Source organism: Lissotriton helveticus, chromosome 8, assembly GCF_964261635.1.
Source record: "Lissotriton helveticus chromosome 8, aLisHel1.1, whole genome shotgun sequence".
NCBI lineage: Eukaryota > Metazoa > Chordata > Amphibia > Caudata > Salamandridae > Lissotriton > Lissotriton helveticus.
The window spans coordinates 1,663,742,585-1,663,886,763 of NC_136069.1; the positions used below are offsets into that span (position 1 = coordinate 1,663,742,585).

The 144,179-nt window shown below is 47.8% G+C and overlaps 1 pseudogene; it reads left to right on the forward strand.

Annotated features, from left to right (window-relative positions):
- The first annotated feature begins 59,665 nt into the window (after window positions 1-59,665).
- Window positions 59,666-60,003, forward strand: LOC144774662 (small Cajal body-specific RNA 2; annotated as a pseudogene).
- The last annotated feature ends 84,176 nt before the right edge of the window (window positions 60,004-144,179 follow it).

Consider the following 144,179-nt stretch of genomic DNA (forward strand, 5'->3'; position numbering starts at 1 on the left):
CCGCCATCTTGTCTCTCGGTAGGATCGAGAGACAAGCGGAGGCCAAACCGAAGGGGCAAATGACCATAAGGGGGCATAGTAGATCCTCCCTGACCGTTTAGGTTTGATGTGGAGGTTTTAAAAGGGCCCCGCGGGGCAAAAAAAAAAAATAATAATAATAATCGAATAGCTGAATGGATTTGCAAGAAACTGGGCAAAATCGTAGGGACTGGTAGCCCGATGGGCCTTTGCTAGATCTCAATATATGTGCTCCAGTGGATTTTGAGAAATTAACGTTCAAAAAAAGATATATATCTGTAACAGCGCACCGCTTCGCGTACTTTTCGCGTTACGGAGCTTTGCGAAGCGAAGCTGATTGGCTCTCCGGTGTCTGTAAACATTCCAAACAGTCCGTAGCGGCCGCCATCTTGTCTCTCGGTAGGATCGAACAGCTGAATGGATTTGCACGAAACTTGGCAAAATTGTAGGGACTGGTAGCCCGATGTGCCTTTGCTAGGTCTCAATATATGTGCTTCAGTGCATTTTGAGAAATTAACGTTCAAAAACAAGATATATATCTGTAACAGCGCTCCGCTTCGCGGAGATAAAATTATATGTGTATTACCTAGCTGTTGCTAACACCAGTTAGCGACGGCTAGTAGAAGATAGCGACCATCTTGGGCCCCACTTTGCATGTGAGTGATATTTATCACTAATGACATGCAAAGTGGGCATGCCAAGATGTTAGCGACTGGAAACAGTCGCTAACATCGCTATCTCCTATTATCAACTTTTGGAAATATTCGAGATAAGCGCGAATATCTCCAAAAGCTACCACCTGCCCTGAGCAGTTCTTAGCCATGTTATCCAATGGGAGGTGGATAACATGGCTAAGAGCATTAGCTCGGTAATGCATGAATATCGCTGAGTTTTCAGCGATATTAATGCATTGCGGTCGTTTTTTATCGTATTTTCGATAAACCTTGATAATAGCAAGGTTTATCTGCGATAATTTCTGACGGTAAAAAAATCGTTGCTAAGCATCGTTAGGGATAAATATCGCTTAACTTTGGTAATATGCCCCAACGTCTGTTAACGTTCAATTCGAAGGAAATCAGGAAGTGTTGAAAAACATTGTCTGCGCCATCTTGTCTTTTTTCAAATGCCACACTTTTGTCGTGCGCGGCAGCCATTTTAGATGCCTTGACCAGACCCACTCTGTGCACGCTGTCGATCCTTAGCATGGCTCCCCACCCTCGCAAGCATCTCCCCCAGGCAGTGGTCACCCCCGCTCTCTGTCTTATGCATGGGTAATAAACCTCCCCCCATCTGCGCTGCTCTTCCCTGAGAATCACACCCTGTGCCCGCCGGACACCTCCCTTTCGCCCTATTCACTACCGCACCCTCTGACACTCCTTTTCCTCTGTGTCCGATTGTCCAGGCTGGTCCTAGGGTATCAGCTAGCCCTGCAGATGTAGTTTATGGCCACAGCTGTAAAGAATCACCCCTCTTCAAAGGAGTTATAGTAGATCAAGGCCCACACTCGATGAGATCCGTCACAGCAGAAGCGTTGCTATTATCTGAAAACCATCCTGTATTGTGATTGGGGAGGGGACCGAGCCTGAAGCGGAAGATTCCAGGGATGACTCTTTGTACATCAAAGTTTTTACAATTATGTGTCACATTAAAAATATATAGCACGCCGACAAAGTAGTAAGATTATAAAACTTTAATAATTTATAAATATATACAAGAAAACAAAAATAGTAATAACATATAAACATTTTTAGGGAAAAACAACGAAGTAGCGGTCGGCTGTGTGAATAGTCCCAACGCAGCACAACGTCCAGATTTCCGGCGTGGGGCGTCGCGGGGGGTGGGTCATCAGTAGCAAACTGTTGTGCGAATAGTTCCAAGGCAGCAGAACGCGCTGAAATCTAGATGACACAAAAGTGATGTCTAGTAAGTTGCCACCCAGCAAATAACGGCGTGGGGCGTCGCGGGGGGTGGGTCATCAGTAGCAAACTGTTGTGCGAATAGTTCCAAGGCAGCAGAACGATGGCACCAAGGTGATGTCCAGTAAGTTGCCGCACTGGTTTTGGTATCCTACAATGCTGCTCCGAATAACGGCGTGGGGCGCCCCGGGGGAGGCGGTGTGAACGGGCCTCTCCAGGTGGAGTGTCATCTGTTGTAGTGGGGCGCCCCTTTACCGTTTCAGTTGCCATTCCGTCCGTTTTTGGTCCACTGTGTCAAAAGCCGCAATTCAGCTGAGTTGCGCCCACTCTTGCGGTGCAGCGATAGGCGGCTGTCACAGGACTCTCAAAATGGTGGCAGGCTGTTTCCTTTTTGGGCCTGGTCCACTGAAATGGCCCTGGGACACCTTGGAAATCGGACGCTTGTCTGCTAGGTCTTGGACCCCATTCTCGAAAGCGTCCCCTCCGCCTTGAGAATTCATCAAAAGTTTTGGGGGCCCCGACTCCTGCCGGCTTCTGGTGGGGAGCGGCTGTCATGATTGCTCGCGGAATGACCACGACTGAGCTACGAGATGGTGGTGCTCTCATGCTGACGCCAGCTTCAGTCTGAAACATCCAGAAACAAGGTGGGGCTTTCATCGTTTGGGAAAAAAAAAAGTTTTCATCCAATGAAAAGTGTTGTTTTTAGGTCATATGATCAAGCCTTCCATCATTAGGAAACCAAAAGTAAAATGAACCAATGAAAAGTTTTATAAACAAGTCACATGACCTGTTATGCGGCATAGGGTATAAAATGCGGAGAAAATACGTTGGCACGTGAGGCGGCGTCAGTAGCGGACCGATGTGCGAATAGGCCGAAGGCAATACAACGCGCCAAGATCCGGATGGCACCGAGGTGGTGTCATAGTTGAGAGTTCTGAGCAGCGGTTGTAACACTGTCTGAAGCTTATTTGCAGCTGCTGCAGCTTCACAACGCGCCAAGATCCGGATGGCACTGAGGTGGTGTCTAGTAAGTTGCCGCACTGGTGTGGCCATCCAACAATGCTGAAAGTCGGCGTGGGGCGCCCCGTTGGCCTGTGAGTTTGCGTCAGTAGCGGACCGATGTGCGAATAGGCCGAAGGCAGCACAACGCGCCAAGATCCGGATGGCACCGAGGTGGTGTCTAGTAAGTTGCCGCACTGGTGTGGCCATCCTACAATGCTGAAAGTCGGCGTGGGGCGCCCCGTTGGCCTGTGAGATGGCGTCAGTAGCGGACCGATGTGTGAATGGGGCCGAAGGCAGCGCAACAATATTTTCGGAATAGAAGACACCACTAGGCGCTGAGATGCCAAGATCCGGATGGCACCGAGGTGGTGTGTAGCAAGTTGCCGCACTGGTGTGGCCATCCTACAATGCTGAAAGTCGGCGTGGGGCGCCCCGTTGGCCTGTGAGTTTGCGTCAGTAGCGGACCGATGTGCGAATAGGCCGAAGGCAGCACAACGCGCCAAGATCCGGATGGCACCGAGGTGATGTCTAGTAAGTTGTCGCACTTCTGTGGCCATCCTACAATGTTGAAAGTCGGCGTGGGGCGCCCCGTTGGCCTGTGAGATGGCGTCAGTAGCGGACCGATGTGCGAATGGGGCCAAAGGCAGCGCAACAATATTTTCTGATTTGAAGACACCACAAGGCTCTGAGATGCCAAGATCCGGATGGCACCGAGGTGGTGTCTAGCAAGTTGTGGCACTGGTGTGGCCATCCTACAATGGTAAAAGTCGGCGTGCGGCGCCCTGTTGGCCTGTGAGATGGTGTCAGTAGCGGACTGATGTGCGAATGGGGCCAAAGGCAGCGCAACAATATTTTCTACAATATTTTCGGAGTAGAAGACACCACAAGGCGCTGAGATGCCAAGATCCGGATGGCACCGAGGTGATGTCTAAGTTGCGGACCGATGTGCGAATGGGGCCAAAGGCAGCGCAACAATATTTTCTGAAGAGAATACACCACAAGGCGCTGAGATGCCAAGATCCGGATGGCACCGAGGTGATGTCTAAGTTGCGGACCGATGTGCGAATGGGGCCAAAGGCAGCGTAACAATATTTTCTGTATGGAAGATACCAGTAGGCGTTGAGATGCCAAGATTCGGATGGCACCGAGGTGATGTCTAGCAAGTTGCTGTACTGGTGTGGTCATCCTACAATGCTGAAACTCGGCGTGGGTCGCCCCATTAGCCTGTGAGATGGCGTCAGTAGCGGACCGATGTGCGAATAGGCCGAAGGCAGCACAACGCGCCAAGATCCGGATGTCACCGTGGTGGTTTCATAGTTGAGAGGCACTTCATCTGCAGTGGGGCGCCGAGATCCGGATGGCACCGAGGTGATGTCTAGCAAGTTGCTGTACTGGTGTGGCTATCCTACAATGCTGATAGTCGGCGTGGGGCGCCCCGTTGGCCTGTGAGATGGCGTCAGTAGCGGACCGATGTGCGAATGGGGCCAAAGGCAGCGCAACAATATATTCTGAATTGAAGACACCACAAGGCGCTGAGATGCCAAGTTCCACATGGCACCGAGGTGGTGTCTAGCAAGTTGTGGCACTGGTGTGGCCATCCTACAATGGTAAAAGTCGGCGTGGGGCGCCCTGTTGGCCTGTGAGATGGTGTCAGTAGCGGACTGATGTGCGAATGGGGCCAAAGGCAGCGCAACAATATTTTCTGACTGACACCACAAGGCGCTGAGATGCCAAGATCCGGATGGCACCGAGGTGATGTCTAAGTTGCGGACCGATGTGCGAATGGGGCCAAAGGCAGCGCAACAATATTTTCTGAAGAGAAGACACCAAAAGGCGCTGACATTCCAAGATCCGGATGGCACCGAGGTGGTGTCTAGCAAGCTATGCAGTTGAGTTGTGTGCGCACTTGCGGCGAATAGGTCGAAGGCAGCATAACAATGTTTTCTGAATAGAAGACACCACAAGGCGTTGAGATTCGGTTACCACCGGGGTGATGTCTAGCAAGTTGCCGCACTGGTGTGGCCATCCTACAATACTGCTCCGAATAACGGCGTGGGGTGCCCGAAGGGGGGGGGGGGGAGCCGGCGTGAATGGGCCTTCCTAGGTGGAGGCTCGTCTGCTGTAGTGGGGCGCCCCTTTACCGTTTCAGTTGCCATTCGGCTGAGTTTCGGCTGCTGTTGATGCTACAGCGACAGGCGGCTGCAAGAGGACTCTCAAAATGGCGGCCTGTTCTTTGGATTTGGGCCTGGTCCACTAAAATGGCCCTGGGACACCTTAGAACTCGGACGCTCGATTTTTTTTTCCTTTCCTGTATATGCAAAAAAAGGTAAATGCCCGGTACGTTACACGCTTCATCTGCCACGATGAACTCTCCAGAGGAACCGAAAAAAAATATAGTTGTGGTAACTATACCATGCATCGTCATATGGAGAGGTGGCACCAATTAATTATAGTGCTGCATAAAAGAGAGATTTGGAGGAGAACCCCTGACCTGCTAGTACATTCATCAAAGAAGTGGCACTGAGAGCTTCAGAGGCAAGGGAAACGGTCCCAAATATTTAGAAGAACTTTGGAAAGATTAAAATGACATGTTTAGATTGTGGTAAATTAATTTCATGTGGACAGATGAGTGTTACTCTAATAAATATAGCATATGAACATCATCATAGTCGATGGTTGGTAGAGACATTTTGACTATATCCTGGACCTGCCCGTCCTCGCCCAAAATGGCGCCGGAATAAATGGGACTCGTAACTCCTTGTTGTGTACTGGTTGCAGAACCTTGAAATCACGAGATACGTATGCAGTTTTGAAGCACATGGCGGGCGGGGACGAGAATTGATTGAATATTTCGACATCCCTATTGATATTAAGTTCTGATGTGTTATTGATTACTGTACTGTTGAAAGTTCGAATTAACGTCACCCATGGTACTTGCCCGCAAATGTATATCTAGATAATTTTATTGTAACTGGCCCTGTCGTATTTTAATTATAAAATGTACGTCCACCGATTTCGTAACTGTTAGACACCTTAGTTCTTGCAACCTAATGGCCCGCCCGTTACGTTCCTCTACAGTGTAAATGTCTATTCATCATATACGATTACAGTTTGCTCCGTGGCAGGCCCACGTGGTTATAGGCTCGTATTTGTATAATGAAATTTTCACAATAAAGGTTTTTAAAAGAAAACATGGTAGTAGTATATACATTGGTAAAGTTTTTAATAATAGTCACTGTTTTAGAATCATTAAAAGGCAAGTGAAATAAAGCAGACCAATTACATGAAGGGTAAAAGGTATAATACGAAGGAACGCAGTAAAGATAAATGGTCAAGGGCTGTTGTGTTTTCTATTCCTGCAACATAAAGTGATCGATAAGAATCTCATATTCAGGCGTATCGGCGACTAAGACAGCAGGTCGACCCTCTTTTGCTCAACGGCTCCGTCATGGGACGAAGAAACGCTCTTTTTCTCGAAAAAAGAATATATTTTACTTGCAGGACAGTTGTAAAATTTCCGGGAAAGTACATTAGCCTGGAACATTATAACATATATTTAAGAAAAAATAATGTTCGGAAGTAATGAAAAGCGTAATTTTTAGGTGATATGACCAAGCCTTTCATCATTACAATAAGAAAAGTAAAATGAACCAATGAAAAGTTTTATTAACAAGTCACATGACTTGTTATGCTTACGTTACGCGCTGCGCGCCCCGGATGACTTCCGGATGCGCTAACGCGGCGCGTCATATGACGCATTACGCGACAACGCAGGTCCAGAATATAGTCAAAATGTCTCCACCAACCAGCGGTCGGAACACAACCCCTTTCAGCAGGCTAAATAGTTCTGTTAAATGACAACAGAAGGGACAGGCAACAAGAACCATCAGTCAAAGAGGGGAGGGCTAGTTCTTCTCTACCGGGTTACATTGGGGCGCTACCGGAACTGATCGAATTGGTAGTCTACAGTGTTTCTGGATGTTTCAGACTGAAGCTGGGGTTAGCATGAGAGCAGCACCATTTCGTAGCTCCGTTGTGGCCATTCCGCAACCAATCATGGCAGCCGCTCTTTATCGTTATTTTGGGCGGGGTGGGTGGCGGAGCCGAGCTGTTTTGCAGCCATCATTGTGTGGAGTTCAGTTCATCTCACTAGTTTTGTATTTGTCATGAGGGGTTGTTCCTAATGTTTCTATTTTAGCGAGGTCAAAAAGAGATCCCATTAGTGGCCTACTGATTTTACTCGATTCCTTTTCTTTTTTTTTACACGATTTTTCGTTATCTGCAAAGACTAAACAGAGTATTGCGACTCTGTGTTTGTTTGTAAATAGAGAATGAACCAAAGAGAACTAATTCTAAAACAGTAAATACTTGGATAACAATCAATCAAATGGAGAGAGAAGCAGGCACGACGGATTACAACGGGGGCAAAGGCCTGCGTTAACTACCTTTCACTATCTGCAAAGAGAGAGTACTCCTAATAGAAATGAGGGGGGGGGGGCACCATTCAAAGCAGATCAGTGTGCATAAACACGAAAATGTTTTCACTTACCACGTACTTGACATTCGACAGCTTATGATATTTGCTATTAAAAAATCATTGAAATTCACTGAAAAAACCATAGGTTATAGACCATATATAGTTAGGAATTAGCATTTACAAAACCTTGAAAATTCACTGAAAAAACCATAGGTTATAGACCATATATAGTTAGGAATTAGCATTTAAAAAACCTTATTTTACTCACACAAAACCATTGAAATTCCATATATAGTTAGTTGCACTAACTATATATCGCGCACCCGCAATCCACTGCTGATCATGTCACATATTACATCATTCATGACATGGTCAGTGACATCACTGATGACATCACTGATGACATCTCAAATGACATCACTGATGACATCACTGATGACATCTCAAATGACATCACTGATGACATCACTGATGACATCTTAAATGACATCACTGATGACATCTCATTTGACATTACTGATCACATCACTGATGACATCATTCATGTGATAATACGATGAACCTCTTCAGACTCTAATATAACCTTAGATACACTCAGTGTAAACAGACACTCACAGACTGTCACTCATCCATGAAGTTACACACACACCTAGTCAGTCATGCTAAGAATCAATCACACCTCCATTTTCTCAACTATACAGTTATACACACCTTACTTATTCAAACACATACTAACACATATTTACTCTCTTATACAATCCCGGATACAAGTTCACAATGATCCATACAGCCACTCACACATTCACTGGCTCTTATGCACAGTTATTTATATATGTCAACTCTCACATGTACTGTGTTTTACATATGTACTTACTTTGACATGTAGCACTGAGATATCCATTCACTCACCAATACACTCATGCACACAGTCAACTGCCCATGTAGCTGTTTCCACATGCACTCTTGAACTCATACACCTAGTGAATCAACTGCTCACACATCTATGCACAGAGTCACACACCTCCCAGCCACCCCTACACAAACTCAATCTCCCATACAAATACTTGGGCAACCAATCAATAACACATATAGCCTCTCGTATAGCTAATGATCAACACATGCAGCAGTTTATATCACAACAGACATAATAATGCACAAATTAAGACAGTTTAGTCACTAACCCATGCATTCAGTGAGACACATTTAATCACTCACTCATACAGTCAGTCACGCACCTACTAAATCCTTCATCCAGACACTTATACATCCACTCATTCTTCAATATGTAAGACATATTTTAACTTTACAGAAACATACAGTCACTGGATGTTGTCATCAGTGATGTCATCAGTGATGTCATTTGAGATGTCATCAGTGATGTCATCAGTGATGTCACTGACCATGTCATGAATGATGTAATATGTGACATGATCAGCAGTGGATTGCGGGTGCGCGATATATAGTTAGTGCAACTAACTATATATGGAATTTCAATGGTTTTGTGTGAGTAAAATAAGGTTTTTTAAATTTTAATTCCTAACTATATATGGTCTATAACCTATGTTTTTTTCAGTGAATTTTCAAGGTTTTGTAAATGCTAATTCCTAACTATATATGGTCTATAACCTATGGTTTTTTCAGTGAATTTCAATGGTTTTTTAATAGCAAATATCAAAAGCTGTAAAATGTATTCTTCTTTTAAAGGAAAAATATATTTTATATCTATTTAATATAATTTTTTTATGTATATAAATTTTTTAGGGAACAAATTTATCAACATCACTGATGACATCTCAAATGACATCACTGATGACATCACTGATGACAACATCCAGTGACTGTATGTTTCTGTAAAGTTAAAATATGTCTTACATATTGAAGAATGAGTGGATGTATAAGTGTCTGGATGAAGGATTTAGTAGGTGCATGACTGACTGTATGAGTGAGTGATTAAATGTGTCTCACTGAGTGCATGGGTTAGTGACTAAACTGTTTTAATTTGTGCATCATTATGTCTGTTGTTCTGTAAACTGCTGCATGTGTTGATCAGTAGCTATATGAGTAACTATATGGGTTATTGATTGGTTGCCCAAGTATTTGTATGGGAGACTGAGTGTGTGTGTGGGTGGCTGGGAGGTGTATGACTCCGTGTATAGATGTGTGAGCAGTTGATTCACTAGATGTATGGGTTCAAAAGTGCATGTGGAAACAGCTGTATGGGCGGTTGACTGTGTGCATGAGTGTATTGGTGAGTGAATGGATATCTCAGTGCTACATGTCAAAGTAAGTACATATGTAAAACACAGTACATGTGAGAGTTGACATATATAAACAACTGTGCATAAGAGCCAGTGAATGTGTGAGTGGCTGTATGGATCATTGTGAACTTGTATCAGGGATTGTATAAGAGAGTAAATATGTGTTAGTATATGTTTGAATAAGTAAGGTGTGTATAACTGTATAGTTGAGGAAATGGAGGTGTGATTGATTCTTTGCATGACTGACTAGGTGTGTGAGTAACTCCATGGATGAGTGACAGTCTGTGAGTGTCTGTTTACACTGAGTGTATCTAAGGTTATATTAGAGTCTGAAGAGGTTCATCGTATTATCACATGAATGATGTCATCAGTGATGTGATCAGTAATGTCAAATGAGATGTCATCAGTGATGTCACCAGTGATGTCATTTGAGATGTCATCAGTGATGTCTCAGTGATGTCATTTGAGATGTCATCAGTGATGTCATCAGTGATGTCATTTGAGATGTCATCAGTGATGTCATCAGTGATGTCACTGACCATGTCATGAATGATGTAATATGTGACATGATCAGCAGTGGATTGCGGGTGCGCGATATATAGTTAGTGCAACTAACTATATATGCGAATTTCAATGGTTTTGTGTGAGTAAAATAAGGTTTTGTAAATGCTAATTCCTAACTATATATGGTCTATAACCTATGGTTTTTTCAGTGAATATATATATATATATATATATATATATATATATATATACACATATATATATATATAAACTTACACAGGAATAAATGCACTCTCAGTACACAGAAATGTTTCAAGCACTCAAGTTTTACTGAGTTTCACATAACGCGTTTCGGTTGTCCCGCAGCCGTCTTCACACGTAAAGTCACCACAGTGAAAGTGCTCTAAAGAAGAGTTTAAACATAAACATAGGACTGCATTCCAGTGCTCAATATTGTACATGTCGGCCATGTTGCACAATGCAAACCGATGCCTAGGGTAAATAGACATATCGTGTTTTGAGTCCTCAAATCCTCAAGTCCAATGAATAATAATATCTCAATTGAATACATGAAAGAAAAAAAGGTACCTTCTACATATTGTTCTGACTGAGAACATTTTTGAATTCGGTGACACCCTTTATCGTCAGATAAAGGGGGTTAGCATGGGGGCTTCTGTGGCGCCCTCGATTGCCAATATCTATATGGCAGCATTTGAAACAAAGTTCATTTACAATAAAGTGGCTCCGTTTTATGAGTCAGTTTCCCATTGGTCCAGATACATTGATGACATCTTTTTTATCTGGACCAATGGGAAAGACACCCTAGTTGAGTTTCTCCAATGGATCAACCTTACCGATGTCAACTCAAAATTTACAGCTCACTATGATGAACAACAAGTAGAATTTCTTGATTTAACCATTAAGCATCAGAACAATAAATTGATTGTTGACCTCTTTGTGAAGCCTACTGCTAGGAACACCCTACTTCATTTTAATAGTCTCCATCCCCGTTGTCAACGCGAAAGCATTCCTTTTTCCCAATTCCTCCATATTAGGAGGAACTGTACCAACCTAGCTGATTACGATGCACAAGCTAGCATTATGCGCCAAAAATTTCTGAACAGAGGATATCCCCATAGGCTAGTGAGGGACTCGTTCAAGCGAGCAAGATTTTATGATCGAGACTCACTCCTTAGGAAAAAAGTTGCAAAAGAAAACACCCAACTTGTTTGTGTTACCAAGCACTCCACCTTAGATAACACAGTGAAACATATTATGAATACTAACTGGCATATTCTCAATTCTAACCCCACATCACAGATCAAGCTGGACAAACCTTTGTTTGCACATCAACGGAATAAAAATTTAAAGGATCTAATTGTGCATTCGCGATTTACTGTTAATCATCCTAGATCTGAATTTGTTCAAAGGACCATCGTTAACAACTTCCCTGTCAAAGGTACTGTGAAATGCTCATCCTGTAAATCATGTCAGAACATCATGGGAGGTGAGTCATTTGAACACAATGGTTGTCGTGTTGATGCAAAGGACATGTGGAATTGCAAGACCTCGAATTGCATTTATTTCATCTTATGCCCTTGTCATCTAGGGTATGTGGGTGAAACATCCAGATCCGTACAAGTGAGGCTCACTGAGCATCGCTCAGCCATCCGAACCAACAAAATCGCGGCTCCGTTGGTGAAACATTTTCTCAAAAAACAACACGCGCCAGATGAATTTAAATGGCGAATCATTGTAAAGATCAGACTCCCAGAAAGTAAAGGCGGAGGAAAAGCCAGAAAAAAATGAGAAGTTTTCTGGATTTTTTCGCTTGGTACTTTTAAGAAAGGACTTAACTCAGAAATCCCATGGGAAAACGCTATTAACTAAGATCCCAGTCCTATCGGCTTTTGTATTTGTTTTCATCAGCCCTTGTCTCTGTTACTGCTATTTTCCCATGGTCTTACTGCATCTATTGCCCTTACTGGAATTGTTAGGTTTTTTGTTCATCTCACTACATTTTTAAGTAGCATTAACAAGCTGATTCTTAACAAGAAGCTCGTTTTTTGGGTTGAACCTTCTGTACCCGATAACTAATAATATCTCTATCATTAATCTCATTTACCTTCGCATTTATATTTTATAAATAGCAAGTTCGTTAATTGCAACTTATCACCCGGCACGTTTTGGGCACTCGCATGGCGATTTTCCATCCAATGGCCACGTTTATTTTTGATTCCATCTCGGTAATTATATTTTCTTTCAATTTATCCTCAAGTTATTCTTAGCAATCCGATTGTTCTCATAGAATAAGTCACTGTCCTAAGAGGTTTATTTGGACCACCGTAGCTCATCATATGCCTATAACATGGCATCGTCTCCACCTTTGTATGGGGCAGCCTCGCAGTTTTCTGCTTAACTGACGCTGGTGAAGCCCTTCAATGATACATTGTTTCATTTTCTGCTGTTTTGAACTCTTTGTGTCGTTTTTGACACCAGGGCTTTACATCCCTTCTGATACCACCTATCCGTTTTTTATGTCTCTTTGTAGTCCCTTGTTTACCTTTACAATCTTTTTTGTTATCACCTATCCGTTTTGTATGTCTCTTTGTAGTCCCCTGTTTACCTTCATGATCATTTCCCATATCTCCTGCACGCTCCGCCTACCGAGCAGTACATTTAAACAGATTGGCTAGCACCGTCCCATTGATTACATATTCGACTGACGGCACGCCACATCCCGGTACCGCCGCAAGTTCTATCCAGATTTCACTGTGTTTTTCCTATCAGGTATGACTTTAAATTTTGGATACATGGGCTAGTGATAACGAACGGGCAGTCTCTCTATTTATTTTCTACTCAAATTGCTTTCTGGACTATCAGCCTGATTCATGTACGGGCCGTTTTGCGTGGCCCTAATAGCGAATCATAGCGACTCGCTATTGAGGACACGCAAAACGGCATTCATGTAGGAATTGCTAAATTAATAGCGATTCCTACATGTTCTCTATGTAGTGAGTAGAGTAGTGAGTAGTGAGCAGAGTAGTGAGTAGTGAGTGCAGAGTAGTGAGAAGTGAGTAGAGTAGTGAGTAGTGAGTAGAGTAGTCAGTAGAGTAGTGAGTAGTGAGTAGAGTAGTAAGTAGTGAGTAGAGTAGTGAGTAGAGTAGTGAGTAGAGTAGTGAGTAGAGTAGTGAGTAGTGAGTGCAGAGTAGTGAGTAGAGTAGTGAGTAGAGTAGTGAGTAGTGAGTGCAGAGTAGTGAGTAGAGTAGTGATTAGAGTAGTGAGTAGAGTAGTGAGTAGAGTAGTGAGTAGAGTAGTGAGTAGAGTAGAGTAGTGAGTAGGACATCACAGGCAGCAGCTGTGCAAGCTTCTTACACTCACAAGGAGACCACAGGCAGCTGAGGTGCAAGCTTCTCCCACTCACAAGAAGGACATCACAAGCAGCAGCGGTGCAAGCTTCTCACACTCACAAGAACGACATCACAGGCAGCAGCAGTGCAAGCTTCTTACACTCACAAGGAGACCACAGGCAGCAGAGGTGCAAGCTTCTCACACTAGCAAGAAGGACATCACAAGCAGCAGTGGTGCAAGCTTCCCTTACACACTCACAGCAGGTACTGTGCCAAGGCAGCAGCAGCAACAGAGCAAGAGTCCCTTACAAAGAACAGGAACAGCACAGAGATGCACAATGCAATCTTCTCATACTCACAGGCAGCAGCGGTGCAAGCTTCTCACACTCACAAGAAGGACATCACAGGCAGCAGCTGTGCAAGCTTCTTACACTCACAAGGAGACCACAGGCAGCTGAGGTGCAAGCTTCTCCCACTCACAAGAAGGACATCACAAGCAGCAGCGGTGCAAGCTTTTCACACTCACAAGAACGACATCACAGGCAGCAGCAGTGCAAGCTTCTTACACTCACAAGGAGACCACAGGCAGCAGAGGTGCAAGCTTCTCACACTCGCAAGAACGACATCACAAGCAGCAGTGGTGCAAGCTTCCCTTACACACTCACAGCAGGTACTGTGCCAAGGCAGCAGCAGCAACAGAGCAAGAGTCCCTTACAAAGAACAGGCACAGCACAGAGATGCACAATGCAATCTTCTCATACTCACAGGCAGCAGCGGTGCAAGCTTCTCACACTCACATGAAGGACATCACAGGCAGCAGCTGTGCAAGCTTCTTACACTCAAAAGGAGACCACAGGCAGCTGAGGTGCAAGCTTCTCCCACTCACAAGAAGGACATCACAAGCAGCAGCGGTGCAAGCTTCTCACACTCACAAGAACGACATCACAGGCAGCAGCAGTGCAAGCTTCTTACACTCACAAGGAGACCACAGGCAGCAGAGGTGCAAGCTTCTCACACTCGCAAGAACGACATCACAAGCAGCAGTGGTGCAAGCTTCCCTTACACACTCACAGCAGGTACTGTGCCAAGGCAGCAGCAGCAACAGAGCAAGAGTCCCTTACAAAGAACAGGCACAGCACAGAGATGCACAATGCAATCTTCTCATACTCACAGGCAGCAGCGGTGCAAGCTTCTCACACTCACACGAAGGACATCACAGGCAGCAGCTGTGCAAGCTTCTTACACTCAAAAGGAGACCACAGGCAGCTGAGGTGCAAGCTTCTCACACTCGCAAGAACGACATCACAAGCAGCAGTGGTGCAAGCTTCCCTTACACACTCACAGCAGGTACTGTGCCAAGGCAGCAGCAGCAACAGAGCAAGAGTCCCTTACAAAGAACAGGCACAGCACAGAGATGCACAATGCAATCTTCTCATACTCACAGGCAGCAGCGGTGCAAGCTTCTCACACTCACACGAAGGACATCACAGGCAGCAGCTGTGCAAGCTTCTTACACTCAAAAGGAGACCACAGGCAGCTGAGGTGCAAGCTTCTCCCACTCACAAGAAGGACATCACAAGCAGCAGCGGTGCAAGCTTCTCACACTCACAAGAACGACATCACAGGCAGCAGCAGTGCAAGCTTCTTACACTCACAAGGAGACCACAGGCAGCAGAGGTGCAAGCTTCTCACACACAGCTCCGAGCTCCTATTGTTAAAGAAAAAAAAAAGTTTCTTTAGGGCTCGGGAAAGAAACATTCCTTAGTGCGCAAGTTTTTTTTTCTTATCTGAATGGTGATTGGCCGTCGCGGTGCTGTTTTTGTAGTAGTCTTGATGCCATAGGGCATATGTAATGTTAGGCGGCCATGTTGGCATATTGTGTGCAGTTACGCGCACGGCAGACTATTAATCTTAATTAGGAGCTGTCAGAGTGCCCTTGTAATGCAATCCAGATGGTGGGAGCGCGTTCACCATTCTGCATTGCATGTATAGGGCGCGCGTTCGTCTGCAGCATTTTTGGGCTGAGAAATGTGGACGTCTATTGTATTGAACTTTTATGTGATTTATTATTGCTCTGAAAAATGTGTGTTTGCAAGGAAGTGTTCCCGATTACAAGGACATGGTGTTCGCTTATTTCCTTTGAAGCGCTGTCTGATATGTATTTCTCTTGAATAGCAACATGTACTTTGGATACCACCACCAGTACTACCACTACCAGTACTACCACCTAGTGTAGTAAGTGCAGAGTAGTGTGTGCAGAGTGCAGAGTAGTGAGTGCAGAGTAGTGACTGCAGAGTAGTGAGTGCAGAGTAGTGAGTGCAGAGTAGTGAGTGCAGAGTGCAGAGTGTAGAGTAGTGAGTAGTGAGTGCAGAGTGCAGAGTGTAGAGTAGTGAGTGCAGAGTGTAGAGTGTAGAGTAGTGAGTGCAGAGTGTAGAGTAGTGAGTGTAGAGTAGTGAGTGTAGAGTAGTGAGTGCAGAGTAGTGAGTGCAGAGTAGTGAGTGCAGAGTAGTGAGTGCAGAGTAGTGAGTGCAGAGTGCAGAGTAGTGAGTGCAGAGTGCAGAGTGTAGAGTAGTGAGTGCAGAGTGTAGAGTAGTGAGTGCAGAGTGCAGAGTAGTGAATGCAGAGTGCAGAGTAGTGAGTGCAGAGTAGTGAGTGCAGAGTAGTGAGTGCAGAGTAGTGAGTGCAGAGTGCAGAGTGTAGAGTAGTGAGTGCAGAGTGTAGAGTAGTGAGTGCAGAGTGTAGAGTGTAGAGTAGTGAGTGCAGAGTGTAGAGTAGTGAGTGCAGAGTAGTGAGTGCAGAGTAGTGAGTGCAGAGTAGTGAGTGCAGAGTGCAGAGTAGTGAGTAGTGAGTAGTGAGTGCAGAGTAGTGAGTAGTGTAGTGAGTAGTGAGTAGAGTAGTGAGTAGTGAGTAGAGTAGTGAGTAGAGTAGTGAGTAGTGAGTGCAGAGTAGTGAGAAGAGAGTGCAGAGTAGTGAGTAGTGATTAGAGTAGTGAGTAGAGAGTAGAGTAGTGAGTAGTGAGTAGAGTAGTGAGTAGAGTAGTGAGTAGTGAGTAGAGTAGTGAGTAGAGTAGTGAGTGCAGAGTAGTGAGTAGTGAGTAGAGTAGTGAGCGCAGAGTAGTGAGTAGAGTAGTGAGTAGTGAGTAGAGTAGTGAGTAGAGTAGTGAGTAGTGAGTAGAGTAGTGAGTAGAGTAGTGAGTAGAGTAGTGAGTAGAGTAGTGAGTGGTGAGTGCAGAGTAGTGAGTAGTGAGTTGAGTAGTGAGTGCAGAGTAGTGAGTAGTGAGTAGAGTAGTGAGTGCAGAGTAGTGAGTAGTGAGTAGTGAGTGCAGAGTAGTGAGTAGTGTAGTGAGTAGTGAGTAGAGTAGTGAGTAGTGAGTAGAGTAGTGAGTAGAGAGTAGAGTAGTGAGTAGAGAGTAGAGTAGTGAGTAGTGAGTAGAGTAGTGAGTAGAGAGTAGAGTAGTGAGTAGTGAGTAGAGTAGTGAGTAGAGAGTAGAGTAGTGAGTAGTGAGAAGAGTAGTGAGTAGAGTAGTGAGTAGTGAGTAGAGTAGTGAGTGCAGAGTAGTGAGTAGTGAGTAGAGTAGTGAGTAGAGTAGTGAGTAGTGAGTGCAGAGTAGTGAGTAGTGAGTAGAGTAGTGAGTAGAGAGTAGAGTAGTGAGTAGTGAGTAGATTAGTGAGTAGAGTAGTGAGTAGAGTAGTGAGTGCAGAGTAGTGAGTAGTGAGTAGAGTATTGAGTAGAGTAGTGAGTAGTGAGTGTAGAGTAGTGAGTAGTGAGTGTAGAGTAGTGAGTAGAGTAGTGAGTAGTGAGTAGAGTAGTGAGTAGTGAGTAGAGTAGTGAGTAGAGTAGTGAGTGCAGAGTAGTGAGTAGTGAGTAGAGTAGTGAGTGCAGAGTAGTGAGTAGAGTAGTGAGTAGTGAGTAGAGTAGTGAGTAGAGTAGTGAGTAGAGTAGTGAGTAGTGAGTAGAGTAGTGAGTAGTGAGTGCAGAGTAGTGAGTAGTGAGTTGAGTAGTGAGTGCAGAGTAGTGAGTAGTGAGTAGAGTAGTGAGTAGAGTAGTGAGCGCAGAGTAGTGAGTAGTGAGTAGAGTAGTGAATAGAGTAGTGAGTAGAGTAGTGAGTAGTGAGTAGAGTAGTGAGTAGAGTAGTGAGTAGAGTAGTGAGTAGTGAGTGCAGAGTAGTGGGTAGTGAGTTGAGTAGTGAGTGCAGAGTAGTGAGTAGTGAGTAGAGTAGTGAGTAGAGTAGTGAGTGCGGAGTAGTGAGTAGTGAGTAGAGTAGTGAGTAGAGTAGTGAGTAGAGTAGTGAGTAGTGAGTTGAGTAGTGAGTTGAGTAGTGAGTGCAGAGTAGTGAGTAGTGAGTGCAGAGTAGTGAGTAGTGAGTAGTGAGTGCAGAGTAGTGAGTAGTGTAGTGAGTAGTGAGTAGAGTAGTGAGAAGTGAGTAGAGTAGTGAGTAGTGAGTGCAGAGTAGTGAGTAGAGTAGTGAGTAGAGTAGTGAGTGCAGAGATGTGAGTGCAGAGTAGTGAGTAGGGAGTAGAGTAGTGAGTAGTGAGTAGAGTAGTGAGTGGTGAGTAGAGTAGTGAGTAGAGAGTAGAGTAGTGAGTAGAGAGTAGAGTAGTCAGTAGTGAGTAGAGTAGTGAGTAGAGTAGTGAGTAGTGAGTAGAGTAGTGAGTAGTGAGTAGATTAGTGAGTAGTGAGTAGAGTAGTGAGTAGAGAGTAGAGTAGTGAGTAGTGAGTAGAGTAGTGAGTAGTGAGTAGAGTAGTGAGTAGTGAGTAGAGTAGTGAGTAGTGAGTAGAGTAGTGAGTAGAGTAGTGAGTAGTGAGCAGAGTAGTGAGTGCAGAGTAGTGAGTAGTGAGTAGAGTAGTGAGTAGAGTAGTGAGTAGTGAGTAGAGTAGTGAGTAGTGAGTAGATTAGTGAGTAGTGAGTAGAGTAGTGAGTAGAGAGTAGAGTAGTGAGTAGTGAGTAGAGTAGTGAGTAGTGAGTAGTGAGTAGAGTAGTGAGTAGTGAGTAGAGTAGTGAGTAGTGAGTAGAGTAGTGAGTAGAGTAGTGAGTAGTGAGTGCAGAGTAGTGAGTAGTGAGTAGTGAGTGCAGAGTAGTGAGTAGTGAGTGCAGAGTAGTGAGTGCAGAGTAGTGAGTAGTGAGTGCAGAGTAGTGAGTAGTGAGTGCAGAGTAGTGAGTGCAGAGTAGTGAGTGCAGAGTAGTGAGTGCAAATTAGTGAGTGCAGAGATGTGAGTGCAGAGTAGTGAGTAGTGAGTAGTGAGTAGAGTAGTGAGTAGTGAGTAGTGAGTAGAGTAGTGTAGTGAGTAGAGTAGTGAGTAGTGAGTACAGAGTAGTAAGTAGAGTAGTGAGTGAGTGCAGAGTAGTGAGTGCAGAGTAGTGAGTGCAGAGTAGTGAGTGCAGAGTAGTGAGTGCAGAGTAGTGAGTGAAGAGTGCAGAGTGCAGAGTAGTGAGTGCAGAGTGCAGAGTGTAGAGTAGTGAGTGCAGAGTGTAGAGTAGTGATTGCAGAGTGTAGAGTAGTGAGTGCAGAGTAGTGAGTGCAGAGTAGTGAGTGCAGAGTAGTGAGTGCAGAGTAGTGAGTGCAGAGTAGTGAGTGCAGAGTGCAGAGTGCAGAGTAGTGAGTGCAGAGTGCAGAGTGTAGAGTAGTGAGTGCAGAGTGTAGAGTAGTGAGTGCAGAGTGTAGAGTAGTGAGTGCAGAGTAGTGAGTGCAGAGTAGTGAGTGCAGAGTAGTGAGTGCAGAGTAGTTAGTGCAGAGTAGTGAGTGCAGAGTAGTGAGTGCAGAGTGCAGAGTAGTGAGTGCAGAGTGCAGAGTGTAGAGTAGTGAGTGCAGAGTGTAGAGTAGTGAGTGCAGAGTGTAGAGTAGTGAGTGTAGAGTAGTGAGTGTAGAGTAGTGAGTGCAGAGTAGTGAGTGCAGAGTAGTGAGTGCAGAATAGTGAGTGCAGAGTAGTGAGTGCAGAGTAGTGAGTGCAGAGTGCAGAGTGCAGAGTAGTGAGTGCAGAGTGCAGAGTGCAGAGTAGTGAGTGCAGAGTGTAGAGTAGTGAGTGCAGAGTAGTGAGTGCAGAGTAGTGAGTGCAGAGTAGTGAGTGCAGAGTAGTGAGTGCAGAGTGTAGAGTAGTGAGTGCAGAGTGTAGAGTAGTGAGTGCAGAGTGTAGAGTGTAGAGTAGTGAGTGCAGAGTGTAGAGTAGTGAGTGCAGAGTAGTGAGTGCAGAGTAGTGAGTGCAGAGTAGTGAGTGCAGAGTAGTGAGTGCAGAGTACAGAGTAGTGAGTAGTGAGTGCAGAGTAGTGAGTAGTGTAGTGAGTAGTGAGTATAGTAGTGAGTAGTGAGTAGAGTAGTGAGTAGAGTAGTGAGTGGTGAGTGCAGAGTAGTGAGTAGTGATTAGAGTAGTGAGTAGAGAGTAGAGTAGTGAGTAGTGAGTAGAGTAGTGAGTAGAGTAGTGAGTAGTGAGTAGAGTAGTGAGTAGAGTAGTGAGTAGTGTAGTGAGTAGTGAGTAGAGTAGTGAGTAGTGAGTAGAGTAGTGAGTAGAGTAGTGAGTAGTGTAGTGAGTAGTGAGTAGAGTAGTGAGTAGTGATTAGAGTAGTGAGTAGAGAGTAGAGTAGTGAGTAGAGAGTAGAGTAGTGAGTAGTGAGTAGAGTAGTGAGTAGAGAGTAGAGTAGTGAGTAGTGAGTAGAGTAGTGAGCGCAGAGTAGTGAGTAGAGTAGTGAGTAGTGAGTAGTAGTGAGTAGAGTAGTGAGTAGAGTAGTGAGTAGAGTAGTGAGTAGTGAGTAGAGTAGTGAGTAGAGTAGTGAGTAGAGTAGTGAGTAGAGTAGTGAGTGGTGAGTGCAGAGTAGTGAGTAGTGAGTTGAGTAGTGAGTGCAGAGTAGTGAGTAGTGAGTAGAGTAGTGAGTAGTGAGTGCAGAGTAGTGAGTAGTGAGTGCAGAGTAGTGAGTAGTGTAGTGAGTAGTGAGTAGAGTAGTGAGTAGTGAGTAGAGTAGTGAGTAGAGAGTAGAGTAGTGAGTAGAGAGTAGAGTAGTGAGTAGTGAGTAGAGTAGTGAGTAGAGAGTAGAGTAGTGAGTAGTGAGTAGAGTAGTGAGTAGAGAGTAGAGTAGTGAGTAGTGAGAAGAGTAGTGAGTAGAGTAGTGAGTAGTGAGTAGAGTAGTGAGTGCAGAGTAGTGAGTAGTGAGTAGAGTAGTGAGTAGAGTAGTGAGTAGTGAGTGCAGAGTAGTGAGTAGTGAGTAGAGTAGTGAGTAGAGAGTAGAGTAGTGAGTAGTGAGTAGATTAGTGAGTAGAGTAGTGAGTAGAGTAGTGAGTGCAGAGTAGTGAGTAGTGAGTAGAGTATTGAGTAGAGTAGTGAGTAGTGAGTGTAGAGTAGTGAGTAGTGAGTGTAGAGTAGTGAGTAGAGTAGTGAGTAGTGAGTAGAGTAGTGAGTAGTGAGTAGAGTAGTGTAGTGAGTGCAGAGTAGTGAGTAGTGAGTAGAGTAGTGAGTGCAGAGTAGTGAGTAGAGTATTGAGTAGTGAGTAGAGTAGTGAGTAGAGTAGTGAGTAGAGTAGTGAGTAGTGAGTAGAGTAGTGAGTAGTGAGTGCAGAGTAGTGAGTAGTGAGTTGAGTAGTGAGTGCAGAGTAGTGAGTAGTGAGTAGAGTAGTGAGTAGAGTAGTGAGTGCAGAGTAGTGAGTAGTGAGTAGAGTAGTGAATAGAGTAGTGAGTAGAGTAGTGAGTAGTGAGTAGAGTAGTGAGTAGAGTAGTGAGTAGTGAGTGCAGAGTAGTGAGTAGTGAGTTGAGTAGTGAGTGCAGAGTAGTGAGTAGTGAGTAGAGTAGTGAGTAGAGTAGTGAGTGCAGAGTAGTGAGTAGTGAGTAGAGTAGTGAGTAGAGTAGTGAGTAGAGTAGTGAGTAGTGAGTTGAGTAGTGAGTTGAGTAGTGAGTGCAGAGTAGTGAGTAGTGAGTGCAGAGTAGTGAGTAGTGAGTAGTGAGTGCAGAGTAGTGAGTAGTGTAGTGAGTAGTGAGTAGAGTAGTGAGAAGTGAGTAGAGTAGTGAGTAGTGAGTGCAGAGTAGTGAGTAGAGTAGTGAGTAGAGTAGTGAGTGCAGAGATGTGAGTGCAGAGTAGTGAGTAGGGAGTAGAGTAGTGAGTAGTGAGTAGAGTAGTGAGTGGTGAGTAGAGTAGTGAGTAGAGAGTAGAGTAGTGAGTAGAGAGTAGAGTAGTGAGTAGTGAGTAGAGTAGTGAGTAGAGTAGTGAGTAGTGAGTAGAGTAGTGAGTAGTGAGTAGATTAGTGAGTAGTGAGTAGAGTAGTGAGTAGAGTAGTGAGTGCAGAGTAGTGAGTAGTGAGTAGAGTAGTGAGTAGTGAGTAGAGTAGTGAGTAGTGAGTAGAGTAATGAGTAGAGTAGTGAGTAGTGAGGTGAGTAGTGAGTAGTGAGTGCAGAGTAGTGAGTAGTGAGTAGAGTAGTGAGTAGAGTAGTTATTAGTGAGTAGAGTAGTGAGTAGAGTAGTGAGTAGTGAGTGCAGAGTAGTGAGTAGAGTAGTGAGTAGAGTAGTGAGTAGTGAGTGCAGAGTAGTGAGTAGTGAGTAGAGTTTTTAGTAGAGTAGTGAGTAGAGTAGTGAGTGGAGAGTAGTGAGTAGTGAGTAGTGAGTGCAGAGTAGTGAGTGCAGAGTAGTGAGTAGTGAGTGCAGAGTAGTGAGTAGTGAGTGCAGAGTAGTGAGTAGTGAGTGCAGAGTAGTGAGTGCAGAGTAGTGAGTGCAAATTAGTGAGTGCAGAGATGTGAGTGCAGAGTAGTGAGTAGTGAGTAGTGAGTTGTGAGTAGTGAGTAGAGAGTAGAGTAGTGAGTAGAGAGTAGAGTAGTGAGTAGTGAGTAGAGTAGAGTAGTGAGTAGTGAGTAGAGTAGTGAGTAGTGAGTAGATTAGTGAGTAGTGAGTAGAGTAGTGAGTAGAGAGTAGAGTAGTGAGTAGTGAGTAGAGTAGTGAGTAGTGAGTAGAGTAGTGAGTAGTGAGTAGAGTAGTGAGTAGTGAGTAGAGTAGTGAGTAGAGTAGTGAGTAGTGAGCAGAGTAGTGAGTGCAGAGTAGTGAGTAGTGAGTAGAGTAGTGAGTAGAGTAGTGAGTAGTGAGTAGAGTAGTGAGTAGTGAGTAGAGTAGTGAGTAGAGTAGTGAGTAGATTAGTGAGTATTGAGTAGAGTAGTGAGTAGAGAGTAGAGTAGTGAGTAGTGAGTAGAGTAGTGAGTAGTGAGTAGTGAGTAGAGTAGTGAGTAGTGAGTAGAGTAGTGAGTAGTGAGTAGAGTAGTGAGTAGAGTAGTGAGTAGTGAGTGCAGAGTAGTGAGTAGTGAGTAGTGAGTGCAGAGTAGTGAGTAGTGAGTGCAGAGTAGTGAGTGCAGAGTAGTGAGTAGTGAGTGCAGAGTAGTGAGTAGTGAGTGCAGAGTAGTGAGTGCAGAGTAGTGAGTGCAGAGTAGTGAGTGCAAATTAGTGAGTGCAGAGATGTGAGTGCAGAGTAGTGAGTAGTGAGTAGAGTAGTGAGTAGTGAGTAGTGAGTAATCAATCAATCAATCAATCAGGTCATTTGTAGAGCGCACTACTCACCCGTAGGGTCTCAAGGCGCTGGGAGGGGGGGGGTGCCGCTACTGCTCGAACAGCCAGGTCTTGAGCTTCTTCCTGAAGGAGAGGTGGTCTTGGGTCAGGCGCAGCTCGGTCGGAAGTGAGTTCCAGGTCTTGGCGGCCAGGTAGGAGAAGGATCTTCCTCCTGTTGTCGCTCTTCGGATGCGGGGGACGGCGGCGAGGGCGTGGTTGGTTGATCTGAGGAGGCGCTTGGGAGTGTAGAAGTTGATCCGGTTGTTGAGGTAGCTCGGGCCTTGGTCGTGTAGGGCTTTGTGCGCGTGGGTGAGGAGCCGGAAGGTGATTCTCTTGTTGACCGGGAGCCAGTGCAGATCTCTCAGGTGTCCGGAGATGTGGCTGCGTCGGGGGATGTCGAGGATGAGTCTCGCCGAGGCGTTCTGGATCCGCTGGAGTCTCTTCTGGAGTTTGGCGGTGGTTCCGGCGTAGAGGGCGTTGCCGTAGTCCAGTCGGCTGGTGACGAGGGCTTGGGTGACCGTCTTCCTCGTCTCGGTGGGGATCCACCGGAAGATCTTACGTAGCATGCGCAGGATGTTGAAGCATGACGAGGAGACGGCGTTGACTTGTCTGGTCATGGCGAGGGAGGAGTCCAGGATGAAGCCCAGGTTGCGTGCGTGGTCCGTCGGTTTGGGTGCGGTGCCCAGGGCGGGGGGCCACCAGGAGTCATCCCAGGCGGAGGGCGTGGAGCCCAGGATGAGGACCTCCGTCTTGTCTGAGTTCAGTTTCAGGCGGCTGGTCGTCATCCATTCGGCTACGTCTCTCATCCCTTCGTGCAGGTTGGCTCTGGCGGTGGCGGGGTCGTTGGTCAGGGAGAGGATCAGCTGGGTGTCGTCGGCGTAGGAGATGATGTTCAGGTTGTGTTGGCGTGCGATGGCCGCGAGGGGGCTCATGTAGACGTTGAAGAGGGTTGGGCTCAGCGAGGATCCTTGGGGTACGCCGCAGATGACTTTGGTGGCCTCTGACTTGTACGGTGGTAGGCGGACTCTTTGTGTTCTTCCGTCGAGGAAGGAGGTGATCCATTCCAGTGCCTTCTCCTGGATTCCGATGTTGCTGAGGCGCTGTACTAGGGTGCGGTGGCAGACAGTGTCGAAAGCCGCGGAGAGGTCCAGGAGGATGAGGGCCGCTGTTTCTCCGTTGTCCATCAGAGTTCGAAGGTCGTCGGTGGCGGCGATGAGGGCGGTCTCGGTGCTGTGGTTTGCTCGGAAGCCGGACTGTGAGGGGTCGAGGGATCCATTCATCTCGAGGAAGGCGGCCAGCTGTTTGTTGACGGTCTTCTCGATGACTTTGGCCGGGAACGGGAGGAGCGAGATGGGACGGTAGTTCTTGAGGTCGGTGGGGTCTGCTGTGGGTTTCTTGAGGAGAGCGCTGAGTTCGGCGTGCTTCCAGCTCTCAGGGAAGGTGGCGGAGTCGAAGGAGGTGTTGATGATGTCCCGCAGGTGGGGTGCGAGGACAGCGTCGGCCTTGTTGAAGACGTGGTGAGGGCAGGGGTCAGTCGGAGATCCGGAATGGATGGAGTTCATGGTGCGGATGGTGTCTTCGGTGCTGATCGGGGTCCAGGTGCGGAGGGTGGTGGATGGTGGCGTCGTTGCGGTTGTGGCTTGCGTTGGTTGGTTGTTGAAGCTGTTGTGTATGTCCGTGATCTTGTTGTGGAAGTAGGACGCGAGGGAGTTGCAGAGGTCTTGCGACGGTGTGATGTCGTTGTTTCCGGCGTTGGGGTTGGAGAGCTCTTTCACGATGTTGAAGAGTTCCTTGCAGTTGTGTGCGTTGTTGTCCAGCCGGTCCTTGTATGCATTTTTCTTGGTGGCGCGGATCAGTTGGTGGTGTTTCCGGGTGGCGAGCTTGAGGGTGGTCATGTTGTCCGTCGTTGGTTCCCTTCTCCAGGCTTTCTCGAGGGCTCGACAGTTCTTCTTGGAGCACTTGAGTTCGTCGGTGAACCATGGTGTTTTTCTGCTGCAGGATCTGCTGGGCGGGGTCCTTAGAGGGGCGAGTTCGTCCGCGCAGTTGCTGATCCACTTCGTGAGGTTGTCGGCGGCCTGGCTGGGGTTCGCTGAGTTGGCGGGAGGGTGCTGGCTCAGGGAGGCGGTGAGCTGGTCGGCTGTGATCTTGTTCCAGCTTCTTCGAGCAACCTGTTGCTGGAGGTGGTGGATCGTCGTTCTTCTGAAGGTGAAGTGGACGCAGCTGTGGTCCGTCCAGTGGAGTCCTGTTGCGTGGCTGAAGGTGACGTCTTTGCTGGATGAGAAGACGGCGTCGAGTGTGTGTCCGGCGAGGTGGGTGGGGGTGGTCACCAGTTGCTTGAGTCCGAGGTTGTCGAGGTTGTCGAGCAGGGTGATGGTGTTGCGGTCGTTGTTGTTCTCCAGGTGGAAGTTGAGGTCCCCCAGGAGGATGTAGTCGGCGGAGGGGAGAGCGTGCGGGCTGACGAAGTCGGCGATGTCCTCGCTGAATCGTGTGCGCGGTCCCGGGGGTCGGTAGATCAGGGTGCCTCTGAGGGTGGTCTTCGGGTTGGTGTGGATCTGGAAGTGCAGGTGTTCAGCGGTGGTGAGGGTGTCGTCGGTGTTGGTCGTGATGCGGATGGTGTCTCTGTGGATGATGGCGATTCCTCCTCCGGTCTGGTTGTCGCGGTCCCTCCGGGTGATCTTGTAGCCCTCTGGGATGGCGATGGCGATGTCTGGGGCTGAGGAGGCGTTCATCCAGGTCTCGGTGATGAAGGCAACGTCGGGGGCGGTTGTGTCGAGCAGGTTCCAGAGTTCTACGGCGTGTCTGTGGATGGAGCGGGTGTTGAGCAGGATGCACTTGAGGTGGGTGCTGCTGGAGTTCGGCTTGTCGGGTGCAGGGAAGGTCCGGATGCAGGTGAACTTGCAGGCGAGGCAGCTGAAGGGTCCGTGGGTGTGCTTCGGGGCGGCTCGGTGACATCCTGGGATGTGGCCGGTGTTGAGTGCGGTGAGGTCGGCGGCGCTGTAGGTTCGTCGGGTCGGCTTCCGTCGGTGGGGGCCAGGGGTCCTGGCGCTGGTCGCGATCCGGTCGCGGACGGGCGCAGACGGGCTTACCTTTGGCGCGCCTTCGGCGCACAATCGGCGCGCCCGCTGCGCGTCAACGCTGCGCGTTCGCACGGTCGCCATATAAGGCGAAGTGCGCGGGTGGGCGGGGCAGCTGGGAGGCGGGAGCGGGGAGGGAACAAAAGAGAAAGGGGCGGGGCAACTGGCGGTGGCGGGAAGCGGGGAGGGAGAGCGGCGAGGGCGGCGGGAAAAAGGGAACACAAACAAGCAAAATACGACTACTGGCACAGATGGGGGGGGGACAGAACGAAGACAGGGGGAGAGGGGACGTTAGGACAGAAAAGAGAAAGTCACGAAATAAAACAAGCACAAATTGCGGGAACAAAAAGAACAGGCTCAGAGTACGGCAAAAACAAGTATAAACTAATGGTACAACAAGCACAAATTATGGCAAAAACAAGCACAGGCTTCTGGAAAAACAAACAAGCACAAATTCCGGCAAGGCAGCAGAACCAGCGCGCAAGGGAGGAGCAAGGCGGCCGCTAGACCGGCGGCGAGGCAGACAGGCACAGAGGGGCACACGCAGCAGCTGGTGGCCGTGCGGCGCGGGGGTGTCCCACAAGTGGGTCACACTCACCTGCGTCGAGTAGAGTAGTGTAGTGAGTAGAGTAGTGAGTAGTGAGTACAGAGTAGTAAGTAGAGTAGTGAGTGAGTGCAGAGTAGTGAGTGCAGAGTAGTGAGTGCAGAGTAGTGAGTGCAGAGTAGTGAGTGCAGAGTAGTGAGTGCAGAGTGCAGAGTGCAGAGTAGTGAGTGCAGAGTGTAGAGTAGTGAGTGCAGAGTGTAGAGTAGTGAGTGCAGAGTGTAGAGTAGTGAGTGCAGAGTAGTGAGTGCAGAGTAGTGAGTGCAGAGTAGTGAGTGCAGAGTAGTGAGTGCAGAGTGCAGAGTGCAGAGTAGTGAGTGCAGAGTGCAGAGTGTAGAGTAGTGAGTGCAGAGTGTAGAGTAGTGAGTGCAGAGTGTAGAGTAGTGAGTGCAGAGTAGTGAGTGCAGAGTAGTGAGTGCAGAGTAGTGAGTGCAGAGTAGTTAGTGCAGAGTAGTGAGTGCAGAGTAGTGAGTGCAGAGTGCAGAGTAGTGAGTGCAGAGTGCAGAGTGTAGAGTAGTGAGTGCAGAGTGTAGAGTAGTGAGTGCAGAGTGTAGAGTAGTGAGTGTAGAGTAGTGAGTGTAGAGTAGTGAGTGCAGAGTAGTGAGTGCAGAGTAGTGAGTGCAGAGTAGTGAGTGCAGAGTAGTGAGTGCAGAGTAGTGAGTGCAGAGTGCAGAGTGCAGAGTAGTGAGTGCAGAGTGCAGAGTGCAGAGTAGTGAGTGCAGAGTGTAGAGTAGTGAGTGCAGAGTAGTGAGTGCAGAGTAGTGAGTGCAGAGTAGTGAGTGCAGAGTGCAGAGTGTAGAGTAGTGAGTGCAGAGTGTAGAGTAGTGAGTGCAGAGTGTAGAGTGTAGAGTAGTGAGTGCAGAGTGTAGAGTAGTGAGTGCAGAGTAGTGAGTGCAGAGTAGTGAGTGCAGAGTAGTGAGTGCAGAGTAGTGAGTGCAGAGTACAGAGTAGTGAGTAGTGAGTAGTGAGTGCAGAGTAGTGAGTAGTGTAGTGAGTAGTGAGTAGAGTAGTGAGTAGTGAGTAGAGTAGTGAGTAGAGTAGTGAGTGGTGAGTGCAGAGTAGTGAGTAGTGATTAGAGTAGTGAGTAGAGAGTAGAGTAGTGAGTAGTGAGTAGAGTAGTGAGTAGAGTAGTGAGTAGTGTAGTGAGTAGTGAGTAGAGTAGTGAGTAGTGAGTAGAGTAGTGAGTAGAGTAGTGAGTAGTGTAGTGAGTAGTGAGTAGAGTAGTGAGTAGTGATTAGAGTAGTGAGTAGAGAGTAGAGTAGTGAGTAGAGAGTAGAGTAGTGAGTAGTGAGTAGAGTAGTGAGTAGAGAGTAGAGTAGTGAGTAGTGAGTAGAGTAGTGAGCGCAGAGTAGTGAGTAGAGTAGTGAGTAGTGAGTAGTAGTGAGTAGAGTAGTGAGTAGAGTAGTGAGTAGTGAGTAGAGTAGTGAGTAGAGTAGTGAGTAGAGTAGTGAGTGGTGAGTGCAGAGTAGTGAGTAGTGAGTTGAGTAGTGAGTGCAGAGTAGTGAGTAGTGAGTAGAGTAGTGAGTAGTGAGTGCAGAGTAGTGAGTAGTGAGTAGTGAGTGCAGAGTAGTGAGTAGTGTAGTGAGTAGTGAGTAGAGTAGTGAGTAGTGAGTAGAGTAGTGAGTAGAGAGTAGAGTAGTGAGTAGAGAGTAGAGTAGTGAGTAGTGAGTAGAGTAGTGAGTAGAGAGTAGAGTAGTGAGTAGTGAGTAGAGTAGTGAGTAGTGAGTAGAGTAGTGAGTAGTGAGTAGAGTAGTGAGTAGAGAGTAGAGTAGTGTCAGTCAGAATATCTTTATTCGACTTTTTTTACAAGTCATACAAAGAAACGAACACAAAAAAACATCACATAAAATCCATGTTCCATAGTGATCTTAAAAGCAGCAGGCATACTGTACAATTAGAAAAACTATGTGCATAATAAAAATATAAATACATTTCATGTCAAAAAGGAACATTATAGAACCATTACTTTTAAGGCGAAATATGGCCAGCAGCTTTCGCCCTTGAGTAGAGTAGTGAGTAGTGAGTAGAGTAGTGAGTAGTGAGTAGTGAGTAGAGTAGTGAGTAGAGTAGTGAGTAGTGAGTGCAGAGTAGTGAGTAGTGAGTAGTGAGTGCAGAGTAGTGAGTGCAGAGTAGTGAGTAGTGAATGCAGAGTAGTGAGTGCAGAGTAGTGAGTAGTGAGTGCAGAGTAGTGAGTAGTGAGTGCAGAGTAGTGAGTGCAGAGTAGTGAGTGCAGAGTAGTGAGTAGGGAGTAGAGTAGTGAGTAGTGAGTAGAGTAGTGAGTAGTGAGTAGAGTAGTGAGTAGAGAGTAGAGTAGTGAGTAGAGAGTAGAGTAGTGAGTAGTGAGTAGAGTAGTGAGTAGAGTAGGATGTAGTGAGTAGAGTAGTGAGTAGTGAGTAGAGTAGTGAGTAGTGAGTAGATTAGTGAGTGCAGAGATGTGAGTGCAGAGTAGTAAGTAGGGAGTAGAGTAGTAAGTAGTGAGTAGAGTAGTGAGTAGTGAGTAGAGTAGTGAGTAGAGAGTAGAGTAGTGAGTAGAGAGTAGAGTAGTGAGTAGTGAGTAGAGTAGTGAGTAGAGTAGTGAGTAGTGAGTAGAGTAGTGAGTAGTGAGTAGATTAGTGAGTAGTGAGTAGAGTAGTGAGTAGTGAGTAGAGTAGTGAGTAGTGAGTAGAGTAGTGAGTAGAGTAGTGAGTAGTGAGTAGAGTAGTGAGTAGTGAGTAGAGTAGTGAGTAGAGTAGTGAGTAGAGTAGTGAGTAGTGAGTAGATTAGTGAGTAGTGAGTAGAGTAGTGAGTAGAGAGTAGAGTAGTGAGTAGAGTAGTGAGTAGTGAGTAGTGAGTAGAGTAGTGAGTAGTGAGTGCAGAGTAGTGAGTAGTGAGTAGTGAGTGCAGAGTTGTGAGTGCAGAGTAGTGAGTAGTGAGTGCAGAGTAGTGAGTGCAGAGTAGTGAGTAGTGAGTGCAGAGTAGTGAGTAGTGAGTGCAGAGTAGTGAGTGCAGAGTAGTGAGTGCAGAGTAGTGAGTGCAAATTAGTGAGTGCAGAGATGTGAGTGCAGAGTAGTGAGTAGTGAGTAGTGAGTAGAGTAGTGAGTAGTGAGTAGTGAGTAGAGTAGTGTAGTGAGTAGAGTAGTGAGTAGTGAGTACAGAGTAGTGAGTAGAGTAGTGAGTGAGTGCAGAGTAGTGAGTGCAGAGTAGTGAGTGCAGAGTAGTGAGTGCAGAGTAGTGAGTGCAGAGTGCAGAGTGTAGAGAGTAGTGAGTGCAGAGTGCAGAGTGTAGAGTAGTGAGTGCAGAGTGTAGAGTAGTGAGTGCAGAGTGTAGAGTAGTGAGTGCAGAGTAGTGAGTGCAGAGTAGTGAGTGCAGAGTAGTGAGTGCAGAGTAGTTAGTGCAGAGTAGTGAGTGCAGAGTGCAGAGTGTAGAGTAGTGAGTGCAGAGTGCAGAGTGTAGAGTAGTGAGTGCAGAGTGTAGAGTAGTGAGTGCAGAGTGCAGAGTAGTGAGTGCAGAGTAGTGAGTGCAGAGTAGTGAGTGCAGAGTAGTGAGTGCAGAGAAATGGGTAGAGTAGTGAGTAGAGTAGTGAGTAGAGTAGTGAGTAGAGTAGTGAGTAGTGAGTAGTGAGTGCATAGTAGTGAGTAGTGAGTTGAGTAGTGAGTGCAGAGTAGTGAGTAGTGAGTAGAGTAGTGAGTAGAGTAGTGAGTGCAGAGTAGTGAGTAGTGAGTAGAGTAGTGAGTAGAGTAGTGAGTCGAGTAGTGAGTAGTGAGTGCAGAGTAGTGAGTAGTGAGTAGAGTAGTGAGTGCAGAGTAGTGAGTAGTTACTAGAGTAGTGAGTAGAGTAGTGAGTGCAGAGTAGTGAGTAGTGAGTAGAGTAGTGAGTAGTGAGTAGTGAGTAGTGAGTAGAGTAGTGTAGTGAGTAAAGTAGTGAGTAGTGAGTACAGAGTAGTGAGTAGAGTAGTGAGAGTAGTGAGTGCAGAGTAGTGAGTGCAGAGTAGTGAGTGCAGAGTAGTGAGTGCAGAGTGCAGAGTGTAGAGAGTAGTGAGTGCAGAGTGCAGAGTGTAGAGTAGTGAGTGCAGAGTGTAGAGTAGTGAGTGCAGAGTGTAGAGTAGTGAGTGCAGAGTAGTGAGTAGTGAGTGCAGAGTAGTGAGTGCAGAGTAGTGAGTAGTGAGTGCAGAGTAGTGAGTAGTGAGTGCAGAGTAGTGAGTGCAGAGTAGTGGGTAGTGAGTGCAGAGTAGTGAGTAGTGAGTGCAGAGTAGTGAGTGCAGAGTAGTGAGTACAAATTAGTGAGTGCAGAGATGTGAGTGCAGAGTAGTGAGTAGTGAGTAGTGAGTAGAGTAGTGAGTAGAGTAGTGAGTAGTGAGTAGTGAGTGCATAGTAGTGAGTAGTGAGTTGAGTAGTGAGTGCAGAGTAGTGAGTAGTGAGTAGAGTAGTGAGTAGAGTAGTGAGTGCAGAGTAGTGAGTAGTGAGTAGAGTAGTGAGTAGAGTAGTGAGTAGAGTAGTGAGTAGTGAGTGCAGAGTAGTGAGTAGTGAGGAGAGTAGTGAGTAGAGTAGTGAGTGCAGAGTAGTGAGTAGTTACTAGAGTAGTGAGTAGAGTAGTGAGTGCAGAGTAGTGAGTAGTGAGTAGAGTAGTGAGTAGAGTAGTGAGTACAGTAGTGAGTAGAGTAGTGAGTAGAGTAGTGAGTAGTGAGTGCAGAGTAGTGAGTAGTGAGTAGAGTAGTGAGTAGAGTAGTGAGTGCAGAGTAGTGAGTAGAGTAGTGAGTAGAGTAGTGAGTGCAGAGTAGTGAGTAGAGTAGTGAGTAGAGTAGTGAGTAGAGTAGTGAGTAGAGTAGTGAGTAGTGAGTGCAGAGTAGAGTAGTGAGTAGTGAGTAGAGTAGTGAGTAGTGAGTAGTGAGTAGTGAGTAGAGTAGTGAGTGCAGAGTAGTGAGTAGAGTAGTGAGTAGAGTAGTGAGTACAGAGTAGAGAGCAGAGTAGTGAGTGCAGAGTAGTGAGTAGAGTAGTGAGTAGTGAGTAGAGTAGTGAGTAGAGTAGTGAGTAGTGAGTAGAGTAGTGAGTAGAGTAGTGAGTAGAGTAGTGAGTAGAGTAGTGAGTAGAGTGTAGTGAGTGCAGAGTAGTGAGTAGTGAGTTGAGTAGTGAGTGCAGAGTAGTGAGTAGTGAGTTGAGTAGTGAGTGCAGAGTAGTGAGTAGTGAGTAGAGTAGTGAGTAGTGAGTGCAGAGTAGTGAGTAGTGAGTGCAGAGTAGTGAGTAGTGTAGTGAGTAGTGAGTAGAGTAGTGAGTAGTGAGTAGAGTAGTGAGTAGAGTAGTGAGTAGTGAGTGCAGAGTAGTGAGTAGAGTAGTGAGTAGAGTAGTGAGTAGTGAATGCAGAGTAATGAGTAGTGATTAGTGAGTAGAGTAGTGAGTAGTGAGTGCAGAGTAGTGAGTAGTGAGTGCAGAGTAGTGAGTAGTGTAGTGAGTAGAGAGTAGAGTAGTGAATAGAGTAGTGAGTAGAGTAGTGAGTAGTGAGTACAGTAGTGAGTAGAGTAGTGAGTGCAGAGTAGTGAGTAGTGAGTAGAGTAGTGAGTGCAGAGTAGTGAGTAGAGTAGTGAGTAGTGAGTAGAGCAGTGAGTAGAGTAGTGAGTAGAGTAGTGAGTAGTGAGTAGAGTAGTGAGTAGAGTAGTGAGTAGAGTAGTGAGTAGAGTAGTGAGTAGTGAGTGCAAAGTAGTGAGTAGTGAGTTGAGTAGTGAGTAGTGAGTAGAGTAGTGAGTAGAGTAGTGAGTAGAGTAGTGAGTAGTGAGTGCAGAGTAGTGAGTAGAGTAGTGAGTAGAGTAGTGAGTAGTGAGTGCAGAGTAGTGAGTAGAGTAGTGAGTAGAGTAGTGAGTAGAGTAGTGAGTAGAGTAGAGTAGTGAGTAGGACATCACAGGCAGCAGTGGTGCAAGCTTCCCTCACACACTCACAGCAGGTACTGTGCCAAGGCAGCAGCAGCAACAGAGCAAGAGTCCCTTACAAAGAACAGGCACAGCACAGAGATACTCACAGGCAGCAGCTGTGCAAGCTTCTTACACTCACAAGGAGACCACAGGCAGCTGAGGTGCAAGCTTCTCCCACTCACAAGAAGGACATCACAAGCAGCAGCGGTGCAAGCTTCTCACACTCACAAGAACGACATCACAGGCAGCAGCAGTGCAAGCTTCTTACACTCACAAGGAGACCACAGGCAGCAGAGGTGCAAGCTTCTCACACTCGCAAGAACGACATCACAAGCAGCAGTGGTGCAAGCTTCCCTTGCACACTCACAGCAGGTACTGTGCCAAGGCAGCAGCAGCAACACAGCAAGAGTCCCTTACAAAGAACAGGCACAGCACAGAGATGCACAATGCAATCTTCTCATACTCACAGGCAGCAGCGGTGCAAGCTTCTCACACTCACACGAAGGACATCACAGGCAGCAGCTATGCAAGCTTCCTACACTCACAAGGAGACCACAGGCAGCTGAGGTGCAAGCTTCTCCTACTCACAAGAAGGACATCACAAGCAGCAGCGGTGCAAGCTTTTCACACTCACAAGAACGACATCACAGGCAGCAGCAGTGCAAGCTTCTTACACTCACAAGGAGACCACAGGCAGCAGAGGTGCAAGCTTCTCACACTCACAAGAAGGACATCACAGGCAGTAACGGTGCAAGCTTCTTACACTCACAAGGAGACCACAGGCAGCTGAGGTGCAATCTTCTCCCACTCACAAGAACGACATCACAGGCAGCAGCAGTGCAAGCTTCTTACACTCACAAGGAGACCACAGGCAGCAGAGGTGCAAGCTTCTCACACTCACAAGAAGGACATCACAGGCAGTAACGGTGCAATATTCTCACACTCACAAGGAGATCACTGGCAGTACACACCACATGAACACACTCCATAACACATAGCAACAATACATTGGCATTTACAATGCCATTAGCTCAAACTCAAATAAATCCGAGCCCGATTGCATTTCTAATGCTTGTGTAATGTGGCATCTCCCTCTCCCCACCATTGGCAAACATACCCAAATCGGTCCTGTTCTTCTACAGGCCCATGAATGAGATGAGCCAGCTGTCTGGGACGAGGCCACTTATAACGGCTGTTCTCCACTAGATATTTGCTTTTGCAGAACTTTGAGTGGCAATTTCATGTCCGCTTTTTTTCCTCCTCTTCCTTCACATTCCTACGGGAAGTGTAGGTGGATATTTCTGTAATCAACATACCTCTGACTTACTCTTAGGAATCCTTCAGCGAGCATCGCCCAGCACCGCCGCTCCCACAACCCCAAGAGTCCTTTGGTTACTGACGAAGGCTGTGATGTTGACTATTGTGCTCCTAATTCAGGCCAGTTCTTGCCTGGTGAAAGTTTAACAGCTGTCACTGCATGAGTCATTGCGTAAAGGGGAAGCCTGATAGGCCTCGTTTTCGACCTACTACGAGTCGGGCAGAAATGGGCAATTTGTAGAAACCTCCCTCTACTTCGAATTAATTAACTTTATTTTAATTCTGAAGAAACGGCTCACTAACATTGGGTATTTTACACTCCAAACAGGCCTTTGCAGATGGCAAGGCTGGATAGTTGCTTGTGTGGTGAGTAGCATTTTAGAATTATGTAATTGCAGAGACATAATAAGATATCGCCTGAGCATGTATCACTTAAGTAAATATTCACCTAGCTCTTTTGGCCTCCAATGCACATTTCACATGCAGCTAAAATAATGTCTAAAATAGACATTTAAAAGAGTTAAAAAAATTATTCGGACACAGAGCTGCTGCAATTTGGTTTCACAGCAGTTTAGGGCTACAGTGGCAGGCGTGATGCCACAGTTTTAAAATTGCTCCTCTGGTTGTGCAATTCTACATTGCAGTCCAACTGTGATATCTGGCTTTTTTTTTAGCACTTGTTCAGTTGCTGTGCAATGTTTCCATGACATTATTTAAAGGTCATGTATGTCAGTTGGAGATTCTCAATATTTCTTATTCTTGTAGATATTAAAGCACATGCCTTAGGATGTGTTTATCAGACCACGTCGCCAAGAGACAGAACATTATGACCAATCTAGTAAAATATAACATTTTAAATACACACACAAAAGTGCAGTTGATACGCACTCATTTTCTTTACCTGTAAATCCTATTACCTTACCTTATTATTGTTATTATTATTATTATTATTATTATTATTATTATTATTATTATTATTATTATTACCTATTACCTTATTATTATTATTACCTGCAAGTCCTATTCTTATTTGAAGCAGTGGCATATTCTTTTTATAGACCTGTGCATTTACAACTTTCTGTAGCAAGCCTCGACGTCCCAAAATCTGAAGGGCCACTTGCCTAAGACAGCGACTTTGTTATCCAGTTATAGTGCACCAGCACTGGTTACAATAGAATACTAGTTGTGAGCAGTAGTCTCCACACTGTCACCCACTGATTGCCTCAGGTCCTTGTGGACAGGCTTTTGACTTTCCCCAGAAGATTAATAACCCCCCCCCCCTTAATTACCGCCTCTGGCAGGCTCCTTTGTCTTCCAGCCTTGCCTGATTAGGTTTGATAAAAGGTATCTGTACCTGACATTTCCAACACGTAACAGGGCCTCTGATTTTATTGACTTCCAAGTAGTGTTCACACTGATTTTTAGTGTTCAGTTCCCTCAGGAGATTTAATGAAATGACTTTTCCTGCATGAAAATCGGCAGCATGGCTGGCGCTGGCCGCGTATTTGGTGCAGATGGGCTTGCCTTTGGCGCAGCTTTCGCGCGTCTGCTGCGCTTCGGCGCCATCACCTCCATTTATAGAGTGGTGCGGGCGATCCTGAGAGGAGACTAGACCGTCTCCTTCGCAAGATGGTGCCCGTCAGAGGCGCAACTAGAGCCAAATTTCGGGGGGGGCTAAGAGAAAATTTCGGGGAGGGCTGAACCTTAAATGAGTAGGCAGAGTGAAACAACTGCAAGGCCTAATTAACATTCAAATGGTCTTTTAAAGACCTGTGAAACGTTCGGGTGCGGCTCTGTGTGTGCCCGGGATCTGTCTCATCCCGGGCTACCACACGAGGGGGGGGGGGGGGGGGGGGCTGAAGCCCAGTGAGTTCAATGGGTGTTGCGCGCCTGGTGCCCGTTACTGTCCAAACGGAAGTAAGGGGGAAATGTAGTGTCAGGGCTTCCTCCACTCAATCAGCCAAAGCTGTGGTGGACCAGGGAGCAGATGCAGAGAACACAAAGTTTGCACAAAGGTAAGAACTCAAATTACCCCCTATGTCTCCCTTCCCTCAATGTGACCAAATTCGAATGCAGGCAGGCTTTACAGAGCGCAGAGCTATAAATAATTAAAAACACACGGCGCAGTGCACTGAACAAACTGATGTGGTACATTTTAAAACAAATAATAAGAGCAGCAAGACTGGCTTCTAAAAGCAGCCATCAACGTTACTTTTGCTGTGGCCTCTCCGTAGAAGACACACAAATTGAACATCTGCTCTAAGACAGTGGCATCACTTGAGGAAATGTTTTTGAATGGTCTACATGTGATCTCCTCATTGTGTGCTCCTTCAACTTCTCATTACATTTTTGAACTGTAAAACTATACATGGCAGATTCTGAATACATGTTTTTCCTTTCATTCCCTTAATTTGAAGCCTCCACCTGGCACCATTCCAACCTCTGAGCAGCAACAGATGCTTAATGAACAGCTGGAAAGAATTCATGCACTATTTCGTCGACAGCTGAGCATTCCACTTCTAGGTAGGGGCTAATTTGTGCTCACCATGCTAGATAATTTTTTATTTCAATTATATTTTGACTTCATGTCTTATGTTACAGGTTTATATTTGTGGCATGAAAGCCTCAAAATGTGAATAAAGCCTGCTAGTTTGAAACCTACATTTCCATATAATTAGTGTGATGGGCCTTGTCCTGCCACGAAGTAAAATCAAGGACTGTTATTACTTAGTTCTGCAGAATATGTATGAGATGAATTGCAACCCTAAATATTTGCATGTTTGTTATTCTAAAACGGGATCCTCTGATTCAGTTGGATCAACTAACTCAGCCCTTGGAACAAGTCAATAATGTATATGAGAAATAGTGGTGTGCTGTGAAAATGTAAATGTAAATGTAGTTGAGCTTATATAGCGCACCCACAGTGGGTTTCCCGGCGCTTGCTTAGGGAACCCTTCCTGGTATTCCCCTGTGAGATAGCAGGGTATCCACAAGAAAGTCAGGCATCCCGCCGCAAGGGGCCGTTGTGGAGATTAAGCAAGCTATTGCCCAGAGTCCCAGAGTGTGAACCCCATGAGTTGAGGAGGCACCGGGGCGAGAATTATCGAGTCCATGGAATTTTTAGCCCAAGTCCCGCCGAGGTGGGGAATTGAACCCTGGTCCAGGACCGATCTCAGCTTCCGGGTCTGCTGCCTCTAACCCCTGAGCCACACTTCTCCACTAAAGTATGCTCAAACAGACCGTACTTATGAAGAATAGCTACACTATTACTGCTACAACTGTAAATTAAAGCCTTTGTAACTAATTAGTAATAAGGGCAGTATAACTGTATCAAAAGTACACACTTGTAATAATAATAATGTACTCCCCAAAATGAGTTCCCAGAGCCAGGTTGGATGTCATGTCCTTTTCTCGCTTGGGTTCTGCAGTTGATTATTATACAGTTTTATACATACAGAAAGAAAGTTTTCTAAAACATGGTGGATGGCGGAACCTTGATACAAATGCACCTGATAAACAAATTGCCAATATTGTAGAAAATTCCCCTTGTCTAAACCCTTAGGTGGGGATCATGTGCACACCGATATGACACCCGCCAACACAATGCCAGTTCTATACAGAACTAAAACATGAGTTAAATGAAAGCACAGGTGCACCATCAAATGAACAAATTTTCAAATCCAATTATAACAACTTCACAAATATGAATGTCCAAAAAGTCCGTTTTGTTTGGATGATTTATTTTTCAACAGAGAGAAAATAGGACAGCCGACGCGTTTCGTCCCAGCCGGGACTTCTTCAGGGCAAGAGTTAAATAAATGTCCAGGGTAAGGTGTAAAAAACCAGTTGGGTTGCAGTCCGCTCTGTCAGTCTCTACTCCAATATAAATAGTAAGTATCCACGTTGATGTTCATGAAACAATTCAATCATCCGGTATCATATATATACGAGGTCTTGGCAAACGTACTAAAATAAGCTTAATAAAGCTTAATAGGGAAAATATTTTGAAATCCAAGTAATGAAAGAATTGATATATGGTGCACCATCAATTCGATGTGCACTACAATCTAAGGATAACCAAGTGCCCCTTGTAGCGGAGATCCTGACATCAAAAGTAGTTACTCATAATTCCTCCTCCTTAGTTCTAGGAGAAGCTGAAAAAAGCGGGAAATAACCGCACAGACGTGGAGTCCCCTCAGTCTGAATAACGAAAGAAAGTTTATCGAAATGTTACTTTTACGAAACATTAAAGCATGCATTGTTTGTCTTAAATTTCTACTAAAAATATGCATGAATTATTTGTTGAACATAACTAATGAATTATAAGACATCCTATATTTCTGTTCTATAAACATATTGGTGGTTGCAAATATTGATTTATTTTGTTGTTCTAGACATGGAAACCACATACGCCGAGTATGAAGAATGGTCTGATAAGCCCCTACCAGATTCTGTAATCCAGCAATACAAGCAAGCAGTTAAGCAGATGGAGAATTGCAAAGCTCATGAAGAGGCACTGGTAAGGTTCAGTAGGATTTTTCAGTAAACCATTCGTTATAGAAAATACTTAGTAGCGACATTTTACCAAATATAATCTGCATCTTCTAGGTTTTGAGAGTTAGAACCAAGAAAATGAGCTAGCTACTTTTGTTGTTCAGTGCTCCTGCGCTCTGTAGCTAGGTTTGTGCTAGAGGAATAGTCTTACTTGCATAGAATATAGAGAATTATACATGCATAGAAAACCTCATTTGCACAGCAATGTATTGTGAGGCAGGAATTTTAGGTCTTTAGAAGTCAGATACATTAAGGTGAACCCAACGAATGCCTTTGGCTCAGAAAGGTTGATGCTTATTGTATTATTGCTAGAGCCATCCATCTTTCCAAAGATAGCAGCATGATACCACCTCCAAATGCCATTTTCACAACGAAAAGTACTGTCCTTCAAAGCGGCAACAGGCTGCAGTATAAGCAGGTAATTGCTATGTATGCTAACTACTTGAGTCATTTTCAACCACACTTATTGGCCTTAATATCATTGTAGTTCAAGACACATCAAAGCAACATCATACTGTTAAGTGTATTTGACTCATCTTTATTCATCCATTATCCCATCTTCAAACCCGTGAACTGTTGCCTTTGTATATTCTGTTTAATCAGACAGTTTGTGATTGGGCGGAGGTGGGGTTAGTCTTCACAGAAGCATCATTATTGTTGTTGGAAAATGTACCATTTATTGCCTGAGAAATCCACAAGTTCATGGCCACATTCAGTTTAGCTTAACCCTTTCTTGCCTCTGGCACATCTAAGTATGTGTCATGGACCTAATGCATAATGTGGGAGCCTATTAGACGTCCAGTTCACGACAATCATTTTTTTTATATAACCTCTTTTTATTGATGAACAAAAACAGTTGGAACATTGCATTACTCTACTTTTTTTGTTTCATACAGTTATTTACCAAATCAGCACCACTGCAAATTATAATCCCTCTCCTCCTTTCCCAGTTCATTGAAGATTTACCGCCACCCCTCCAGGATCCCCATTTGTCCATAGTCTTCATCAGTCTCAGAATGCAGCATTTTGGCCCCAAGGGCGGTACATGGGAAGCCTGTGTTCATTCCATCTATTCCATACCCTTCCCCATATTAGGGGACAACCTTTGTTTTCGTAGACTGTTTTTTCAGCTACCACACACCAATTCATGTCCCTCTCACAGTCATTTAGGGATGCTACCGCTTCTGCCCCCCGTAAACACGCTATGTTACGTTTTGCAATCATCAGGCCTAGGGTTATCCCAATCTGATCTCCTCCCCTCAAATCCTTTGCGTCTCAAACATTAGTAGACACCGCCCCATATAACCTGCTCAAGCATTGTATTATCGAGTCCCAGTAGGATTGAATTTTGGGGCATGACTATATTATATGGTAGAATATTCCCCCTTGTCCACATCCTCGACAATCCTCTTTTATTTTTGTTAACAAATCTTTTTTTATTGAATGAATAAACCAAAAAAAAAGGGAAGATCAAAGCAAAAGAGAACAAAGTGCGGTACATTACCAAGTGTCCAGCGGTTTCCGTGCATTGATAATATATACGACATGAGGTTGCAGTTGTTCAATATTACCTTTAACATGTTAAGCTAAAGCGCGGTCCTGCAATTGCTGCAAAAGTAAAGAAATTGGAAAGTTATTTTCTATTTCTTTACTTTTGAAGCAATCGCTGCACTTGGCGTTTTAGCTTCACATGTTTAAAGGTGAAGCGCAGGTGCCGCAATTTTTTTTTTCTTTTTAATTGTTTTTAAAAAAAAACATTTTTATTATTTTCAGCACCTGGAAACAAGTACAGAACAAGCACGTCACTGTCGAGCAAAAGGCCCCACACCCCCACCAACCCCCCCCCACATATTCCAGCAAAAGTTAGGTTCTCCCCACCAATCATCAAATACATATGCAGTAATTGTCGCTCATCACTTTCGTAATGCATAGTCTCTCGAGCTCAGACGGCTCTTTCTTGTGTACGCATCCCAGTTACACAGAAGCGGCAAATCTCATAGTCCACCATCCAAACCATGGTATCGCCTCCACTTGCCCCATACTCTGCGAAATTTCTTCGGGCACCCTCTCGCCCTATACATGACCCTTTCGGCCGCCATGTACAGGTCCATTCCCCTCCTCCATTCTCCTAATTGGGGTGTATCTGGCACCCCCCATTTCCTGGCTATGTCCCTCTTGGCTACTACCAGCGCTAAGGCCAAGAAGATCAGCAGTGGGCGGGCCAGGTCCACATCATTCGTCATCCCCAGGAGAATGAGCTTCGGGTCCAATGGGATATCCATCTCTAATACCTCACCCAGTTCAGCGGTGACCTCCCCCCCAATAGGTTTGTATATGTGAGCACGACCACACTATATGTAAGAAATCTCCATTCAACATCTCAAACAGCTAGGGTCAGACACTCTCCCCATCCTAAAGAGCCGCTGCCTGTCGAAGTATACCATGTGTAGGATCTTAAATTGCATTAAGCGAAGTCGCGATTTAATCGCTACCTCCCTAGGGTGCATCAATACTACCCTCCAGTCTACATCATCCATCTCTCCCACTTCTCTCTCCCAAACGGCTCGAAGTCCAGTCAGCCTATCTGGTTTATTATTCATGATTGACTTATATATCAGGGATACAACCTTCTCGGGGATCATTTCCTGCAGCAGGCGGCCTTCCAGAGGGGCATATTCAGGGAGTGCCTTCTGCAATGTCCCTTCCGCCTGCCAAGCATGCCTGAATTGTATATATTTGAAAAACTGGGAGCGGTGCAGCCCAAATTCCGCCTGTAGGGACTGAAATGACTTCAGAGTCCCGCTCTTTACCACGTCCCCCAAGGAGGAAATGCCTATATCATCCCATCCTCGGAAGCCTTTTAACTTACTGAGTTCTTCCAGCCATGAGCAGTCCCAAATCGGGGTCTGCCTCGAGGGTCTATGTGTCCATCCCGTAGCTTTCGTGGCCTTCTGCCACGCTCCTAATGTGAGTCTAGTGGCCAGGAGCAGCCTGGCTCGTCCTTTCCCCTCATATATGTAGTGTAAGCAAGTGTGCGTGCCCATAGGGTGTCTTTCTAGTGCGTAAGTAGGATGTGTGGCCCGTGCATGGATCCATTCATTAATGGGCGCCAGGTGTGCTGCCCAGTAGTAAGCCTCCAGGTCGGGAAGTGAAATTCCCCCATCATACTGGTTTCTCTGTAGGGTCGCCAACGCAACCCTGGGGTGCTTTCCTAACCACAAGTAGGACCTCAGTTCTGCATGCACTTCTGAGAAAATCTTGGGCTGTAATAGAAAATACTCATTTTGAAATGCATAAAGGAATCTCGGTAATGAGACCATTTTGAACATGGCTGCCCGCCCAAGAAGTGTCAGGGGGAGCAATTGCCATCTACTCGCATCTAGTTTTTTCTTTTTAATTGTTGATCCGAGTTGTAACTAAAATGAAACCATAGTGCAAAAAAAGTTTTTTAATGTAAACTGGTGTGTAAATCACTTGTGCTTTAGATTAACATGTTTAAAGGTAAAGCATGGGTGCCGCAAATGTACAAAATTTATAAATAAATTAAAAAATTGGAAAAAAGAGCATGTGATCGCATTCGGCGATCACAAGTAAAAGAAAAGCACGCCTGCACTGGTAAAATTTCTTTTAAGCTGGCAGGAGAAAGCCCTTTAAGAAAGTAGTGCTCTGAGGCTGTAATTAAAGGCTACTGAGTAACAACACATGTAACAGGGGATGTCCGCATGGGAGGTTACAAGATAAGACAAGGCTGTGTTAAGGAGGGTCCACTAAGCCTATTGACCACTGAAAAGCCACAGTTTAAAAAGGACAGTGACGGGAGCCAATTAAAATGATGGGCCAACCTTCAAGTCCAAACCATGAATACAGCATGTCTCAAAGAGACAGTGCAAGTGCTACCTAGGCGAGACCTAACAAATTAAAAAAAGAGGAGAGGCTTTACGCCACAACATACATTACAACATGCCTCGCAGAGCAGCGCACGCGCTGGCAAGGCTCGACCTAATAAACTTCAAGTCTCAGAATACAGCTATGTGATGCCTGAAAATCAGGACTGTATTAGGGTGTCACAGAAAACAATGGGCCTATGTGGCAATGAAAGAATTGAAGCTTTCAGATTGTTGTTATTCCATGCTTAGCTATATATTGGTAGTGTTTAGCATGTTCTGAGAGATTGCTTGGAGGACGATTGAAGATGAGGCATATCTGATGTATTGCGGGGGTTGTTATTCAATAAAAGTACATGGATGTTACCAAAAGAGGTATTGAGTGATTGCTACACCCCTACAGCCCTCCTGTAATCACGCAGTGTAGCAGCGTGAACTGAACGCAAAAGAAGTTAGAAGTTGAAGGCCTCCCTTCTGGCACTTGTGTCCAGGTGCGGAGACGAGCTTTGGGCGCTCTGACGAGCCCTCAGCTGAAATACTGCTAACCCAGTAACCCACAGAAATTGACTTGCGTGTCTATCGTCACAGTGTAGTGTGTGGCGCTCTTGCACTTCGTCGTGCCCTGCCTCGAGGCTACATTAAGTGCTGGTCTTAAGTATGTGCTAGCTAGACCCAGGGCACCAATTTTCTGAGGGGTGAATGGAGCTGTAAGAATTAAGGTTATGCCAACAGCAGCACTCTTCTCATCTTGCTCCAGCCACGTCTTTGCTGGTTTGTTTTTGTCCAATGAGCCATTTTAAAGTTGTTTTATTCCTTCATATGGCGGGTGATGTTTCATTACCTCCTCGTTAGTCTTCCTCGCCACATGACTTACATAGTGAGCTTCAGCTCCACACCAGAACCCTCCAAAGCAAAAGTTAGCCTCCCATGCCTCCCATCCCTTCCCAAGATGGCCGACCCTTTACCACCTGACCTCTATAAAAGGCGGGCCGGCCCAACCAACAGCCTGTTTTTTTTGTTCTGCGCGTCATTACTCTCCAGATGCGTCTTCAGGTAAGTGGTTCCTCCTGTTGCAGGTACATGGGTCCTTGGTTGGTGGTCCTGCGCTAGCGGACTCTGGGGCTTTTTGGACCTCTCCCCTTCCTTCCCTGGTCTCTTTTGGGGCTGGTTAGGCTCTGCCTTAGCGAGCCAAGGGTCAATAGGGGGGGCGGGCGGTGTGGTCTGGGACTCTGTTGTTCTGCTCCCATTTGCCCCGCGCCTCGCACTGTCTCTGTTGTGGTTTTGTCTTCAACTCAGCGGTATGTGGCTCATGTGCCTGGTTTGCTCTGTTGAGCATCAGGTTTTTGTACCGGGGGCCCAGGGGTTCTTGTCCCTGTTCGGGTGGCTTGGTTTGGGTTGGGGTATGTCTGTTACATGCTCTTTGTTTTTCCGAGCGCTGTCTGCCCCTCTGCTTGCCCCCCCCGGTACTGCTTCATGTATACATGACATGTGTGCTGTGATGCTTCTCTTGGCCTCGCCACGGGTGGACGCATATGGGCTTACTGACTGTCTGTACCCTGTGCGCGTGGCCTGCCGCGCTCTGGCTTCTTGATTGTGGGGCATTGTGTTTTCGAGTCCTCATTGCTACGGGCTCCCCACAAGTCTGTTGTAAGGGTGGGTTCCCGCTCTCGGATGCTTATGGCTTCGGATCCATGCGAACCGTCGTACGTGGTTTTAAGAGGGTCGGTGGCTTTGATGGAAAGCCCGGCGGTTTGCCCTGCGTGCCGCGGCTGCGCCCCCATTCCATTTGCGGGCCCCTGGTGCACTCACCGTTTCTGTGTGCGCTTCCTTCAGTGCTCCCTGCGCTCTCGGTCCGTTGGGGCTAGCGGGCGGCTGCGGGGCTGGTCCCTGTACTTGCCGTTTGCTTTTCCGGTGCGGCTCTTCTTCCTGTCAGTTTCCCGCGCTGGGCGGTCCGGGCTTCTAGGGGGCGGGGTGCCGCTTGTCCTCGCCTTTTCTTGCTCTGCCTCCGAGGGGGCGTGGCCACCTCCGTGGCTGTGTGTTCTCCCTCTCGCTTTGTTGAGCGTGGTCTCTGCTGTATGCCTCGGGGATCGGTGTGGGCTGTGTCTTCCCTCTTTATTGGCCTTCACTGTTCAATGGCTGTCCTTGCAGTCTGGGGTGTTTTGGGCTCGCCACTTCGTTCTCTGGGCCCTGCTGGGCCTCCTACGGGTTTGCGCTCTGCTGTCGCTTTTTATGGGCTACGTTGGCTGCTTGTGGCACTGCTCCTGGGGTCCTTGTTGGGTGGCCGCCTCGCTTCCTCCTGTGGCCTGCTTCGTGTCCCGTTGTGTTTGGCCTTGTGTGTTTTTTTACTCTGGTATCAAGTGTGCTGGGTATTCGCCTCCTGCTTGTGCTCCGCTTTATGGGTGCTCTGTCTTGGAGGGTCCTCTGCTTCCTCCTTTGGTTGCTTGGTTTCCTGGTTTGGCGCTGTGTCCTGGCGGTTGTGGTGGCTACTCTTCCTCATGTTGGTTGTTTGCCGCTCCTGCTGTCTCGCTGTTCGTGGCGCAGCAGTGGGCTTTTCCGGTATTTGTTCTCTCTTCTTTTTCTGCCTGCTTGGGCTCCTTTGGGGGGTGCTTCTCGCATTCCGTTGGGGCTGTGTGCTGGTGGCTCAGTGGTTTACTGCTTCCTCTGTGGGGGCCTGTGTTTCGGCCTCGTGGTCTCGGGCTCTGCTCCTGGCGAGTTCTCTCTGCCTTTCTTCCTTCTGGGGTCGCTGTTGTGTGTCCCTTTGGGTTGGTTGCACTGTTCATCTATTTTTTTTTTCCAGCACTTTGCTGGTGCTCTGGCCTGGGTTCGGGTCCCGCTTTTGCTGTGCCCATGTCCCCCGGCGTTTGGTTTTCGGACGGTGTTTTCATCAGCTGCCCCCTGGGCGCTCTGGGGTTGCCGGTTTGCCAGTGGATGACACGCGTGTTCATTGTGCGTTCCATGTTTCCTCTGTGCTCGCTTCAGCGGCACGTTTCCTGGTATTGGATATTTACAGTGTGGATTTGCATGGTCCCTGCACTGGGTTGTCGCGCTATTTTCGTGTGGCGTTCCAAGTTTGGAGTCTCCCGTTGGGTTGCTCTCTCTGCCTTTTTTCACAGGGTTCCTTGGTTTGGCTTGGGTCCATGGTGCTTTGGCTCGGTGGTGTGTCTTGTACCTTGAGTGGTGCCCGCCATTCTCAGGCCGGGGTTCGGTCCCTGCCGTTGTTCTAGTTGTGTCCTTGTGTGGTGCATTTATGGATTGCTTGTTTTTTCGGCGCCTGTGGCGTTGGGTTGTGGGGCCTTTTGCTTCATGCTGGCGGTGTTGCCTTCCGGGCTTTGGGCCTGTGGAATGGTCCTTTTGTCCTGTGGACTCCTGTCCCCGCTGTTTTTGTGTGGGGTCGGTCCCGGTTGGTTCCTTGTTGTCCGTCCTCCGGGTTTTTCCGGGGGCTGTGGGCTACGGCTTGTCTGTTATGGGCTTCCTGCTGTTGGGGTCTGTCCGTCCGTCTCTGGGCTGCGCCAGTGTTTTCTTGCTGACTGTTTCTGCTCCTGGAGGGCTCTCCTTGTCTTGTCGGGGTCCGCTGCTTTGCCGCTCCCCCCTGTCTCGGCGGGCGTCTCTTGCGTCCTTTTCCTGTCGGCTTCCTGCTGTCTCCTTGCTTCTCCTTGCCCCCTGGGGGTCGGGTGTTTGTTGCGATCCTTCTCTTCCGGGATTTCAGTGCCCTTGGTGCTTTGGCCCTTTGGTGTCTCTGCTTCCTTTGAGTGGTGCCTGCCTGGTCGGTCCGGGGTTTTGGCGCCTGCCTCTTTGTTGCGGGGTCGCTTTGGCGGTTTCGCTGCTGCTTTCTCTCCGGGTCCTATTCGTGGGTTTTCCGGTTGGCGTTGTCTGCCTTGGTGGAACCTTCCTCTGGTCGTGGTTTGGGTCTTGTGGTCTGGCGGTGTTTTCTTGCCCCTGTCTGTCCTTGCGTTGATCCTCCCCTTCCTGTTGGTCTCGGGGCCTCTGGCTTTTTCCTTGTTTTTTTTCCCCCCAACTCTTCCTGCTCTGTCTCCTGGGTGTGCTGGGTTCCTCCTGCCCGTATGTTGGTGGTGCCTTCTTCTGGCCGTGCTTGGGTTCCCGGTCTGTGCTGGGTCGGTGGTTTCCCTGTGGTCGTTTTTTCCCATCTGGCTTCTATTTGGCCGTTCCTTGGCTTCTCTGGGGTTTTCCCCTGCCTTGCTGGGGCTTGTTGGTCCCTGTGGTAAGTTTGTCCCCTGCCTCGTGCTCCGGGGTGTGTGCGGGGTTCGCCCCTTTTGTTTCTTTGGCGCATTGGTGCTGTCCTTGCCTGGGTCATTTTTGGCTGCGGCTTTTCTGGCCCTGGGTGTTCATGTTCTCATCGCCTCTCCTCCGGTGGTTTGTGGGTCGGGCCTCTCTTTGTGCCTGGTTCGGGAGTCTCCTGGGTCCGTCTGGCCCTGTCTGCTTCCTTTGGATCTCCGGTTTTTTGGCTTCGGCCTTCTCGTTTGGGCTCCCGGCTTTGCGCTTCCTGGGGTCCCTTCTCCTGCTGGCTGTTTTTGTTTCCGGCGGTGCTATGGGGTTCCCTGGCGGGGTCCTGCGCTTCCGGTGTGGGTGTGTCCTCGTTTCTTTGCCCTGGTTTTGGGGTCCCGGGTCCTGTTGGCTCTGGTGGCTCCCTGGGTATTTTTTTCATGGCTTGGGCTTGTCTTCGCCCTGCCCTTCGGTCCTTCACGCCTTTGGTGTGTTGCTGCCGCGCTCCTGTGCCTGTCGGTTCTTCTTTTTCTCGCTGGGCTGGGCCTGGTTGTGGGCTGGCTGTCTGTTTGCCCGCCTGGGTGCTCTCTTCGGCGGCCTGCTCCCTTCTTGTGTTTCCTACTGGGCCGGTTGCTTGGTCCCTGTGCGGGGTGTTCCCGTGCCTGGCCGGTTGGCTTCTTTCTGCCTCTTCTTCTCCTTTCCCTGGTTGGTTCTCCTCCGGGTCCCCTCGGTGTCGTTTCCGGCTCCTTTCCTGGGTGCCTGCCTGGGTTCTCTCCTTGGAGTCGCGGTCCTTTCCGGGGGTCCTTTGTTTGACGGGGGTTTTTTCCCCCTTCTGTCTCTTTTCGGCTCCCTTTTCCATTCTTCCGGCTCTTGCCTGTCTGTTGGATGGCTCTGGTGCCGCTTCCCAGTTTTTCTGGTCGCCCTTGCGGTGTTGCTGTATTGGGCGGCCTGGTTGTCTCTTTCCACTGGTGATTTTTTGTTGTTAGGTCGCTGTGGTGGGGATGTCCTCTGTTCATTCGATCCTCTCTTTGGCCTTTTGCTCCCCTCTCGCTTTGTGCTGCCTATTGGGCTGCCCTGGTGTGTTGGTCGGGCCTGCTTGTTTCTGTTCTGGCCCTGGTTGCTGTTGCCTTTTTGGTTCCGTGCGGTCCAGTCCCGTGCCTTTCTCTGCCTTCCTTCGGTTGGGGCGGTTTTCCTGGCGACTCTTGGTGTCTCTGGGGTCCGGTTTGTTTTTCGGCCTTCCAGGTGTCTTCGGTCCAGGGTTGGTTCTCCTACTCATGGTTGCCTCTCTCCTGGGTGGTCCTTCCACTCGTACTGGTCTGTTGGGTTTGCCCTCTTTCGTGGTCATCCCCTTCTGGTCTGTTGATTCTTGTGTGTTCCATGAAGCCGCTTGGCTTTGGTATGTGCTCACTATGTAAGTCATGTGGCGAGGAAGACTAACGAGGAGGTAATGCCCCGGTTATCTTCATTACTCCGAGTATAGTCTTCCTCGCCACATGAGTTCCCATCCCTCCCTCCCTGTCTGGCTATCGGCTTCATGTTTGTGCTTGGTGGTTTCAGGCTGTTGGTTGGGCCGGCCCGCCTCTTATAGAGGTCAGGTGGTAAAGGGTCGGCCATCTTGGGAAGGGATGGGAGGCATGGGAGGCTAACTTTTGCTTTGGAGGGTTCTGGTGTGGAGCTGAAGCTCACTATGTAAGTCATGTGGCGAGGAAGACTATACTCGGAGTAATGAAGATTACCGGTAAGTAACCGGGGCAACACTCCTTTAGGTGCCAAATTTCTCTCTGCCCAGGGCGCTATCTTAGTCGAGGCCGGTTCTGACTGCAACCCATTCATTTTGAGTTGAGCAAAGCAGACGAAAAAACAACAGCAGCCCCCACGTCCTTTGGAAAAGCAACAAGTAGAACAGCAGAAGCAAGCATCACATGGAGACCGATTTTTAAAACATTTGGAATATCTCTGTAAAAATGCCAAACTGTCAGCTGAAACTCTAATATTGGGGCGCATTAAAATAGTGTGAAATATTAAGGGGGAGAAAATCAAAGAAACGATAAAAGAAGAAACAATGGAATAGATCATAATGCTAAGTTCGGAATTACACCCTAGCTTCAAAAGGTTACTTTCCAAGAACAGCATCAGTTGTTTAACGGAGGCTAGTAATACCGAGATTCTCTAGCCTGGAAAGAAAGTGGGCAAATACTTGAACCCCCCTCTCCCACCGGATGCTGCTAGTCGCCTGAAGCTTCCTGTTTGACTCTAGCGTTTCTTGGAAGACCACTGCATCTACTTTTGCTTTATTGTGTACTTGTGCCCCCCCATCTCTGCTGGATCGGATTTCCAGCCTCCCCCCCCCAAGTCCTTTGAGAGGACATTAGTGGGGTTGAAAACGCTGTACAGGTAACCAAAATAATTTAGAGGGTAAGCAAGGCATACCGAGAAGCTGAGAACAGAAGTTCTTCCGTGCCCTATCCAGTCTGCACTTATTTTTCCCTTAAGCAAGTTGTTGTAATGACTTGCGTTGTAATGGAACTCATAGTAATGACACAGTCATGGTATTGACTGCGTTGTCAAGCCACGTGTGGTTTTCCATGCGTGGTAACAGATGCTATTCACAAAACTTCTATCGTCATTACTTGACCTCATGTTAGCCTTGTAGAAGTCACCTTGTGACGAAACATGTGTCTACTGTCGTCTGCTGTTTTTCAATACGCATGTATAGATGATCAAGATACCCAATTACTTTCTGAAAAAAACTACAGGTTTGTAACAACTACAAGGATTCCTACTGTATAGAATTACTTTTTGGGACTTCCACCGAGTGCTCTGATATCTTTGTTTATATTGTTTACATGGTGGTTTCTGTTTAGATGAAAATCAAAATCAAACATAGCATTTTATCAGATGCATAGTCAGAAATAAACAAATAAGCGAAACAGTGATGGGCGTCGACGTTTCGGTCCCCTGTTGGTCTACAAGATCCAAAGGACCATCATCAGGACGATGTAGTTGCACATATATACATGATATACATGAAGAAGTGTGAGAGTAACAGGAATCGTCTACTTGATATCTGGAAGCACCACTCCAAAGCAATTATTTGTCTTCACCAATGATCACCTATTACAGTATATTTATAAAGAGCTTCTCATCACTTTAGTAAACTTGAAAAACAGGATCCGTAATATTGAGTCCGTTTCCTCGACTTCCAAAGACTGAGTGTCTCGGTCTTTGGAAGTCGAGGAAACGGACTCTGTAGTATTCTGTGGGTGTCTTTGTAGAAATGTGTATATTCATGAGAGGTGGGTAATTTTTGTGTGTGCAGCACAAGAGGTGGGCTTATGTAATAGCTGGGTGATGGTGAATAGTTTGAGTGAATGTGGCGTGAGTGTAGGGTGAAAGGTGTGCCGATCTGAGTGCAGGGCAAGCAGAATCAGTGCAAGGTGAGATAAGGGCAATTGGAATCTTGGGTGAAAGTAGTGAGTGGTGTGAGATGTGTACCGGGCCTGGTGGCTTAGTGGACCAATTCTTCCACTGTAGGGGCCTGTGTTCGACCTCATGGTCACAGGTTCAAATTCCGGCATTCCATTCTGCCTTGCATTCTTTGGAGGTCGATAAAATGAGTACCATTGAGTTGGGTAACAATAAACATCTGTTATTCAGTGCCAAGATACTCTTTGGTGAACGTGCGCTTTACAAATACACGTTATGTTAAATACAGGGTGAGGGCTGGGTGACTAGTGTGCCAGTGAGAGTGCAGGGTGAGAGTGGAGGGTGACCAGTTATAGTGGAGGGCGACCATCAAGACTAACTGGTGATGGAAGGGTGAGAGATTAGTTAATGCAGGGTGATTGATGTGGTGTCCCTGCGAGTTCTAGCAGACCATTGTGCCTGTGTGTAGACATGGTGAGCTGCGTGAGTGATGGGTAAAAGGAGTGCCTGTGTGAGTGCAGGCTGAGCTCTGCCTATGTGAGTGCAGGGTGAGAGGTGTGAGTGCAAGGTGAGTGGTGGGCTCATTTGAGTGACAAGAATGCCTTTGTGAGCGAAGGGTGAGCGATGTGCCTGTGTGAGAGTAGAGTGAGAGGAGTGAGTACAGGGTAAGTGATGTGAGTGTAGGATGAGTGATGTGAGTGCAGGATGAGTGATGTGAGTGCAGGATGAGTGATGTGAGTGCAGGATGAGTGATGTGAGTGCAGGATGAGATATGGGCCCATTTGAGTTTGGGTGACCGTGCAGAATGGGAGGAGTGAATCCATGATGAGTGATGGGCCCGGTTTGTGGTTGAGTGCAGGGGAAGGGGTGAGAGTGACAAACGAGTAGAGTGTCATGTGAGTGCAGGATTAGCTGTGTGCTCATGTGAGTGTAGAGTAAGTGCACGGTGAATGGCATGAGTGCACTGCTATCGCTTTGAGGACCGGGTGTGCGTGAAACTGAAACGTGAGTGGTGAAAATGATGGGTGAGTTGTCTGAATGCAGGGTATGTTCCCTGACACTTTGGGTGTCTCGAATGTTATTGACGGTTGGCAGGTAGGGATTCATATATAATAAATTACTACTATTATGGCATCAATCAGTTGGGGAGGAAATAAATGTTTTGTTGACCCTGCAACAAACTTTCAGTCTCCTGATATACTTAACATTACTTTTCACTAAATTAATTCTCCCACTTATGTACAACATTACCACTTGCTCCAGCTCATCCCCCAAAGCATCAGCCTTAATCTCCCTCCCTGGGCCATCCCACATCCTTTGTGGCAGCAAACGTAATTTACAATTGAAAGGAATACGCAGAGGGGAGATGCAGAGAATATGGGGGAAAAGCATACAAAGCCTTTCTAACAAGTACATGGTCTTTTAAAGAACTGTGAAATACTTAGATGAGGCTGAGATAAAGTGTCAGGTGTAGGAAGCTGGCTCTTTATATAAAATATCAAAATGAGATGTATTGTGCAAAGAGGCCCGGGGGTTCCCTAATAAGTGGACCAGGGCTTGCTAAGGTGCTCTTCTAGGGGGTAGTGTGGTCAAGCAGCCATAGGTTTAACACAGATGAGTGCAAGACATCTGAAATTACACACTGGTCCTTATAAGAGACACATGACTCAATAAAGAGACCCACACCAATTTATGAAAGAAACCCGTATCTTTATATATGTTTAGGCACCAGAAGCAATTTGTTCAGGTGAGTAAGTTTTTAAATAGGAATTCTTTTCAGTTAAAGAAGTCGACAGTGCAATTTTTAGAAGCTGCAATGTTCTCCTGTGGGAGATAAAGTCAATGCAGCATTTGGGTATAGTACAGCGTCTTACGGGACCAATCTCCAGGAGTAAGGTGAGTGGTGGGCAAGGTCCAAGGCAGAACCAGTAGAACTCCACCAGCGGCACTAGGGCGTCCGGGTGCAGAGATTCAAAACCCCATCTAGTGACCAATGTTACTCTATGGAGGGATTGGTCTTTGTGTTAAGGGGCTTCTGGCTCGAACTGAGTGGCCAGTAGGGCTGAACCAACAGAGGGGATTAGGCCTCCTGATGCTTGGGGTGTAGGAACACCTTTGACCTCTTATATACGGCCCAGTGGCAACAGGTGCCGAGGTGTCTGTAGGTGTCAGGTTTTTAGGGCTTGTCTAGTAACGCGCTGAAAGCGCGTTCTCGCCGAGAACTATTGTCGGCATCTCAGCAGTCTGAGACGCCGAAGTGAGACAAGACCTGGCCGCGCGCAGCGTTTCCCCATAGGATAACGTTGTGCGCGCGGCCAGGTCTTGTCTCCACAGCATCGCAGGGCAGACAGGATCACGTCGCGCGCCTCTCTGGAATGCAGGGGGAGTCTGCAGAGGGGCGCGCGGCGCTGTTCACGAACAAGCTGGCTGCCTCTTCTCTCACCCGCCCTCCCACCTTCGAGGGTATACAACGGTAACCACGCATTTTTTACAACGCGGTACCGTTACCACGCTACTTTTACCACGCAAGTCGTTACCACGACTTGCGCTGGAGGGCGCTCCAGGATAGTAAATATATTAATTTACTATCCAACTCCTTTCCCTAGAGTCCACGGGGACTGGAGTTGGAATAGTAAATTAAAAAAATTACTATCCAGCGCCCCTCCACGCAAGTCGTGGTAACGACTTGCGTGGTAAAAGTAGCGTGGTAACGGTACGCGTTGTAAAAGTAGGCGTTGTACCGTCATATATCCACCTTCGAATGGGGTTTTCACTCACTGTTCCTTTCCTGACACTTGTGAAACCAGAGTGAAAGCATTCAAGATGCCGATTCACATTCCCAATATAGGAAACGTTGCAATTCATGCTACTTCACATAACATTAGGCTGTGGCATCAATAGGTCTGAAACTAGCTTTAATTAAAATCGGCATGGCCGTGGGAAAACGAAACCGGGCCAGGGCTTGGCAGACAGCACGTTATTCTGGTACGTGGTCAGAAAATGAGAGCTGGGTCCCCAAAGGGCCAGGGATACCAGAGGTGCCTTAAGATTTGTCGAGATGTTTGTCCAGCTAATGGATGGCAGATGTTTAAAGGCCCCATTTTAACATTATCGGCCTTGTCAAAAAGCATTGCCTTTATAAAACCTTTGTGAAAGTTGTTTTATATGTGCAATTTTGGGTGAAATTTTTGATTACTAATGATTTTTATTATTTATTCCAATCATAACCGATGATTTAACATTACACTTGAAATGAATTTGCTGAAATACTTAGAAGTGTGTTTATTAATGCGATTTACTTGTGCCACATAATTGAAGTACTATTTTAATAAAATGGTCCGGTTCTGATAACTTTGCAGAGTACAGAATACTTGCACGTAACCACAGGGGACAGGAAGCCCAGAACCATTACAAATTCCCTGGGCAACCGAAAAGCCAATTTAAAGAACCATGTGCCAACTATGCAAAAACTTATTTGGTCAAAAACAAACACTATAGTATTTTGAAATATAAAGAGCATGTATTCATTCCATATGATTTACTGTAAGAACCATATATTGATGTATGTAATCTTTCCCCTTTCTAATGTCTTTTTTTAACGTGGCTAATTTTGCACATCTATGTTTGCTATCTGTTGATAAATTATACACATATACGGTTTTGTCGATTTGTTTCTTGCAGTTGGCATAGTCTATAAATTTGCTACCCGGTTGACATGGGGAAAGAGTACTTTTTAGGGCTCGGAGCTGCAGCCCTCTGTCTACAGCGCGCTGCCTTTCAGCACACCACAAAGTTAAATATACTTAATGCACAGACCCCGTGGAATCCCACCGGGGCCCCCTGTGCTGGCAGGATCTGCCATTACTAATCACAGGCCTCGGAAACCGTCGGATTTAGCAGTGGCACAATAACAAACAGCTGCGCAACGAAGACACGACGGTCAAACCACTGCCATGCACACACAGACACCACCACTGCCATGCACACACAGACACCACCACTGCCATGCACACACAGACACCACCACTGCCATGCACACACGGACACCACCACTGCCATGCACACACAGACACCACCACTCCCATGCGCACACAGACACCACCACTGCCATGCACACACAGACACCACCACTCCCATGCACACACGGACACCACCACTGCCGTGCACACACGGACACCACCACTGCCGTGCACACACGGACACCACCACTGCCATGCACACACGGACACCACCATTGGCATGCACACACAGACACCACCACTCCCATGCACACACGGACACCACCACTGCCGTGCACACACAGACACCACCACTGCCATGCACACACGGACACCACCACTGCCATGCACACATAGACACCACCACAGCCATGCACACATAGACACCACCACAGCCATGCACACACAGACACCACCACTGCCATGCACACACAGACACCACCACTGCCATGCACACACAGAAACCACCATTGGCATGCACACACAGACACCACCCCTCCCATGCACACACGGACACTACCACTGCCGTGCACACACGGACACCACCACTCCCATGAACACACGGACACCACCACTCCCATGCACACACGGACACCACCACTGCCATGCAGACACGGACACCGCCCGTGCTTAATTTGTAAAAAAAAAAAAATGCCAGGGCTTTCAGTTGTAAAAAATTAAGTGAAAGGGCACTCGTCAGGAGGCTACTGTAGTTTGCCATACACATTACGCGACTTTGAGCTATTGGCATTGTAAATGACAATGACTTTTATTTATGTTTTGGTTTTTAAAACATAAATAAAAGACCTTGTCATTTACAATGTCAAGACCTTAAACTCGCGTTCATTTACAATGCTAATAGCTCTAACTTTTGCAATGCCGAGACCGTTGCATTGTAAATGCTTGTTTATTAAGAGGCTAGGCCATTAAAAAAAGATTCTTTCACTTTTTCTTAAAATTTACAGGCACCTTCTCAATCTTTTTGAAAAAAACTCTAAAAGATAATAAAATTCAGAGTTAAAATTCAATGTCAGCATAAATGCTCTTAAAACCCACTTGTGCAAAATTACGCATAAGAAGTACAAACTCCAAGAAGATATACATATTCAGAGTTAAAACCAATATCAGCATCAATGCTTCTATCACCAATCAGTGCAAAATTACGCAATAATAGTGCAAAATAACCTATGTGCAAATGTTGCAAAAGTTACTAGTTTTTATAAAGAAACCGATAATTGTTTTTTGTTATTTTTAGTATACTCTGTATTATATGCATCTCATGAGCATTTCTAAGTCATATGGTCTAGAGTCGGAGCCCGGGCAATAAACCATTCTGGCTTATTTGATCTATTTTCATTTTTGCCAAAAAGTGCATAGTGCTAAAATATATTGAAAAAAAGTGAAGTTTAAAATCAGGAATGAGAGGACTTTCACGGTTACATTTTATATTTTAGGAGATTTGCTAGAGGAATGTGTGCATGTCTTCCGTGTTATTTAGTCCATTAGGAGACTTGCTGTTAAGGTTTAAAATGTATTTTGTTTCCTACTGCCTTAACAGCTTTTCTCTGTCCCCACCTCTTTTGGGCATTGGCACCGAGTCAACGACAAAATATGATAGACAATTAATGTCTTTTCCATGTGTCGCTTTGAAATGCCTCGCTACCGGATAGGTGGGGTCATAATTTATGATCGCTCTAATGTGTTGAAGAATTCTCATGTGCACCAGGTTCTTGGTACTTCCAACGTACCTAAGTCCACAGGTGCACATGAGTATGTAGACAGCGAATTCTGTGCGACAGTCATAGTTGCCTTGGATTTTCGGTTTTTGCTTATTAAAGGGTGTGCTATATTCAGTTGTGTTTACGCCAAATTTGCACGCCCGACATGTTGCGCACTTAAAAAAGCCCTGTTTTACCGGTAACCACATGTATGCAGGAGCCCCTGCTGCTTGTTGTTTGGATACGTATGCGGCCATGTTTTTGCATTTTCTAACGGTTACCTGAGGTTTATCTGGTAGGCTATCTTTTAAAATGCTGTCGGTTAAAACAATTGGCCAATTTTTATTCACTATAGATCTTATTTTGCGCTCCTGCCTACTGAACGTGGTGATTAATCTCGGTGCCTCATCCTTCATGACAATTTCATTTTCTACCTCAGTATATATTGGCAGTAATTCGGATCTTGATCTCTCACTATCTTTGGCTGTAGCTCTACTCAGAATATCCTCTGTGTAGCCCCTGTTTCGCATTCTCTCTAAGCTTTCATTTTTGCATTTTTCATATTCTTCAGGGGTGCTGCATATGCGCTTAAGTCGTAGTATTTCTCCATAAGGTATACTGGAAATCAAATGTTTCGGATGTGCACTTGAGGCATGGAGGGTTGCATTGCCTGCTGTAGGTTTTCTATAGGCAGTGGTAGTCAGTTTGTTGTTTACCACCTGTATCTGAACATCTAGAAACTCAATCGAGCTAGTGCTACACTGCGAGGTGAAATACAGGTTATAATCATTGATGTTGATTCTCTCAATAAAATCATTAGCGCTCTGACTGTCCCCCTCCAAATAATGAACACATCGTCTATAAAGCGTAGCCATAGACAGACTCTTTGTTCCACCTCAGCTTGGTGTTGCCCCATGAGTACCTGCTTCTCCCAGAACCCCACGTGCAAGCACGCATAGCTCGGGGAAAAGCAGGCCCCCATAGCAACTCCTTGCTTCTGTCTGAATAAATCCTTCCCAAAGGAGAAAAAGTTATTGTTGAGACACCAAGTAATCAATGACATTAGCATCTTATTATGTAGCACATATTCAGCTGGTCGAGTATTTAAAAAATGTTCTACACCCTGCAGACCTTGTTCATGTTTAATGCTGGTGTATAATGACTCTATGTCAAGAGTCAATAACATTAAATCATCAGTCCAAGATATATTTTCAATCCGTTTCAAAAAGTCACCCGTGTCCTTTATATATGACGGCATATTCTTGACCAATTCTTGCAAAAAAAAGTCTATATATTGGCCCACATGTTCCGTCATGCTGTTAATGGCCGATATTATCGGCCGACCCGGTATAGGGATTTTTCCTTTGTGTAACTTAGGCAGGAGGTACAGGAAGGGCATTTCTGGGTGAGCATTGTACATAAATTTAAATTCTTCACTAGTTATTAAGCCCTCACTCTTCCACTTCTGCAATTCCTTTTTGATATTGTCCTTGGCTTTATTGTAAGTTTTTAATGATGTTTTTTCGTAACAGTCTAAGTTCTCCAACTGTCGCTTTGCCTCTGCATCATAGTCTTTTTTAGGCCATAAAACAATATTTCCTCCTTTATCGGATTTTTTCACAATGACATCTTCGTTCTTTTTGATCTTTTCCATTAAGTTGATGAACTGAATTTGATTCAGACTTGGTCTGCATTTATTGCGATTCATTTGGCAGTTAAGACTCTTTATTTCCTCAATAACACGGTCGTGAAATACATCTATAGCGTCTTTTGACATTAAGGGAATAAATGTTGATTTGGATTTAAATGGGCTTTCTCCTGCACCTTTTTGTAACAAATTCATTTCTTTGAGTTTGGTTTGTGTTGACATCTGTGAACTGTTTTCTTCTTCGTTATTTAGTTCTTGCAGGGCCCACAGCGTAGGTACTTCTGAAACTTGCAAGTTAGATCCAGCCATGGTTGGTGTTCTTGTTCTTTTTTCATCCCATACATTTTTCATGCCAAAGAATTTTTTTAGTTTTAACTTTCTTATGAACTTGAAGAGGTCAATCCGTGTAGAGGCATAATTGAAATTAGTATTCGGACAGTAGTTGAGGCCCAACGCTAATAGCTGTTCTTCTGCTTTTGTTAGAGTCATAGTGGTTACATTTACCACTGTCTGTTCCTCGGCCCTTACTTCTTGCACCATTCGTGCATTTCCTCTGGTTTGTTCGTCTGATTGTGTCCCGCCTTTTCCGACCTGATTTGTCTCGTTTCGTGGTCTCAGGGTTTTCAACCTGGCCTCCACCAAAAAATCCATCTCCTCTTCCAGGGTTCAAGCCACAAAGTCAACATCTCTGCTGCTGGTACTGCCTGTCTCATCACTGGATCCACTCGTAAGAGATTCTGGGTCAGTGTTAGTATCATCTTCATTCCTATTTGTGGCACCTGTTTGTAAGGTATTCGGTGTTGAGATATTGTTTCCTTTTAATTTCCGAATATTGTCGTATTTTTGCAAAAGTATATATTTACCCCCGTTGATAGTCCTCCTGATCTCTTGCAAATTTATGTACCTTTCTCGTTATAACTTTGTCCTCATGTTTCTTAAGCCGCTCTTTGATTTCACTTTTTTTTTACATAATCCAATCTTGCTTAGGGCGCTCCGGTCAGCTCCTGTCTTCGGGGTGATTCGGCAAGCGGGGGCCGAGAAAAAGGGGGGGTCCCAAAACGTGTTTTCTCCATGTTATTTCCCCTAGGAAACTTTAGACACGGCTACAGCTCGAACTGCTGATCGAAATTACACCAAATTTGGCAAAAAGGTAGCCCTTGGTTCAGAAAGAACTCTTTTTGTTAAATGGTGTAAATCCATTCAGTAGTTCCTAAGATATTAAAAAAATAAAACGTTTGGATATCTGGGCGGAGCCTGACCTCCGCCTCATGAGCTTGGCTCTAATTGGCTGCCACACTTCAAACCAGGAAGTGTTGGCAGCCATCTTGTGCAGGGAACGAGGGATAAAGAAATGGTGAGGAAAGAGATAAAAAACCAATAAAAGGGGCAGGGTAAAAACACCCTGACCCCCCAGACCTGCTCAGGGAGTCCCATATGGATCCCCAGGCCCAAAAAAAACATTTTCTTTTTATTCGGACGGGTTCGCGCCGGTGCGCAAATCCATCCGAAAATTTTGAAAAACGAAGCGCGGTCTCCCGCGCTTTGTTTTCAAAGCCCCTGGGTGGGCCAAGTCCCGGGGGCAATTTATTTATGTAGCGGGGGCCGAGTATTCCGAGTATTTTTGCTTGGTGTACTCTTAGGTCAAAAGTCAGCCTCTTCTGTGAGAACGTTCATGTTCACAGCTTCGACTCTGGCGCGATTCTGGCCTGAAATCCGTCACCGATGTGCGGGGGTGTGTGTGGCTCATCATGCATGGTGGGCCATGGGCGATGGGCGTGTCCGGCACTTGTGGGTGTTTACATGTTATGCAATCCATGTTTGTGAGACACAAGACTGCCGATCTGCATCACCCGAAATTCCAAGACAACCAAATGAGAAGCCTCAATCTATCTTCTGCCGGAGTGTGAAACACATTATCTGGGCACCCGCCAAACTCAGCCTTAGTGTGCGCTGCAGAAAGTGAGCGCGTCTTTGCTGTACGTGCTACAGCGAAGCTGCGTGCAGGAGGGACAACTCACTGACTGAGTGGTTGCTAGAACCTTATGTACCCGTTTCTCCTTGAGAGGGACCCAGAAGTTTACTCGCGTATAATATACTTGTGCATCTTAAGCATCTGGTTGCTCGAGATGGGAGTATTTTGTATTGTATGATTGGAGAAAAGAGTTTATTGCAAGATTACTAGATAGGTGCTTGTTTTCAGGAAAGCCATGTCCAGTCCTGGATTTTTTTTAACAATCCAATGGATTCTGTGGGCTGTAGTTTTGTTAACCTTATTTGGACTAAATTGCTAGATTGCAGTGGTTTGTAGCAGGAAAGACTGAATTGTTGGGAGAGATGTTTGAGTGAGAGGATGTGTAACGCGTGTCTCCATGTGCTGTGGTTGCAGTTTGCTTGTTTATAATTGGTATGCATGATGTGTGTTGCTCTCCCCTGAGCCCTTTATACACATTGATCTTATTTGACCTGCCCTTGGTTCTCTGCTCCTGGACCTGGGCTGGGATGAGAAGACCTCCTCGGTCACTAGCCCCGTTGTTGGGCCCTGTGCGCAGAGGTTTTCAGAATCAGGCAGTGGATCCCGTCCTCCAGGGCTCAAACATGATGATTCGATCAGATATACTAGGCTGGGGGTGCGAGGCTTCGGCCCAGAGAATTTGAATAAGGTGTTCACTGGGAGAAAAGGAAGCCGGGAATTCTTAACAAAGTTTAACTTCCAAACAAGATGATGATTAATCAGCGAATATTAGCATTTCTCCTTTAGCCAGTGCAGGTTTTCAGCCGACTGTAGAGTGCACTGCGCCTTTCTTCCTTCAAGTGTATGGGCCTGAAGGTCTTAACATGCTTAGTTCGGTTGGACTGATCTTCCCAATATTTGGTGTCCATTAACAGTGCTAAGTTTGCTCAGGAGCACCTCCGCATCTCCATGCCACCCAAGGCAATAGTTATGTACCTCTCGGGTGGGCCTGTGGTGGATGGGGTTGGTGAGGGGCAGATACTGTGTACTCCTGAGGTCTGACTGGTGAGCGGCGGCGGCACAAAAAAACCTTGCTTCTGTATACATTAGTTTGCAATGGTGAGTGGTGATGCTTCCATGTTAATTTGTAGTGGGTGCGGCCTCTCGGAGCCCTGGCTGGCTACACTATATGCATTAGGGTGCATCCGCATCGACTACCAGTCTTTGCACTGGTGGGGTTGCTGCAGCTCCTTTGGGACTGTGTTTCGAAGCACTAGTTCACAAGTGGGACTGTCAAACCTAATTTTAGGCACGTTACACAGTTGGCGTGGCTGAAGGACGAGATGCCTGTAAGACATGGACATATGGAGGCTAAGAAGTGACGAAAGTGACTGCATGTTTGCCACAGTGCTTAATTTGCGAAACAATAGGTGCCAGGCCCTCATCAGGTCTTTATGCACGTGGAGTCCATTGGGTGTCCGTTGAATCGAATAGGCGCCTACAGGCGATGAATTAAAAATTCTTTACACAACCAGTCGGGCTATTAAGTAGCCAGCTGAATGGTTTGATGATCTCTACTTTGAGAGGCTACACTCTATTCTGAATTTACCCGCCTTTCTGCGTTATGGACTAATGATTTTGGAGGACCTTAAATTATAAACTGGTTAATCCTCCCCACCTTTTAAAGCTGAAGATCTCTTGCTCAAGAACAATTTTGAGTCCTGAAGATGACCGCTAAATGACATACCGGTCGAAACGCCGTCGACGCTTCTCTGTGGCTTAAAAAGTTTTTATAAGGACACAGTATTCATGTTTATGGTGTTCCTTTTTTGTGATTTATATTGTTGTTGCCACCTGTATGGTCTATATGTATTGTTTTTTGTACACCAGCGTTTTTCTTGCTTGAGACTATATGTATGTTCAAAAAAAACTTTCTGAAATGTTGAAATAAATGTATAATTTTGATACTATTAGGCTGTTGTGAAGGGCTTCTTTAACTAAATACATTGGATATCTTTCCAATTTTTAACATTTCTCTCCCCCTGAGCCTTTTGTTTGATATAATAAGTACTTTGTCCCGGGTTCAGGGTTGTGGACAGCCCCTGTGGTTGTTAATTATTAGGCCCTCATCAGGTGCCACTGCAGCTTGCACCACCCATTGCCCCTACCAGTGCTGCCAGTGACAGTGCCATCAATGAGAATGTATGACATTGTTCTGCATTCTGTCCAACAACTGTTGTTTTTGCATCAATGAGGACCCCAGCACGGGGGCGGTGCCCCCTTCTGCACCCCCCTATCTTTCTTCCTACCTCTTATTCCCTCTCTGTCTATCTAGCAGCTCCTCCTCTTTATATGAAAGCCGAGACTTCAAAAAAACGGTCTCACCCTCTCTTTCCTTCTTCCATTTCTTTCTTCCCCTGTGAAATGGATCTAACAACAAAAAAGACGGGAAATGTCAAATTGCAGCTGTATCATATGTGCGAGTTCCACAAAATGACCCTGTGAGCGCTGTCTGCCCGAGGACTGCTGCACCCAGCCTGGTTCCAACCAGACACCAAAAGGGAACATTCAGGACTGAAAAGCGGCTCACAGCATGTTTAAAGTGAAAGCATGCCGCCAATCCCGCGCACGTGCAAATCCCTGGAGCCAGAGTTGAAAGAAGTTGGCGTGTTCAACAAGATGGCGGCAGACTGTCCACTGTCCTTACATGCACGCGCATGCTGTTAGGTTTGAACAAATGGCGAGAGCAGCCATCTTTGTCCATCCCTGCGCGTGCATATCGGGCTTTCGGAGAATCTATTGCAAAAGGTGCTCACATGGCGAGAGCAGCTGCGCTGCTATCGCCAGGCGAGACCTAAAAATGCTGTTGGCTAGTAATCCAGAGCTGCCAGGGGGTATTGCACATCCCAAGTCAAAAAGGAAGATCATCCTGGATCCATTCTGAAGTGATCCGATGACTTCAGCCAGGCTATTCCTGTAATAACTGGGCCAAAACCATGATGTACAACTGCTAAGGTAGCCAGACTGGAAGATTTCATAAATTCAAAGACTAATTTGACTACGATCCATTATTTTGAACTGCTCTTTCCCAGTAAAATATTCAGCAAACCGGAAAAATCTGATATTAGGCTGGTCACTGGGCTTTTGCCAGATTTTTTTATTTTCAGATGCATCCCACCTAGTGTAACATTGTTTGTATATTGCTGAGAGAGACACAGATGACGACATATTTTGAAGAGAGGTTTGTTGCTTCGCTTATATAGCAGAACGAATGTAAGAGAGGCAGCTTTGGGTACAACACTATGTACTTTGATGTAGGTATTTTCTATACATTCATTACAAACTAGTTTGTAGTAGCTGCAAAGTTACCCGGCGAACACTCGTTTGTGAAACTCCCTTTCTTTGGATTGACTTGCTGCCTGTGCAGTTTGGGGAAATGCTCCTTGCTCTGGTTTCCTGTGCTTTGGTTTGTCAGAGGCATGTTCCCCTATTAAGGTGGGTCCTTGGTAGATCATATGTTGATTGACTGACCTGAATGTTTACTTCTGCCCTTTGTTGAAACTCAAGATATGTCTTCTTCTGGGACATGCAAGAGAAAAGAACAGAGTTGATAGACAGGTCTGCAGTTCATCAGGTGTTGGGTTGTTGTGGATTCTTGCCCGTTCTGGGTTCACAGCAGACATGTACTGACCAGTGGACAAGGCTGTCAAGCAGACTGGGCCTGACTTTGCTATGGGTTTCCTGCCCTCTCAGGTCTGGCTTCATGCCTTGTGCTTTCTGCCACAATCAGCTGCTTAAATCTCATTCTGCACACTCGTCCGTTCACCAGCGTGCACGGAGGGGAAGGAACGGGGAGAACCCCAAGTAATGAAGCAAAGAGGTGAAAACTGGTAATGTCAAAATACGGGTGCTGCAGTTCAGTTATTGGGGACTCGAGTGACTAAAGTCTAATTCGGCAATTTGTTTTATTTGTTTGACAAGTATTGCCGTACTCCTTGGAAATCCATTCGGAGGACCAGTGCGCACCTACTGATTTGGCATGACTTTGATTTTATAAGATTTAATTTGCAGCTCTTAGTTTTGTAAAGCACTATATTGTGGCATGGAACGTCTTTGTAGCGCTAGTTTAAAAAAGCGAACTTTATTTTTAGTCGCTTTGATACCTGTGCATGTAGCGCACGAGGTTAGTGTGCCTGCTGCAGATGCGTGTGTCTTTCGTTTTTAGGTTTCGCCTCGCCGAAAGCTGCGCAAGCAGACTTTCGCACAGGTGAAAACTTTTGTTTAGAGTATGCTGTGTGTAGTCCCGCCCCTCTGTTCCATTGGCTAGCTCCATAAATAGAGGCTAGCCATTGGAACAGAGATCTGTCCGTCAATGCCGGAGCAGATTCGTGGGCGTTCCCGCAATTTTTACTCATCCCGCCCCTTTGCAATCGTCATGCGGCGGTGGGCAGTGGTTTTTTTTTTTTCTTCGAAGGTTTATTTTGGTCATTTCTCCAGGCCGACCGCCGCCGGAAGAAGTCCAGGTGAGTGCCCGTTCCCGCCCCCTCCCGCTGTCCGTGTGCCCGTTCCCACCCCCCTCCCCCACTCCCGCTGTCCGCGTGCCCGTTCCCGCCCCCCTCCCCCCTCCCGCTGTCCGTGTGCCCGTTCCCGTCCCCCTCCGCCCCTCCCGCTGTCTGTGTGCCCGTTCACGCCCCACTCCCGCTGTCCGTGTGCCCGTTCCCATCCCCCTCCCCCTCCCGCTGTCCGTGTGCGGTATGTTCCGCATTCCAAGTGTGGACCCACAGAAGGCACGTCGGGTCATTTTGTATTTTTACTGCACAGTAAACTTGTTATTTAAAGAGATTGGCCAATCAAGTTTCTACCAAGCTCTGGCTCTGTGCTCCCCACGTCAGCACTCCCTGCAGATACAAAGCTGCCTCTCTGATGAGATCTTTTGTCGTGTACCCGCGCCCCATGTTTTGTCAGTCGAGAGACGGTGCAGTGTGAAGCAGAAGGGGCACAGTCGGGGTGTTCCTGCTGAGCTGCCAAGATGCTGAGCTCTGTAAACGATGAACTACTCGAGCCCAAGTTTTTGTCTTTGGATATTGTACTCCTGAGGGCGTATCTAAGTGCTGGGGTCCCTTCACTGCTGCCTCCTGAACTCTTCCTCCTGAGCTGCCGTGAGATTGCCCCGGCTAAATCTTTCGTACTTTGCTCAGAGCAACTTGAGCTATGGTTAACTGGGGAATGAAGAGAGTTTAGTGTTTGGACTTCCTTGAAAGTCTTTTCTGAGTCATTACTAGATGATTCTGGGAGACTGAGTCCTAGACTGTTTCGATTATCCCAGACTCTGCCAGTGTGGGAGAGCCTGGCGGTTGCTCTGTGCCCCCTTCTAACCTCCCAGGCAGCCCAAACCCACTGTGCGACCCCCCCCCTGTCACATTGTCTTGTGCCCCCGTTTTCCCTGCAGTGTCTTCACTGACGGCTTCTGCCGCGTTAATCACAGCCGCCCCCGCCACCGCCAGCTTCTATCCCTGGATATCTATCTGCAGACAATCACGCACCCTACGTGAGGTGGACCCAATTGATTAAAAGTACACTAGAAAAGAGGAGGACATGCCCACCTCGGTGCCGACCAGCACCACCTCTTCACTCCCCCTTTTGATTTCCCTGACAATCACGCACCACCAGCAACCCGAGAACAACACTCACAAAGCTGGTGGCAGAGAAGTGGATCCCGGCCGTCTTCGTACCTTCTGAGCTCTGCGGAGACGGCAGAGACGGCGAGACAGCTCAGAGTACACAGTGGGAGCAGGTAAACCCCAAAAGCCTTGTAGTTATTTTAGAACCGCCGTGATTCCTAAAATGCTATAATCGCTGTAGTCGCTAAAACAGATGCTCACATTCCGACGTTTTCAGCTGCCTGAAAATAGAGCCATTATTACACTGTGGACCGTCCGGATACCGACCAGCTAGCTGCTAGCCGCCATGTTCTCCGTAAGCGTTCCATGTTGCCATTGTCATCGGAAGTCTCTATAAAGCCTAGAATTTAGCAACACCCCTTCCAGAGGCAATACCAATGTAACCATTGGAAATAGCACATTAAAAAATAAAGCTGACTTCTAGCAATAGCTTTCAGTACGTATCACGGTCTAAAACTAAATGTAGCCCTGGCTTAAATGGCCCTCTTAAGCATCCAAGCTACCACTTTTTCAGAGTGAATCCTGAAAGATTTAGGTAGCATGAATGCCATAGCTTAAATTGTCCCCCTCCGAGAGAGGGGCGGGTACTTGGGAATCTATATCCTGTGTATGTAGGAGGGAAAGTTTTCATGAACAAGCTTGTCTCCTGGATTGTTAAGCACCTTCTGAAAGGTGATATTGATTGGCAAGTAGGTGGATGTACTCCAGAATAGAAATTTGTGATATTTGCACTCTCCTGTTGCAATAGGCCAGCAGTCAGGAAACCGCCTGGTCCCTGTTGTAGGAAGGCCCGGCCAATTGAGAGAAGGGATTCCAGCACTGTGTTTTTTTCATGCTGCAATCCATGGCGAGCATAGGTATGAAATATCAATAATATCCAAACACCATGGGGAAAAAAAAAACTTTAAACATGTAAGAAACATTCTTATTTGGTTTTTGAGAAACAAACTCCCTCGTTGGGGGTTTCTTTCTGAAAAACAAAAAGAATGTCACGTAATGCTACACAGTGTTGGCAAAAAGGCACATTTTCTCAAAAAGAGTTCCCTTCATGTCAGCAAAAACACTTTCAGCAAAAGCTTCCCTTTGGCATTGTGGAGAACTCTAAATTTGGTGGCAGATCACTGTGTAACTGGTGAGTGAGGGTTTGCTGTTGCCAAACCCTTCGTTGCTGCCAAATCCTTTCCGGCTTTTTGCGGCCAAAACCTCTATTGCTGCCAGGGGATTTGCTGCTGATGCCACGTCCTGCCTTAACCTGGGGAAGATGGTGGACACCTTCCTGGACATGAGCCTGCCTGTCAATGGCGGAGAGCTGGGAGCGGACCCGGGACCCGTCCACCTGCGCGCCTTATTACTGAGCTGTATCTAGTGAGCTGTCTTCCAGTTGTTACATTTTTGCGACCAGTGCCTCCTGCAGCAACTAGTCAGCCCTGCGGGCGTCTGCGAGTAATGAATTCTTTCCATCTTAATCGCTATCCACTTAACATTTTAAATGTGTGGTATTTATCTTGTTCACTTTTCCAGCTGCGCAGCAAGTAGTGCCAGCTGCACCGTTTAGGCCTTTTCAGCTGCGCAGCAAGTAGTGCCAGCTGCACCGTTTAGGCCTTTTACAGCTGCGCAGCAAATAGCGCCAGCTGCACCGTTTAGGCCTTTTTACGGCTGCGCAGCAAGTAGTGCCAGCTGCATCGTTTAGGCCTTTTACAGCTACGCAGCAAGTAGTGCCAGCTATACCATTTTGTCCATCAATCAGATGTACAGCCAGGAGTGCCTGCTGCATTGTTTAGACCTTTTACGGCTGCACATCTAGTAATGCCTGCTGCACCTGTTAAGCAACTTTCTCCGTGGGGACAGTTCAAATTGAGTTATGACTCCCTGGTCCTACAATGTGCAAACATTCCCCCGGTAAATTTTATCGAGTGACAGGTGGCAGCTTGTACTCCTAGTTGAATGGCCCAACAAATACCCACCTCACTTTCCGGACGGCACTTTAGCTCGGTTATCGCACCTTAAACGTCTGGATTATGCTCCCCCTTTTTGCCCTTTTACTTCTCCTCACCTCCGCTTTCCCAGCAACACTCCTCTCATTTCCCCCCCACCCTCCTCCCCCTCATTTTCCCAACATGGCCACCTCGCGAGTCAAGTCTGGAGCCAACTGCTACAGAATAATTTATCCTCCCGACCAGACTAAAGCTACAATAAAACGACTGAAGCATACCACCATTGAACGTTTCCCGGACTCCCTTTTTGTTGACCAATTTTTCAATGGTAGTCTTGGGAGGCTTAAAAACGATTTCATTTTCTTCACCCACGACACCCCCTCGTGGTCCAGCAGTTTTTACCATTCCCTTAACGTCACCTCCTCCTCCTCTATCCCTTATTGAAAACAACTAAAAATTTCCCCCTCTGCGCGCTTCAAAGGTTACCTCACTATCTCACTCTATAACAACGGTACTGTCATGATTCAAGGCAAAGACAACTGCCTCTCGCTCTTTGACCTCCTCTTCCCCTCGCTACTCCCCTCCTCTGCAACCGGGTTTCCCTCTGTCTCTCCTTCCAGCTCCACCCATTACTCCCTTTCTCCTCCGCCGACCCCACCTCACTCCAATTGGCAGCACTCTCGAGAAGCACAGGTCGGCCCTCTTCCCTCCCCCTCCCTTGTGACCTCCTCTCCTATCCCTCCCCCCTCACAGTATGTCCCCTCCTACATTACTTCAGCTTTACCACTAGCTAATACGCTACTCGTCCCATCTTCACCATCCCGATACTCCAATCTCCTCTCCTCCCCATATTCCTCCCCATCACCCCCCTTCTTAGTCCACCTCTCCTCCAACCCTCTCCCCAATAACCTTTCCATATGCTCCCCATATCCCTCCTTCCATCCCTTCGTTATTCAACCCGCTTTCTCCACAATCCCACTGCATCTCTCTCCTCCCTCCTACTCCTCCAGTACTGCTGCACTACTCCCTTTCCCCTCCTAGTAACCCCTTCCATTTCCCTCCCTCAAGCCCAAAAGCACCACTTCCTTTCCTCAACTTCCCTTGCTCTCAACCCCCCTCACTCTTCCAGATGTCCGTTCCCTCACAGCCGCCTCTCCTAACTGACAGGACCTCCACAATCACCGCACCTCTCTTCCTCCCAAACCTCCCACATTCCCATGACTCCACACAGGCCTCCCCTCTCCTTCTCCCCTACCGCCGTGTTCCGCACCCTTCTCCCACTAAATTTGTCCTTAACTCCTCTCCCTCTTGCAACACCAACAAGGACAACTCCCCCTTGACCTCCAACTCACAATCTCCCGCTCTCAACCTCCACCATTCCCCACATGTGAACACCACACCCCAACATACCTCTGGTCCCCCCACCTCTCCCTGCCTTCCACCACCAGTTCCACCCCCTCTTGTTTCAATCGAGCCACCCAACCACCCGTGCTCTGCCTCATTCTCACTGGAAAATACGCTAGGCTCTCTTATCACCTCCATCTCCCAGCTTACAGCTGCCATTTCACTTTTATGCTCTAAGATCTCCACCCTTCCATGCACCACTACTCCTTCCCAACTTCCCATGAGATGCACCTCGCCCCCTCACCCATATACAGCCAAGCTCAACCCATCGTCTGCAAACTTAGTTAACTCACACAAGCCCTTGAACGCCACCCCTTTTCATCCGGCATACCCTAGCAACCCCACTATCTATACTATTCCGACCATCACCTCTGTCAGAACAAAGCGTCCACCTAAACCCTCCCGAGCGCCTCCGCATAAGTACAATATCCCGATCACCCTTCAGAGCCCAAGTGCCCCCGTCACCAAAACAGTCTTGACAGAGCTGCGCTGTATGCTTCACAACTGCAGATCTGCAGTAAAACACAAACTCGAAATCGCCGATACCATCACCCTTTACAATATTGACATGCTCTTCCTCACAGAGACCTGGTTCAAAGATACCTCTCACTCTATTTTTGATCTCCTATTACCCACAGGCTATTCTATATTGAAGAATGACAGAACTGACAACAACACAGGGGGAGGTGTTGCAGTCATCTTTAGAAACGCCCTCCAACTTAAGGCTTCTCCTATCAGCTCCTCCGACACCTTTGAATGCCTTTCTCTTGAGCTTCAATTGCAACACCGTTCACCCCTCAGATTCCATGTCATTTACCGCCCGCCCCGTAGTGGCCCCTCGTTTATGGAAGATCTCACTGACTTCATCAGCGACCAATACTCGCAAAGTGTCGATCAGACCTTCGTGGGTGACTTCAATCTCCACTGGGGCGTACCGCAAGACTCCTCTGCGAACTCACTGGCCTCCTTCCTCTCTGCAAACGATCTTATTTAACACTGTTCTGAATCAACACACTCTAAGGGCGCAATCCTGGACCTTGTTATCTCTAAAGCAGGCATGCTTTCTACCACTACCCCAATTCATGTAGATTGGTCTGACCACCTCCTCGTCCCATTCTCTCTTCAACTTTCACACTCTATAACTCTTGGCCAACCCAAGAGGGCCATCTCCTGGTTCCGTGACGCCAAAAATATTGATGTCGGTCCCCTCTGTGAATCAGCTTTGTTATCACTTCCAAGGCTAGACCCGAACCTAGCTGTTGACGATCTCACTTCCCAATGCCTCACAGTTCTTGCAGCTGAAATCAATAACGTCGCTCCACTCAAAACCAAAAGAACAAGGCCCACTCCCTCAGCACCTTGGTTCAACAAATCCCTTTATGAGGAAAGGAAGCAGCTAAGATTCCTGGAGAAACAATGGAGGCAAGTGCCCGCCACTGACAATGTGGCCATGCTTCGCTCAGCAAGATCCAAGTATCACAAACACATCTTCCTTGAGAAAGTGGCGCACTTCAAAACCCTCCTTGACTCTGCTAAAAATAGACCCAAAAAACTTTTCGATCTCATCAAGATTCCTAGCTGCCCTCCCCCAACCTCCAAGGTGGAGGATTCTACAAAGAGAGCAGCGGATTTCACTATGTTCTTCGATGAAAAAGTGAAATCACTTGTGGATCAGGTCGCTCATCCTACCCCTCCAGAGGAGCCAAATCCTTAGCCATTTGGCAGAGCTTTGACCCCATATCTGAGGATGCCCTTCTTAAGTGCATACGCGAAACAAAGCCCTCCAACCATTCTCTTGACCCTATCCCCAGTGCCATTGCCATTGACTTCTATACCCACTCCCTTTCCTATTGGACCACTCTGATCAACCTCTCCCTCTGGCAAGGCTCCCTTCCTGTCTCCTTCAAAACTGGGCAGGTCACCCCTCTGCTTAAAAAACCCACTGCTGATGCGAATGACCTCAACAACTTCCGCCCCATCACTAACCTTCCCTTTCTTGCGAAGATCACAGAAAGATGTGTAGCAAAACAACTCTATCGTCATATCAAGGAGAATGATCTTCTTGACAACTGTCAATCTGGATTCATCCAAAACTGCAGCACTGAAACAGCCCTACTGCAAGTGGTTGATGACGCGCTGAGGATACTCGATTCAGGGGGGTCCTGTCTTCTAATTCTCCTTGACCTGTCTGCAGCCTTTGACACTGTCAATCACAATACCCTCCTCAATATTCTTCAACAGAGAATGGGCATGGAGGGCACTGTGCTTAAATGGTTTGCATCGTTCCTCTCGGACAGATCTCAAATGATCAAAATAGAGAACAGTCTTTCTTCTCCTGTGGCGGTAGGTCAAGGTGTCCCCCAAGGCTCTATTCTTGCACCCACTTTGTTCAATCTCTATTTAGAACCACTGGGAAATCTCCTAAGCAAATCCGGGATTCACTATCATCTCTATGCAGACGACACTCAACTCTACCTCAAGGTTGCCTCCACTCATGACCTCTCCATCCTAAGTTCGACTCTCGACTCCATTCAAAACTGGATGTCAACGCATCAACTGATTCTGAATCCCTCCAAAACTGAATTCATCCTCTTCTCCTCCTCACTCTCTCCTCCCCCGGTTCAATCATGGATGGATCAGATGAATCTACTAAACAATAAACCCATCATTGTTGACAGCGCAAAATCCCTTGGTGTCATACTAGACAAAAAACTCAATCTAACTCCCCACATCAATTCCATTGCAAAATCTGCTCGATACCAACTGCGCCTTCTTTGGGGAATCCGTCGCTTCTTCCCGGAGCAGGACCTTATAACCCTGGTACAATCGCTAGTGCTCTCCAGACTAGACTACTGCAATTCTCTTCTTACTGGCCTCCCCAAATCTCACCTGTCTCCACTTAAGTCTGTTTTCCACTCAGCAGCTCGGATCATCTATGGGGCCAAAAGAAGCGATCACATCACACCGATGTTATCCACCCTCCGCTGGCTTCCCTTCGAGGCTAGAGCTATCTACAAGACCGCTTGTATCACCCACAAAGCCTTGCACTCCTCCTCTCCTCGCTACCTGGCGAATAAACTGAAACTCTCTGGAGGCTCTAGACCTTCACGCAATGCGTAGATCCTACTGCTTGAACCTCCCACTTTCAAGAAGGAAAGAACGATGGCCCAATCCTTCTCAGGCAACGCAGTGAGAATCTGGAACTCCTTACCGCCTCAGCTCTGGACCACCGCCTCCTCCCAGGCCTTCAAAAGGGACCTCAAAGTTCTCCTCCTCCAGAGACACCTCCAAAAGTAATTCACGTCCTCTTTGTTATTTGAAGGAAGACCTCCCACTACTGAAAACTCTACTCTCCATGACCATGGTAGTGCTTTCCCTGTGTGTTCTTGTGGTTGGAATGCCTGCCTTTTTTAAGCAGTATTTTCCATATACTTGTGTTTGGTACCCTTTTGTAACATGCACACACCACTTGGCCCTTGTAACACACGGTTTGCTACCTGCCTCAGATACTTGCACAAGGGCCTCCTTTGCCTATTTAACGCCTGTTCTTGTGCCTGAGTGTCTAGCTCATATTGCAGTATTATACCTCTAACTATACCTTGTTTTCTCTTATATCCTGCACACTTGTCACTTTTTCATCTTGTGCACTCTTTACTACCTCATGTATTTTTGGTTGCTCACAATTTTTACTACCTCGTGTTTTATTTGCTCACAATTGTCACTTTTACCGTATGTAATGTAACGTCTACTTTTGTAATCGGTTCCTGTGTAATGTTCTCATCATGTTTCACTTGTGTTCCTATTGTGAAGCGCTCTGACGCCTTCGGGTAAAGTCCGCGCTATATAAAAATGCATAAATAAATAAATAAATAAATAAATCGGTGGACCACCCATTAAATGCTACATGAGGCCTTAGTAATCTCTTTCCATTGTTTTGTTGATCCTCTGCCCCCCGCCCCCTCTCCTACCGGCACCCCACGGCCGTATTTGGGCTGGTGTCCGCCGGAGGGGAAAGGGGGTCATGCAGCTCCTACGGCGCCTGTGCGGGCCTCTGGGCCGGAGTGCCAATAGCTTAAACTTTTCAAAAGGCGAAACCATTGCATTGTAAATGCTTGTCTGTTCTGGGCATGGGTTCGAACAGTCTTTGGGGTCAGCTCGTGATTTCTTGTGCTTTAACGTCTATGACAGCTCTGGTAACAGCCCATAAACAACCTGTGTTGTTGCTGGGGCCTCACTCCTGCGTTTCTGCCAGTTTTCAAAGAGCGTTTGAGGAATGTGCTTCCTCGAGATAAGCACGGGTTTTATAAGGTCCTTTTGTTCCACCCAAAGAATTCCTTGTGTTTGCCTTAGAAGTGGAGTGGGGGTTTTATGACGCTTCCGTCCGTTTGCCTGGAAAGACCTGAGCTGCATCTGGCGCCATGTTAGGTTTGTAGCATGTACAATTCTGGGGCAAAAGCCTCTCCCAGGGCTCCAACGTGCCCCTTCCCTCCTCCCCTACAGCAGCCCACAACCCCAGAACGAGTTGTGTGGCTGCCGGAACCAGATCTATTTACCACATTCGTTGATCATTGTCCACTAGATGCATTTGTTTGTTTGCCTAGCTAGGTTGTACCTTTACACACTGGGCCTTATTTATGAAGGCCTTGCGCCGCCGTTGCGTCACTTTTAACTTGGGAAAAAGTGACGCATCGGTGGCGCAAGGCTTTCATTAATAAGGCCCAGTATATTTATTTCTGTAACTTGTGAAACAGAAAATAAACACATTTTTGAGCTGCTTTTCAACTGTTTTATTTGGTAAGAAAAGAGGTAGCTAACTTGGAACAACGCAACAAAACTTTGTGTGTGGAGCTACTAATACGTTAGTACGTAATTTGCAACGAATAAAGTGCCACCTAAAAGGAAATACCCTTAAATACAGCTTAATCTGTTGTTTTTCCTATTACGTGCTGCTGCTGAGCGCCACCATCAACCAGTTTATATTTAGTATTACGCTATCCATGCTTAATTTGTGACAGGAAAGTGCCGGGGCTATGATCTTGCCGCAGATTAGGCTTTACCTAATAACTTTTGTAGTTTAACCTGTGTAAAAAACTTACATAGACTTTTTTTTACCCCACACTTGATATTTATAAAACTATTATATTAAACTACGCTATTTACTTTGCTTAAAAAAAGCACTGTTACTGGGACAGTGCATTATTATTTTTGTATTTAGTAAAACTCCGAGCATTGTTTTTTCCCCCCTAACTTTAGAGGTGCCCTTTGTTGCATTAAGGACCTCATCGTCCTGCTGTCCTTGATTGGCAGGCCACAGATGCAGCAGACCAATAGATTCCTATCTTTCTCCGGTGTCTTGTTTATTGACGCTTAATTATTTCCTTTCTCAAGTGTTGGGAATCTCACAGGAAGTCACACTTCAGCAGACTTTCAGGCGGGCTTTTTTCATTTCACAATATATACGATTATTCATTACATTATAGTAACCCAGTTACTAAAGCAACGTGCAAGCTATTTTATAAACAAATTGTAGCCTATCTTTACAAACTAATTTTGATTTTATTTCAGGCTACTAATTTTGGTTGTGTGTAGCTGCAAATATGCGGCTAGAGTTGTTCTGTTAAATATGTATCGACTGCCGTATTCCTAGTTCTTAACTTGCTAGTTTATTTTTATCAGGCAGCAGCTTCATACTCTGTATTTATATATGCACTAAACTTTAATAGTGTTTTACCTGCAGCTGTTTCCCAACTGCTTAATTTGTGACCTAACACACGCTGTAGTTCTAATCGAGTGGCAGGTTTATATTGTGCATTTTTTTGAAGTTTCAGTAACATACAGGCTACGGCTCATAAATCCAAAACTAGGAACGGATATTTTTGGGGACGAGCTTTTAATATCTTTTTTATGTTTGAAAGCTTTATTAAGGTAAAAATTGATATTACAATAAGGTGTCATCAGCAAATAACAAGAAAAAAGGTAAATGTCGGGAGAAACCAAACAGAAGTAGCCGGTGACACAATGAAAAAGCAAAGCATTTTGAAGTTTTTTTTTTTTTTGGGGGAGGGTGGGGGGGAAGGGAAGGGAGGGAAATAAAACACATGCTAATACCATATAAGAATGAATAAAAATAAACACAATGAATATTGGCAATAAAGTACAGTAAATACGCAATGTTCAGCAAATACATGAAATAAGAACCTTAGAAGAAACATGAAGAAAGAATAAAAACTGCATTAGTGAAATTGAAAACACTATAAACTGCAAGCAGGAGTACAGGCGCTCAAGGGGGTTTGAAATTATCAGAGGAAAGTGGAGAGTATGTCTTTTTGGCGGATTGATCCAAATACAGGGTGAGAGGCAACCAATAGAGTTCAACATTTCGAGAAGGTTTGCAGGAGGACGCAAAAGCAACATCAAGTCTATGTGAATGGCATACTAGATTCCACCAGCAAGTTAGGGACAGTGTGTTCAGGGATTTCCAGTTGGAAACAATATGTTGTAGTGCAAGGGCTAGCATAAGGTCAAAGAGACCATGTGAATGTGGAGGGAGCACCAAAGCGTCTGAAAGGCTACCCAGAAAAACGAAAGAAGTGGAAAAAGGAATAGAGAGGCTAAAGATAAGGGAGATACGAGACCATATCTGAGTCCAAAAAAGTCGAACTGAGGGACAGAGGAAGAAGAGATGAAAAAGATCAGCATTAGGGGCATTACAGGTCCAACAATTAGCCACAGAAGAGGATAGAAAGCGAGAAACAGAAAGAGGAGAAAGGTAAAGTCTGTGATAGAAGAAAAATAGGGACTGAGTAGAGAGGCATTACGGGAAATCTTCAAGGACTTGGCCCAGAGCTTGTCCCAAAGAGAAGTCGGCCAGGAGCAACCTAAGTCCTTCTCCCAAGAAAGTTCCAGTTTTGATTTGGGACGATCCGGATCAGGAGCTGAGAAATATCGATAAATAAGGGAAGCTTTAGGAATAGTAGAAAGAATGGTAAGAAGAGAGTGAGACGACGCGGGTAAAACTTCAGAAGTAAGAGAATAGTAACGATCAAGAATGGTTTCCATAAGAATGAAGTATTTCTTTGCCAAAGAAGAGGGACAATGAAATTGAGATTGAAACTGAGGAAACGAACGGGGAGATGAGCCATCAAAAAGATGACGCACCCAGATGATACCTTTCGATCTCCACGAGGGCCAGGCGATAGGTCTATTATGTATTAAAATGAGTGAGTTATACCAGATAGGTAATAATAAGAAGGATTCCCGAGAGACAGAGACAGAGGAAACCAAAGGCCGCAAAAGAGAAGAAGTGTGTTTAAATAGGAGGGGATTAAGACATGGAGCTTTAGCAGTGAAGCGAATTACCTCCTGGAAAGAATAAGGGAGTAATAATTCATGTTCAACAGAGAGCCAAAGGGGAGAAAAAGGGGAGATCTCCTGTGATAACCAGCGAGAAGCTTGGCGAAGTGAGAAGGACTTATGGTAGAGACGGAAGTCTGGAAAATTAGTGCCACCATTAGATTTAGACTTACGAAGAGTTGAGAGAGATATACGAGCTTTTTTCTGTTTCCAGAGAAATTTGGACAAGACAGAGTCAATGCGACGGAAGTAGAGCGCTGGGATACGGATTGGGAGCATGGACAATAAGTAGATTAAAATCGGGGCAATCATCATTTTGATGGAATCAAGACGACCCCACCAGGAAAGAAATAAAGGATTCCAAGAGGAGAGTAAAGAATCTATTCTAGAGATGACCGCACTCATGTTAAGTTGAATAGAGGAGGAGATAGAGTTAGAGAAAAGAACACCAAGATATTTTATTTTCTTAGAATTCCAAGCAAAGCCGGTAGAAGTGAAAAAATGAGGAAGGCAAAATTTATTTAGAGGAAGAATTTCTGGTTTATCAGAATTTATTTTATAGCCTGAAACCAAGGAACATTTTTCAAATTCAGTTAATAAAGAAGGAACAGAGGTAACAGGGTCTGAAATGAATAAAAGAATATTATCAGCATAGGCAGATAATTTAAGATGATGATCACCATACGGGAATCCAGAAATGGAGGAATTGTTACGTATAGAAGTTAGGAAGGGTTCAAGAGCTAAAATAAACAAAAGAGGTGACAGAGGACAGCCCTGACGAACTCCACGTTGAAGTGTGAATGGGGAAGTGAGGTGACCATTGACGAGAACGGAAGCCTTGGGCATAGAATATATTAAGGAAATATAGGAAATAAATTTAGGACTGAAGCCATGCCATTTTAGGGAAGCCATTAGAAAAGACCAGTCAACCCGATCAAAGGCTTTTTCAGCATCGACCGAGATGGCTGCAATGGGAATCGATAGCGAGGGGGCCATACTTAAAACATTAAGGAAGAGTCTGGAGTTGTCCGAGGTAAGGCGGCCCTTAACAAAACCACATTGCTCTTTTCCGATGAGATGTGGCATGAGCGGGTCAAGGCGAAGAGCTAATAATTTTGCAAAGATCTTATAGTCCACATTAACTAGAGATATAGGTCGATAATTCTTACAAAATTTAGGATCTCTACCTTCTTTAGGGATAAGACATATGGTAGCATCTTGAAATGAGCCTTGGGCCAGACCAGCAGAACAAAAAGACTGAAAAAGAGAGAGAAGTTTGGGTAAGAGGAGATCGGAGAAGTGTAAGTAAAATTCAACTGGAAAACCATCAGGCCCTGGAGTTTTGCCTTTAGTTAAAGAGGACAAAGCAGTGGATAATTCAGAAATAGTTAGATCAGTATCAATGTCCGAAAAATTAAGTTGGGAAGTATCTGGCTTAGGTAGGTTCTCAAAATAAGATTGGAGAAGTTCTGGGGTAGGGGGATTTTCAGGAGAGTATAAAGATTCATAAAAGGAATGAAATTGCTCCAAAATTTCTGCATCTGTATGTACAAGGACATTAGAAGGGGAATAGATAGAGTCTATGTTAGTTTGTTCTTTACGCGATTTTAGATAGTTAGCTAGTAATTTACCCGATTTATTGCGACCTCCATAGTATCGTGCACTGCTCCGGAGAAGAAAAGAGGAAGCTGAATCCGTAGTAAGTTTGTTAAAAGCAATTTTAGCCTTAAGAAGTTCAGGAGACATATGATTTGGAGAAGAAGTGTAGAATTGATGCTCTAACGACTTAATGTGCGCAAGGGTAACTTTACGTGTTTGAAGGAATTTTTTCTTCTTTTTAGAGACAAAATCGATAATAAATCCGCGGGCTGTGGCCTTGAAGGAATCCCAAAGAACACGAGGAGGGGTGTCAGGTTTAGAATTAAGTTGGAAAAATTCAGAAGCGAAAGAGCGAAAAGAGGAGGAAAAAAGAGGATCAGCAAGAAGAGAAGAATTAAAGCGCCAGCGAGAAGATTTAGGAGTAGGAGGAAGAAGATCAAATACAGTGATAATAGGAGCATGATCAGAGATAACAATAGGTTCAATAGAAGAGGATAGAAGGTGTTGAGATAAAGATGAGGAGAGAAAAATATAGTCCAAACGAGAGAAAGAAGCATGAGGAGGAGAGAAAAAAGAAAAGTCTATAATATCTGGGTGAGTGAGTCTCCATGAGTCCACAAGATGCACCTGGGTGATAGTGTCAAGAAACTGTTTATGGGGCTTGTGAGGGGTGAAACGAACAGAGGATTTACGATCTAAAAAAGGATCGATAATCTGATTACAGTCTCCGCCTAATAGGAAAGAGTTATCTTTGTATTGAATACATTTTGCTGTAATGGAGGGCCAAAAAGAGGAGTCAAAGGATGTAGGGCCATAAACGTTGAACAAAGTAATTGGGATAGCATTAATGAGCAATTTAGCTAAAATCCAACGACCCTCATCATCCTTTTCTTCAAGAAGTACTTTACAATTAAGACGTTTGTGAATCAAAATAGCCACACCGTTCTTTTTATGAGAAGCAGGAGAGAACAAAACAGTACCAACCCACAATCTCTTTAGCTTTAAAGATTCAATATCTGAAAGATGGGTTTCTTGAATAAGAACAATATCAGGATTGTAAGAAGAGAGGTGTGAAAGTACTCTCTGCCGCTTAATAGGATGGTTAAATCCTTTCACATTCCATGAAACAACTTTGAAGGTGAAGGAATAATAAACTGTTCAAAATTGAAAAATGCAAAAACATACTGTACAAGCAATAATTCAAATTTTAAGGGGGTAAAAAATATGTAAACTGTTAAAAGGGTAGAAGGAAGAGTAGGAGGAGGAGGAAAAAGAGAAGGGGAAAGGGAAAAGGTTAGGGGAAAGGAAAGAGGGTCAGCAAAGGAAGGAGAAGAAAGAAAAGAGAGAAGGCATAGAAGACAGTACAAATCCAAAAGGATGACTGTAATAAACATACCTGAAGGGGGGAAATACACAAAGGGGAAGTGGGGAGGTGGTGATGCGTTACAAGACGGGTAGACCAGGAACAGGAACAGAACCACACCGAGACCTCACAAAAAGGAACAAAGGATGGAACAAGATGATGACGGGAGTATCCGATACACATCTGCATGGGGAAAAAGGAGATAATTATTAACATACGGAACATGTGACACAAGGTATATAGCCAGAAATCAGAGATAAGATTTATGTAGAACATACGCAAGGAGACACAAGAAAAAGAAGATGACCAAGAAGAGAAGATTGAGAAGACCAAGAGAAGGAGTAGAGAAGAGTACATGAAACCAGAGAAAAACTACTAGAGAACAACGTTTGAAGACAACAAAAGCATGTCAGCCACTGTTCGGGGTTGAGGTAGATGCGTCCATCCCCTCTTCACTCTGCAAAAAGATGAAGTTGCGTAGTTCTCCAGGATCTTGAAATGACCAAGTCTTATTCCGATAAGTGACTCTGAAAGTACAAGGGTGAAACAAGCCATATCTTGCTCCCAGGGAACGCAAAGAAGGGCGCATTGCTAGAAATTCCTTACGTCTGGAGGCAGTGGCATTAGAAACATCTTGGGATAAGTAGACTCGTTGACCTTGCCAAGTCAGTTGTTTTTTGTTTCTTGCTGCTGAAAGAATCGAGAGAAGATCTGTGAATTTCAAAAATAGAATAATGACTCCACGAGGTTTAGTAGATGTGTCCGTTCTTGCGCCTAGTCTATGAGCTCTCTGAATACTGATAGATGTAGAGGGGGGCATGTACAAAAGTTTCGGTAGGAAGGTGGTGAAGAAAGACACTGGATTATCCCCCTCAAGATTTTCTGGTAAATTGTAAATACGGAGGTTGTTTCTTCTATTACGATTTTCCAAATCTTCCGTATGCTTTTGTAGAGAGAGGACAGTCTTTTCCAATGCCTCAATGCGTTGCGTGTTGGATTGAACCTCAGGAATTTGTAGTTCAACAGAAGAAAGTCGGGCATCCATGGATTCCCATTTGTCCTTCAAAAGTTGCATATCCTTACTTGTCTCTTCGACAAAGGGACGCATTGCCCGCAGCTCCTCCAAAATTTGATCAATAGGAGATGTTGAAGAGTTATCCTCCGGTGTAGGAGAATTTTGTTTAAGACGTTTGCCCGCTGGAGCAGGTGGAGAGGTTCTACTGGCAGATGAGTGAGCCGAAGGGGTTTTTTGAGAGGAAGAAGTCGACATTTTTGCAGAGTGAGTCGATTTAGGTGTGCCAGTTGATTTAGGTGTACCCGTTGAGGGACCCACCGAAGTATGCCCAGAGGAAGCAAAGACAAATTGAGGTTTACGTAATGTCACCATAGAAATTGCTACTGCAGCCAGCAACTCAGCTCCATGCACTGAAGAGCATAGAAAAGTGCGGTGGCAGTGTCAAGGTATTCCAAAAATACAGTACTGCACATAATGCCAATAAGAGATAAATGTTCGCAGAAATAACTTAGCTGCACATGACGGAGTACACCAAAACACCTGTAACAGGTCCAAAGCATATACTTGAAGAAGTAATATATATATGACATAGGACAGAAAGGTGGCATACCATGAAGAGGAGAAAATGAAAGTATCTCCCAGTGGAAGCGCTTGTAAATTTCACCAGAAAGCGCCAATGAATAGAGAATATGCTGGCACTTTGAAGAGAGAGGGCGTTGAGACTGGCAGTGAGGGAAAGCGAGTCATGAGGTGGCTGAGGCAGAGCAAACAGTCAGAAAAAAGCCATGAGGAACATTGGTGGCGCACTGGCAATGAGGAGCGCTGAGGTGACAGGGCATCCGAAGAAAGCGGGTCTCACAGCGGAGGCGCCTGAGCAAAGACTCTTCAGAAGAAAAGGAATAAAGACCAAACTTAGCGAAAAAGGCACCAAACATGTTAGCTGCTCACCCCCAAGTTCATTTCTGCCGAGGCACGCATGGTAGCAGAGGTCGACCTCACGCGTTGTGGAGAAAGGGCTCCGGCAGTTCCAGGACACCTAAAATGGCGGCTCTGTGAGGCGCGATATAAACATCGCTGTAGCAGATGAAAAGCGGCACTCCGAAAGCCGCAAAGTTGCTCCGCTTGTGCCTACGGGGTTCCGACAAAGGAATTCGGCGAGGCGGTGCAATGGCAGTCCCGTTCACATCGGGAAAAGGGCTACGAGGTGCAGCGGTGCGGCAGGGCTCGGAACCTAGCCGGCCATCTTGCGCGGCATCCAAGCCACGCCCCGAGCTTTTAATATCTAATTCCCTCAATAATTGTTAATTGATGACTAACGCTCACAGACACTCTCTCAAAGACTCTCTCACAGACTCTTTCACAGACCCTCTCTCACAGACAGACTCTCTCATAGACAGACTCTCTCACAGACCCTCTCTCACAGACCCTCTCTCACAGACCCTCTCTCACAGACCCTCTCTCACAGACAGACTCTCTCACAGACCCTCTCTCACAGACCCTCTCTCACAGACAGACTCTCTCACAGACCCTCTCTCACAGACCCTCTCTCACAGGCCCTCTCTCACAGACAGACTCTCTCACAGACCCTCTCTCTCAGACCCTCTCTCACAGACAGACTCTCTCACAGACCCTCTCTCACAGACAGACTCTCACAGACCCTCTTTCACAGACCCTCTCTCACAGATAGACTCTCTCACAGACCCTCTCTCACAGACCCTCTCTCACAGACAGACTCTTTCACAGACCCTCTCTCACAGACCCTCTCTCACAGACCCTCTCTCACAGACAGACTCTCTCACAGACAGACTCTCTCACAGACCCTTTCTCACAGACAGACTCTCTCACAGACCCTCTCTCACAGACAGACTCTCTCACAGACCCTCTCTCACAGACTGACACTCTAACAGACCCTCTCGCACAGACCTTCTGTACAGACAGACTCTCTCACAGACCCTCTCTCGCAGACCCTCTCTTACAGACCCTCTCTCACAGACAGACTCTCTCACAGACAGACTCTCTCACAGACCCTCTCTCACAGACAGACTCTCTCACAGACAGACTCTCTCACAGACCCTCTCGCACAGACCCTCTCTAACAGACCCTCACTCACAGACCCTCTCTCACAGACAGACTCTCTCACAGACCCTCTCTCACAGGCCCTCTCTCACAGACAGACTCTCTCACAGACCCTCTCTCTCAGACCCTCTCTCACAGACAGACTCTCTCACAGACCCTCTCTCACAGACAGACTCTCACAGACCCTCTTTCACAGACCCTCTCTCACAGATAGACTCTCTCACAGACCCTCTCTCACAGACCCTCTCTCACAGACAGACTCTTTCACAGACCCTCTCTCACAGACCCTCTCTCACAGACCCTCTCTCACAGACAGACTCTCTCTAACAGACCCTCACTCACAGACCCTCTCTCACAGACAGACTCTCTCACAGACCCTCTCTCACAGGCCCTCTCTCACAGACAGACTCTCTCACAGACCCTCTCTCACAGACAGACTCTCACAGACCCTCTTTCACAGACCCTCTCTCACAGATAGACTCTCTCACAGACCCTCTCTCACAGACCCTCTCTCACAGACAGACTCTTTCACAGACCCTCTCTCACAGACCCTCTCTCACAGACCCTCTCTCACAGACAGACTCTCTCACAGACAGACTCTCTCACAGACCCTTTCTCACAGACAGACTCTCTCACAGACCCTCTCTCACAGACAGACTCTCTCACAGACCCTCTCTCACAGACTGACACTCTAACAGACCCTCTCGCACAGACCTTCTGTACAGACAGACTCTCTCACAGACCCTCTCTCGCAGACCCTCTCTTACAGACCCTCTCTCACAGACAGACTCTCTCACAGACAGACTCTCTCACAGACCCTCTCTCACAGACAGACTCTCTCACAGACAGACTCTCTCACAGACCCTCTCGCACAGACCCTCTCTAACAGACCCTCACTCACAGACCCTCTCTCACAGACAGACTCTCTCACAGACACTCTCTCACAGACCCTCTTTCACAGACCCTCTCTCACGGACAGACTCTCTCACAGACCCTCTCTCACAGACAGACTCTCTCACAGACCCTCTCTCACAGACCCTCTCTCACAGACCCTCTCTCACAGACAGACTCTCTCACAGACAGACTCTCTCACAGACCCTCTCTCACAGACAGACTCTCTCACAGACCCTCTCTCACAGAACCTCTCTCACAGACCCTCTCCCACAGACAGACTCTCTCACAGACAGACTCTCTCACAGACCCTCTCTCACAGACAGACTTTCTCACAGACCCTCTTTCACAGACCGTCTCTCACAGACAGACTCTCTCACAGACCCTCTCTCACAGACCCTCTCTCACAGACAGACTCTCTCACAGACCCTCTCTCACAGACCCTCTCTCACAGACCCTCTCTCACAGACAGACTCCCTCACAGACAGACTCTCTCACAGACCCTCTCTCACAGACCCTCTCTCACAGACCCTCTCTCACAGACAGACTCTCTCACAGACCCTCTCTCACAGACAGACTCTCACGACGGGGGACGAGGAGCGCTGGCCAACAGGGCACCGCCCCTCGGAAATCAAATTCATTGATATACACAAGTAATGCGCTACGTGATATCGGAAATGGGGCCCAAAAAAATCAAGTGTTAGACTGTACCTGTTTCACTATGACTATCTTGGAAGGGCCTAGTGGGATGCAGGGTTTGTAGGAGACAATGTGAATTAGGGGAGACCTCCCTAGCTGTACCCTATGAAGGACCGAGCTACATCTTATGTAATGTTCGCTCACTAACAAAACATGCCATTCAAATCTGGGATATGTTATCCTCACTCTCACCAGACATATGTTTCCTGACAGAAACCTGGTTGACCACTCATAGTGCCCCGGCAAATAACATCGCCATGCCAGATGGGTACAAGGTTATCCACCGGGACAGTGTGGGGAAAGTGGGAGGGAGGATTGCCATTGTATTTAAAGAGAACTTAAAGGTCCAATGGCTGGACACGCTTAGCAACGAGAAGTTGGAGATAGGCCTTTTTAGGGTCAGTTGCTCGCCGACCAAATCCTGGGAGGGCGCACTTTTGTATCGTCCACCTAATTCAAAATTAAACTTCGTCAACATGGTGACAGAGTTTATTGCAGCACAGGTTATGGCTTCTATGAGCTTCATATTGTTGGGGGATTTTAACTACCATGGAGAAGCCTCCCAGGACCCGGAAGTGGCGCTGTTATTGTCAGGATTATCTGATCTGAGTTTGGGACAATATGTCCGCGGCCCAACACATACAGCTGGACACACACTGGGCATGATATTCTCGAATAATGAAAGCTTACAATTCATGGATACTCAGCCTCTGACCTGGTGAGATCATTATCTGATCTCGTTTAGCTGTCCAGAGGCATCGAATTAGGAACAGGAGAGATCACTCAGATTAAAAAAAGCCCATACAACGAGAACTTGGCAGAAACTCAACGTAGAAGCATTTGAGAGAAAGTTCCGGAGCTTGGAGATTCAGCCTAGGGAAGTAAGGGACGCCGACACAGAGGCGTTACTGGCTAATTTTAACAAGGCTCTGATTCGGACCTTGGACCTAGTTATCCCGGAAAAGAACCTCAAACCTGGGCCCAGCCGAGTCTCAGCACCTTGGTATTCAGGGGCTCTAAAAACTGAAAAATCCTCCTGCAAAACTCTGGAGAGGAAATGGACAGGATCCAAAAACGAGAGAGACAAAATGGCCTTCAAAAAGGCTCTAGCAGGCTACCATCACAATATCAAAACGGCCAGATGCATATACATCCAAACGCAAATAGAACAGGCAGGGAATTCGGTAAAGACTTTGTTTGACATTGTGAAAGGTTTTTCCTCCCCGCAGGCCTGCAAACAACAAACGGTAGAAACGCAGGAGCTATGTGAAGCCTTAGCCACTTATTTTCAGGACAAAATCTCCCTGATATATGAGAATTTTCCAAATAACAAGAACTCCAGTCTTGCTGAACCCTGCAGCCACAAAGGGGAGCCAAGAATAGGTCTCAATCAGTTTGAGCCTATCCTACAGCAGGATGTAATTCGGCACCTGCAAACATCAAAATCAGGATCCCCGAGTGACGTGTGCCCTCCCTATGTCATGGCCTTAATCGCAACTAGTTGTGCGCCGGCTATTCAGGAGATTTTCAACTCCTCCATGGCCAGCGACTATATTCCCATGACATGGAAGGAGGCCCACGTGCGCTCTATTCTTAAAAAACCTTCAGCAGATCCTTCGATCCTGAGTAACTATAGGCCTATATCACTACTCCCTCTGCTGGCAAAAATACTGGAGGCACATATTAACACTCAACTGAGCCAGTATTTGGAGTCGAATAACATTCTGGACACATCGCAGTACGGCTTTCGTCTGGGGTTTAGCACTGAGACTGGTATGTTAGCAGTCACAGACTCTATCAGGCGAACGGAGGGGGATCGGTGATGCTTATTCTTCTGGACCTCTCAGCCGCATTCGATACTGTATCACATCGACTGCTGGCGGACAGGTTGCAGGGCTGCGGTATTGGGGATCTGGCATTGAAATGGCTGGTTCATTTCCTGGTTAATAGGAAACAACAGGTTACGATGGGTCCATTTAGATCATCGAAGTATTTATTGGAGAGAGGGGTCCCACAGGGCTCGTGCTTAAGCCCGACCCTCTTCAATATTTACATGGCTCCACTAGCCAGAATAGTTCGGCAACATGGGTTTGAGGTCGTCTCCTATGCAGACGACACTCAACTGATTTTTACGATTGGGAAGAATCTGGCAGAGGAAAGAGTAAGTTTCACACAAGGAATGCTGGCCATTACAAGCTGGATGGCTGAGTCCTGCCTCCAACTAAATCCGTGAAAAACAGAGTTGATGTTTCTGGGTAAAAGACAAGAACTCGTGCTGGACGACTAGTGGCCGGTAGAACTGGGCACCGCCCCAGTCCCCTCAGTCTCAGTGAAAAGTCTGGGCATCCAGCTGGATGAAAACCTGTCTATGAAAAACAATGTCAGTAACATAATGAGCTCGTGCTAGTATTGCCTTCGGCTGCTGCGGAAAATCATTCCTTATCTTCCCCTTAGCCACCGCAGGACGGTAGTCCAAGCCTTAGTAGTCAGTCGAATGGACTATGGGAATGCTCTGTTAGCTGAAGTAGGAACCACGCAGCTAGCAAAGCTCCAAGTTATTCAAAACACGGCAGCCCGGATGGTCCTAAATGCCCCTCCGGGCACTCCATCGCTCCCATTACTGAAGGAACTGCACTGGCTGCTAGTTAAAAAGAGAGCTTTTTTAAGACATGCTGTCTAGTCTTCAAAGCTATGGGGGAAACAGGCACAAAATATCTACAAACCAAAATATGCAAATTGATATCGGCATGCAATCTCAGATCTAATGGTAAAGCTCTCCTAGCGATTCCACGTATTTATCGAAATCGACTGGGAAGAAAAGCCTTCTCCTATGTTGGTCCTAAGTACTGGAATTCCCTCCCGGAAAGGCTGCGCAAGTCCCCTTCCTATCTGATCTTCAGGAAACATCTTAAAGCCTTCCTATACTAAATGGGGCTTTCTGCACCGTTCTCGGTGATTCAGACTAGGTAGCGCAGAGATGCCCCTGGGTGATTCATGCGCTTTACAAAACATCAATAACATAACATAACAGACCCTCTCTCATAGACCCTCACTCACAGACAGACTCTCCCACAGACCCTCTCTCACAGACCCTCTCTCACATACAGACTCTCTCACAGACCCTCTCTCACAGACCCTCTCTCACAGACAGACTCTCTCACAGATTCTCTCTCACAGACCCTCTCTCACAGACCCTCTATCACAGACAGACTCTCTCACAGACCCTCTCTCACAGACAGACTCTCTCACAGACCCTCTCTCACAGACCTTCTCTCACAGATAGACTCTCTCACAGACCCTCTTTCACAGACTCTCTCTCACAGACAGACTCTCTCACAGACCCTCTCTCACAGACCCTCTCTCACAGACAGACTCTCTCACAGGCGTTCTCTCACAGACCCTCTCTCACAGACCCTCTCTTACAGACCCTCTCTCACAGACAGACTCTCTCACAGACAGACTCTCTCACAGACCCTCTCTCACAGACCCTCTCTCACAGACAGACTCTCTCACAGACCCTATCTCACAGACCCTCTCTCACAGACAGACTCTCTCACAGACCCTCTCTCACGGACCCTCTCTCACAGACCCTCTCTCACAGACAGACTCTCTCACAGACTCACTCTCACAGACCCTCACTCACAGACAGACTCTCTCACAGACCCTCTCTCACAGACCCTCTCTCACAGACAGACTCTCTCACAAACCCTCTCTCACAGACCCTCTCTCACAGACAGACTCTTTCACAGACCCTCTCTCACAGACCCTCTCTCACAGACAGACTCTCTCACAGACCCTTTCTCACAGACCCTCTCTCACAGACAGATTCTCTCACAGACCCTCTCTCACAGACCCTCTCTCACAGACAGACTCTCACAGACAGACTCTCTCACAGACAGACTCTCTCACAGACCCTCTCTCACAGACAGACTCGCTCGCAGACCCTCTCTCACAGACCCTCTCTCACAGACCCTCTCTCACAGACAGACACTCTTACAGACAGATTCTCTCACAGACCCTCTCTCACAGACAGACTCTCTCACAGACCCTCTTTCACAGACTCTCTCTCACAGACAGACTCTCTCACAGACCCTCTCTCACAGACCTTCTCTCACAGACAGACTCTCTCACAGACGTTCTCTCACAGACCCTCTCTCACAGACCCTCTCTTACAGACCCTCTCTCACAGACAGACTCTCTCACAGACAGACTCTCTCACAGACAGACTCTCTCACAGACCCTCTCTCACAGACCCTCTATCACAGACAGACTCTCCCACAGACCCTCTCTCACAGACCCTCTCTCACAGACAGACTCTCTCACAGACCCTCTCTCACAGACCATCTCTCACGGACCCTCTATCACAGACCCTCTCTCACAGACAGACTCTCTCACAGACCCTCTCTCACAGACCCTCACTCACAGACAGACTCTCTCACAGACCCTCTCTCACAGACCCTCTCTCACAGACAGACTCTCTCACAAACCCTCTCTCACAGACCCTCTCTCACAGACAGACTCTCTCACAGACCCTCTCTCACAGATAGACTCTCTCACAGACAGACTCTCTCACACTCTCTCTGAAGGAGAATTCATTCTCCGGTGTTGTCACAGATGAAGCACGCTTTGAGAGCACCATTAGGAGTTTTAAAAGTGAAAACAAAGATTGAATCGGCTCCTCTGCCCGATTCACAGAACTAACTTAGGACAAAATCCTAAACTTACTACTTTTGGTATTCACAGAAGTTAGGATTTTGTCTTAAGTTTGTCTTAAGACAGACTTAAGACAAAATCCTAACTTCTGTGAATACCAAAAATAGTAACTTTAGGATTTAGTCTTAAGATAGTTTTGTGAATCGGGCCCCTTGTTATCGTACGGTGCCGCCTTTCATGACTGAGGTCTTTCTAAAGAAAACGATTTGCCTACTAATGGGAATATGAAGGCACACTGCGTGAGCATGAGTAAGCGATCTGCAAGGCAGTTTGTGCATTGTCCAATAAGACAACTACCTGGTGAACTGTTGGGCAACCAGTTTTGATTCTAGCTGTGTTGTGTAGTGACTTGTTATATCCTTATTTATTAAATCATAGGAAAATTGTCACTTTGATCTAAGTCTAAACTCACACATAAAGGGGGAAATGGGGTGGGGACTGTGGGTACTCAGAATGCCTATCTCTCCAGGGCCGAGTCTATTATAACTCAGGAGATCCAACTCACGGAGCGGAGGTTATCCCTAGAACCTTTTAACCTAGTTCCACCACAAACTCCCCCATTAGAACCAAGTATTATTGTAACAAACCCCCATACAACCCTACAGGTCATCCCACACATACAGCCCCAGGGCCCTTCCGAACCACTGATGTTGGACAACTCATCATGTTCCTTACCATACCCCTCCCCTCCTTCCACTCGTAGCAGGCAATTGAAGGCCACGCCTGCCCCTAAGAGTAAAGAACAAACAAAAAAGAGAAAAGCTCGTAGCGTCTCTAAATCAAGCTACCAGTCCGCAAAGTACGCTAAGAATAAGATAGACAGGCATGACCAGGAAGGACAGGTAGCTATGTCCCAGTCATAGATAGTTCTAGGGAGGTTGGCAATGGCACCAATTTACCTGTGGGCGCACTGGGGCCCAACTGTAATCAGGAGACTCTAGACATCTTAAAGCAACTGGATGACAGGCTATCTAAAATAATTAGCCCTGTGATGGCCAAATTGGAAGCAATCGAAGAGAGGCTGGGCACATTAGAGAAACATATACTTAAAAACTCTAATGCCACCACGGTACCCAAAAGGGGCGAGCTGGCAGAGGTCATACTGGTAGAACAAATGGGAGACACCATCAAAGGACCTATAATCTCCAGGCCCCTGCAAACGCTAAATCCAGACAACAGACCGCTGGGTACCAGGAATTGTGGCAGTAGAAGTAAGGGTGAAACGCCTACCAACGCCCCAAGTTCTATTGTTCTCGAATTGCCACCTCAATCTACACCTTTGGTGGCAATTCTGGGGAACGTGCAGCCCCTTCCTCCTGGTTCTACTGAAGATTACCCCCAACTCAAAAATAAGGTCATTCACTGGTTATGCAATAACTTACCAGTGAACCCTACAATAAGCCGTAACATAATAATGGCCCGTCGTGTAGGTTGGGTATGTAATTCCAGGAGATCAGGCACGGGGGATTGCATCGTTGTAAACGTTAACGATTGCAAGCTCGTCGAAAGGCTATTCAGAGAAGATAGATCAGGTACACTCAACACTGGTACCAGTATTCAGCTTCTCCCTTTGGTTTATTTTTTATCAACCTGAGTCATCAACCTGTAACCCCCAAACCTCACATACCAATTGGCAGTTACGTGGCAAGACAGCAGCCTTAGAGTCCCCCTTTTACATCCCTTCGGTAGCTGGTCAATATCCCCAAGGGCATTCTGATTTATTACTACCCAGTATAGGCAATAGATTCGCTGCCCTTTCATCCCTAGAGGACTGTGATTGACTAAATACATCTGCAGCGTATATCGTCCCTACACTGCTTTATGAACCACAGTACCCAAGTGAGATCTGTTTAAGGGCTCCACAGGGGGGAGATCCAAATGTAACTCAGGCCAATAGCTTAATATCCAGCCAAACTATAGCTCCAGGCAAACATGCTGACTACAACATAATTTCATGGAATGTTGCCAAACTGGCAGGGAAGTTTCAGGATCCCAAGTGGTTGGAGCTTATCAGGCTTGTCCCCGTGATTTGTCTACAAGAGACCTGGCTGATGGACTGCGCCTCTTTTTTCTTAGAGGGTTACAAGACCTTTTTCGTTCCGGACAAACAATCATCTAGTGGCAGAGCTAAGGGAGGCCTGGTAATATACATTTCTATAGCCTTGAAATGTATAATAACTCCAATATCCAGCACAAATTGTAATTTTCAGGCAGTCACTCTGAAACATGGGAACATAAAACTGCTTTTAATTAGTTTTTATAATGCAGTAAACACCTCAGGCCCCTGCCAGATTACCCAACTGAGCGGCTTTGTTAACAAATGCTGCAAAGATGCCTCATATTGTATGCTGCTCTTACGGGATTTTAACACTCACTCATGTGGCAACCCAACAACAACTGCTATGGGAGATCTGGGCTGTGATAGAATGGGTGGGCTACATTTTGAACACTCTCAATGTGGTGGGGCCCTTAATCATCTACTAAATGAATATGACCTGGTTAGTTCTATGTCTGAGGTGGATGTTGACAGTAAGTTGGTCGTGCCAACATTTAAGGGACACAAAAGGGGGACATTTATTGATCATATTTTAATCACGAAGGCCCTACGGTCTCGCTTACTGGGGTTTGAAATTTTAGAGAGTATATATAGTGACCGTAATCCCGTCTGTATCCAGTTATCAGGGAACTTACTAACTCAGCGGGAAAGGCTGCTTACAGATGGGGTGCTGAAAGCCACGGACGGTAGGCGCCGCCTAAAGAGGTCTAAAGTAAATGCGGACTCCCTATATGCTAGTATACATAAAACATGTACCCCAGAAATTGAATTATGTGTTAGTTCTGATTCTGCCCCTTCGGATATCCTGGGGTCATTTGAAATAATTACAAGTAAAGTGGGGGTGCTGCTGTCTACCCCGTCAACAGTTGTCAAGTCTAGGGACCCAAGATGGTTCGACCACTCATGTTCCTATGCAGCCAGGAAGTTAAAGGAAGCCCTGAAGAGCATACCAATAGATCGATCATTGATACGCTCATCACGCTTAACATACAAGAAAGCTTTAGCAAAGCGTAAGGGGGAACTGAAAGAAAAAATCTGGAAGGATCTCTTGGACCCCAGCTTCCTATCGAACAGTGAGAAATTCTGAGGCATTATAAACAGACCACTGTTTGACACAGGGAGGGATCCTGATATAGGAACTAACATCACAGAGAACGAGTGGGTACAGCATTTTGGCTCTATATTCAGGACCAACACATCACAGACAGACCTTCATCAGGATGGGCGGGATGTTTATCACCACACTTCACTTTAGGTGAAATTGAGAGAGGAATAGCTGGTTTAACGAGCAAGAAAGCTCCAGGCCCTGACGCTATACCTCTGGACCTTTTTAAAACAAATGTGGCACTATGGGCGCCGGTTCTTACAGCGGTACTAAATGCAGCGGCATCTTCTGGCTGTCCCAGGTCATGGGGTACCTCTACGATCGTCCCAGTGTTCAAGAAGGGAGATCGCAACAGTACCACCTGTTATAGGCCGATCTCCCTGATTGACTCGATAGTCAAGGTTGTGGGAGGAGTGGCCCTGAATAGATTGTCATCATGGGCTGAGGAGAAGGGGATTACCTCAGCCATCCAATATGGGTTTCGCCCGAGACATTCGAACTTTGCGCAATGCTTAAACTTATATATGATACTGGGGAAGTATACCATGGCACGACAAGGGACAATCTACATGGCGTTCATGGGTCTCTCCTCCGTGTTTGATTGTGTAAACCGGGGGAGACTGTGGGATCTAATGGGCGCCATGGGGGTGGAGCCTGCCTTGGTTTAGTTTCTAAGGGACTTCCATAGGGACACCCGATCGTTGCAGATGTTCACTCCGTCATTAGGACCTCTCTCACCAGACCCACATGTCTCTGAGGATGTACGTCATTACAACGCATGCTTTTACAACGCATGCCTTTACGATGCAACTTTTACAACGCAAGTCGTTACAACGACTTGCGTTGGGGGGCGCTGGATAGTGAATAGTTTAATTTACTATTCCAACTCCAGTCCCCGTGGATAGTAGGGAAGGTGTTGGACAGTAAATTAAAACTATTCCCTATCCTAGAGCGCCCCCCAGTGTAAGTCGTTGTAATGACTTGCGTTGTAATGGTTGCGTCGTAAAGGTACTGCGTTGTTAAAGTTGCGTTTTAAACTCTGTTCCCCGTCTCTGATGGGCGCCACGTTGGGATGCCAATTGTAGGATCAAGTGGCCAGGTGCAGTTGGGGGTTATCAGAAGGCCTTGCTCATGTGCAGGGGATGAAAGGACAAATGTGTTTTAGGGTGGGAAGTGGCTCCGGGGCTTTTTTCAGGCTGACAAGGTTTTATGACCCTAGTACGTGTGTTCAGGCTTGGTGAAAGTGCTGGGGATGATTGCGAGGTCAGGATGAATCAAAGGGTGACTAGCAGTGAATGAAATGGCTGCGATATCTAAAATGGTTGCTGCTTACGCGCACGCTCTTGTTAAGCAAGATGGCGCCGGCGATGTTCAAGTCTGTCGATTATATTTTAACAAGTCTGCCTCTTCCATTGATACCTCCATTGGCCTTGTTTCAGCAGTAGTAGCTGCAACTCACCAAGGATCGGCAATGCAGAATTTGCACACACACCAAACTAAGTTTGCAAACTTCACACTCTCTGCTTCATGCACAGGCACTTTTAACATGTGCTACCTGCTCTGGAGCCACTGGAATTATGCAGCAATGGGGGACAAAATAATGCTGCATTGTTGACTAAATTATGCAACAAAAAAAGGCTGCAGCGTAATGCAATATACTTTCTTATACTTTATTATTTAGAAATATTTACACATGTTAACCCCTTCGCTGCGGCGGCTATTCCGCCGCAGCGCTAAGGGGGAGGCGGGGCCGCGCGGCGGTCCCGTGCTCATGACGGAACCACTCCGTCACGGCTCGCGGGTGAGCTGTGCTTATGACGGAACGGTTCCGTCACGGCCCCGCCCGCCTAATAGAACCTTCAGCGCAGGTGCGGAATTCGCGCCGCGCAGGCGCAATGAGCAGGCCGTGACGGAACCGTTCCGTCACCAGCACAGCCCACCCGAGGCTCGTGACGGAACGGTTCCGTCACGAGCATGGGAGGGGTTAAGTCTCTGCAAAGAATCTGCCCCATTAGTATCAGTATAACATACAAATGCAGCAGTGAGAAAGGTGATCAGTCAACCTTTGCAAAGGGCTGTCCACTTTGCAGCAACTCAAGTCACGTTTTTTTAGTAACTTTTTATCTGTTTGAGCTACAAAAATGATTAGTTAAAACTGCAAGATTATGCAGTGGATGATGTATTATGTGACAAATATGGCAGAGCCATAATTATATAGAAAACATTTGCAAACTAGGATATTTTCATGTTTGAACTGCTCTTGTGGAAGAAGGGAGGAGAAGTGCTAATGAGAGAAATTGCATGGCTTGGAGACAAATGGCTTGTGTTTCCACTTTTAAGAGCATTTGGGACATTGTGTGATTGGAAATATATTCCACTTTTTTAATGTATTTAAATTCCAATGACTCCTTTTAAACCTTAAATAATCAAGTGTATCCATTGGTTGAATTAAATACCACAATAAGCTGTAACTGGTCGGTTAAATGCCAAACAAATACAAAAAATTGGGATGTTTTGAACATTCTGGCCACACCTCTGACTCCGCCCACTGATCCAGTCCTTGGGTTATCTCCGCCCTCTGAGTCTCCACCCACAGTTCTCCTACTTTTTTCCCCCACTTCGACCACTGTGTAAAGATGTGCACACTCTGCTAAGGGAGAACATGAAAGTACATTTACAGACTCGGGCTGCTATTGGCCAAACACAGGGTTAGGATGAGTAAAAAATCCGTCCACATGCCGGCAGAAAACACTGGTGCGTGCATGCACCACTGGGCCATGCTGAAGGTATGCATCCATGTAGACTGGTGCGCTTGAACGCGCCGCTGGGCCATGCTGAAGGCATGCATCCATGTACACTGGCATGGGCGCATGCGCCGCTGGGCCATGCTGAAGGCATGCATCCATGTACACTGGTGCGTGTGTGCACCGCTGGGCCAGGCTGCATGCATGCATCCATGTACACTGGTGCGTGCGTGCACCGCTGGGCCGTGCTGAAGGCATGCATCCACGTACACTGGTGCGTGCGTGCACCGCTGGGCTGTGCTGAAAGGCATGCATCCATGAACACTGGTGCGTGCGTGCACAGCTGGGCCATGCTGAAGGCATGCATCCATGTGCACTGGCATGGGCGCATGCGCCGCTGGGCCATGCTGAAGGCATGCATCCATGTACACTGGCATGGGCGCATGCGCCGCTGGGCCATGCTGAAGGCATGCATCCATGTACACTGGTGCGTGTGTGCACCGCTGGGCCATGCTGAAGGCATGCATCCATGTACACTGGTGCGAGCATGTGCCGGTGGGCCGTGCTGAAGGCATGCATCCATGTACACTGGTGCGAGCATGCGCCGGTGGGCCGTGCTGAAGGTATGCATCCATGTACACTGGTGCATGCGTGCACCACTGGGCCAGGCTGAAGACATGCATCCAGCTGCGTTCACTTCAACTACAAAAAAACTACGACTCACAACCACCCACAACCAATTCCCCGAAGAAATTGGAACAAAATTACCACCGACCAGCTCTTCACATCGCTTCACCAGAACCCTCCTGCTAGATCATCGGACCCTAACCAAGCAGCCACCAACCTCACACAATGGATCACCCACAGCGCCGACGAACTAGCACCCTTGAAAAACCATCAAATCAAGCAAGGTAGCAAAAAAGCCCCCTGGTTCAACGATGACCTTAAGAAATCCAAGAAGCTCTGTCGCACCCTCGAGAAAGCCTGGAGAAAAAACCCAACCACTGACAACCTGACCACTTTCAAGAACGCCATCCGCAAACACCACCAACTGATCCGATCCAACAGGAAATCAGCATTCAAGGATCGCCTTGACAACAACACCCAAAACAGCAAAGAACTATTCAACATAATCAAAGAATTTACCAACCCCACCTCCGGCACCAACGACATCACTCCCTCCCAAGACCTCTGCGACTCTCTATCCTCTTACTTTCACAACAAAATCGCCGACATACATAACAGCTTTAAAATCCAGTCCGAAGACCAGTCCACTCCACCCACCTCCGAACCCAAACCGCACTCTAACAACCTTTGCGACTGGAACCCAATCACCACTGAAGACACCATCCACCTGATGAACTCCATCCACTCAGGATCACCAACCGACCCATGTCCCCACCACATTTTCAACAAAGCAGACTCCATAATTGCACCCCATCTCCGCGACGTCATCAACTGCTCCTTCAACTCCGCTACCTTCCCGGAAAGCTGGAAACATGCCGAACTCAGCGCCCTTCTGAAGAAGCCCACAGCAGACCCCACTGAACTTCAGAACTACCGCCCCATCTCGCTCCTCCCATTCCCAGACAAAGTCATTGAGAAAGCCGTCAACAGTCAGCTCGCCGCCTTCCTTGAATCCAACAAATCCCTCGACCCCTCACAGTCCGGATTCAGAGCCAAACACAGCACCGAAACCGCCCTCATCGCAGCAACAGACGACATTCGAACTCTACTAGACAACGGAGAAACAACCGCCCTCATCCTACTTGACCTCTCCGCAGCCTTCGACACAGTCTGTCATAGCACCCTCATACAACGCCTCAGCAACGTCGGAATACAAGGAAAAGCATTGGACTGGATCATCTCATTCCTCGCCGGAAGAACACAGAGAGTCCGCCTCCCCCTTTTAGATCAGAAGCCACCGAAGTCATCTGCGGCGTACCTCAAGGATCATCACTCAGTCCCACCCTCTTCAACGTATACATGAGTCCCCTCGCAGCCATCGCGCGCCAACACAACCTCAACATCATCTCCTACGCAGACGACACCCAACTGATCCTCTCCCTCACCAAAGACCCAAATACCGCTATAACCAACCTACACGAAGGAATGAAAGAAGTAGCCGAGTGGATGAAGAACAGCCGTTTAAAACTAAACTCGGACAAAACGGAAGTCCTCATATTAGGTTCATCCCCCTCTGCCTGGGACGACTCATGGTGGCCTCCGGCCCTGGGAACTGCACCCATACCTACGGATCACGCACGTAACCTGGGCTTCATCCTGGACTCCTCCCTCTCGATGACCAGACAAGTCAACACGTCTCATCATCATGCTTCAACATCCTACGCATGCTCAAAAAAATCTTCTGTTGGATCCCCACCGAAACAAGGAAGACGGTCACCCACGCACTAGTCACAAGTCGACTGGATTACGGAAACACCCTTTACGCTGGAACCACAGCCAAACTACAGAAAAAACTCCAACGCATCCAAAACGCCTCAGCCAGACTCATACTGGACATCCCCCGTCAAGCTCACATTTCCGCTCACCTGAAAGACCTCCACTGGCTCCCCGTCAACAAGAGAATAACGTTCCATCTCCTCACCCACGCACACAAAGCCCTCTACGACCTAGGACCCGAATGCCTCAACACGCGACTGTCCTTCTACACCCCCACCCGCCAATTACGATCGTCCAATCAAGCCCTCGCCGCAATTCCGCGCATCCATAGATCCACCATGGGGGGAAGATCCTTCTCCTACTTAGCGGCCAAAACCTGGAACTCTCTCTCCACCCACATCCGCCTTACACAGAACCATCTCTCCTTCAGAAAGCAACTAAAAACTTGGATATTCGATAAGTAAAGCTCACCCCCCTCCCTCAAGTGCCTTGAGACCCTCGGGGTGAGTAGTGCGGTATACAAATCTCTGAACTTGAACTTGAACTTGAACTGTACACTGGTGCGTGCACCGCTGGGCCATGCTGAAGGCATGCATCCACGGACACTGGTGCGTGCGTGCACCGCTGGGCCATGCTGAAGGCATGCATCCGCGAACACTGGTGCGTGCGTGCACCGCTGGGCCATGCTGAAGGCATGCATCCATGTACACTGGTGCGTGCGTGCACCGCTGGGCCATGGTGAAGACATGCATCCATGTACACTGGTGCGAGCATGCGCCGCTGGGCCGTGCTGAAGGCATGCATCCATGTACACTGGTGCGTGCGTGCACTGCTGGGCCAGGCAGAAGGCATGCATCCATGTACACTGGTGCGTGCGTGCACCGCTGGGCCGTGCTGAAGGCATGCATCCATGTACACTGGTGCGTGCGTGCACCGCTGGGCCGTGCTGAAGGCATGCATCCATGTACACTGGTGCGTGCACTGCTGGGCCAGGATGAAGGCATGCATCCATGTACACTGGTGCGTGCGTGCACCGCTGGGCCGTGCTGAAGGCATGCATCCATGTACACTGGTGCGTGCGTGCACCGCTGGGCCGTGCTGAAGGCATGCATCCATGTACACTGGTGCGTGCGTGCACCGCTGGGCCAGGCTGAAGACATGCATCCATGTACACTGGTGCATGCGCAAGCGCCTCGGGCCATTCTGAAGGTATGCATCCATGTACACTGGTGCGTGCTTGCACCGCTGGGCCATGCTGAAGGCATCCCTGTGTGAAACAGCAGCAGGCACAGGAAGGCAGACCAATCTGCATACACCGCAAGGGATTCTGGGGACATCCACTAGGAATCCAATGGCTGACCCCCTGAGCTCCAGGGCCTTTCAGTGGAATGGGGGTCCCACCGGAAGTACAGATTGGCTCACAGGACAACACACCAGAGACAAAGCACCCCACGTCATGGCAAGACACGTCACAGCCTTCAGTTTCCACCAAAAACACATTATAAATGCCGGATTCACATAACCAACAACTCGATCTAGACGTGACCTTTCTTTGTTCTGTAGTAATGCTTTTATTCATGTGATTGTTGCATTGTGTACAGCTCAAAGGCAAAAACATTTGTTAATAAAACTAAATACAAGTCCCATATAAGCCAAGCCACAAACAGCAGCCCTCCAGTTGTGCAGTGCACAGGGAGTCCGGGAACCTGTTAGAATCCAGAGCGCTTGAAGAACCCAGTGAGGCTTGAAGCGCTACATAAACAGATGTGAACCACCAAGAAAGTGCTTTAGGCCGCACGAGAAGTAAGCAATGCGCTATATGGTTGAATACATCACGACACCAGAAGTGCTGTTTGCTCCCTTATTTCTTCTTTTACTTTCTACATTTTTTTCTATTTAATATTTATGGTTATATGCGTAATAATTGTCTTTTCCAATTTAGTTTGCTTTTTAAACTTTTTATTGCAGGAAAAAGAAAAACATCATTAGATTACGTACAGATGTTTGAAATGGAAATATCCAAAAATAAATTTAACCATCAGATACATACAGAGGAAAATAAAGCACATTCCTAGGAGAGAAAAGAAAAAAAATAATAAGAAAAATACAAAGTAAAATAAATAAATAAATAGTTAGATCATTAATAAGATTCCACCTGTCCATAATATTGGGTGGTTCCTCCGAGATCCAAGTCCGTGCAATGACCAGCCTGGCACAAGCAAAAGCAATAGAAATCAAATCTTTATGTTTATGATTAGTATCTTGTATATCTAACAGTACTAAATGTGCAGAGAGTGTAGGAAATATAATTTGTCTACTGCTTAGGGCCGCGCTTAATCCTTTCCAGAATGTTGTAAGTTCCGGGCATTGATATAGCATGTGTTCAATGCCGGCGGCTTCTAGATTACATTTGGGACATTTAGTTCGCTCGCTAGAGCCCTTTCCCGTGGTCCAGCTAGCAATTCTTTGTGGTGTATAGTATATTTGAGTCACCGTTCTATATAATTGAAGCCTTAAACTTGATGATTGTACCACCAGATTTATCTGTCTAAGCGAGCCAGCAATCTGGCTTGGGTTGATGTTCACACCTAATCGGTTAGTCCATTTGGCCGCCATGTTTTCACAGTCTCCTTGCTTGTGGCTACTTAAGTGGATATAGCTTTTACTAATAATTTACTTAGTGTGATTCGAGTGGAGGAATTTTAGAGTATCTGAATTTTCTATTTTTCCAATTTTCATTTTATTAACAAAAAAATCTTTCATCTGGATGTATTTAAAATACATAGTATCTCTAATTTTGTAAATTAATTTTAGTGCATTAAAACTCAAAAAACCACCCGAACCGAATAAGTCACCTAGAGTGCTTATACCGTGCTCCAGCCAAAGAGCTGCCGCACCATCGGAAAAAAAATCTGGTAGCCCTGGATTCCCCCAAATCTGTAACTCTGCATTAAAGAAAGGAATCTTACCAAATATCATTATTTGATCCCAAATTCTTTTAATGTGTCTCGCGGTCTTAAACTTGACTCTCTTGAAGTAGTTGGGGTCATGTACGCGGTACAAGAACTGGTTGCTATCTGCTCCCAGCATAAATTGGTGGAATAGTAAGGATGAGTCGTTGGTTATTAGGCTACGTATACGTTGAAAGAAAGTTGCAAAAAAATATATTTTAAAATCCGGGAAATTTAAACCCCCTTTTTCAATTGGGAGTTTCAAATAAGCCATTGATCTACGAGCTTTTTTATAGCTCCAAATATAGCTGCTGCAAATACTCTCTATTTTTTTAAAATATAGATTACTAAATTGAAGAGGGATAGATCTAAATAAGTAAAGTAATTTTGGGACAATCTTCATCTTTATCAAATGTATTCGTCCTACCAGGCTCAAAGGTATCTTATGCCAGTTTTTTAAAGATGCAGTTATTTCCTTAGGTAGGGGGTCATAATTCAAAGCGACAATTTTCTCTGTATCTGCTGCAAGCTTGACTCCCAAATAGGTAGCATGAGAACAGAGTCCTGTTATCGGTTGAGCGGGTTTGTAGTTAGCAATTACTTGAGTTTTGTCTACGTTTAATTTGTACCCAGATATCTCTCCAAATGTATTAGCTTCTTTAATTATCTCTGGGAGTGCCAAAACTAAATCTGTTGTAAATATCGCTATATCGTCAGCAAAGGCAGTTATTTTCAAAGTCTTGCCACCATGATGTATTGGTATTATATTATCTTGGACAGACAGTGCGTTTAAGAATGGTTCTAAGGCTAGAGCAAAGAGCAGGGGTGATAAAGGACACCCCTGCCTTGTCCCCCTTTTGACTGCGAAGTTGGCTGAATTGGCTCCAGCATGGCTAACTATTGCTAATGGTAGTTCATACAAAGATCGAACCCATCTATAAAATTGTCCCTGAATACCGAATGCATTCAACACCGCCCACAAGTATTCCCACCCCACTCGGTCGAACGCTTTCTCCGCGTCCAGCATTACCATTCCGAGTTGGGTGGGGACGGTCGAGGCTACGTCAAATGCAGTCACAGCAGTATTAATGTGGGTAGTGGTGTCTCTCCCCACCAAAAACCCATGCTGTTGGCAGTTCACTAAATCAGGCATAATAGGGGCTAGACGATTAGCGAGAATTTTGGCAAAAACCTTGGCATCGGTGTTTATTAATGAGATGGGCCTGTATGGACCTCGGTCATCTGGTGGTTTACCTTTTTTTAGGAAAAATATTATTTTAGCAGTTCTCCAAGATATAGGAGCACTTCCTGATTCACCTACAGAATCTATCACCAAATGAAAAAGCTGTATCAGTTCTTTCTCGCATATTTTGTAAAGTTCGATAGGCAAACAGTCTTCACCCGCAGCCTTGCCTGAAGGTAGTGCTTGAATGGCAGTCATTATTTCAGTAATGGAGATCTTAACACCAAGTTGTTTGATTATTTCAGTTTGCAATTGATTGGGCAAAAATTTACTTAGATAGTTTATAATTTCTTCTTGAGAGGGTAAATGATCTGGAGTATATAAATGACTATAGTATTTAGCAAATTGTTCTAAGATTTGATCTGGTTTGTTGTATTCGACTGAGTCTAATCCTTTTATAGATTTTATAATTGTTTTAGCTTTTTTATCCGCTACCTTATAGGCCAAAATTTTGCCAATTTTATCGCCCCCTTCATATTGGGCTAGTTTATATTTATGAATTTTGGAACTAAATTTCTCCCTGAGAGTCTTTTTTAATGCCGACCTCAATGAAACCAATCCTGATCTCAGTTCTTCTATATTTGTCCTACCTTCTGTAACAGCATCGATCAGTTGTTGTTCAGCTAAAAGAATATTGGATAAAGTTAGCTTGTCTGCCCTCCGTCTTTCAGCATTTTTCCTTAAAATGTATTGTTGCACATAGCCTCTGATGCTGCATTTACACGCGTCCCACACGAAATTAACCGAGGTTGAATGAATATTAAGTGTTATAAATTCATTTATATGTCCTTTGATACCCAATACAAATTCAGCGTCTGTAAATAAATACCTAGGGAATGAAAACTGTCGAGGGGATTGCTCTTTGTTAAGGGTTTTAAATTCAAATAGTATGGGATTGTGATCGGATTGCAATTATCCACAATTTTATCTGTTGCCCATACCATATCGATTCTGGAACAAACTCTGTGGGGGGCCGAGTAGTATGTATATCCTGCTATGGTAGGATGTTTAATGCGCCAGACATCTTTCAAATTGTGTATCCTACCCAATTCCACTATAGCTGCTCTAACTCTACGCATCCTTATTGTGTTAGTTTTACTTGTGGAATCCTTCTTATAATTCATAACGCAGTTGAAATCTCCCATTATAATTAGCTCTCCCTCCCACTCGAGTAATTCGATATTTAGTTTCTCATAAAGTTTGGGTTCGTCAACATTAGGGCCATAGACCAAGCAGAATACATAATATTTTTCAGCAATTTGCACCTGAGCAATTACCCACCTTCCCCTATCATCAGCTGCGGTTTTAATAATACCCATTCTTATATGCTTCTGTTTCAAAATAGCGACTCCCCGGATTGATGCCCCTAGTGTTGAACAAGCAACAAGATCGTAGCCCATTTGAGATAAAAGTTTACGATCTTGAAAACCAATGTGTGTTTCAGAGATAAGTGCCATGTGTGGTCTATACAAATTCATTTCTTCTTGCACCAATCTCCTTTTATCTTTACTATTGAGGCCAGCAACGTTCCACGACCAACATCTAAAAAAAAACATTAATTAAATCTAAGTTCTTCATACTCCTCTGCATTATATATCGTTTAATGTATAAGAACACAAAAACTTTATCTCCAAGTCTACTTATCTTTTTTTCCCTGCAATGCAATTTTCCCCCTTTTAACCACACCCCAAGAACCACAAACCCATTCCACCCAACCCACCCCCCCTTAACGCCTCCCCCCAGTATCTACCCAGTGGCCTACCTCTATCTTCTGCTGCCGCTCTAAGGGCAGTCTATCAGAGAGGTCTCCCCGTGGTCCCCCACACTCTGTATTATTATCATACATGAAAAAAAAGAAAAAATAATTATATGTCCGAATGCCCTGTTAAATTGCACTAAGCTGTTATAGTTGAGCGTAAGTCTCGTTTACCATCTCTCAACCTCTCCTCGCCCCCCACTCTCTTTCTTATATAGTTTCACCCCCTTCCGTTCCCCTCTCTTTACTAGGTATTTAAAGTCATTTTTGCGAGAAGTTGCTCGGCGTCCTTAATTTCAGTGAAGAAGTAAGTATGTTCGGCTTTCATGACCTTGAGGCGGGCCGGTTCTTGAAGATAGACTCTAGCCCCCAGGGACTTGAAAGGATCTATCAATTTGCGCAATCCTCATCTTTTATCCATAGTGGACTTTCTAAGGTCAGATTTAACAAAAAAGGTTACGTTGTCTAATGTCACTGGTGTATTCGGTCTAGCTTTAATTGAGACCGCTTGTCTTAGCAAGTAATTACCAAAGTAAACCATAATAGGTCGTGGGTATTTGCTCTCTTTGTTCTTTAAAATTAAGGGCAGTCTATGTACCCGTTGTAGTTGGGAGTCCCAGTCCCAATCAGAGAGATCTGGAAAAGCTCTTTGAAAAAGATTGACCAAATAGGCCCTGGCATCAGAACCCTCTGACCCTTCGGGTATTCCGAAAAGTCTCAGGTTTTGTCGGCGCTGTCTATTTTCCAACTCTTCAATCTTATTATGTAATTGCCCTATTTCTTCTTTATGTTGGTCAGTTTGAGCTGAAGTAGTAACCAGCGACTCCTCTGCTTCAACGACCCTTTGTTGCAATCCTTCGATGTCTTTTGTGACCCCATTTAGTTTATTAGTAACCTCCTGGAGACAGTTATGTACCTTAGTATTATCTTCTCTTAGTTGGAGAAAGTTCTGTTGTGTTTCTTGACGGTGTATTAACAAAGTTTTTAAAATAAGGTCCAATGAGGAAGCTTCAGGGGAAGTCTTGGAAGAATTGTGAGTTGGCGAAGATTGTACAGTTAATGGAACAGATGAGGACTCACTGTCCAAAACATGAAAGGTATCTCTGTTTTTAACATTAGAGGTCAATTGAGTTGATCCAATGATCGGTAAGCTAAGTGGTAGAATCACAGCAGAATCAGCAGGGATTTCGGTCGGAGGTGCCCCCCACGACCCTGAGTCTGCGTCTCGGTCGACATTTCGGTCTAACAAATCTACATTAACAGTACAATATTGTAACTTTTTGGAGGCATTAACTCCTGGAAGAGAACCAGGGGCACACAATGGCATATTCTTGGACTGCCCTCTTCATTGTATCCATTTAAGCAGGGGGGTTTGGTCTTTTGTCAATTTCCCTCGAGCAATTTCTGAATCTAAAATGGTAGTTAGTAGAGCAGGTTTCAATTTTTTTCCCACCTTTCTTTGCTTTGGCTCTTAACTTTCCCCATTTTTTGAGGTTTGAGGAATTATTAACTTCTATTGGTAGTTTGGAATGGTTTTTCTTCTCCAATGATCCCCGTTCCTCAAAAAACTCCTCATACTCATCATTAGAGTCATTAGAGTCATGTTCTTGGTTTAGTAAGTTCTCTTCCAGCGCTGCTGCGTCACTGTTGATTCTCTGTTCTCGCTGTGTTAAGTCTGGTATTTGTGTTTTGCTTGCATAGGTATCTGAGAAGTTGGTATCTGAAGTGTAGATGTTGCTGCAACCCCATTTGCACCCCCATTTGCACCCTCTGTATCAATGTCTATAGTATCTTGTGTTGTTTCTTCCATATCGATAGCGATAGCCATAGCACAAGTCGTAGCCACCATGGATGATTCTTTACTGGCTCCTTTAGTAGCGCTGATAGGGCCAGCATTTATACTAGTAATAATGCCAGTAGTATTGCCAGGTTGAGTGGTCTCAAAAGATGCACTGTATGAAGGAGTACAATTAATTAGAGATAGCTTGAGCACGCCAGATGCAACAGTATCTCCTTGCTCAATAACTAGTGCTCTATGTGTCCCTTCCAGTTTGTCTAGCTTTTTTGTGGACACATCAAAACCCTGCAAACTGACAGTTAAATTATCGCTAGGTGTAGCAGCCTCATTTAGAATAGTAGCTTCCATGGCAGTGTCAATGTCAATGCCAATATTAATATCTGTGGGACTCAAAGATTCTGAAAAAAGACGTCCTGCAGCATCTAGTTCTGGTGCTCACCTTCTTTCATTAAATTCTAAGTTTTTCATCAGTAATTTGTCTTTAGAGAGTACACGAGGGGTAGTAAAAGGTAAAGAAGGTGAATCAGTAAACTGTAGCTTACCAGTCTGTTTCTCTGCAGTGGTCGTTTTTTCAGGAGTTTTTAAAGTGGAGCGGGGCATCCTCGCTACAATAGCTGGTGATATTGGTTTGAAGGGTCTGGATACCAAGGCTGTTTCTTCTGCGCTCCCCCCTGAAGGAGCATCTTTCATCGCTCTGGTTTGTCGAGAGGGGTTCTTCCGAGTCATCTGGGCAGATTTTGTTTTTCCCCCGGACCAGTTATGTTGCTAAGTTTTCTTCTCCGTGTGAAGCAGGTGAGCCTCTCTCCTTCTCCTTCTCCAACAACCAACGAAGCCCTCACCAGCCAAACTCGGAACGACCGCCTCAACACGGCACCCCCCCCCCCCGAGTTCTCTTCACCGTGAGAGGCAAGTAAGCCTCTCTCCTTCTCTAGAACCAGTAACCAGCCCTCACCAGCCGAGCTCGAGTGACCGCCTCAGCACGGCACGTCACCGAGCACACGGAGTCTACGCTGTCCGTGCAGAGTGGAAGCAGGCGGGCAGAAGGCAGGCAGGAAGCGGGAGGCTGAAGGCGGGTGGCCGGTGTCAGAGCACACGGAGTCTATGCTGTCCGTGCAGAGTGGAAGCCGGCGGACAGAAGGCCGGCTGGAGGCGGGAGGCCGGTGTCAGAGCAGCTGAAGGTAGCAGCCTCTGCAGCAAATTTGACACAGCGGCAATTCCAAAGTTCCTGCACCGAGGCACCGAAGCACGCCAGAACAAAAAAACACAGTAAATTCACTTTCCCTTCCGCAGTTTTACACGGAGTCACAGGGCAGCTAACAGTCGAGTCATATCGGTGCGAAAAACACCAGTATCCCTTCAAAGTGCGGGGCTTCTACAGGAGAGACCTCTCGGCGGCGTCTTCAGTCCGCCATCTTGAGCCACCGACCAAAATGCATATTCGATTCAATAAACTTTACTATTTTGCGGAAAAATAAAGTTAATATACAAGAGCTATGCTATATTTTACTACTAAACAAGCAGTCACAAGTGCAGTTACCTTCCAGACAACAGGGTCATGAATTGAATGGTGCAGCAGGTGCAGTGGCACCAGGCAATAAAGTTGTCAGAACTCCTCTAAACCCCTAATGTTGCTATATTTTAGTACTATACAGGCAGTCACAATTGAAATTGAAAGGGGCTTGATTTAATTGGTGCAGCGGGTGCAGTGGCACCGGGGCCAAAAGTTGTCCTAACTCCATTAAACACCAAATATTGCCATATTTTATTACTAAAAAAGCAGTCAGAAGTGCAGTTATCTTGCAGGCAACATGGTCATTATCTGAGTGGTGGAGCAGGTGCAGTGACACCGAACCCAAAATTGATCAAAACACCTTTAAACACCAAATATTGCTATATTTTTACAACTAAACAGGCAGTCAAAAGGGCAGTTATCTAGCAAGCGCTAGAGCAGGGGTACTCATAGTACGGCCCGCGGGCCGGTGGCGGCCCGGCAAGCCTTCCTGGGCGGCCCTCGGACATTGCAGACACTGTGTTTAAAATGAAATAAATTAAATAGTGTTCGCAAATACAGCCGCAGAAGCGCGGGCTCAGACTCTGCTCTGCGGAGGCCCGGGGGATTCCAGTAATTGTCAGAGGGGAGCTGCAGGGGCCTAAGAGGTGAAATTCAACAAAGCCTAATTAACATGTAAATGGTCTTTTAAAGACCCATGAAGTACTTGGTGCAGCTGTGTGCTCGCGGCCATGGACGCTGTCTCAGCCCGGGCTGAGGGCTGACACACACACACACAGGTGAGAGGACAGAGAGGGAGGGAGGGAGACACAGAGGGAGGGAGGGAGACACAGAGGGAGGGAGGGGGACACAGAGGGAGGGAGGGAGACACAGAGGGAGGGAGGGAGACACGGAGGGAGGGAGACACAGAGGGAGGGAGACACAGAGAGAGGGAGGGAGACACAGAGGGAGGGAGGGAGACACGGAGGGAGGGAGACACAGAGGGAGGGAGAAGGGAGACACAGAGGGAGGGAGAAGGGAGATACAGAGAGAGGGCAGGAGGGAGACACAGAGGGAGGGAGGGAAACAGAGAGTGGGAGACAGGGAGGGAGACACAGTGGGAGAGAGGGAGACAGGGAGGGAGACACAGAGGGAGAGAGGGAGACACAGAGGGAGACACAGAGGGAGAGAGGGAGACAGGGACGGAGACACACCGGGAGGGAGGGAGACAGGGAGGGAGACACAGAGGGAGAGAGGGAGACACAGAGGGAGACACAGAGGGAGAGAGGGAGACACGGAGGGAGACACAGAGGGAGAGAGGGAGACACAGAGGGAGACACAGAGGGAGAGAGGGAGACACGGAGGGAGACACAGAGGGAGAGAGGGAGACACAGAGGGAGACACAGAGGGAGAGAGGGAGACAGGGAGGGAGACACAGAGGGAGAGAGGGAGACACAGAGGGAGACACAGAGGGAGAGAGGGAGACAGGGACGGGGACACACCGGGAGGGAGGGAGACACAGAGGGAGGGAGAGAGAGGGAGGGAGACGCAGACGGAGAGTGAGGGAGGGAGAGAGAGGGAGGGAGACGCAGACGGAGAGTGAGGGAGGGAGGGAGAGAGAGGTTGAGAGAGAAGGAGGGAGAGAGAGAAAGATGTGTGTATGCTGGGTCTGGTGGCTCAGTGGACGAAGGTGTCTGCTGCAGGGACCTGTGTTTAACCTCATGGTCACAATTTTTGGCTGCTTTAGCCCCCCCCCCGCCTCTAACCCCGCCCCACCGGTGCGGCCCTCAGCCACAAACCACACTGAAAATTTGGCCCCCGAGAGAAAGTTTGTGAGTACCCATGCGCTAGAGTCATGATTTCAATAGTGCAGCTGGGGCAGTGACACTGGAACCAAAACCTCCAGGCACCCCCTTAAAACCGATTATTGCTATATTTCTCATCTAAACCAGCAGTCACAGGTGCAGTTATCTTGAAGGCACTAGAGTCATATTTTGAAAGGTGCAGCAGGTGCAGTGGCACGGGACAAAAAGTTGTCAGAACTCCTCTAAACACCTAATATTGCTATTACATAAATGAATTCTATAATTTCAGTCTTTCATTTTACTTTTCAAAATTTTGCTATTTACCCGCGCTATACCACTAGTAACAGCACAATTTATTGCCTTTTTGTAAAAAAACAAGTCATACCACTTTCACAAACTTTCTGTAACTTATATTGTACGAGTACTCAGCCAGTTGCAGCTTACAACAAAAAGCAGCTTATTATTAATCACATATATATAACCTAATGCATTTACCTATGCTTGTTCCAAATGAAATGCTATTCAGCTGGTCCAGACAAACATAAATTGTCACTTTCATGAAAAAGAAAAACATAAATTATTCTCAAATGTGTTTGACAGATTTAACAGTCTTTCTGTGGCCCACATAGGTAGAGGTTTTGAAACTGGAGCATAACTCGAAGTGTGAAATAATATAATCACAGTATAGCACATATCTTTTTTAGGTCTCGCAACCTATCGATGCGCGCATGCGCATCGAGCGGAGCGAGAATTCAAGTCGGCAAACTGCTCGTGAAACCACCAGCTTTTTGCCTGGCGTTTTCACGAAGTTCACGTGAACCACGTGATCAACACGAACGCGCATCATCCTCCCTCCCTCCTAATTGCATCTTGCCGCAGAGCACATCAAAGGGCTTCGCCCAGCGTGCGCTCTGCGGCTTCTCGGCTTCTCCTCCCCTAACTTCCTTGCATTTCTCCTCCCCCTCCCCAGCCAGCTTCCCCCAGGCCGTGTTCCCCCGTCCACTTGTAATTTTCTCCTCATGTAACGCTACGCTCACAATCAACAATTGCTTTCAATCACGGTCTCTTAAATTCTTGTATCTAATTTTTTATTCATTGTATTGTATAGTAATGTATTCTTTAAATGTTAATTCATCCAATGTAGCAGTCTTAATATCTTCAGTCACAATTTATTTTTTATTTTTATGAATGGTTCACAATTTCCCAAAAAGGTTTTATTTCTTTCAAACTTTTTATTTAAACTGCCCAGTGCCTCCTTCGCGCAATTATTATCCTTCGCGTTACTTCGGGTTCTTCGTAAATCAAGAACGAGAAAATTTCCTTCAACCCTTCGTCGTGAATAGTACCTCTTCGCTTTCTAGCATTGATGCGTCACAGCGCTTACGCATGCAACATCCTTCTCGTGCTTCACTCGCGCTGACTCCACGCACCACTTCTCGCGCTTCACTCGCGCATGCCGCCGATAACGGTAACTTCACAAATTTTCTTAAATTCAATTATGCTCATCACTTCGAATTCCACTTGCGCTCGCTTGCACTTGGGCTCACCTTTATTCTTCTTTTTGTCACGTTTTTCACTTATTGTTGTCTTACGGATCCTCACGTATTCCTAAATCATCAACTGCTAATTCCTTTTCTCCGTGGGTCCTTGCAGAGTTGCCTCTCCATCCTCCGTTGCCAAATTGTAAAGTAGACTACTCAATTTCATGTAAAGGTTGGATCTTTATTTTGCAACTCCGCTTCTCACTTTGCCAGCTCAGCTTTATACAAATCTACCCAACTGTCTTCACCTCGAACTCCCACCCCGCAAATATTCTATATTCTACCTGGTGATGTAAGATACACTCCAAACATGGAATGTATCAACACCACAGAGAGACACTCTCTGCCCATTGCCAAACGGAGCTGACTTAAACAAGCATTGGCATTGCCAATAGGTCTCGCTTGTGGGACCTTATAAGTATTTAGTTTTGCAGCACAATATCCGATTATGCAACAAGGATATTGTGCTGCAAAACTAAATACTTATAAGGTCCCACAAGCGAGACCTATGGCAATGCCAATGCTTGTTCTAGATAGGGGCTTAAACTATAATCTTTTCATCCAAAGTAGTCATCATCTTGCTGTATCTCTGCCCTGCTGCACGAGACAGTGTTCTAACCTGCAGAAGTTGAACCATACAGAAAAGAGGTACCTCCCACCCTTTTGAAGTAAGGTGAATGAAAACTGTTTTATTTCCTTTGTGAATAGGGTGCTGTTTCCATATTCATCAATAGCGTTTAATACTCTACACAGTTTGCACAGTTCCACGTGCACAGTGGAAATATCTGCATTTTGTCCAGTCTAGGGCTTGGATAGACCATTCCTTGATAAAGGCAGAATCTAACTGTTAAATCCTCACAACCTCAACATAATCTCCTGCGCCGATGACATGCAACTAATCCTCTCCCTCACCAAGGACCCCCTCACTGCCAAATCCAACCTACAGCAGGCAATGAAGGCCATCTTCGACTGGATGGAGGATAGCCACCTTAAGCTGAACACAGACAAAACGGAGATCCTCATCCTTGGGCCCAATCCCTCAGCTTGGGACGATTCCTGGTGGCCCGCATCTCTGGGGACCCCCCCCGCACCCATCAACCACGCACGCAACCTGGGAGTCATCCTCGACTCGAAACTCACCATGACCAAACAAGTCAACGCTGTCTTCTCCACCTGGTTCAACACCCTCCGTTTGCTCCGCAAGATCTACAGATTGATCCCGACAGACACACGGAAAACAGTCATCCATGCCCTAGTCAGCAGCAGACTCGACTACGGAAACGCCCTCTATGCAGGAGCCCCAACCAAGCTCATCAACAGACTGCAAAGAATCTAGAATGCCTCTGCACGCCTGATCCTTGACATCCCGCGCTGCGACCACATCACCCCCCACCTGAGGAACCTGCACTGACGACAGAAGAATCTCCTTCAAGCTCCTGATCCACGCACACAAGGCACTCCACAAGACCGGCCCAGCCTATCTCAACAGTCGACCCTCCTTCTACGTACCCAACAGGAACCTCCGCTCCGCAGACCTCTCCCTGGTCACCATCACACGCATCTGCAGAACCACAGCCGGAGGTAAATCCTTCTCCCACGGCGCCGCCAAGACCTGGAACACCCTCCCCCTCATCCTACGACAGACCGAAGACCTTCTGACCTTCAGGAGACAACTCAAGACCTGGCTGTTCGACCAGTAGCAACAGCACCTAAGTGTGGGCGGAAAATTCGTTCCGCTCGCGGAATTTGCAGATTTTCTGCAATTTTGCGATCCACAAATCTAGCGAAATTACAGAAAAATCCGCAAATCCGCAAGCGGGACAGATTTTCCGAAACTGAAGTACGTGAAGCACTTACAGGGTTACAGCAGGTGCCCAAGTTGAAGCTAATTTCTTTGTAACCATTTACAAAATGGTTACAAAGAAATTAACTTCAACTTGGGCACCTGCTGTAACCCTGTAAGTGCTTCCTGAGCGGCGCCTCCAGAGAGTTTGTTGCCTACTTGCAACTATTCTCCGACCCTGCTCTGACCCTCGAAGCAGGGTCAGAGAATAGTTACAAGTATGGCACAATGCTCCTCCTGTCACAAAAATTAAACCTCAACAGGAAGCACTTACAGATATAGCAGGTGCCTGAGTTAAAGCTAAAAAATTCAGTAATGTTTTAATCAGCCCAAAACATTAGTGAGCACGGTCGAGGCTGGGCAAGTGTGCTTGAACCCCATATCTGCCGTAGAAAATTAGCTAATACTCGAGAGAGGTCTTTGCATCCATGAGTTTCTCGAGTGCGATCCCCTTGTAGTTCCTGTGACCAGGAGGCTGCTTTCTCCTCACCTGCAGCCCTGCTCGCTCTCTGACCCTTTACACAAGAGGCATGTGAACACGCATAGAAGCCATGCCCGTTTGGCCCCGCACCACACACTAGCGGTATCAAACGTCTTCCCACCCTTTCCCAACTATGATGGACTGCTCACTCAAGGGACCTCGGCGCCTTTTGGCACGGTGGCAAAGTTACAGGCACACATGATCAGTGGAGACAAATCATCTGGCCCTTTACGCAGCTGCAGTGTAGGAAAAGCACTATACATTTACCCAACGAGGTAGCACTTACTGATTAGCCAGTAGAAAGTACTCCAGTTGAGTAGATGGAAATCGCAATTTGCGATTTTGCGCGAATTCCCGGACCGCAGATCCGCAAAATTCACCCATACTTAACATCACCCCCTTCCTATCTACCCCTCAGCACCTTGAAACCCTTGCGGGTATGTAGTGCACTTTACAAATTCTATGATTGATTGATTGATTGATTGATTGATTGATTGACTATAAAATCATATACATGCTCTGGTAAACCTGGCCTGTTAGCCAATATCACTCACATCCCAAAGCTGGGAGGCCCCGGGGAGTTCAAACCTCACCTGGGAGGCCCTCCCTCCCTCTGCATTTGTCAGCCCTGGTCTAGTGCTAAGAGGCCCTGGGGAGCTCACACCTCTCCTGTGTAGGAGAGTAGGGTCTGATTCCTATGGTTACCCCCACTTTTTGCTGTGATTCTCTGGTTTTTCATATTTAGACTGGCTGTGGCCCTGCTAATCAGGACCACAGCCTAGCTGTTCTCTCTCTAAATTGTAACCATGTACTTTAGGTACATACCAGATTGGGTATTGGGTCACCTTTGTGAGTCCCTGTATAGTGTACCATGGGTACCCAGGGCATAGGTGCATCCAATGCCTACCAGGGGCTGCAGCATGTATTATGCCACCCCTGGCTGACCCTCCAAACTGACACCACAGGTCTGTTCACACAGCCTGGGTAAGGTGGTGTAATCACCCCTTACTTAGATATAGTAGTATATCTATCTATCTATCTATCTATCTATCTATCTATCTATCTATCTATCTATCTATCTATCTATCTATCTATCTATCTATCTATCTATCTATCTATCTATCTATCTATCTATCTATCTATCTATCTATATATATATATATATATATATATATATATATATATATATTATATATAGACACATATACACCTATAAGCCACTCCTATGGTAGGCCTTGACAATCCTGGAGGCAGAGCGCTTGGTTTTACGTGAAGGGTGCCCTAGCATGAGCTGAGCCCCTCTGTAGCTTTCGGAACCATCTCCTTATAGCTGTTCTATGATATAGCCATACCATATACTCTTAAGTGCATTATAGTCCTCACGGTTAATGCTAACTTTGGTTTGGCTTTATCAAACATGTCGTGTATACTACCCTCGCCAGTCCTGGTGGTGGGGCTAGCATTCCACCCTTTTAGAGGGAGAAGACATGTAGTTACTGTTAAACCCGGTTAAAGTTAAACAGAGCACCAGCATCACAAAATGGATGCTGCTGCCACAGACACGAGTCTGACCTCCTGCTGCTAGACGAAACTCCGGCAGGGGAGGCTTGGACAATAGGTTTCCTGTCCAGGGAGGTGCCAGCACCTTCCCAGACAGGCTCTTAGTGTATTGGGGCAGGGAGGGGTGCATTTAGTGAATGCTTTCCAGACACTGCCTGGGGCACACAAGGTGCTCCATGCATAGTCCAGTTCAAACCGGTTGCTGGGGCCCTCAGCCACAGCTCTGGCGTGAAACTGGACAGAGGAAAGGGGGTGTAACCACCCCCTCTCCTTGTCCACCCATAGGAGGGATCTAGTCAGGTAGTCCATCCCATAAACTTAGTATAGGTGTAGGAGCTGTGTCCCGAAGACTTTAGATTACCCTTGACGAATCTTTGCAAGACCTGGACCTTCGATGTTCCATTTCAACTGGAATATGGAAGACATCTCCCTTGTGGTCAAGGAGTGACCACCCTGTTCAAACAGGCACCAACAGCAACTGTGCCGGTCTGCATTTTCGAGGCTCCTGCTGGATCCCGAAGAATCTGCGACACAGGACATAGACTTCCAGATATCTCTGACCCCGACCCACAACCACAGCAAAGCTGAGACACGTGGCGGACACGAGAGATGTGGGACCGGAACTCCTGGACATCCTGCATTTTGCTAACTGCATCAACTCCCGAGGTACTCTTGCAGTTGTGCATTGGGGTACGAGAAGCCCCAGCCCTGAGCACCATTTGCACCCAAGCACAGGCCCCCACACTCCACGAGTGTCCCGTGGGCCCCGCTTTTGCATTTGAGCTTGATGTATCTTCCCAGTTACTTGCCCATTGGCTAGTGAGCCCCCTGAAGACTTTATTTTTACAACAAACTTGCTTTATATATATATTTATATTTATATGCTTATATAGCGCCTGAATAGACCCCCGAAGGGGTATCTCTGCGCTTAGCCATACAAAGAAACCGACAGCTCAACCCAAGCAGTGCTAGAGGGTGGAGGGAAGTGAAATGGATTAAATGCTGGAAAAAAGGTAAGTTTTCAGGGCTTTTCGAAAAGACAGGTGGTCAGTGCTAAGCTTTAATGCGAGGGGGAGGGTGTTCCAAAGAACAGGCCCTGTGTATGCCAAAGACTTGCCTCCTTGACGAGCTTTTTTAATTTTTGGAACCTTAAGGAGTTGGAGATTGCTCGATCGTAGTGAGCGACCCGGAACATAAGGAAGGAAGGCTGTGGAGAGGAATTTCGGGCCTTTCCCGATCAGGCACTTGTGGATTGTACATAAGATTTTAAATTTGGTCCGCAGTCGCACTGGCAGCCAGTGGAGTTCCAACAGTAGTGGCCTGGAGGGAGTCCTGGAAGGAGCCTTCATAATTAACCTCGCGGCCGTATTCTGGACCACCTGTAGTTTGTTAAAATGGCCTTCATTAGCTGACAAAAGAAGGCCATTACAGTAGTCCAGTCTACTAACGACCAAAGCCTGGACCAAGGTCTTTCTGTGGTGATCTGGGAGGAAAGGAAAGACCCTTCTCAGCAGAGAAATAACCCCGAAACAGGTACCCGCAACCTGATTGACGTGATCTTTGAAGGTCAATGACTGGTCAAATAGCACTCCCAGATTTCTGATGGTCTGTTTAGGAATAGGGGCAGGTCCTAGTTCAAGAGGCCACCACTCATTAGACCACAATGTTACTGCTTCCCCATAGAGTACAACTTCTGTTTTGGCCACGTTGCACTGTAAGCAGTTGTTGGCCATCCAGTTGGAAACTGCCCTCATACCTTCTGCAAAAGTTCTTTGTAAAGCAGGAGAGAAGGTCTTAAAAGGGAACAGAAGTTGGGTGTCATCGGCATAGGACACCGGTATAAACCCAAAAGATCTCACTAAGTCAGCCAGGGGGGCCACGTACACATTAAACAGTGTGGGGCTTAGGCAAGAGCCCTGTGGCACACCCCTGGTGAGCTCCCTGGCGATGGATTTATGGGGGCCCAATCTGACTTCTTGAGAGCGGCCGGAGAGGAAACTCTCCATCCAGGACAGAGCCATGCCTCCCAATCCTATCTCTCTCAAACGGCAGAGAAGCAAATCGTGAGACACCGTATCGAAGGCAGCGGATAAGTCCAATAGCACCAGAATCATAGACCCTCCACTATCGAGCGTCATCCTGATGTTATTGGTGACAGCCAGTAGGGCAGATTCGGTGCTATGGTTGGGCCTAAAACCAGATTGTGAGGGATCTAGGCCATCCGCTGTCTCGATATAGTTGGAGAGGTGGGTGTTCACGTGCTTCTCTGTTAATTTGCCGATGTAAGGCAAGAGAGAGATAGGTCGGAGGTTAGATAGATCCGTCCAGGGTAGGGTAGCCTTCTTCCGGATTGGGCTTACAACCGCAGTCTTCCATTCCATGGGGACTTGGCCTTTGGCCAGGGAGATGTTAATAACTGCCTGGATCGAGGGGCCTAAGATGGAAATCAAAGGGGGCATCATTTTAGCAGGAAGAAGGTCGCTGGGAGAGCCTGTTTTCATATGGCCAATGAGGGTTGCCAAATTTTGATCTGTGACGGGAGGAATGACACACAGGGAGTTTGAAGCCTGTGTGCCGGATTTAGCTTCGGGAATAGATGAAATACCCCCACCTTTAGAGGTTAAAATTTTATCATAGATCAAATTTATTTTATCCTCGAAGAACTCAGAAATTTCGTCACAGAGAAGTTGAGAAGCATCATCGGTGCTTTCAGTGGCTGTGGGTTTAATAAAATTGCGTAAAATTTTAAACAATTCACGCGGACAGTTCCCTGCCTCCTCCAGTTGAGTAGAGAAGTGGACTTTCCTGGCTAATTTTATATTTTTATAATATACTGACTGAGCCTCGTGAAATGCTTTCCTTGCTTCTTCATTTTTGGATGTTCTCCACTTTTTTTCTAAGCGTCTGCATTTTTGCTTTTCTTTCCTAAGATCAGCTGTATACCATTTCTCCTGTTTGGACTGGGGGAATTGCTTGTGTAGTTTAAGGGGGGCAATGGTGTCAATAGCAGATTTCAGGGACTGATTAAATTTCTCTAATACAGACTCAGCAGTGTCTATATCCGTAACAATCGGTTGCACCCAGTAATTGTGCAAATTGGTAGCTGAAATTTTATGCCATTCTCGACGAAGAATAGGCGGGGGCAGAGCTTTCTGAGGTTGTTTGATTGGTCCAGCCAGATAAAACTCAACCAAAAAGTGATCTGACCAAAGGATCTTTTTGGCAGGTAAACAGCGTATTTTGGTACAGTTGGAGAATATAAGATCCAGGGTGTGACCACCTGTGTGTGTGGCACCCCTTGTTAATTATTTTAAGCCCCAGGTGAGATAGGTCAGTTGTTAAATGAATGGATTCCGGGAATTCAGGAGTGTCCATATGTATATTAAAGTCTCCAAGGAGGATAAAATCCTCCTTGGCTCTCATATGGGGGGCAAGTGTTTCCAGAAGGAGCAGGGCAAAGTCGGGGTTGGGAGTGGGTGGACGATACAGGAGGGCTCCTTTCCAGGAAGTACTACCCAGTGTGATTTTAAAAATCATGATTTCCATCATTGGACTACATATTTGGTCTAAAGTGGTTAACTTAAACGTGTCCTTACATATGATCGCCAAGCCACCACCAGTTTTTTTGGGCCTATCAACATGCATAATTCTATATCCTGAGGGAACCCCCAACACAACAGCGGAAGTTGTATGGGGTTTCATCCAGGTCTCTGTAAAACAACAAAGGTCAGGTTGTTCTGCATGAATAAGGTCCCAGATCTGTAATTGGTGCTTAGGCATGGAACGCACATTTAACAGGAGACATTTAAGTTCAGGGGGAGTTGTAGTGACAGTAGTTTTAGCGCAAGTATTATTTCCAGTCAAGTCTGACTGGAAACGACATTGAAGGCATGAAAAACTTCCTTCGAGCTGTTTATATTGCAGCCGTGTATCACATTTCACCCTTGGCTGAAGGAGTCGGAGGGTTTGGGGTGCATAAGTGACAAGGTTACTACCTTCGATGTCAGGAATCATCGTGGGATCGCCTAATAGCACCGGTACCTCTGTCTGCCTCGTCCTGTCGCGGACGGGCGCAGACGGGCAGCTCTTTGGCTGGTCTTCGGCGTTGCTTCGGCGACGCTGCGCGCGATCGCTGCGCGCTCACAGAGGGCGATGGCTAAGTAGGCTCTCCAGATAGGTGCACTAGAGCGCTAACCGCTCGTGGAGTGTCCCGGCAGGAAGTGACTGGCTCTCCCTGGCCCGCCCTCCGCGCAACGGTACTGGTTACCGCGTCGGAACGGGGCGGGTCAGGAGGAAAGACGAGCACAGGCTTCCTAAGGTCGGTAAATATCGTTTCCCTCCTCTTTGTACTCAAGGAAGGGCTATGGGGTATTATTCACCCCAGTGTCAATATGTGCGTGGTATGAATGTAAAGCGTGTCGCTGAGTGACAGTGCTCAATTAAAAAACAACATCGTTAGTGATTCAACAGATGTGATTTTAAAACAAGTATTAAAAGACAGGCTCTTCGCGTTTAACACCCACCACAAATATAACATGCACGGGGCACAATTGCGGTAGCTTTGAGTGGCTGAGCAGCGTAGAGACTCTGCCACCGTCTCACAACCGCAGCTCACCTGGGTCAGGGCTCCGCCTAAGTAGGCTCTCCAGATAGGTGCACTAGAGCGCTAACCGCTCGTGGAGTGTCCCGGCAGGAAGTGACTGGCTCTCCCTGGCCCGCCCTCCGCGCAACGGTACTGGTTACCGCGTCGGAACGGGGCGGGTCAGGAGGAAAGACGAGCACAGGCTTCCTAAGGTCGGTAAATATCGTTTCCCTCCTCTTTGTACTCAAGGAAGGGCTATGGGGTATTATTCACCCCAGTGTCAATATGTGCGTGGTATGAATGTAAAGCGTGTCGCTGAGTGACAGTGCTCAATTAAAAAACAACATCGTTAGTGATTCAACAGATGTGATTTTAAAACAAGTATTAAAAGACAGGCTCTTCGCGTTTAACACCCACCACAAATATAACATGCACGGGGCACAATTGCGGTAGCTTTGAGTGGCTGAGCGGCGTAGAGACTCTGCCACTGTCTCACAACCGCAGCTCACCTGGGTCAGGGCTCCGCCTAAGTAGGCTCTCCAGATAGGTGCACTAGAGCGCTAACCGCTCGTGGAGTGTCCCGGCAGGAAGTGACTGGCTCTCCCTGGCCCGCCCTCCGCGCAACGGTACTGGTTACCGCGTCGGAACGGGGCGGGTCAGGAGGAAAGACGAGCACAGGCTTCCTAAGGTCGGTAAATATCGTTTCCCTCCTCTTTGTACTCAAGGAAGGGCTATGGGGTATTATTCACCCCAGTGTCAATATGTGCGTGGTATGAATGTAAAGCGTGTCGCTGAGTGACAGTGCTCAATTAAAAAACAACATCGTTAGTGATTCAACAGATGTGATTTTAAAACAAGTATTAAAAGACAGGCTCTTCGCGTTTAACACCCACCACAAATATAACATGCACGGGGCACAATTGCGGTAGCTTTGAGTGGCTGAGCGGCGTAGAGACTCTGCCACCGTCTCACAACCGCAGCTCACCTGGGTCAGGGCTCCGCCTAAGTAGGCTCTCCAGATAGGTGCACTAGAGCGCTAACCGCTCGTGGAGTGTCCCGGCAGGAAGTGACTGGCTCTCCCTGGCCCGCCCTCCGCGCAACGGTACTGGTTACCGCGTCGGAACGGGGCGGGTCAGGAGGAAAGACGAGCACAGGCTTCCTAAGGTCGGTAAATATCGTTTCCCTCCTCTTTGTACTCAAGGAAGGGCTATGGGGTATTATTCACCCCAGTGTCAATATGTGCGTGGTATGAATGTAAAGCGTGTCGCTGAGTGACAGTGCTCAATTAAAAAACAACATCGTTAGTGATTCAACAGATGTGATTTTAAAACAAGTATTAAAAGACAGGCTCTTCGCGTTTAACACCCACCACAAATATAACATGCACGGGGCACGGGGCACAATTGCGGTAGCTTTGAGTGGCTGAGCGGCGTAGAGACTCTGCCACCGTCTCACAACCGCAGCTCACCTGGGTCAGGGCTCCGCCTAAGTAGGCTCTCCAGATAGGTGCACTAGAGCGCTAACCGCTCGTGGAGTGTCCCGGCAGGAAGTGACTGGCTCTCCCTGCAGCACTTCTTTGCAGCTCTCCATTGAAAACGACTACGAAACCCGACACCAAAAGGCACCTATGCACCCGGCTTCCCTGGGTGAGGTAACACGAGTACTCCGGTGCTCCCGTGGGTCTTGACTCTCGAAGTGTCCTCGTTTAAAAGGGTTCCATCCAAGTCCATCCGGAAGTGTCCTTAAATTGTACTTTTGTAACTTCTTTGTTTCCCATAGAAAGTCAATATTAACCCGCTGCTGTGTTTAGACACTGCACAAGTCTCCCGTGGGCCTCCTACTTCCTAACCTTTGGTTGTTTAGAGTAGCTCCAGCGATTCCACAGGCCCCAGGCCTGCTTTCTATTCCAGACGTGGTTCTTATACCACTATTTTAGTATACGGTTTGTGAGGCCCCTATGGCATACTGTATATTTGCGCAACTTAGTGTATGCTAATTGAGATTCTTGTAATGTACTTTGACCTCTGCACTCTTTATGAGGTCAGACACAACCCCTCTGACCTCATAAAGAGTGCAGAGGGGTTGTGTTTAGATTAAATACATATATATTTCATATATACCTTGTGTTGTGTCCTTTCATTTGGCACTCAAGGGATTTTATTTGGTAAAACAACTTGCTTAACTCGCCTACTGAAGTCTTAGCCTGATGACTGCTGGTTCATGCTACCACTAGGATAGCTTTCTATAAGGTTGACTTTACAACCACCATCAATAAGGGTCGAGAAGACTGGTGCAAGGTGCCCACTAGAACTAGTGGACATCATATGCCAGGCTAACTTCTCACATCCTGGGCCTCGCAGCACAATCTCTTGGGCCTTCCAGCACTTGTGTAGTGCTGCGAGGCCCAGGGTTGCCTTGAAACCTGCTTCATCTTGGTCTCACCGCCACGCTATAGCGCTGCCATGCCCAGGGTAGGGGCCCTCTCTGGGGCCTCACAGCGCTTGTGTAGTGCTGCAAGGTCCCTCCCTTAGGCCTGCAGTGATGGTGACTCAGACAACAAACAAGGCCCCTCCTGAGCAGCAGAGACAATGTGGCTGCTGCCCCTCCCCATGACCCCCTGTGCACCCCTCGTCACCCCCACCTCCCCAGACAATCAACCTTGCCATTTGAAGTTCGAGGCCAAGCCACACCTGGCCCACAAACAGTTCATGGATGAGGGGGGGGCACAAGTGGGGCGCTCAGCATGGACAGAAACACGTGTGAAGCTGCTGGGCTCTGTGGCCCACTGATGGGGCCCCATGTGGATAAGGTGAACGTGGGGCCCCAGGCCGCTGCTTCACACAGTGGAGGACACTAAGGGGTGGCCAGACTCGCCCCCTCTTTGCTCGCGCCATAGAACCATCCAAACTGGTTTAGACATTATGGTGTCCCAGAGGCCTCGAGGTCAGAAATTGACCAACAATGTACTCTGCCCGCAAATGATATGATATTGTATCTCCTAAACCTTGAGACCCATCTGAAAGAGGTAAGGCTTGATGGTGTGGGGGGGGGACATCAGACCCCAAAGGCAACTGAGCCCAAACCAAGGCTATTTCTGCAACTACATGGGGAAAGCAATGTCAAGAGTGACTTGGAGCCAGCCCCGCTGGTGTGGGTGAAGCGTAAACTGAAAATAACCCTAGTGGACCAACACACACCACCCCAACGAGGACCCAGTCAAAGGAAAAGTAGGGAGGCAATTGGTGCAGTTAGGAATAGACGAGGTTCTGGGGTAATCTCCCCCTAGCGGTGATCGGGAGGGTGACACACTCCAGGATGGTACCTCTGGGAGGGTGCCACACTCCAGGATGGTACCTCTGGGGAGGGTGAGACACTCCAGGATGGTACCTCTGGGGAATGTGACACAGTCCAGGATGGTATCTCTGGGGAGGGTGACATACTTGAGGATGGTACCTCTGGGAAGGGTGACACACTCCAGATGGTACATATGGGGAGGGTGACACACTCCAGGATGGTACCTCTGGGAGGGTGACACACCCCAGGATGGTACCTCTGGGGAGGGTGACACACTCCAGGATGGTACCTCTGGGGAGGGTGACACAGTCCAGGATGGTACCTCTGTGAAGGGTGACACACTCCAGGATGGTACCTCTGTGGAGGCTGACACACTCCAGAATGGTACCTCTGGGAGGGTGACACACTCCAGGATGGTACCTCTGGGAGGGCAACATACTGCAGGATGGTACCTCTGGAAGGGTGACACACTCCAGGATTGTACCTCTGGGAGGGTGACACACTCCAGGATGGTACCTCAATGGAGAGTGGCACACTCCAGGATGGTACCTCTGGGGAGGGTGGCACAGTCCAGGATGGAACCTCTGGGGAGGGTGACATACTTGAGGATGGTACCTCTGGTAAGGGTGACGCAGTCCAGGATGGTACCTCTGGGGAGGGTGGCATACCTGAGGATGGTATCTCTGGGAAGGGTGACACACCCCAAGATGGTACATCTGGGAGGGTGAAACACTCCAGGATTGTACGTCTGGAGAGGGTGACACACTCCTAGATGGTACCTTTGGGAGGGTGACACACTCCTGGATGGTACCTCTGGGGTGGGTGACACACTCCAGGATGGTACCTCAAGAGAGGGTGACACACTCCAGGATGGTACATCTGGGAGGGTGAAACACTCCAGGATGGTACCTCTGGGGAGGGTGACACACTCCAGGATGGTATGTCTGAGGAGGGTGACACACTACAGGATGGTACCTCTGGTGAGGGTGACACACTACAGTATGGTACCTCTGGGGAGGGTGACACACTCCAGGATGGTACCTCTGGGAGGGTGACACAGTCCAGGATGGTACCTCTGGGGAGGGTGACGCACTCCAGGATGGTACCTCTGGGAGGGTGACACACTACAGGATGGTACATCTGGGGCAGTTGACAGAGTCCAGGATGGTACCTCTGGGAAGGGTGACACACTCCAGGATGGTACCTCTGGGAGGGTGACAGAGTCCAGGATGGTACATCTGGGAGGTGACACATGTCAGGATGGTACCTCAGTGGAGGGTGACACACTCCAGGATGGTACCTCTGGTGAGGGTGACACACTACAGTATGGTACCTCTGGGGAGGGTGACACACTCCTAGATGGTACCTTTGGGAGGGTTACAAACAAAAAGGAAACACTGTTCCCCTGGAGGGAGAAGAAATTGAAATAACCAAGCAGAAAAATAAAGTAGGAAGGTGGGGATGTGTGGTGTGGGAACCCTGTGACCATCCGCGTCCCCTGGGGCTCATGGCTGACGAGTGATCCGTCTGTCTCCTTACTAGCGGTTTGCGAAAATAACTGAGCCGTGACATGGATCTCATTTCCTGGCCCCTGATCCGGAGGCCTACTTTAGAATGATAGGTTGTGGATCCTCTTTACGGCCCATCCTCACTTTGACTTCCCCCTTTTTACTCCAGGGTACCAACTACTGGTGCCACATCTGCCGGAGAAGACCGGAGAAGCCATTGTCGGTCCTAATAGGGTGAGACATTGTAATACAGGATGTCTGTTTTACTTTATTTTAACTTCCATTCTAACCTGTGTGCACAGTATTTACATCAGAGTGCACTCTTGTAAATATGTCACTCACAGCAAGACTCCTCAGCCTCTGTTCTAGTCTCCCATTTCACTGCAGCATTGTTTTTAATTCTCCTTCTTATATTTTTCAACATAGGTTAGGGTATCCACACACCCCCTACCTGGAGTCAGAGATTATGTATACCAAGCGGTTGTGACCTAATTTTTCCTTAAGTGCGTTACTGTGGGTTTACTGGTTTCCCTTTTTCGCCCTTTCTTAGGTCCCAATTGGACTGAGCAGGACCACCTGGCCTGCGGTCCTACTTCCAGAGGAAGGTAGTATTCCCCTTCCCTTCCGTGTAGAACTCCTTTCTTATTTTTAATCTTAGGTCCTAACGAATTGCTTCAATAGCATGAAACATGTCCATGTCGACCTTTAGGTAAGATAGACACCACTGGATCTCCGCACCAGCGTGCTCTGTCACCTCACTGTTTTTATTAAGGTAGTGTACCACACCAGTAAAATATTGTCGTGGACTCACCAACCTTTTTTAATCTTGCATCACTTCACGTCTACACCTCACCTGAAGCCCCCATACCCACATGCACCAACTGGCAGGAACAAAAGATCTCCGGTAAAGAGCCCCTTTACGGGTGCCCGTCAGACATTGCAGCGCCAGTTTGACGAGGAGCAGAACCCAGATGATGAAGCATGACACCTAGCTTGCTGGGTGTGTGAGGGTTTTAGTTCCAAAAGGGGGATTCCCCCTCCCCCCTTCCTACTTTATTTTTCCACTTGGTTATTTCAATTTCTTCTCCCTCCAGGGGAACAGTGTTTCCTTTTTGTTTGTAACTACGGTCTAAGGGCTGATACACTGGACCCCGTTAAATATTGCCCTTCTAAAACTCCCCTTTGTTGTTGATACCTTTGGGAGGGTGACACACTCCAGGATGGTACCTCTGGGGAGGGTGACACACTCCAGGATGGTACCTCTGGGGGTGAAACAATCCAGGATGGTACCGCTGGGGAGGGTGACACACTCCTGGATGGTTCCTCTGGGGAGGGTGACACAGTCCAGGATGGCACCTCTGGGTAGGGTGACATACTCGAGGATGGTACCTCTGGGGAGGGAGACACAGTCCAGGATGGTTCCTCTGGGAAGGGTGACACACTCCAAGATGGTACCTCTGGGAGTGTGACACACTCCAGGATGGTACCTCTGGGAAGGTTGACACACTCCAGGATGGTATGTCTGGGGAGGGTGACACACTTGAGTGTGGTACCTCTGGGAGGGTGACACAGTCCAGGATGGTACCTCTGGGCGGGTGACACACTCCAGGATGGTAGGTCTAGGGAGGGTGACACACTCCAGGACGGTACATCTGGGGAGGGTGACACGCTCCATGATGGTACATCTGGGGAGGGTGACACACTCCAGGATGGTACGTCTGGGAGGGTGATACACTCCAGGATGGTGCCTCTGGGACGGTGACACACTCCGGGATGGTGCCTCTGGGGAGGGTGACACACTCCAGGATGGTACCTCTGGAGAGGGTGACACACTCCAGGATGGTACCTCTGGAGAGGGTGACACACTCCAGGATGGTGCCTCTGAGGAGGGTGACACAGTCCAGCATGATATCTCTGGGAGGGTGACACACTCCAGCATGGTACCTCTGGGGAGGGTGACACTCTCCTGGATGGTATCTCTGGGGAGGGTGACACACTCCAGGATGGTACCTCTGGGGCTGGTGACACACTCCAGGATGGTACCTCTGGGGCTGGTGACACACTCCAGGATGGTATCCCTGGGAGGGTGACACACTCCGGAATGGTATGTCTAGGGAGGCTGAACTACTCCAGGATGGTAAGTCTGGGGTGGGTGACACAGTCCAGTATGGTACCTCTGGGGAGGGTGACCCTCTCCAGGATGGCATCTCTGGGCGGGTGACACAGCCCAGGATGGTACCTCTGGAGCGGGTGACACACTCCAGGATGGTATCCCTGGGAGGGTGACACACTCCGGAATGGTATGTCTAGGGAGGCTGAACTACTCCAGGATGGTAAGTCTGGGGTGGGTGACACAGTCCAGTATGGTACCTCTGGGGAGGGTGACCCTCTCCAGGATGGCATCTCTGGGCGGGTGACACAGCCCAGGATGGTACCTCTGGAGCGGGTGACACACTCCAGGATGGTACCTCTGGGGCGGGTGACACACTCCAGGATGGTACCTCTGGGAGGGTGACATAGTTCAGGATGGTACCTCTGGGGAGGGTGACACAGTCCAGCATGATATCTCTGGGAGGGTGACACATTCCAGGATAGTGCCTCTAGTAGGGTGAAACAATCCAGGAGGGTACCTCTGGGGAGGGTGACACAGTCCAGGATGGTACCCCTGGGAGGGAGACACAGTCCAGGATGGTACCTCTGGGGAGGGTGACACTCCAGAATGGTACTTCTGGGGAGGGTGACAAAGTCCAGGGTGGTACCTCTGGGGAGGGCGACATTCTCGTGGATGGTACCTCTGGGGAGGCAGACACAGTCCAGGATGGTACCTCTGGGGAAGGTGACACAGTCCAGGATGGTACCTCTGGGGAAGGTAACACACTCCAAGATGGTACCTCTGGTGAGGGTGACACGCTCCAGGACAGTACATGTGGGGCAGGGAACACACTTTAGGATGGTAATTCTGGGAGGGTGACACAGTCCAGGATGGTACCTCTGGGGAGGATGACACGCGCCAGGATGGTACCTCTGGAGCAGGTGACACACTCCAGGATGGTATCCCTGGTAGGGTGACACAGCCCCGGATGGTACCTCTGGGGCAGGTGACACACTCCAGGGTGGTACCTCTGGGGCTGGTGACACACTACAGGATGGTGCCATTGGGAGGGTGACACACTCCAGCATGGTACCTCTGCAGAGGGTGACATACTCCAAGATGGTACCTCTGGGGAGGGTGACACATTTCAGGATGGTACCTCTGGTGAGGGTGACACACTCCCGGATGGTTCCTCTGGGGAGGGTGACACACTCCAGTGACACAGTCCAGACTCCAGAATGTTACCTCTGTGGTAGGTGATACACTCCAGGATAGTTCCTCTGGAGAGGGTGACACCGTCCAGCATGGTATATATGTGAGGGTGACACTCCACGACGGTACTTCTGGGAAGGGTGACACACTCCAGGATGATACCTCTGGGAGGGTGCCACACTCCAGGATGGTACTTCTGGTGTAGGGGGAGACGCTCCAGTATGGTACCTCTGGAGCAGGTGACACACTCCATGATGGTATCCCTGGGAGGGTGGCACAGTCCAGGATGGTACCTTTGTGGCAGGTGACACACTCCACGAAGGTACCTCTGGGGCTGGTGACACACTCCAGGATGTTGTCTCTGGGGAGGGTTGTGAGAAGTTAGCCTGGCATATAATGTCCACTAATTCAAGTGGGCACCTTGCACCAGTCTACGTCGACTCTTATTGACGGTGGTTGTAAAGTCAACCTTATAGACAAGCTATCCTAGTGGTAGCATGGACCAGCAGTCTTAGGCTAAACTCCAAAGAGCATGTGAAGCTGTTTGATTTACCAATTATAATCCCTTGAATATCAAATGAAAGGACACCACACAAGGTATATATCAAATATATATGTATTTATTTCTAACACAACCCCTCTGCACTCTTTATGAGGTCAGAGATAAAAGTACATCACAAGTTACTTAATTAGCATACGATAAGTTGCACAAATACAGTTTTGCCCTATGGGCCTCACAAACCATATACTAAAATAGTGGTATAAGAGCCACTACAGAAAGAGTGAATAGGCCTAGGGCCTAGGGAATTGCTGGGGCTACAACTAGACAACCAAAGGTTAGCAAGTAGGAGACCCATGGGAGACACGTGCAGTGTCTAAACACAGTCACGAGTTGCCATTGACTTATAATGGGAACGTAAAAGTTACAAAGTTATAGATATAGGGCACCTCCGGATGGAGTACGACAAAACCCCTATAGACTAGGACACTTGGATAGTCAATACCCACGGGAGCACCGGAATACTCGAGTTACCTCACCCAGGGAAGTCGGGTGCATAGGTGTCTTTTGGTGTCAGGTTTCCTCGATGTGTTCAATGTAGATCTGCAAAGAAGTGCTGCAGGCGACCAGAGGAAAAGTGTCCGGGTGGATCCAGGGGTGGATCGAGGAACTGAAGTACCTGAAAGCAGAGGGGACAGAGTCTGGGTCACTAGCCAGTGACCAGAAAGGAACCAGGAAGGAACTAGGCGATGTTGAGTTGATTTCAGGTGAAGAGGCGAAGCTTGTCTCTGCAGCCACGAGGACCAGGAGGTGTCGACGACAACCAGGAGCTGGATTCGATTTGTCCCACAAAGTATCTAGTTGACTGCAGTGTTTGTATCTGGATTGGACCCAACAAGCCTTGGCAAATGCAACCCACGCAGGAAGTGAAGATTTGCTTCGAGTACGACCAGCAAGGTCTGGGGAGCTTCTCCTTTGCAGGGAAGCTAGGGCAAGCCTGGAGCAACCAGGACAGTGGTGTAAACCAAAAAAGAAGTCTTCAGAGGGCTAGCTAGCCAGCGGGAGGGCAACCAGGAAGATGCGTTGAGCTGGTAAGCAGGACAGGCCCCACTCGGTACTCGTGGAGTGTGGAGGGCTGAGCTTTGGTGCAAATGGTGCTCGGGTCTGGGGCTTCCCGTACCCTAATGCACAACTGCAAGTTTTCTCAGGAGTCGATGCAGTTAGCAAAATGCAGGATGTCCAGGGTGTCCCATCCCACGTCTCTCGTGTCTGCCATAGGTTTCAGCTTTGCTGTTGATGTGGGGCGGATGCAGAGAAGTCTGAGAGTCCAGTTCCTGTGTCGCTGAGTCTTCGGGATCTGTCAGGAGCATCGACAAAGCAGACTGGCAAGTTACTGGTGGTGCCTGTTTGCACAGGGTGGTCACTCCTTGACCACAAGGGAGATGTCCTCAGTCTTCCAGTCAGAATGGAATGTTGAAGTTCCGGGATTTCAGCATCAAGATGTCGTCCAGGTGAATCTAAAGTCCTAAGGACACAGCTCCTATACTTATACTGAGTTAGGGGGCTGGACTACCTGCTAGGTCCCTCCTATGGGTAGACCAGGGGAGGGGGTGGTTACACCCCCTTCCCTTTGTCCAGTTTTGCACCAGAGCTGGGGCTTGCGCCCCAGCAACCGGATTGAACTGGGCTATGCAAAGAGCACCTTGTGTGCCCCTGGCAGTGTCTGAAAAAGCATTCCCTGAATGCAACCCTCATTGCCCCAATGCACTAAAGCCTGTCTGGAGAGGTGCTGGCACCTCCCCTGACAGGAAACCTATTATGCAGGCCTCCCCTGCCGGAGTTTCGTCCAGAAGCAGGAGGGCAGACTCGTGTCTGTGGCAGCAGCATTCATTTTGTGATGCCAGGGCTCTGTTTAATTTTAACCAGGTGTAACAGTAACTACATGTCTTCTCCCTCTAGAAGGGTGGAATGCTACCCCCGCCACCAGGACTGGTGGGGGGGGGTAGTATTCCAAAGTGTTTGACGCCTTACACAAAATTTTTCAATAAAGCCAAACCAAAGTTAGCATTAACCGCTAGGATTATAATGCACTTAAGAGTATATGGTATGGCTATATCATAGAACAGCTATAAGGAGATGGTTCCGAAAGCTGCAGAGGGGCTCAGCTCCTGCCAGAGCACCCTCTCACATAAAACCAAGCACTCTGCCTCCAGGATTGTCAAGGCCTACCATAGGAGTGGCTTATAGGTGTATATGTGCCTACATATATGTATGGATACAGTGGTGTCACTAGGGGGATGCGGGGGGGGTGCGGACCGCAGCGGGTGACACCATCAAAAGGGGTGACACCATGATCCGTGTCAACAATAATCTTGGTCGGCGGCCTGGTACGGTTCGACAGACAGTGATATTATTTTGCAGTTTGGTGTCACGGACTCAAAATAATATTTGTGTCTGTCGAACCTAACCCGGCCGCCGGCCAAGATTATTGTCCCAATTAGGCTGCGATTTAGGCATCCGGACGTCAATGACGTTCGAAACGTCGCTCACGTCGTGACGTGCCTCCCGGACCTGACGTTAAAAATCCATCTGCTTCTTTAGAGGTGTAAACAGCGCGGGCTGCTAATGCTCTTCAGAAGCCCGGCCTCCTGGCTCATTGTGCCAGGCAACGAGGGCTCCTGTTTCCTGCCCTTGGCAGTCGGAGGGTGAGCAGGTTCATAAATTGACTTTCATTTTACCAAGCACCAAGGGGGACATGGGTCGAGCGAGCCTGGCTTAGTAGTGGTGAGGAGGGATACAAAGGTTCCAAGATCTAAGAGCTGAAATGTGCACAAAGAACCTATTCCAGTTTGAGAGAAATGTTTCAGTGTGGGAGAAAAGGAGACCTGAATATCTGCCACCTTCTTCGAAAAGAAAGTGACCAACTCCTCGCACTGATATAATGAGATTGAAATCTACTCTTATCTTGAAGTTCATTTTTTAAGAAAATCAACTGCAATTGTCATTCCTGCTCTGAACTGCAGGCATCAATTTAAATGTATCAGAATGAACTGCATATCACATTCCTGCTTAGTACGGCATGCGTTATATTAAGCATAATCTGCTTCGATCTTACAATTTATTGACTGCAATTTACATTAACTGCTCCGAGCAGCATGCAACATGTTTAGACGTAATCTGCACAGATCTGGGAAAGAGAAAAACAATTCATCCAAAATATCTGGAAACTTGTTACTAGCCACCCTCGATAACAAGTGAATCCAATTATAAAACCACCCCATGTGAACATTAGCAAATGTCGGAGCACACAGCAGCATATTGTTCTGGGAGGCGGAATGCGGAAGCAGAGGCAGCGCTGCCCATGCCTGGCTCCACAGTGATGGATGGCTTTCTCCTGCCTCTCCTAACGCTCCAGGGGGAGACATTCAGAGGGCCTCTGCCCGAGCCCTTCCTGCAGTAGCCGGTCCTCGAGCCCCAACAGTTTATTTATGCGTTTTTATGTAGCGCGGACTTTACCCGAAGGCGTCACAGCGCGTCACAATAGGAACTGTAATGATACATGAGGAGAAAATAACAAGTGAACAAATTACAAAAGCAAACATTAAGTTACATGTGGCAAAAGTGACAATTGTGAGCAAACAAAATACATGAGGTAGCAAACGGTGCAATACAGGAAGAAAAAGGGACGTGTGCAGGTTACAAGAGAAAACAAAGTACAATTAGAGGTATAATACTGCATAATATGACAGACACTCAAGCACAAGAAGAAACGTTACATAGGCAATGGTGGCACTTGTGCAAGTATCTAAAGCAAACAAAATGTGAGAGGTAGCAACCAGTGTGTTACAAGAGAAAAGTGAAGTGCTAAACACTCCAAGGCCTCAAAAATCTTACCCGACGTAACACCAAGAAAGGGGAGGATGGATTCTGCCCCTGAGATTCATGCAATGCGGGCAAGAGGAATCATTTCAGGAAAACCAAAGGAAAAAGAAGTCCCTGCAGACTGAACTCTGGCTAACTGACCCTGGGAAGTAAACCAGGGTTTTGCAGCGCCAGGTGCACGCTTGTCTTCCTCTGCAGCTGGTAAGTGGCACCCCCATTCTTCCCTACGCTGTGTTTGAAAGTATGCCCTTTGGCGATTACAACCTGTGCTCCTTGTGTCTGAGCGTGCGATATACCTAGTAAACTGCTTTGGTCTGTAGTCGCGCTATTGTGTGCAAGTGTAACGTACTGTCCACTGACTATGAGTTGCACGTGGGTGTCATGTTTCCAATTCCATTTCAATCTTTATTTCGATCTATAGATCATCAAAGATATACAATCAATAAAAATCAATTCAGGAATCAATAAAACATTGCTTGTAAGATTACACTATTACACTTTAGTAAATTCATCCTCAGAATAAGTTAAAAATCAATAATGAGGTCAAGTTGGTTTAAAAAGGCAGTTCCGTCTTCAAAAGGCGATTGCGAGTGAACCACATTGCTGTTAGGTACTTTGCCACTGCAAACACAATTGGGGGAGACACATCAGTTTTTAAAATTCTGTACGCGGGAAGGAACTGTCTGAAGCCCAGATTTTTAAAAAGAGGGATTAGCCAATGTCTTCTGATTCTTTTGTAGGCTTTACAAAAAAAGACCACATGTAGGTCATTTTCTTTTTCCATAAGTTACTGTGCGCATTTTTCTGAGTCCGTACAGACGTAACATGCTATGCCCGGGAACAGTGTAGTCCTGAACGGGCATGTAGGGTTCTTGTCCTGCCAGTAAACCTGTGTCTAACTTTGCATGGGTAAACTAGTGCCATGCATAGTGTGTGTGCCCTGTACTGTCCAGGACATGTGTGTAGCTGCACATGACTCGCGGGTGCCGTGTGCAGTGTGCAGTTTAGTCCCTGTGTAAAGCCGTGAAAGGGTATCTGGGGGGCATCATGGATTCATGATGTAAGTCTTGAGGGGGTGACACCATGAGCTACCCGCACTGGGTGACACCAACCCTAGTGACACCACTGATAGGTATACTATATCCCTGTAAGGGTTGATTACACCACCTTTCCCCGGCTGTGGGAACAGACCTGTGGAGTAAGTTTGGAAGGCCAGCTAGGGGTGGCATAATACATGCTGCAGCCCCTAGTAGACCTTGAATGCACCTATGCCCTGGGTACCTATGGTACACTTTACAGGGGCTCACAAAGGTGACCCAGTACCCAATCTGGTATGTACCTAAAGTACACGGTAACAATTTAGAGAGAGTACAGATAGGCTGTGATCCTGATTAGCAGGGCCACAGCCAGTCTAGAGTCGAAAAACCAGTGAAACACAGCAAAAAGTGGGGGGACCATAGGAAGCAGACCCTACTTTCCTACACCCTGCACCTATGATATCTTCAAATCCAGAAAAAATGGGTTGCTCTCGCTGATTGTTGTACACGTACAAATTTATGGACTGAAGGCAGCTATGAAATACTGTATTGGCCCTCTATACTTCCTTTCCTCTCCTATCCTTGCTCGATATGCATGAATACGAACTCTAATTCAAACCCATTATACTTGAGACGTGTGGTTTTTCCTTAATTCTTGCTTGGCTATAATGACTTAGTTTCTCAACTCTGTTCACGAACTTTGGGCCCTATGACATATGGGCACTATGTTGAGTATTGTTCCTTTTTAGGTCTCTCTGAGCTAACGCGCATGCGTTGTTCAGCGAGAGTATAATAAGGGACTTTCAAAAATGCTCCCAGTCTGCAGGCGGATTGGGCACAGTGCATGTGCACAGGGCACGTGCACTATTTGTCCACCTGTACATCACTTTCGCGGCTGCCTTGATGTTCACAGTGAGCCGCGCGGCCACTGAGATCATCAAAGCGGCCGCGAAAGTGCTCACCATTTGCCACTACACTTCTTTAGCATCAGACAGGACCAGACTGACCATAGCGGGCACCGGGCAATACCCTGGTGCGCCGCATGGGTGGGGCCCGGTTTTGGGACCCTGGGGGCCATTTTTGTTACAGGGCCGTTTTTGCAGCATAGCTGCAAAATCGGCCCTGTACCAAAATCGGCTGAAAACCAGCCGGCAAAGAGCTCAGCCGCACCTTCAACCCTCCTCCCCTGAGTGGGCAGAGGGGGTGGACGAGCACTTTGCCAGGGCTGGTTGTGGTTCCCAGTCCGGCCCTGGCATCAGATCTCTGCCTCTGTAATTCATGACGGTCATGTCTGCTGTTCTAAGTTTAAATAAGCAACCATATTCTAGCCTCGATCCAAAGGATTGGTGGTCTCTCTCCAGGAATAAAGCCTCTGGCAAAGGAGAGTTTCCGAGTATGCCTCATAAAAGATTCACCATGAAGGCATCAATACTCCAGGTCCTCCTTATTCCCACGTAGCTGATATTGCTCTCCGTGTGTACTGTGGTTCTGAAAATTCTGGACTCGTATAATAATTCTGGACTCGAGAATTAAACTTCGTCAAAACATGACGAATTTGGTATCAAACGACCGAGAATGACGAGTACACTATGCACAAGCATTTTCAGCATATTCGAGTGACGTTTTCACCTCGAAATCGTCATTATCGTTCTGAACCCTCGGCTTCCATTTTATGTATGGCAGCCATTTTGTGAGTTGCCCTTTACATAGGCTTTAATCCGGCTAGATTCGATCCCAAAAGGACACGTACACCTTAATCGACTTTCCTATGTCCTGTGCAAGTTGGAACCATTGCCCCAGGCCGAACCTGTTAGGTCAGTTCCTCTCCCAGTGGCCGAATGTGATAGCATCAAGGCTCAACAAGCCATAAAACCTTTTCATCGCACACACACCTGCCTAATCTTGCTCACATCTGTCCCTGCTCTTTTCCCTCATTGGTTTTATGATGGGGAGGTGCCTGTTTTTATTAGGGGTCCAATGATATCTGATGGAAACTGGACCTTGCCGGGTAATTTATTGTGGGCTGGACGAAGTGAAATATGGACATGTCATCATGACTCTGCTTTTCCTTTTAACTAAGAAATGTGAATAGTATATTGTAAAACCAAGAATGTTTGCCTGAAGCTTAATATTCTGTATAAAAAGAGAAGCCTGACTGTAAATTCGAGCAGTCTCCTGAGAATATACTCCCCGTGTGTTGTACTTCTAGGACACTCGTTACCTTGGTTGCAGCCAATAAAATCGATCCTTGACTTCACCAAGAAGACTCTGAGTTTCTGTGGTCTGAATCAGGAAGGACTCGAGGTCTCTGGGTGTACCCTGACACCGCTAGGTTACCGGTTCTGTGCCGGTTCTTAAAAACCCAGTACCTCAGCTGGCGCCCAACGTTTGGGGCGATTCCAGCGGTACCAGCCCAGCCAGAGGTTCGTGAGGAGCTTCGTGTGAAAATTCCGGAGGACGGCCAACCACTTATTACTTATTTATTTATTTAGTAGTTTTGTATAGCGCTGGCTAGACCAGAAGGTATCAGAGCGCTTCACAACATGTAACTCGTATACAAAAGTTAGCAAATGTTCAACTGTACAGAATAGGTCATCTAACTGATTGGTCCCAGGTGGAATCTTGAGTTGAGACCCTGATGATCGTCTCGAAGTCTTAGAGAAAAAAAAAAATTGGAGAGACACTGGAGGTGGTCTGGGGTCTGTCAGTTCCCTCGAGCATGGTCGAGGAAGAGGGCTTTTAGTAGTCTCTTGAATTTAGAGAACGAGGGTATTGTTCTGATGTGGGGAGGAATGGAGTTCCAGATTTTCGGAGCGTTACCAGCAAAGGATTTGGCTAAGGTTCTGTGCTTGCGAGCTTTCATGGGGATGAGCAGTAGAGAGTGGGAGCTCCTGAGGTTCCTGGACTGGCCTGCCCTGGTGAACTTGGCTGCCAGGTATTCTGGTTTGCCTGTGTGCAGGGCTTTGTGGGTGATGCAGGCTGTTCTGAACTTCATCGACCCCTGCATGTCGACGTGGTCCGAAGGTCTTTGCTGCGAGGTTCCCCGCTTCCCGATGGCTACGAAGGTCTGCTGCCCTGGCTATCGCCCTGATTTGGACCCTTGAAGTTTGGTAGAGCGAAACACTAAGACGAGTCTTCTAGTGACGTCATCGATATTTCAGTTAAGTATAAGTGGAGCGTCTCCCAGTCCTTAGTTGATTTTAGTCTTGGGTATCCTTTGGGATCATTTTTGGTACTTGCAAGCACCAAAACCGAAGGACTCGTGTATTCACGAGAAATATCGTAATCGATAATCCTTTGAAGTTTGGAACTAGACTAGAGAACGAAGATGCCTGGTCTTAGACTTGGAAATTTGTTTTGTCTTGGTGATAATAATAGGGACTCCCGATTGGAGGACTCATGTCCGGTTCCTCCGGTTGGAACTCCAATTTACGAGTTATATGTCAAACACGGAGTAGGCCCCATCACATACAATGAAGTATGGATCAAATACACCAGAAAAGATGGTGTTTTAAAATGGCCCCAATATGGTAGCTTTGATACCGAAATCTTAGATAACCTCGAAGTTAAACTTTTCAAAAAGAAAGCCCGGCCGGCGATGTTTGACTCTTTCCGCCTATGGCGTAAAGAGGCCAAACAAAAGGAAATTAAATTAGAGAAGAAAAATAAGAGAGAAAGGGGTATTTCAGTAATGCAAGCTGCTATGCAGTTTAAAGACAATGAAGAAGAACAGATGAGTGAGCAGTTGCACAGGCAACGTAAAATGGCGATAGATAATAAGTGCTATCCAGTTCTGCCGCGTCCCAAGCAGGATGCAGCGAAAAACATTGAAAAAGATCCATTAATGACGCATTTATTAAGTTCGCCACCTCCCTATGCGCAAACTGCCACAGCACCTCCGCAACCTTTAGTTGCGCAACCTATGATTGCATTGCCTCCTGCTCCTCTACAGCAACCACCAGCTGTTCTTCAGCTGGCTCCTGCTCCTTTGGTGCAGCCTCCTCAAGGCCCACCGACTACATCTACTTCACCTGTGCTTTCTACGACTTTGCCTAATGCACCTTCTATTTCTCCTAATGCTCTCTCTGCTATTGCCTCAACTTCTGCCTTGTCTCACCCCGCTTCTCTGCACGTTCTTCCTTCAGTTTCTCCTTCCGTTCGACAGAGAATGGCCAGCACTGTAACTAATATTTTCTCACCTCTTTTCGGGTCGCCTACTACGACCCCTAACACAGGACGAAGACAGTTGCGAAGTCAACTGCCTGACTATCAAGAGAGAGTTTTATTGAATCGTTTAGCTCATAAATGGGTTATGGATACTGTAAAGTATGATGTAGAGTCTGTCATGGAAGTCTTCCGTGAGTGGGAAGCACCGACGCAGAGATATGTTTTTGAGCAAATGTGTGTTTTCCTCTGCGAGGATTTGGAAGACAATGATCTGGAATGCAACCCGCAAGAGTTGTGTCGTGTGCGGTTTAAGTTTGGAGAGGGCATGATCGTAGGTCCCGATGTCGAGAGAGCAATTGAAATATTGTTATCATATCGGAGTAAGGGGAGCACTTCTGGATCACAATCTGAGCATGGTGCATCTGGTAGGAAAAAGGCGCGACAATACCCCATGAGAGAAGTTCCCCCACAATGTAGAGAGGGTGACACAACTGTTGACCCACCTATTCTGCCACACTTTCAGCGTGTGTGGGTACATGTCCCATGGAAGCGAGCTGAAGTTTTAGCCCTTAAACAGACATTACCTGATCCGCGTAAAAATCCTGCAGGGTATTACAAAGAGTTGTCACAGACTGCTGGGTCATGTATATTGAATTTAGCCGATATCGATATGTTATTTGGAAATGTTGTTCCACAGCCTTTATGGGGTAAGATTCGTCATACAGATCATGATCAGGAATTAGGTGACTCGTGGGCTAATATCACTGCTGCAGATGCCCGACAAGTTGGTGGTGCTAAGCCTGACCCTTTAGTAGCCGAACTCCCTGGTAAAATAGTTGATTACATGAAAACGATAATGCCGGCAATACGTGTAAATTGGGATAAGTTGTCTGCATGTAAGCAGAAGAAGGATGAAACTGTCTCAGATTTCTTCACCAGGTTTGAAGAGACGTTTGTCGACCACAGTGGTCAAGATATGACCACAGAGGGGCGTGTCCAAGATGGCGGCGTGATCGGACGCAGGTCTCAGAGGCTCCCTGCCCGATCCCGCCTAATCGCACATATATGCACAGTTTAACCTTCCTAAAACACGGGAATTCGATGTGAAGGACAGCGGACAGCGACGGTGACACCGTGTGCCGAATAGCCAGGGCGGTGTTGAGGGGCTCCGGTAACTGAGACTGGGACCGCCGGGTCGCGGCTGAGAGGCTGGGGCCGACTGACTGCTCCTTTGCTGCCCCTGCTTCCCCCCCCGGCGGTGAGACGACCGGAGCACCTGGGGACCGCCCGGCGGGAACTCCTGCTGCCACTGCCGGAGCGAGGGCCCGGATTGAAGCGCACTCCTGCAGCCGCGCCCCGGCCGGTGCTGAGGAACGGGCCGGCCGGGAGTCGTGAAAATCGAGGCCCAGGCTTGGGCCTTCTGCGCTGGCAGCCGCGGCCTTTGGCGCTGCCCTGCGGCCCCACCCCCGCGGCGCTGGAGCTTACCCCGCCCGCTCAATTGAGGGACCGGGCAGGAGAGCTGCACGGAGCTGAGGGCTGAGGCCTGCCAAGAGGAGCCACGGAGGGGTGCATCACGCCGGACCGGCGAGAAAAGTGAGGAGAGAGAGCGCCCGCGACGCAGCAAAGACTCGGGGGGCACGATCGAGCCCCAGGCGGGAGGGCTGCCGGGGGGCCTGCGGGTCGGACCGCATCAGCGACGGGGCAGGCGGGACGTCGCACACCACTGCGGGGCCTACCAGTGTGGCCTGAAGGTCCCGAGGGGAGGGCTGCTCTCGCTGCGCCTTACCTGGCACAGGGGCCCATCAATCATCGGAGCATTCTCCTGGGGCCCAGACCAACGCACACCGCTGCCTCTGCGACCCGGCTGCTGGGGGGGCGGAGACTGGCCGGGGTCGCGAAAACTGGGGCCCCGGCTTTGGGCCTTCTGCTCCACCGTCAGCGGCGGCCGGCGCGCCCTTGCAGCACACCACGGACCCTACTGGCTGCAGACCTCACAGACGAGAGGCCGCCGCGATATCTGGTGACCCCCTGGCGAGCCGCACTCACCGCGGAAGGCCGCCCATGAGGTACCCGACTTGGGAGGTGCAGAGAGTGGAAGTGGGCACCGCCGACCGCCTTCGGGGGTACATTAGAGCTCCAGGTGCGGAGGCTGACCAGAGAGACCCTGTTGACGCTGGCTTCAATAACACCGCAGGCATCGACACCACCGAAGGTCTCCTCTCCCCCTCATTCATAGGAATCTCTCATTGCTCCTCAACGCTCAGAGCCCATCTCGATATGGCAGGACTACGATGAAAGAAAGGTCATCAGACACTCCCCAAACTCTTGGCAAAAAATCAGCCCAAACCTAGCAGAGATCCACCCTCTCCGACGGCCACGAAATCCTCCCCGGCACCGGAGGATGATCAAATAACCATCACCAGATCCTTTCTTGAAACACTGTTTAACTCCCTCAGGGAAGACTTCAAGTCCTTGAAACAGGACGTGGCGGGTGAGGTCCGAGAGCTCCGGCGGGATGTGGAAGGCCTCGGGAGCGGGTGGTTGCCATAGAGGAAGCAGACCAAACCAGGAGCAGCGAAATTGAACAACTCCAACAAGAAGTCCTGCGACTCACCGACCAACAGCTGGACCTTCAGGCCCACGCGGAGGACCTTGAGAACTGTTCCCGTCGCAACAACATACGGGTCCGGGGGGTCCCTCAGAAAACAGAGGGGACTGATGTCACGGGGTACCTGCAAGACCTCTTCAGAACCATCCTGGGGGAATCAGCGGACTTTGCCATCCGTATTGATAGGACACATAGAGTTGGGCTGCCTCGACGCGCTACTGCCCCACCGCCGGACATCTTGGCTTTCCTGCCTGATTTCCCGATGAAAGAGCGGATCCTCCGTGAAGCCCGGCGAGCACAGCCCCTTCAATTTCGGGGCCACTCCATAGCCTTATATCAGGACTTGTCCTCCATTACTCTGCAAAAACGAAAGGAATTTAAGAAAGCGACGGACTTCCTGCGACAACAGGAGATCCCCTACTCCTGGGGGGAACCCGTTCAGACTAATATTCAAATGGAACGGTAGGCTACACCAACTACGATCACTTAAAGACACCTGCACCCTCTTGGGGCTTGAACAGGAGGATGACGAGCCAATATTGAGACCATCGCAGGGACCACCCGGAGGGGGCTGGCAGCTGGTGGGCCGTAGGCGTTCCCCCCTAAACCGCTTGAAACCGGATGCCTCTGCTATCACTCAGGAACGAGCTACGGCGGTGGCGGAGGTGGCCAAAGAAACTTCCCCTTCTGAGTGACCTGTCCCTTCAGTCAGATGAATGCTTATAGCACACACTATGCCCGTGTGGCAGGGAGGGGTCGGGTGGAGGGGCCGAACTGGCCGCCGTCGGATATGACCTGTGTACGAAACTTTACCACAGTCCTGAATGGACCAACAGGACTGGGACAATACCTTCTTTTGCTGGGACCGGGTGAGGGGTGGGGGGAGGGGCCCGGGTGGGGGGACCGTAGTTGGGGGATGTTGGGATGCCGGGTTGGTCCTTTTGGGGTGGGGGGAGGTTGGGGGTCATGGGGAAGTTTGCAGGGGGGTTGATGGGGGGGATCAGAGGGGGGGACTGGGGGAGGGACTCAGTGTGCCAGGGGACCCCGCGGGACTACGATTCTTGACTCACCGTCGGACACACCAGGGGTACGTGCTTTTGCTGGGAACAACAGATTCGCCTTGCTACACCTGTCTATGGCTAGCGGCGCGTTTGATTTCTAGGGATGGAGTCTAATTTAAAGATACTAACCCTCAATGTGAACGGCCTAAACAATCCGATTAAGCGCAGGGCCGTGCTTTCATACCTGGAGAACTCTGGAGCGGACATATGTCTCTTACAAGAGACCCACCTCCTACCTAAGGATTGGCATAGAATGCGTGCGCGCGCTTTTCCCCAGCAGTTTTTCTCCTCCTTACCCACGAAAAAAGCGGGGGTGGCTATTCTAGTTTCCAAGCGCTTCCGTGGTAGCATTGGCGTCAAAGCGGGGGAGATCAAGGGTAGATTACTAGCGTACACCTTCCTTATGGGGAACCACCACTTCACACTTGTCTCTCTCTACGCACCAAATTCAGGGCAGGAACTCTTTTTGACGAAAGCCATCTCCGAATCGCTTTAATCTCCAGCCCCGCTCCTACTTCTTGGGGGGGACCTTAACTTGGTAATGGACACGAATGCAGACAGATCGGGTCACCGATATGACGACACTGGTGCCATAACCGCTGCCGGTAAAGACTGGCTGCAAGAAAGGGGGCTGGTAGATCTGTGGAGGGCCACCCATCCCAACATATCACGCTTTACATTCTACTCGCATGCTCACCACGCATACGCAAGGCTGGACCACTATTTAGGCTCCGCTGAACTACTAGCCATTCTTAAGGACGTAAGCATTGTTCCAGCGGCGTTATCCGACCATGATGCAGTTGAACTGACACTACGGGTCCCAGCGTCTGCCCGATCCCCGGGGACGTGGCGGCTGAGGGAGACTCTCCTGCAGCGGCCGGAAGTCACGGAACAGGTCCGCGCCCGCCTCACTGACTACCTAGCCATTAATGATGTCCCCGGTACGTCGCTGTCTGCCTTGTGGGGAGCCTTGAAGGCAGTAATCTGCGGCGAGCTCATTGCCATTGCGTCGGCAGAAGCGAAAGACCGTAAGGTCAAGAGGGACGACCTCACTGCCCAGGTCTCTGAATTGGAAAGGGTCCATAGTCGAACGGGGGCACCACGCATTTGGAGACAACTCAAAGCTGCCAGGGCCCAACTGGCTAGCTTAGACACGGACCGTGCCGAATTTGCCGTACTGCGTCTGCGACACTCATACTATACGGGCGGCAATAAAACAGGCCGCCTACTTGCCAGCGCTCTGAAGGCAAAGATTCAGCGCTCCAAAATCACTAACCTCACTGACGACAATGGCCTGGACATTACGGGCGACCCCCAAATCGCAGACGCATTTAAGACATTTTATGCTACCCTGTACAAAGCCGATCCGGTTTCACCGGAGGAGGCTCGCGCCTATCTGGACTCGGCAAACGTCACGGAGCTGTCGCAGGCCAACGCTGACACTCTTGATGCCCCTATTCGCGTGGAGGAGGTACTCGCTGCCATCTCTCGCCTCCGCCCCCATAAATCCCCGGGGCCAGATGGCTTCTCGGTCGGCTTCTATAAGATTTTCGGTCGGATGCTCGCCCCAATCCTCACTCGACTTTTCAACTCCTTTGAAGGTCCGAGCTCCATTCCCTCAGACATGCTGGCAGCTGAGATAGTTGTGTTGCCCAAACCGGGTAAAAAGCCCACATGCTGCTCAGCGTTTCGGCCTATATCCCTACTTAACCTGGATTTGAAGATCTTCACTGGCGTCTTGGCGGCGCGTCTGGGTCCCTGCCTTCCCGGGATTCTGGAACCTGACCAATCGGGTTTCGTTCCCAACCGCCAATGCAGCGACAACACTAAACGGATACTTCATCTGATCGATGAGGCCCACTTCCAAGGTTCGGACTCTGCGCTATTGGCGGTCGACGCTGAGAAAGCGTTCGACCGTGTAGACTGGACTTATCTCCAGCAGGTTCTGCACCGCTTCCGGATTGGCGATCGCTTTCAGGCCTGGATTGCGAGCTGCTATCACCGTCCTCAAGCTCGTGTCCGCCTAGGTGGCCTGCGATCAAACCCTTTTGAGATCCAACGGGGCACGAGGCAGGGGTGCCCTTTATCGCCCCTCCTATTCGCCCTATATATGGAACCCCTGGCACAAAAAATCAGTGATAACCCTGCCATTCATAGCATGACCTTTGGTAGGGAACCCCATTGTTAGACGGGGACCTGGAGGGTCGGCCGAGTACAGTGATCGCACAGACAGGTAACTTCCCCCCCACAGATGGACACCACACAAAGCTTATAGTAACACCTTTTATAGGCACTTCGGGTAGTAGAGTGATACGATACAGGGCGATCAGGACACGATGATCCTCTCAATTCTAGTCTCTAGTAAGGGAAGGGGGTAGCGGGACAGTCTTGGTACCCACGGGTACGGGTGTGTAACGGTGATAGCTCACAATCCTCGAGCTCGGTGTTCGGATGGGTCAGACTGTGGCAGCGCCAGCAGGTCCCGAAGAGGTAGTAGGTGGCACGGGCCGCGGCAGCGCCAGCAGGTCCCAACGAGGATGAAGGTTACAACGGGCCGCGGCAGCGCCAGCAGGTCCCACGAGAAGGCAGGCTACAACGGGCCGCGGCAGCGCCAGCAGGTCCCACGAGGATGAAGGGTACAACGGGCCGCGGCAGCGCCAGCAGGTCCCACGAGGATGACGGTTGCAGAGGGCCGCGGCGGCGCCAGCAGGTCCCAACGAGGATGACGGTTGCAGAGGGCCGCGGCAGCGCCAGCAGGTCCCACGAGGATGACGGTTGCAGAGGGCCGCGGCAGCGCCAGCAGGCAGGACAATAGTTCACAAGGCAGGGCTGTGGCAGCGCCAACAGTCCGTCAAGGATGAGTTCGTCGCGGTGTCTCTCGACTCCAGGATACAACTGCCCTCCTGTCCTGGGGCCTCCTCAGTTATAGGTCTGGCGCCCTTTGATGTCCGGACCCTCGCTCTTGGAGGTCGGGAGGTCCGGGATGAGGGAGTCCAGACACCCAGCAGGGGGGTGGAGCCAGCGCCCGAGGAGGCTGGGGGTGCTCGGCACCTGGCGGGGGAGAGCCATCGACACTTCGTACTCCCATTGACCCGCCAAGTGGCCCGTTCACCTCCTGGGTGGAGGGTGGTGCCGGAATGTCGGGGCCTGGCCAGGCCCAGGGTTGGGGTCGGGCTGAGGCCGCACGGCCGCGTGGTGCCGTGTCCAAGATGGCGGCTGGGCCGGGCAATGGTGCTGACGGTGGCCCGGGCCCTGTCCTGCGGGGAGGGAGCGAGCCCTGCATGTGGCCTGTCCAACATGCGTCCCCCCCAGCTGAAGGCGGGGAGAGTCACCCATCTTCTTGGGGACTTTCCTCGTCGAGGCGGAAAAAGCGGGACAGGCCATCCGCGTTGGCGTGGTCTTGGCCGGGGCGATGTTCCACAGTGAAGTCCATCCCCTGCAGGGAGATGGACCAACGTAGTAGTTTCGGGTTTTCCCCCCGCATCTGCATGAGCCATTGCAGGGGTCGATGATCGGTCTGGACCCGGAAGTGGGTGCCGAAGAGATAAGGCCGGAGCTTTTTGAGGGCCCACACCACGGCGAAGGCCTCCCTCTCGATGGTGCTCCAGCGTCGTTCTCGGGCCAGGAGCCGTCTGCTGATGAAAGCCACTGGCTGGTCGAGTCCTTCGGGGTTCAGCTGGGAAAGGACTGCCCCAACGCCGTGGTCGGAGGCATCTGTTTGGACGATAAATTCCCGGCTGTAGTCGGGGGCCTGGAGCACCGGGGCGGAGCACATGGCGGCCTTCAGCTTCTCGAAGGCCGCTTGACAGTCTGGGGTCCAGTTGACCTCCTTGGGTTGGTTTTTAGAGGTGAGTTCCGTGAGGGGCCCTACGATGCTGCCATAGTCCCTCACGAACCGTCGGTAGTAGCCGGTGAGTCCCAAGAAGGCGCGGACCTCGGTCTGGGTGATGGGGGACTGCCACGACTGGATGGCAGCGATCTTGAGTTGCAGAGGGGCCACCAGACCGCTTCCCACCTGGTGCCCGAGGTAGGTCACGGACCCCTGGCCAATTTGGCATTTGCTGGCCTTGATCGTGAGGCCAGCTCGTTGGAGGGCCTGTAGCACCTCTCGGAGGTGGTGGAGGTGGTCGGACCAGTGGTGGCTGTACACGGCGATATCGTCCAGGTAGGCGGCGCTGAATCCTTCGAGTCCTGCCAGGACCTGGTTTACTAGCCGCTGAAAGGTTGCTGGGGCATTCTTCATGCCGAATGGCATGACCTTGAAGTGATAGTGGCCATCCGGGGTAGAGAATGCCGATCGTTCTTGGGCCCGGGGTGTGAGACCGATCTGCCAGTAGCCCGCTGTCAGGTCGAAGATGCTGAGGTAGCGGGCAGCTCCCATGCGGTCGATTAGTTCATCTGCTCGGGGGATGGGGTGTGCGTCTGTTCTGGTGACCGCATTCAAGCCCCGGTAGTCGACGCAGAACCGGAGCTCCGGCGTGGTGCCGGGGGCGGCCGCTTTGGGGACCAGTACCACTGGGCTGGCCCAGGGGCTGTCTGAGGGCTCGATGATCCCGAGGGTGAGCATCTTGGCCACCTCCTCTTGGATGCAGGCCCGTACCCGATCTGGTACGCGGTAGGCCCGATGGCGGATAGGGGGACTGTCTCCCGTGTCCACGTCGTGTAAGCACCAGGGGGTGACCCCCGGGGTGAGGGAGAACAGGGTGGAGAACTGTAGCAGGAGGACTCGGCAGCCTTGGCGCTGTTCCAGGGTGAGGGCCTCCGAGAGTCGGACCCCGTCCACGGAGCCGTCCTTCTCCCGTGACCGTAGGAGGTCAGGGAGGGGTTCGGAGTCCTCCTCGGTTCCATTGTCGGTTGCCATCAGGAGGCTGAGTTCGGAGCGTACAAAGTGGGGTTTCAGTCTATTAGCGTGGAGGACCCGGAGAGGGTTTCGGGAAGATTCCATATCGATGAGATAGGTGACAGGGCTCTTGCGCTCGATTACTTTGAAGGGCCCCGTCCATTTGTCTTGCAGGGCGCATGGTTCGGTGGGAGACATTACCCATACTTGTTGACCAGGTTCAAATTCGATGGAGGATGCATTTCTATCGTACCACCTTTTCATGTCCTCCTGACTGGCCTCCAGGTTTGCTTTTGCCATCTCTCTGAACCTTCTGGTCTGGTTGCGGAGGGTTAGGAGGTACTTGAAAACATCTGGAGGGTTCTTTAGAGGGGGCATTTCCCAGCCTTCTTTGACTAGGCTGAGCGGGCCTCGCACCGGGTGTCCATACAAGAGTTCGAAAGGGCTGAAGCCGAGGGACTTCTGGGGGACTTCTCGGTAGGCAAAGAGAAGGCACGGTAGTAGCACATCCCACTGGCGACGGAGGGGCTCTTCCAACCCCCCAATCATCCCTTTGAGCGTGCGGTTGAACCGCTCAACCAGTCCGTTCCCTTGA